Source organism: Diceros bicornis, chromosome 11 (genome assembly GCF_020826845.1).
Source record: "Diceros bicornis minor isolate mBicDic1 chromosome 11, mDicBic1.mat.cur, whole genome shotgun sequence".
In the NCBI taxonomy this organism is placed as follows: domain Eukaryota; kingdom Metazoa; phylum Chordata; class Mammalia; order Perissodactyla; family Rhinocerotidae; genus Diceros; species Diceros bicornis.
In genome coordinates, this window is record NC_080750.1 from 18,951,863 (window position 1) to 19,096,041 (window position 144,179).

A 144,179-nucleotide genomic window follows, 5' to 3' on the forward strand; every position below is an offset into this window, starting at 1 on the left:
ATGAATATAGCCTCTTTGGGCATATTGTAAATTCTCAAGACATCAAACAAAGCCATATTAAATATAAATATATAAAGCATATCATAAAACCAATTTTAAATGAGTTTTATTTATAAAACTTTAGGGATTTATAGAACCACTTGTATCTTTTAGTGAGTTAGAATAACTAAGATTTCACTACACTCAAGATAAAAATAAGGGACAAACCAATCAGATAAGGACAAAAGTAGAGGTCTTCCTGAGTTTGTCTTCCAGATATATGCATCTAATTCAAACAGATTTAAGAGTCATTTGAACTCAAGTCAAGATGAAAAGTAGAATTTATCAAGTACTGGCCTTCCTCTTCTAAATGCAGAGACCTATCAATGTCTGTCTCTTGGCTACCCTCTTTGTAATAAATGTAAGCTTGATGTGTAATGAAAACCAGCTGAGTAGTTTAAGGTACAGATGCCTTCTTTTCTTCTTATTCCAACTACGATTGGTCTTACTCTTCATAATCTCTCACAGCTGCCAAAAATCCATTTTATCTTTGCATGAGGTGAGGTTTCCATTAACAACTATTAGAGTAGCAGAGGTCAGACGTACAGTGTCAGATGTGCTACTAAAAAGAAGTACTGAGCAAAGAAAGTGTCTACCAAGAAGGCATAAAAATCATTTCAGAATCTTTGGAACTTACAAAAGTGCTTTGTTCTTTCATATTTCCCTTGCTTTTATTGTTGACAAGATAATTTTGAAAGAAAAGAGAAAGAAAGGAGAATTTATGAGAGAACTCATCAATTATGGTGATTGAAGAGAGATTGAGTTAGAGCTCGCCTTGCAAAATTTTGCCAGTTGGATTGCTGGTATCTTCAAGTTACAAGCTGTGGTGACACTATCTCTGGATGTAAACCTTGTGGGTAATTTCAACACTTGGTCATGTTGGAAGATTCTCTGTTCCAACTCCTAACACGGACATCAAAGAAGGCAATAACAACCCTCGTTCTTTTTGAATAAAAAGCTAAAGTACACATGTGTGGAAAAAAATAGCTTAGTATATACACCTATATTAAGAAACTACTGTCCGTAAGAGTATAAATGCATATGTAGATATTACTAAGTCATTTCATTCATTCATTTATTCTTCCATTCATCTAAAATATTCCATTTCATCTATTCATTAATATTTACTGAGAGATTTCTATGTATCAGATCTACCAAATTAGAATTTCTGGAGAGAGGTGTAGGATTAAATTCTAGAATTAAATTCTAGTTGATTGTGATTCATGGACAGATTTTAAAAACAATAATATTGAAAGCATGGTGCAAGCTTTAATCATGGCTGGTTCTATATAATGCATTTTATTGTGGGATGAAGAAAACTGGAATGAGGAACTCGCAAAATTTGAAATTGGCAGTGAGACCCAGAAAGCATTCCCCTTGGGGTCTGCCTAGATGTCATCTCATAGATATTTCACATCCATATCAATCTCAATATATTCATAAGTGAACTCGTTATTTTTTGGCTAAAACTTACTCTTCGTTCTATAATTACGATCATGATAAATCAGCAAATAATCAATGGTGAGTCACTGATTATTGGGTGACTGATGTTCACATGTGAAGAAAGAGAGTGGTTCCACAGGAATCTCACTAACTATCCTAATGTCGACTCCAGAACCTGAAGAGTCTAAGCTAGAATTTTGCAGCTTTGCTGCAGTCTACTTCCAACCTCATTCACTTTGCATTTTCTATAAATTCACCAAAATTTCAGATATGTTGGAAAAAATCCCTTCTTCACTATATATGAATCAAGTCAAATATATGGGTTCAACGTGCCATCTTGAAAACAATAGTTTATATAATCGTGTTCTGTTTTCCAGCCACTCAAGTACATCCAAAAATATAACTTAATATAACTTAAGTTACAAATTCAACATGTGCAGTTTTCCTCGTTTTACGGTTTTATGGAAAATCTATATTGCAGAAAAGTTTGCTTAATAGCAAATCATGCTTTTTTATTGGAATTTTGGTATAAAATTTACTATCTTAACATAGGGGAATATCTTAGGAAACAGAAAATGAAATATTTAGTATAGGATAAACATATTGGTTGTCTTTATTCTTGCACACTTGGAGTAATAATGACTACTAAAATTATTAAAATACTGTGTAGTATTTCATGATATGTTTCTATGTCTTAAGCACCTTTTTAATCAACAGAATCTTTTGCCTTTCTTCAGGCCAAAGGAGTGTTACTTCCAAAATGAACTGTGTACTTTCATGTATGTGAATGCAACTTTGCAATAAGCCATAATGATTCATACTCTTACTAAACTATGAACAAATAATGTGTATATCTAAGATGGATAAAAATCAGTTCTTACTGATCTTGCTAAACAATGGATGCCCTACCTGACACTACCTGGTGGAGTAGAGATAGAAAGTGCATAGGTTTTGGAGTTGGACAAATCTGGATATAACTCACCTTTTGGATATTTGTCGTCTGTGAAGCCTCCAACATTTTCCTTAATATTTCTGTACTCAGTGTATACATGGAAAATCATTAGTATTTCAAAGGTGAGTATTTTTGTTCCAATGATTATTAGGTTAATTTCCTTTTTTCTTTCAAAATAATATATCCTCAATTGACAAGTAATCTAAATTAACATATTTATGTTCCATAAAATGAAGTTAATGTTTACGCTCAACATTATGTATATATCACTGATTGAGTTATAAAGCAAATTTACTTTAAACAATTATTATTGTACATGAAATATTGTTTCTTCTTGCCCTAATTAATAATATGAAATTTATACATGATATTTATTACATATTTAATTAAAATGAAAATGAAACGACATGATAATTGCCTAGTCTTTGGAAAATTATATTCCTCAATCATACTACTTTCAATTGCTTTGGGATACCTCATCTTAAAATAAACTCATATTTTAGATAGGTGAGATTATGTAGTACAGCTCAAAGTGAATATTCTGTGAGAAGCTTGGTTTAAGATCATATTTCCCCAAATATTTATTTGAAACTTCTATCAAATCTTAATATGTCACACATTTATCAGTTAACTAGCTAAGTTTAGTTCTCTACACTTCATATCCTAGCGTTTCATATGTAGTATTAACTTTTGTTTGTTTTATTTAACTTTCAAGTAATTTGACTGAATTTTGAGAAAAGTTAAGGTTACCAAAATATTTGGACAGTTCAATTTGTGATTCCAACAGTCAAAGAAAAAAGATTTAAAACTCCCAATTAAATGTGATCATTAATTTCCTTACTTTGAGTAATTTAATATCACAATTATCAATTAAGATAATATTGTTGCAAGTAACATAAAATCACATCTCACTTAGAGTGAACAATAAGGACAATTTACCATCTCATATAACAAGAATTCTCAGCATTGGGTGACCCAGGGTGGTTAATTCAGCAACCAATTTTCATCATCAAGGATGCAATTTCTTTGAATCTCTTCACTCTGCCATTCTGAGTATGTGGCCTTGGCCACAGGCTGGTGTACCTCATCTCAGGGTGAGGTCACCACTTCAGGAGTGACATGTCAGACACAAAACCCTCTACCTCATGTAAAAAGACTTCTTCATCCTAATTAAGAGCATAAACTCTTTCTCAGAAACTGCCCAGGAGACATTATCTCATATTACCTTGACCTCTAAACAAATCACTGACATGGAAAATGGAACTGCAGGATTGACTTTGACTCATAGGAATTTAGGTTTATCATGTGGCAGAGGTTGGACACCTAAATAAAACTGAGGCAAGCCAACATGGATGACATACTGAATGGCTCCTGGGTAGGCAGTAGCTGGTCCCTACTGTAAGAAACAAGCTACATTTCTCCCATACTCCCCGTCATTGAATCATATAATCTAAATTTTAGTCTAATACCTCCTCTGATGCTTAACTCTTATCTGAAACATTCTAAGAAATGATCATCAAGGATGTGTTGGACGTCTCCTGTGTGAAACAGCTTGGACTGCATGCGCATCGCTATATCTAGAAAATGAAGGACTGTGATTTCCAACTCCAACAAGACCATGTGTAATGGGGCAGGGTGAGGTCCCCAAAGGAAGAGTTCCAGGCAAACAAAAACAAATATGCACCTTCATCTCTTTATTTGCTCACTTATTCTTTCATTAATACTTAGGAAGCTTCATATTTACTGTATGGAGATAATGGATGAAGTGCCAGTGATAAAACCAAAAAAAACAAAACAAATTCCAATTATGAAAATACTCTCAAGTTAATCATGACAGCCAAGTAAAAAACAAACAATTGGGCAATTATAATACATTCTGATAAGTGTTATGGCAGAGATATGCACAGTGTGCTATGGAGACATAGAGGAGGAACATATAACTTAGACATAGTTTCAGAGGTCAGATAGAGCTTCCACCTGCCAGAAAAGGTGCTGTCTGTGAGGAATAAGTAAGTCTTGAAGCATACAAAGAGTCAGCTAAGTGAAAAGGCAAAAGAGATGGTGTTCTGGGTAACTGAACAATGGATATAAAGGTGTGCATGTGTGTGTACGTGTGTGTTATGAGAAAAAGAGACGGAGGGAAAGAGAGAGAGACAGAGTGAGAATGATTTGAAGATTGAAGAGCATTGGAGTCTAGACAGCAAAAAATAGTGAATGAGGGCCGGCCTGGTGGCACAAGCGGTTAAGTGAGCACGCTGTGGCGGCCCGGGGTTCGCCGGTTCGGATCCCGGGCGCGCACAGACGCACTGCTTGGCAAACCATGCTGTGGTGGCGTTCCATATAAAGTGGAGGAAGATGGGCATGGATGCTAGCCAAGGGCCAGTCTCCCTCTGCAAAAAATGAGGATTGGCAGATGTTAGCATAGGGCGGATCTCCTCACTAAATAAATAAAAAAATAAATAAATAAATAAATAAATAAATAAATAAATAAATAAATAAATAAAATAGTGAATGAAAGACATGAAGTTGGGAAGTTGGGGCCAAATCAGGAAGGGCCTTTTCTAGCAGATCAAAGAGTTTGAAATAGAGCCTTGAGGGCATTAGGAAGTCATTAAAGGATTTTGAGTAAGATAATGACAGTTATATTTGCAATTTAAGGTTTATTCCAGCTCAAATGTAGAAGATAAATTGTGGCTGGGAATAGATTAAAGACGGAGAGATTGATTAAGAGGCTGTTTTAAATACTATGAACAAGGAATTAGAATTGTCTGAAGTGAAGTAGTGGTAGACAGCGAGGTTTAAAAGGAAGGTACAAATTTGAGAAATATTTACAAATAAAATTGACAGGATTTGGTGACAAAATTTTATGGAGAAATAGTTCAAAATGAGTAATCAAGAAGGCTTGTCAACTTTCTGACGTGGAAAAAGTCCTCAGGGGTACTGTCATTCATGAGATCAGGATGTCCAGGTGGAAGAATTTTGGTAAGCAATCAAAGACCAATCATGGGCTCAGCACTGCAGGGCACCAGGCAGATTTACTTGCTTGATGCATGTTTCTTCTCTATTTTCTACTATTTGAAATAAAATTCTTTCTTCATGTCCCATCTGAAATGTACCTCATTAGTGAAAGCATCCCGGAAATCTTACTATGACATCCTCCATATGACTCTCTTGTCTCTATCATATCACTTGCCCTGGTATGTCCTACATCACAGCTTGTGCCATATGCTTGTCTGGACAACCAGATTGTGAGCTTCTTACAGACATAATATTTTTATATTCCATGTATGAAACTCCCCATTGCCTAGCCAAAAATAAAATCTTGCATATAATAAGCACTCAATAAAAGTTTTTTGAGTTGAGCCAAAAAAATAATATCCTTCATTAAATTCCTTTAAAATGAACACAATAGATGCTTTAGGTCCCACTGTTGAGTTGAAGGTAAGGTCATTTCTTGCTAGCAGGCTATGACTGACTTTAATTAAACATTTTATACCATTCATCTGCTGCTGGGTAGCATGTCTTTTAAAACACAGGAAACATTAATCCGCAGATGAATAATATAAAATCTTTTTACAATATTTTCCTCAGTTACAAGGAGATTATATACTAACCACAATATTTCTGCTCCATTCTAGAATCATAGAAGTATGCATACTATCAGTAGACACCTACAGTGAGGGTAATAATGTGCATATGGTACATTATAACATCCTTCTGCTAGTTTCAAAAACTGAGAAAATAAAAAAATAAAGAGTGGGGAATGTTATGACTTAAACAATACAAGCACGTGCATTAAGTCAGGTCTTGAAAGGACAGATTTCACATGTGGGAAACATAAGTGAGAGCATTATGTGTTTCAGTGTGTGGTAACCCCTTATCCTCCTTCATTTGGTTGACCTGTATCATTGCACTGTGGGTGTCCAATATTGTTCTCTAGGTGGGAGTGATGGGAAGAAGGGCAGGCAGGCAATGTGTTGATCAGGCAGCCATCTGTACCATAGCAGAAGAAACAGAGGTGAGGCAGCTTTTGCCATGACCTGTAGTGTAAGTATGCATTGCCCAGGTTGACAGAATTGGTTCATGAACACAGCTATGGCCAAGAAGCAGCAGGCTGAAGCTATGAGCAAGTTGAAGGCAGAAGAGCTAGACACAAAACCAAGCCTGAAATGCTTTTGTAGCTAGAGAATGACCAAGTGTCTTCAGTTTATTTCAATCTCACTTTTAGCAGACAGGAGAGGTGGTGGGATCTCTTGGGGAGTCAAACATACAATGAAAAATATGTATTGAGTATTCCACCACTTCATCTCCCTACTCTCACCCGCCTGGTGATGCTCATCTGGGAACAACTTTCTTATTCTCTGTTTTAGTGAGAAGCAGGTTGATATGTTTGTGTTATAAGATCTGGTCTTGATTTAAGCTTTTGCAGATAATTTCAAGCCTGACGATGCAGAGGTTTCCATATTTAAGGTACTGAAGAGCACAGCACTCAAGATAAGTGAGCCATCTCTTTTTCCTAAAAGATTCTTCTCTTGTCTTCCAAAATTTGTGAAATTCCTCTTCACAATATCCAGGACCCTTTTCTGGTTCTACAGTATTTGGCCAAGGAATCTTACCCATTTCCACTTATACTTTCCTTTGAGATTTAAATTTGTATACAAACTAAATACTTGACTTCTCTATTTGAAAATCTTATGGGAATCTCAACCTTAAATATTGTATAACTCAATCTTTTATCTCTCCCCTCCACAGCCAGTTACAACCATACTTTTTCATCTCCCTCATCTAAAACATTTCCAAATTTCTGATAACCTCCAAAATACACCATGAATTCTTCCATATCTTTCCATCTCCATTGGCACCATTCAAATCCAAGAGAAATCTACCATGATTTCTTTTCTGGACAAAGAGCCTCCAACTGGTCTCCAATCTTCCTCTTTCATACAAAGTTACTCACCCTCCCATTTTCTTCATAGCAACAAAAACAAAATTTTAAAATGATAAATGATATCTAGTCACCCTTCTGTTTAAGATATTTTAGTTTCTTTACATCTCTTTACTTTTAAAATTATATTAAATCCTGTACCTAAGGGCATTCTTCTTATTGCTTATTGAGTACCTACCATACTGGGCTTGTATCAGTTCTAAGGACACTCCAAACTCTTTTCAGCTCACAGATTTTGCATATGCTTTTAAACAGGCTATTTTTTCCTGCCTAGAATGTTCTCCCCACCACAATTTGTTAACTTTTCCTCATTCTTCAAGTTGCCATTAAAACACCATTTCCTCACAGTGATAACGATCATGGAAAATTAATGCCACTCTCCACTATTATTTCCTCACAGAACAGGTTTACTACATATAAATCATTTTAACATGTCAATTTGTGTATTTATTTGTTTAATCTCAATCTCTTCTGCTAAACTGTGGAGTCTGTAATGACAGGAATATCTGCTTGTATCTCAGAACTTTGCTCGGTGCCTTGAACATTGTAAGAGACCAGTAATCATTTGTGGACTAATGGCCTAATATTATGACTTTTTTATATGTCTAAGGGTTATCGATTTCTTTAATGACTTTATAAAACACTATACCTAAGATTACAAATCACTGAAAATTGTTTAGAAATTATTGCAAAGTATATTATTTTTGTTTAGATATTTACATTTTCCTTTATATATAGCTGATTGGTAGAAATAATTTGGTTTTGTTTTCTTGCTTAATGTTTTATCACCATGTGCACCCAGGAAGGCATTGCAAATTATACCATAAGAGTGACCCAGAAAAACATTTTTTAAAATGTGACATTTGTCAAGTTTGTGTTAATTATACACTAATCATTGTAAGTGTTGGATTGCTGAGAGGACACAAAAGACTCAAACAGTTTCTACACACAGATCTCCTTTGTTATAGGCAAAGGGTACAGAACAGCAACAAAAAAGGAAAGCTATGCATTGAAAAGCCTCCAGAGATCTCAAGTGCAAGTGGTCCTCCCACAGGTCAAAAAGGATGCACACTGCCATCTGACCTTGAACTATTAGCAAAAGACCTTGGTACCAGGAAGTGAAAATTTTGCTTTGTGCTGAAGATCTCTATGGTGAGCTGGTTATGTAGGCACATTCTATCTACGTCACCAACCCTAACTGTTAAACTCCTTGCACCCTAAGACCCCATGGAAACCACATACTAATCATAAATTTTACTACACCACTAAACAATGTTGACAGACTTGAAATCATTTGTTCCATAGTTTCATGGTTTGGCCAAGAGTCAAGCATGCAATCTACCAGGCCAGCTGACACCCATATTTTGCAAGTGAGAAGGGAACTTAGAGCATGCATAATATTTTATAAAATTCTTCCATATACTACCATATTTAAATTTCACACTAAGTGGAAGGTACTATACTTTCTGTTATGATACAGAAGTGGATGTCAAACTCAGAGAGGTTAGGTGACCTACTTATAATCAAATAAACAACGAACAGAAGCACTGGGAATCAAACACCTATCTTTATAGGTTAAGTCCAGTTTTGTTTTGTTTTGTGTTTCACCAAAACTGGCTTCCAAGCAATCTACTTTCTTCAAATTTCTCTGAAATGCCTATGAAATCGTTGATAAAATAGCACAGTTGACTATGATCTACATTTACAGTCCCTATTCATCTTTCTTTTATCCATCCAAAGTATCTTGAGATAATCTATCCTGTACATATATATACATAATTCTATATACCCCCTATTTCTTTCCCTTTTATATCAAATGTGAATAATGAATTTCAGGCCATCTATCAACTCATGATCTTCACCTCTTCCCAAGCTTCTTTATCTTACATGTTTTTGTTATTCCCTTGAAGAGCAACATTAGGGGAGTGAAGGGAGTGTGTGGAGTTGCCTTATCTAATAATTTACTGTCTCCGAGAATGGATTAAATGTATACCTCATTGGGGGAATTGAGATGAGTCAGATTTAGAAGGTCTTGCAAAAAATATTTGCAGTGAATGTGTGTGTGCGTGTGTATGCAAGTTTCCAATTATTTTATTGACTTCTATTACTCTAGTCTTCTACTCATGAGCGAGCAATTCTTTGCAAGCCTTTACATTTAAACCAGCTTCTAGTATGGTGATCTTCATACCTTCTTCTCTGATTACTTAGCCTCAAAGAATCAATACTGAATCTTTGCATCTAATTTAATTTAATTCAGCCATTATTTATTTTCCCTTCTAGCAGCTTAGCAAAGTGGTAGAATGGAAAGTTATTTTGTTTGCTTATTTGCTTTGAATGGAAGATTGAAAAACACCAACTAGAAGAAACAGCACAAGCTTTAGAATTAGAAACCATGAGTTTGAGTCCTTCTTTTTATTTTACTTATTCATACATTTATCCATTCATTCCCTTATATAAAATGAGCAAAAAGAATGATCTGCTTGACATAATTATTTGAAGGAAGAAATTAGGTTGTGCAAGTAGAAGTTTTTTGTCAACTAAATTATACTGCTAACTTTTAGTTACATTGTTTAGTTACGAATGTTTTTCTTCTTGCATAAAATAGAATATCTCCATTTTAAGATGGTAGACATAGTAGATTAAGTACTCCATTTATCTCCTCCCTTCTAACAACCAATTGAAAAGATGGTAAAGAAATACAAAAGCCGTAATCCCTAACTACAAAGAGAACAGAAGAAAGGATATCCACAAATGTGAGATTTGCACACATTTCTGGAAAGCATAAATCAGATGAAGGGGTGGTTAATGGGTGAAATACAGCAGTGGAAAAATTAGACTTGGATATGGACAAAGGAGAAAAGAGTCAAATGGAATATTATCTGTCAAGACTCTGGTAACTCAAAGATGGTGGGGATAATTTGAGGTTGTAGCAGAATTGCAGCGGAAAACAAGGCCTGTAAACGGAAAAGTCTAGCCTTATAATCTTTCTCACCTTAATTTCTGACTTCCAGCTATTTATCTAGGCCATATATTGGCATGTTATTCTATAAAGAGACTGAATAAATCATCTCAGGATGACAGAGGCAATTTTTTGAGGGTGCTAGTACCTCAGGATAAAGCTTTCTCATTAGGAAGTTCCAAAGGCTACTCAACCAGGCATGTCTGTGTACATGATGTCCTGGTGGTTTTCCTGTCTTGTTCTTAGATATGAACAGGAGCCCAGAGATTACTAGATATTTGAGGAAAACTTATAATATGACAGATTAGCCATGAGAAAAACAATAAAAAAAATTAACACCAGAAGAGACATATAATTCTGGAAACAGAAGGGAAAAAATCCCCAGGAGGCTACAGAACAGGATTCTCTATAAAATAGCAAACAGAGAATAAGCCTGGTACTGTGCTGGCAAGTTTCCATTACCTGAGACAGGAAAACAATCAGGGCAATGCTGTTTTAAAATTTTACAGATATCATATCAATGCACCTTCCAACATCTTAAATAACATCTTTAAAAATATTAAATCCAACGATCATCTCACATTTGAGTGGCCTGGTTCAGATATCAAAAATGCAATTCAGATATTCATAAATACAGCATCCTTTATTACAGTGCCTAATTATATATCTCATCTTCCTCAAGATAGAATTTGAATAACTTTACAATAAGGGGCAATGATACTAAACAAATGTATGGCGGTAGCAAGGAACATGGCGTAGTTCCTTAAGGACAGATATTCCGTAGCAAACCTGCCTGGGTTTAATACTAGGAGTGCACTTTAACAGGTGTGCATGTTACTTGATATATGTATTCCTCATCTGTAAAATGAGGATAATAATAGTACCTGCCCAGAGGGTCTCTATGAGTATTAAATGATTCAATGTATTAATATTTGTAAAATGCTTATAACAGTATCTGGCAGGTGTTTAGCACTTTAATAGTGTTGGTTACATACACAAAAATGAAATTAGGTATTGCATCTTTGTCCAAAATTAACATGGCTACTTTAGCTTTTTTTGAATTAAGTGTTAGCATCATGTCTTTCTCCATCTCTTTACTCTGTTTATGTCATTATATTAAAAGTGGGTTTCTTATAGACACTTGATATTGGGTTTTATTTTTTTATCCACTCTGACAGTCTTTGTATCTTAGTTGGTATATTTAGACCATTCACGTTTAAAGTGGCTATTGATATAATTGATTAATATCTACCATATTTATAACTGTTGTCTATTTGTTGTCCTTATTCTTTGTTTTTTCTTGTCTCCCACTCTTTTTCTGCCTTCTCTAGTTTCAATTGAGCATTTTACATTATTTAATTTTCCTCCTATCTTAGCATATTATTATGCTTATTTAAAAAAAAAATAGTGGATGCCCTAGGGTTTGCAATATACATTTACAAGTCCAGTTAATTAATCCCAGTCCACTTTCAAATAACACTATACCACTTTACAGAAAGTGCAAGTACCTTATAATGAGTATTCTGAATTCCTCTATCCCAGCCCCTATAATGTTGCTGTCATTCATTTCACATATCCATAAGGTATAATCATCGGATACATTGCTGTTATTATCTTGAACAGTTATTTATTGTATTAATTAAGAATAAAAAAATAAAAATTTTGTTTTACCTTCATTTATTTCTTTTCTAAGGCTCTTTATGTAGATCCAAGTTTCTGATTCTTTTCTTTCTCTCTGAAGAACTTCCTTTAACATTTTTTGGCAAGACAGTTATACTGGTGACAAATTTGCTCAGTGTTGTTTCTCTGAGAAAGTCTTTAGTTCTCCTTCTCTTTTGATGGATAATTTTCTAGATTCAGAATACTAGGTAGGTGATTTTTTATTTATTAACACTTTATATTTAACACTTAAAATATTTTGCCCCATTCTTTTTTCGCTTGCATGGTTTCTGAAGTCTGATGTAATTGTTCTTCTACAGGTAAGGTTCCCCACACCAACCCCACCTTCCCCAACTCCTTTCAAGATTTTCTCTTTGTCTTCGATTTTCTGCAATTTGAACATTATATACCTAAGTGTAGACTTTTTTGGTATTTATCTTGATTGATGTTCTCTGAGCTTCTTGGATATGTAGTTAATGTCTCATTAATTTTTGAAAATTCTCAGCTATTATTAGTTCAAGTATTTCTTCTGTTCCTTTCGTTCTGATATGTTCTCTCCTTGCATATATATTAGAACTTTCCTAATTGCCCATCATTCTTGGATACTCTGTTCTGTCTTTTTCATTTTTTTTTTCTCTTTGCATTTCCATTTTGGAAATTTCTATTTGCATATCTGCAAGCTCACTGATTCTTTCTTAGCTATGACCACTCTACTGCTGAGCACGTCAAAGAAGTTTTTCTTTCCCTTACAGTGTTTTTGATTTTTAGCGTTTTTTAAATTCTTTCTTACAATTTCCATCCCTTTGCTTATATTACCCATCTGTTCTTGCATGTCATCCACTTTTTCCATTAGAGTTCTTAGCATATTAATCATAGTTATTTTAAATACCTGACCTGATCATTTGAATACCACTTCCACAGCTGAGATTGGTTCTGATGGTTACCCTGTCTCTTCAGACCGTGTTTTTTGCTTTTTAGCATGCCCTCTATTTTTTTTTGTTGAAAGCCAGATGCGATGTATTGAGTAAAAGGAACTAAAGGTAGATAGCCTTTAGTGTGAGGTTTTGTGTTTATCTGGCTAGGAGTTAGGCTATGTTTAGTGTTTGCTGTAGCTGTAGTGTCAGAAGCTAAAATTTCCTCTAGTGTTCTCTTTTTGTCTCCCTTGTTGTCTTTTGGTTTTCCTACAGACTCCTAAAATAGGGCCTGAGGGTTACAGTAATTTTAGCTGTAATATCCTGTTATTATATAGAAGCCCTATTGATGTGGAGGTAAAGTGTAGGGGAAGCATTCTATAGTCTTATGATTAGGTCTTAGTCTTTCAGTGAGCTTGAGTTGGACATTTCCCTTCCTTCATATCCAAGGCTAGAGCAGGCTGGACTTATTTCCCTTCCTCAGATTGGTTAGGCTGTGGTTTAACCTTTGTTGTTTAGGCTCTGGTAACATAGTTTCCCTTGAGTATAGACCTTATTAAGGAGAACAGAAAGCTCTTGCCTTATTCCAAAATGGTTGCTTTTTCCCTCTCCCTGTGGGAAGCACAAAGGGATTTTTCTCAGATTTTCACAGTGAGAAACTGGTAGGGCTACCGGAAGGAAAACTCAGGAAAGTGTGGGGGCCCCCCAAGACTGAGCTCCCTTGGATCTAGTCCACATTAAGCCTCCAGCAATTTGTCAATTACAGTGTAATGTGTTTCTAGTAATACTGGTTTCAGCTTTGGGCTTCTCCTCCCAGTAAGCTGTGATTCTCTGCATCTGACTGTCTCTCCGGTTTCTAGGCAGAAGTTTACCTTATGAACTCAATTCTCTGATCCAAGAAGAGTTGTTGATTTCAATTTGTTCAGCTTTTTTCTTGTTATGAGGATAGAAGTTATGACTTCTAAGCTCTTTACATGTTGAACCAGAAACCAGAACTTCAGATATTGCATCTTAACTTAAAAATCTATGCCCATTGACAGCTGTTTGACAAAGTCAAAATAAAGATCTGGCAAATTGGAAAATAAAGCAATGTAAGATTTACATTTTACATGAAAGAAGCAAAAGATAAATACAAATCATCCTCAACTTATGATGGACTTACATCCCAATAAACCCATCGTATGTTGAAAATATCATAAGTCAAAAATGCATTTAATACATCTAACCTACTGAACATCATAGTTTAGCCTATCCTACCTTAAATGTGCTCAGAACACTTACATTTGACTATAGTTGAGCAAAATCATCTAACACAAAGCCTATTTTATAATAAAGTGTTGAGTGTATCATGAAATTTGTTGAATACTGCACTGAAAGTGACAAACAGAATGATTGTATGGGTACATAACGGTTGTTAGAATGTTGGTTGTTTACCTTCATGATTGCATGGCTGACTGGAGCTGTGGCTCGCTGTCGCCGCCCGGCATCATGAGAGAGTATCTTACCACATATCGATAGCCTGGGAGAAGATCAAAATTCAGTGTTCAAAGTAGAGTTTCTACTGGATGCATATTGCTTTTGCGCCATCATAAAATCGAAAAATTGTAATTCAACCATCTTAAGTCAGAGACCATCTTTACTTCCTGGCTAATTGAATATTAAACTCTTTGTTTATATTAGTAAACTTGCAGAAAGTTCTTAATTTACCTACTGTACTCAGACAATGGTCATTTTTTCCTAGTTTTCATTAGTGTATTCCCGCAGTATGAGTTCTGCTGTGGCATTTATTTATAGTTATGTTGCCTGCTATTCTCTTTATGGGCCGATTTACATCTTTTGGGAGTAGACAGGGAGAATTTCAGAGTGATTTAGGAACCAGATGGATACAGTAACTTGCCATGTTTTTTCTCTGCCTTTGACGAGAACATCTGCTAGATATGCTGGGATAGAGTATGCTTTTGTCTTCAGAATGAATCAGACATCTTCCTGTATTTCCATTCTAAAGAGAAAATATTGCTATGGTGCATTAAAAAAACGAAACCTGTAAGTAACAATTTACTAAGAGCTATGGCAAAGTTATATTTTATTTTAAGATCTTGGATGGAATGCATCATCACTGCACAAAGAGTGTGGAGAATAGTGGGCTGAGACCATGCCTACCATGGCTCCTTTAGGTTGTTAAATGTCTTGCTGAGAAAACACAGGAAATAGTAATAATCTGACAGCAACTGTCAAGGTTCACACGGCGGTCTTATGCCAAGCTGGCTTAGTGATACTTGAAGAAAAATAATCCTAAACAAGTTGGAGAAAAATCTGACCATAAAATTGTTACCACTTTAAGGTCATTCTTTTAACATTGCAAAATAGTACACCTGTTAGCAGCTATGATAATAATTCCCAACCTTTTGGGTTATAGCATATTACTGATAATTGACTAACTCTATCACTAACTTTCAATTCTGCCAAATAGTATATAAGGGATGAACACATTTAAACACATGTATATGACAGATATAGAATTCTTATTTTACAAATTTCAAAATAGGTCTTGATTGAGACTAGTTTCTGGTAGCTACCATTACATTATGTCTACAAACTCCTTTTTTTCACTCCTATCATATATCAGTACTACAAATGGCCAAAAAAAAAAAACCCTAACACTAAAGATATTCTGTTGTTGTCAATAACCATCATATGTACTTTTAATTCTCTAGTTATTTCCTAGTAGCTTTAAAATACAGAAATTACTACTTGTCTAATACATGCAAGTACTCATCCAAAGATATTTTCTCTTCTGAAAGATTCTTGAATTTTATCCCAATAGTAATATAGTAAAATTATATACAAATCAATTATATGAACTAAATCGATTTCATCTTGATCTGTCTCATCTGTCCTCAGTTCAAGCTACCACCATCCCGTTTCTGATCTACCGAAATAACCTTCTAAATAATCTTTCCAAATCCACTCTTGCCCCTCTTTGATTGCTTATCCACATAGCATACTGATTGACCTTATCAAAAAACGTATTTGATCTTGATGGCCCTTGCTTAGAGCTACATTGTCTTTCTGTCACTCTTTTGATAAAGACACACAGGGCTCTGCATGCCCTAGCCCCTGCCCATATCTCCAGCTCTCTGTGCTCAGTATCACTCAGCTTCTTTCCTCTCTTCCTACATGTTAGACTCACCACCAAAGGGGGTTTTTCATGTTGTCCCCATTGTTTGGAGCCCTCTTGTCTCCCCTTTTTGTCCTTAGTTTACTCCTACTCATCCTTCAAGGGAGCATTTCTTCCTCTACTTCCTCCCTATCGCCATCAAGTCAGACCTTTTATGAGATAATGTCAGCTTACATACCTTTTCCTCCATAGAACTTACCGCTAGTGACTATCATGCCATGACAAGAATGTGCACCAAACAGATGCGTTTGAGTCTTGCCTGACATTTAATTGAGGAAGGCGTGCATATGCTGGAGTAATGTACTCCTGGTACATTTTTACATGAGTGGACGTGCACAGGCATACATTAAGGCATACATTAAGAGGGAATGAGAAAGGGAAAGATTGAGAGAAAGAGAAATGAAGAGCTGACACCTTCTTAATCAGTGACATATTTTCAAAAAACTTAAAATATATACTTGTGTTTGCATTGAAATGCAGATGGTGTTTATCATTGTATTAACATGGGCTATAATACAATGATTACGGATCTTGTTTCATATTTGTTTTAAAAGTTAACACAATTGATCCTCATTATTTTCAGATTCTGTATTTATAAATTCACCTACTTGCTAAAACTTATTTGTAACCCCCAAATCAATACTCACTGCACTTTCATGTCGTTTCCGGACATGTGCAGAGATGCAAAAAAAATGAGTCACCCAACATGCCCGTTTTCCAGCTGAAGTTGAACAAGGAAACTCTCTGCCTGCTTGTTTCAGCTCTCCAGAGATGACCGGAGGGTGGAGACACTACGAGGCAGTGCAGTGTGGGGCAAGAAGCTCTTGCTCTGGGGCCAGTTGGAGAGGTTTGAATCTCAACACTGGTACTTGTTAGTTGGGTAGCCTTACGTACAAATAACTTAGCACTTCTAAACTTGCTTTTCTCTTTTGTTAAAGAAAGAAAATAGAATCTACCAGTATGAGTGGATAAATTGTTACGATTTAATCTTTAACTTACGATTCAAGACTATAATCTTTGGGGGAGATATATATATACATACATATATATATACACAATATACACATAGATATTTTTCCTCCCAGGAGCAATAGTTACATATTTGCTAATTCAATGTTCTTGGCAACTTTCTAGAACAAAACTAACACAAATAATGAGAACAACTGTATACTAAAAAGAAAATGTAACTAAAATTTATGGACCTTTGAAACAATAAGTCTATAGACCACAGATTGATAATTGACAGTCTTAAACAAAGTTCTAAATTTTAAAATGAAGAAATTTATACCCAGAGAGATTAAAACAATTTTCTGAAGTAACCGAGCTGTTCACTGAGATAAACACAGCTAGAACTCAGACATGTTAGTTCTTTCAGAGTACTAACTTTTCACAAAATTATGCAGACTCTCTCTGTCTCTCCGTATTTCTGTCTGTCTCTCTTTTCAAAAAAGTGACATCCAAAATAAAAACTGAAGAGAGAAAGGACATTAAAATAAGGACCAGTATGTGCGGGAAAGCTGTCTTCAGTAGAGGGACCTTTTGTTTCTTATCCTCTCAAAGCCCAGTTTGTTCTCATACAAAATGGACATAATTGCATCTACTATTTAAGTTTATTAAAGTTTATTGTTCTGAGGGCCAAATAAAGGGATAATTTTACAATTTAATCCGAATCTCTAAATGATAATGGGGAAAGTCTGAGATAAATTAATCTGCTATATATGACTCTGATTGGAAAAAAATACCAAGCAGAAACAATTTTGGATTTGAACAGAATTTAAAATCTTGCAACTCATAAGATTTTCAGACTTGACAAGGTTTTCTCATAAAGAAACAAGTATTATGTGTCAAAATATTAAAATTTAATGTGTGGTTATTTTGCTTTGTCTTTAACAAGGTGCCTTCAATTGAAAAGTGAGTATTCACTAATTTTTTCTAATTTTTAGAAGCTATTAAGAGAACAATTCCCGTGAAAAGCTAAAATCGCTTTTGACCACTTCCTCTCTATTGTGGTACTTGACATGGAAACCTTACAGCAGTGCTGTTACTTACTTGTCTCTATACCTATAATCTTTAGCTGAGTGCAGGGCGGCCTGCAGTAAAGATTGTGTCTCCCAGCCTCCCTTGCAGGTAGTTGTAGCCTCATATCAAAGTTCTGGCCACTAGGTTTGAATAGAAGTGTTATGTGACAACTTCTGGGAAATCTCCTTAAAAGAGAGCTGAGGCAGTTTGTTTGCCCCCTTCCTCTCCTTCCTCCACCTTCAATCTGATCTAATAACGCTTAGGAAGATCTCTCTCAAATACTACTGAAAATAGATTAAAGGAGAAATGGGAATGAGTTAGACAAATTAGGCGTGTAAATTCAATAATCCAGATAAAAGATGATAGACTTGGCTCATAACAGTGCAGTGGAAATGAAACTGAAGGAATTTAAGGTAACAGAATATATTTTTAAAGGAATTTAAGTTTAGGGAAATAAATATATTAATGTATTGATTGCTATATCCTCTCTCCTGGAAACATGCAAATACAACTGTATACTGAGTGATCCAAATTGTTCTCTAAGGAGATAAAGAAATAAATAATAAATAAATAATGAGCTGTTCAGCTGTTCAATATCAATTTCTTTTTCTCTAGGATAACTCTTCATAAGTGTTATTTTTTTTCCCAGCTAAAAGCCAATTGCCCAAAATGAAATATAGATACAAGTCCATGTTGGTAAGTGAGGACTTTTATTTTGCCATTAAGCTAATGATAATAATATTTGTGCTCTGTGAATCAATTAAAATATGAGCAGATCCACTTCTAATAAAATTAGTGGTTAGACTCAGTGTTCGCTTTTGCAATAATGGTGTGAGTGTGGAGGTCAGACACTGACATTTGTTGAGTTCCTACTACGTGCCACGCTTATGGCTGTGCTTTATATCCATTATCTCTTTTATCCTCACAAAAGCACTGTGAGGGTAAATAGTGCCATCATTTTATAGACCAAAAAGCAATAGCTCAGTGAAGTGAGGTAAGTTGCCCAAGGTTGATAGCTAGGAAATATATTTAAATCTAAGTCTGTCTGTTACAGTAGAAAGAGGCGCTGTGGAAGTACACTGCCATCCAGGCAGGGGGAGCGGCGTTCATCACCCATGGAAGACCTTGTGAAGTCTTATATGGACCAAGTTTGTGAGGACTAAAAAGGTCTTGCTATTTCATCTACAACTTTAATCAAGTTTCAAAATGCACTACCGACCCTGGCAACCAGTAAGTTCCACATGAAGCCAATGGAAAAAGAGATCAAGAAGACAGATGGAGCTTTGGATCCCTGCAAGATTATTGCCTTATGTTCTTTTATATGATCCCTGTAAAAATAGGTCAGCTTAGCTGTCTTACTCAGATGAAAATGTAATAAATGTTTACACAATTCATCACTTAAAGAATCTAAATTTAATTTCCTACTTGGACTCCTGTCTGTAATAAAAATATGGAAGAAACAGCCTGTGTTATTTACCTCTTGAGAATGACAAGTTATAAAGTGGGATCTCTGAGATAGTGAGCATAGATGTTTCCATAGCTTTTGCTTAAATCACTGCAACTGTCATAGTCATCAGTGTAGACTGATTTAACCACACGATCAATCTTGCCTACTTATCAACCAGCTTCATTTGAAAAGGTCATCAAAATCACCCAGTTCATCATTAGAGTGACTAGGTATAGAAACATTCTTATTATCACATCTCATTAAAATGACATCTAATTGACCTTTAAAGGGACAGCAAGTTTTGAAAATTGGTGACTATGATTTCAACTTTATTTAAATGGAAGAGAATGTTAGAATCAGAGGTTTCATAGTGCCGTTTTAAATTATTTAAAGCATTATTCATCGACAACACGTTATGATGAATTTCGAGGGCTTCATACCCTCCATAGGCCCTTATTTATCTCCTGCTTATTGAAATTTCAATGTTTAAGATTTATTCTTTTTTTTTGCTATGATTCAACTTTTAATCTATAAAAACAAGCCTAGAATGTTAAGGTATTTATATTCAAATGTAACTTACTCTTCATCTTCTGAAGAGCTGAGTACAGAATGCGCTGATAATGAGTGGTTTGATAAAGAGGCAGAAAAAGCATTTAGAACTTACATGGAATAGAATAAAGGTAGAGAAGTAAGGTAGATAAAGTAAGGTAGATAAAGGATCTCTTGCATAATGTTAATGGCAGAATTTGTCTATTTGTCAGTTTTTACTAGAGATTCTTTGGCTTCTTTTAATAGACTACAAAAGAATACAATAGAATACAAAATACAAATCCTTGTAGATATTCATAGATTTATTTTATTTTACTTTACTTTTTAATTTTATTTTAACAAAGTTAATATCCTAAATGTATGGGAGAACTGACAACTGTGTGTACAAAATGTGATTATAAGTGAGTGTTCCTGAAGGAAATATGTTTTCCTTGTGCTGAGGCACATTTTTTGGTGCGGTAAATATACATATTAACAGTTAAGTGTATGTGCATGTTTTAAGAATTAGCAAAGATTCCCTTAAAAAGGAAGAAAAGTAAACATTAGTTATATAATGGACATGAAAGAGAAAAAAATAAGACTCGTTCTTGGATTTAGATAATAAATCATTGCAGCTAAAGAGGGAATAGGCCAAAACACTCCCTCCCAGTCTTTCATTGAAAGGGGTCTGACTGCACTTTCCAAGCTACTGATGAACTTTCTTTTCTTTGTGTGTCACTTGCTCTATTTTGGGACTTTCTGCCTCTCTTTAAAGGGAATAGTTTCCTCAAATGTTTTGTGAATATTTCCATCCACAAATCTCATTTATCTTTCTGTAATGTTTATTATTGGCCCCTCTGACAGCTACTGAGGAAGGGAGAGATTTTTTGCAATCGTGGTTCCAAAGTGTCCCCCTGCACCTGGGTCCAAGTAGTTACCTAGGACACTGCTTTGCTTCTCCTGCGTCCGAACTAGAACTTGAGCTTTCAGCTTTAGCCTAGGAGCTTGTTTATCCAGTTTTCCAGAGATAGAGGCAGGAGGATGGCAGAGAGCCCCAGTTGGTCCAAGTGCCGCTCCCAAACCATCACCTGAAGAGTGCCCCAGATACTCCTCTTGTGTCTTCTTATGGTGACATTAGAGCTCCCCAGAATCTCTCCTCCCTGTTCCTACCTGTGCCCCAGTTCTCACCACTGGTTGTGATTGGCTGGGGTTTTATCTGGTTTCATTGACCTACAGACTGGATTCTCTCGCTGGCTCTCTCTCTCTCTGTGTCTCCCTCTGTATCTTTTTCTTTCTCAGGAATTATTCTTGCTATCTCTGGAGTTATTCATTCTGAAAAGGTCTTTTCTATCATTTACTATACTTTTAAGTAGAAAGAAGGATTAATGTTCGTGCACGTATGCTCAAATCATTATCTCTGCGTCATTTTAGAACAAAAAGTTAAGGTCCTGAAAGCTGTTCAAGCTTCTTTATAGTATGGGGTCTCATAGTTCTACTCTTGCTCATGTTTGGTAGTGTTTAATATTAATCCTCATTTCCAACTCTTCCTAAATGCATTTTAAAGCTAGCAAATAGTTAAGAGAAATAAACAAGTTCAAAACATCTTTAACTATTTGTTCCTTCTTGTATCTTTCTATGACATTTTTCATAACAACATATTACCTAGTGAGGAAAAATATTGTTTTGAATGTAGTTAATTCTAACATAACCTTGAATATAGATCTTATGTCTCTACAAAACTGTCAATAAGATTAATTTTTAACAGATTAAAATTAGATAGTTATTATATACTCCCTTAATCTTAATCTCAAAAAAATGATACAGTTGGTTCAGTTAGGGCTCTGGTTTACTACCTAAACCCTGGGAGCTGCTGCCAATCCCGACACTCTCTTGTTTTAGATTTGCCCTCAGCCGTATGCACATTATTTCCATTTTACTCTCAGGATTAGAACAGTGTTTTGCAGACAGTAGGCTCTCTATAAGTGTATGGGAAAGAATAGATGGTAAACAAACAGAAGAAAGGAAGGGATAAAGGAAAATTAAAAAATTTAAGGGAAAATTTCTCACAAAAACGTAACTTACCAAAGTGATTTTCCTATATTTTTAAATGCCTGGTAAAACAAGGAAACCTGTAATTTTCACATTAATATTTTTTCATTACTGCAACAAATTATCTGACTATGTTATTATCAACTGACCTGATTTTAGATGTGTGAAAGCATGCTTCAAATTTTCATTAGAAAAGAGAGAAAGAAATAGATACAAAAACTATAATAATGTTTATTTTCAAAAGCCTTTATTGAGTACTTTTCTCTGTAAGGCACTGAGGAAGCCCATTGCTGTGATTTTTGTGATCAATAAGTCTACAATCTAGTGAATTAGAAGTAAATAAAAAATTGGTGGTTTATTATCTTTGTAATTTGTATGAAAACTAACTTTAATTACATATTATAGTAGTATATTTCTCTGTTTACTCAGGAATACTAACGTTCTTTTCAAAACAATGGTGTCCTTATCCAGACAATGATCATTAGTCATGAGAGTGACCTTGGGTATTCGGCCAACTAGAGACATTTTTATCTGGCACAATTAAGCAAATGAATTAAAGGAAAGACAAGGGAGATCAAATCAGGTATTATTTTAGCTAACCCTTTCTAGCTCAGTCCACAGTAGTATTTGTGGAAGCTTGCTATGGTCCCCAAAGTATGCAGATTATGTGGTTTAAAGTGTGTAATTACCATATGTGTGTGGTTCAAATGTAAACCTAAATTTCTCACCAATGGCCTTTATTTATATTTCTAGTATTTACCAGGATTGAGTGTAAATGAAAGAAAGGGATTTATAAGCCCTTTTGTTTGATTTTCCTAGTTTCATTATAATCTCCCTCTGAAACCTGAAGTTCCATTTTACGAATTGAAAACATTTACTGTCACTAAAACTGACTGTCAGGTTGTAAGAGTGATAGAGAGAAAATTGCATATGGTATATAATTTTAAGAAAAATGTCATAAAGATATAGTTTTGCTTGGCTTCTAGACCTATATATATCATACATTTCTCCTAAAATTAGAAAGAAAAACAAAAAAAAAGCTGTTCTAGTCACAAAGCAGCTCAATTTTAGCCAGGCAGGGTAAAACTGAATCAGAGTCATAAAGTCTCATCTATCATGCAGAATTTTGTTTCCTTTCAAAACTTAACTATATAAATGCTGAATTTTATTTCATAAGAAGTCATAAATCAGAGTTTCTAAGTGAAGAACAGGAGTGAGAAAAAGAAACAATTCGGCAAAGAGAGAATTTTTCCTCCTCTCTGCATCCCTCTTGCTTCAGCATATTTTATTTTACTTTCCAGACACTAATTGTACACTATCCTATTTTGTCTTCTTTCATCAAGTTCTTGGTTTTTCTCCCTTTTTGCTGCCTATTGCATCTTTACCAGAATATAAGCAAAGTAAAGTAAAATTAAAATCACCTAAATTCATGGTTTGTTGGCAGCTATTAAATGATTTATCAGAGTATTTTGGAAGGTTTGGATACAATAATGTTGGCCAAGTGTAACTTAGAGATTGGTGTCGAGATTGAGAACAAAGAACTCTGGACTCACTCTGACTTGAATCTGAATCCTGACTCTACAGCTGCCTGAATTATGTGAACTTAGAACGTTGGCTCCCCAAATCTCTGTTTCTTCTTTTGGACAGTGAGAGCAACATTTCCTAGCTTGTGTCCTTTTTGTGGGGATCTCAACAGTTTTCATATACAAAGCAAGTCCTTAGAACGTGACCAAATAAAAATCCAGTGGCTTATAGCAATTTTTATAATTTCACTTGTCTATTATTTTACACCATGTCATAGAATGAGTTGAAGGTGTTCACATAAATGCACGGATACATGCACATACACACTTTTAAGATATTCAGAGATTTCTCCGTGAACATAACGTTCACTTTAAGCTGTAATCGCTGGCTGTAAACACCAAGAGCCCTGTTTTACTCTAGGAAGGAGAGAATGCCTGCCAATGCAAAGTTTTCACAGACGGAAAACTAAATGTTTTAGAATATGACCCTCAGCAATGGACCCAGAGGTACTAATTCTCTCTCTCTGATCAGTCATTATTCTCATATTTGCTTATTCTGATCCTGTTTCCTGCCTGAGAATTCAAACTAACTCTCTTTTTGTGCTCCTTTCAGTTTTACTTTATGTCTATACAGTTTTTCTTTTCCTATTTGATTTGCTCTGAGACCCTGGACTCTGGGTTAGATTTTACCCCGAGTATGACCATAGTCCCTTGGTCTACACAAAAATGCTAATTGGGATTTGCTGTCCTGTTATTAGCCCCATCTGTTGCACCTCGTCTGGTAAGTGTGGTTTCCAGATTTGGGCCCTACTTGTCCCTCCTGCTGCAGTCCATGACTTAACACGAGTTTACATCAGAATATGCACACATTCCACATGTGTATGTGTGTATAAGTCACCACAGATTAAAATGGAGCTTTGTCAAATGGCACACTGTGCTAATTTACTCCACTATGCCTTTCTGGTCCTAATAATGATTTAAAAGTAAGGATGTCCATCTTCATCAGAGTTAATGATGAATAAAACAATTTTAATATTTTAGAGATTCTACAATAACCAGTCTAGCACATTGGTAAACTGTTACTACTTAGGAAATGGGATAATTTACTATTTGTTTTTACATCTCCACCATGGAAATTAACCATCATTCAGGCTATAAATAATATGTAGACTCTCCTATTCAGCCATAGTTCAGTTTGAACACAGTACTCTCAAACTTGATCCATGTTATATCATAAAATCTTAGATAGGAAGTAGGTTAGAGATAATAATTTGCATGTAAAGAATCAGAGTTCATGAGTGTTAGCTAATATTGTCATGATCAATCCCATAGTAAGTGTTAAATCATTGTCTCAATCTCGGTCTTTCTGAATCCTAGTCTGAAAGTCATCATCATCCATGTGTTCACTCGAGTGGAACTGGTGAATAATGTATCTTGTTTTCTGTGATTTTGATGATGGAAGGTAAGCGGCATATTTCTATAGGGAACATAAAGTCTAAATTTAAGGGCTTTTTGTTAGAGTTGGTCTGTGACAAGATTGGTCCTGTTTGAAGTGTTCAGATACTGTACTGCAAACTATGTATAAATGTCTATAAAATAATTGGAGCTCTGATTTTGAAGAAATTGCAATTGTAATCCAATGATCTTATTGTAAAAAAATTCATTTATTTGGTTTTTGAAAAATGTTGCTCACCAGATAGACACAGTATGAAATAGTAATTTAGTAACTGTTTCAAAAGAAGAATAAAATTAAGTAATTTGAAAACATTCAAGGAGATTGTCCCTGGAATTGAATGGATGACCTAGGCTTGTCCAGGTCCTTAACTGAACCTTCAAGAAGTCCATGCAACCAGTGGTTTCGCCCAGTGTCCAGCTGCCTAACAATAACTAGATACGTAAACCACCTGTGGCACAGGGCCTCTCACATCTGTCACTTTGCAATATTCCAGCTGGAATTCATTTCTGACAGGTTTCCCCTTTTGCTGTCCCTTACTTCCTGCTGGAAACTTACCCCACTTGTTGGCATTTACTCTGGAGCTGAAATTGTTCTCCAAAGTTTACTTCCCTTAACTCTGGGTTTTGTTTAGGTCTGATTCCCCAGTCTGTACACAATGACACCTTCCCTTCTTCATGGAGTCATGTAACCAGATGGAATCCATTTTCCAGACATTCTCATTGACCTGGAATTCAAAGAGCAGACATCTCCCTCACCAAAAAAATAAATGCCCCCTGAGCCTCACCACCTTCCCTATGCTCTCATAGTCAGCCACTTGGGCTGATGTTTCTGGGATCAGCCCCAGTAAACAGAACCTATTCAGGGGCTCATAATCTGGTCAACAGATGGGGGCCTGCTTCTGTCTCACATGAGAACTACTTAGGGTATTTTTCTCTTCTGTCCTTCCTAGAGCCTTCTCTCTGTTTTCAGATCAACTGTACCTTCTCTTTTGTACCTTTGTTAGGATAGAATCCATCATATTCACAGACTCAAGGAGAAGCATAGAAACATTAATTTAAAGAGACAGTGCTACTCTCTGCCCAAAATCCCACTCTTCATATTTTGAGAGAGGAAAAAAATTGAAAACTTAGTTGAAAACTTAATATGTGCTAGGTACTGTGTCTAGTGTTGCAAATACATTTTACCTAACATAATCTTCATATTGGCTAAGTGTGAGAGACATTTTATTCACTCTCCTATTACATAGAGTTAGCTGAGCTTCAGACAGTTTTAAAAGATTCTTTTTTACAAGATGACATTTATATACAAATATGAGTGTTGAGTGTAATTTTGACTTCTGCTGCTTTATCACGTGTGTTTGTCATCATATGTCCATTATAGAAAAACTTATTGTCCATTATTGCACAGTGTTCTTCCTCTATAAAAACCATCACAGTTAAGTTTGCCCAGCTATGCATTTAATAAAAGGGTTACTCTTCATCTGTATGTTTCAAGTTATACTTAAGTATCCCACTGTTAAAGTACTTGCTTCTTCCAATTTATTCTGAGCTTTAATTTCAAGGGGTGGTGAAATGATATGTCTATTTTCAATTAATTGTTTATTATTCAGAGTCTACTATTTTTGGATGGGCTCTTTTTAAAAATGCAAAAAAATTATGTATAAGATTGCACAACAGTTCTAACATTTGGAACTGTTCCAAATAAAGGTGAACTTCAATCCTTTCCTCCAAAATCCAAAACAAATGATTACATTGGGGCATATGAAATATGATATATAGTTTAGTGCAAAAGAGACAAAAGGACTAAACAAACCATTATGATTTAATACATGAAATTTTAACAGATTTTACATGTCATTTATTATTTAAATATGAAAACCTGTTGCAATGCATTATATAAAATGAAGATTACTAGAATATCAACAAACAAACAAGCAAATAAACAAGTAAATGATAAATTCATCCATCTTGAGTCTGTTAAACTGGCAGTCAAGGGAACAGTGATGGATGAAGAAATTCTTTAAGAAGGAGTAGTCAAAGATTTTTAAATGCTGGAAATGAGAAGGAAGTTTCATGGTGGTTATGCTAATTCAACACTTAAAACTAGCTCCCTGGATAATATGAAATGTGTCCATCACTACATACATAATTGGTTAAAAGTCCCATTGCTCCTTGATTAGAGAAATTTCTTTAGTCACATCCAGTAAGGGTTTGGCAAACTCAGTCACTTAAACTTCATGGTCCTTGATAACCTTCAGATGACTAACCAATTGTGACGAAACACTGTATTTAGTCTTAATATCTTCTGTGACAATATGGCTGTAAGCAGAAAACTTGCCTTTCATAATACGTATTTCCATCTTTTAACATCTTGAGATATTCAAAATACTATTAATAATATATATTGAAAAGACCATAAAATTATAAAAAATACAAAGGAGTGGATTTTACAAAGTAATTATTACAAAGGAGAAAATACCAACAACATATTATTTTTATTACTGTTTATTGTGATGCATTTGTTAACTAATTACTGTTACTCTTCTTACATCCGAAAACATGTAAAAATTCAGTCTTGTTCTAAAGAATGGTAATCTTAAATTAAAAATTTTTTAAAAAGTCCTAAATCTAAAACGTATCAGAGAAGAAATTGTGCGATCTCTTGGCGAGCTTCCTGGAATGGGCTAATAGTTAAGAAAATGAACATGCATAAAACATTTATGGATTATAGAAGATAAAGATGGGGACACCATGTGAGAATTACACTTTCAATGTGCTGAATGAAAATTAACACTGTAGGTATGTATATATAGTTTTTCAACTATCGTTTCTTAGATTCTTCTTCATAAACATCTACTGAGTACACTCTATGTTTGTACAACATTTGCTACTTTTAAAACACATTTGCTTTTCTATAATTTTTTTCTCAGCCAGTAAGACTGTTGCTCCTATATCTGCAGAAAAATGGAGGGGACACAATTTAGTGATTAACATTCTCAAGGCTTAATTAGCTAAAGTTAGAGATTTGTTACTCACAAGGGAATTAGCACTGCCTTTGTTCACAAATGGAACTTCCCATGTAAAATATACTAGCAATATTGAATGATTATCTATCATTTACAATTAACATCTAATCAAGATACATTCATATTAAAATGAGGTATAGATTCCACCTCTTTCCTAAATTCTAGCTTATATTAAGCTAATTATAAATTATTCTGTTTCAAACTTAGACTTTTTCCACCATCAGAAGCTTTTCCTAATTAAACTCACTGCGTATAATAAGACAAAATGAAATAAAGCAAAAGCCTCCTCTGGAGGCTATTTAATTAGTTTCTTTAATTTTGCTAAGTAAAAAAAAAAGAGGTCTCTAATTTCAGTCAGTAGAGTTGTTTTGTTCATGGACAGACAAATCATGCTAAACATCAAATGTACCTTCTTTCTTTCTACCTTGTGTTTTAAGCATGATCAAAAGCTTGTAACACGAAGAATTAGCAAGTTAGGGGTTAGGGAAATGTGCAATTTGCCACTGGTGAAAGGCGAAAATTTTACAAGTATTTTGCAGTGTGATGTAGTTACTTCATTTACATTATAAAAGTAAATTACCTTCTAATAGCAGGTCTATTTCTCAATTTCACTCTTAAGTAAATATTTATTCACGTTCACAAAGAATTATTAGACATAAGTTTACTCTAGTGGCCAGCCCTGTGGCTTACCAGTTAAGTGTGTGCTCTCCGCTACTGGCCCGGGTTCAGATCCCTGGCGCGCACCGACGCACAGCTTCTCCGGCCATGCTGAGGCTGCGTCCCACATACAGCAACTAGAAGGATGTGCAACTATGACATACAACTGTCTACTGGGGCTTTGGGGAGAAAAAAGGAGGAGGATTGGCAATAGATGTTAGCTCAGGGCTGGTCTTCCTCAGCGAAAAGAGAAGGATTAGCATGGATGTTAGCTCAGGGCTGATCTTCCTCACAAAAAAAAAAATAAAAAAAAAAAAGTTTACTCTAGCTTTATCTGTAAAACTGAAAATAAAGAAATAAGCTAAAGGTAAATCAATAGAATATTTGAATAACTCTTGATCATCTATATCATGGGATACTAGGCAGAGGTTAAAACAAAAGAGGGACATCAAAATGTACTAATTTGGAAATTTTTTCAATGTACACTTATTATAATAAAATGGAGCTACAAAGTATTACATGCTGTATGACCAATTTATGCCAAATGCATACACAAGCTGTGCATTTCTACATGTATAGCTTTGTTCATAAATTCATAAAAATACATTTGGAATTATGTATCTCAATCTGTTTTTAGTGATTACCTTTGGAATGTTTTTGCTCGTGAACTTTCACTTTTTTGATATTATGCTAACTTTTCAGAATAATGCATTTGTGTATTTCTGGCATTAAAAATAAAAGAAAATCCCAACAGAAATCATGTATATATACTTTTTTTTATTTTACATGTAAGATATACTATATATATAGTCTTTTTTATGTATATAACATGGATATATTTTTTTATCTACATCCTTAAAAATACCAAAAATTAGAAACATCCTAGTTGTATATCATTAAAAAAACAATTAATTCAAATAGAGTTTATCAGCACAACAAAGTATGATGCATCTATTTAAAATGGTAGTTATCCAAAGGTTTTTAAAATAGTGGTCCAAGTCTGAATATGAAGCCAAAGGCATTGAATAGAATATCTTCTAAAAAGAAATGTATTCTAAACGTATTTTAATATATTCTAAAAGAAAGCATATTCATCGTTCATCAAAAGCTCATAACCCTTTTCCCCATCCTCAACTTGCTAATTCTTAACATTTAAGCTTTTGATGTTAAAACTAGAAAATGTATAAAGAAGTCATGATCAAGAAGTTAGAAAATTATATTGATCTGGTGAAAAAAACACAAGTCTCTTCTGTCAATAAGGGGAAGATAAATGATTAACAACTTTAGTGAACACATAAAACTATCCAAGAAATTCAAAGTTCAAAAACAAAGCAAAGTTTACTTTACTTTTTTGGTATTATTTCTTTAGCAATTGATGAAGTTTAAGAAAGGAGATCTATTTGAGCTTAACACTTGGAAAAGGCTCCTCTGAGTAGCAGACTGTATATTTTTTTCTGTGGGTTCTTCTACACTACTAAGTTCAGCAATACATACTACTTCTACAGTCATATTGTGAAAGTTGATTTTCAAGTTTTGAGAATCAACCTATGGATAAAACTCAGAAATATTTAAATATGTTTTTGAATTAAGGGTAAATATTACAAGACTTTCCGATGTAAAAGTAATGACATCATAACACACACAGAAATAAGGGCCCGAGGTGGGTGAGGGAAGGTAGGAGAAGTGCACTACATTTCTAATTTTTCACATTGTGGAGATCCAAAAGATAGGTTCTGAAGTGAATGGATCAGAACTTGAAGATTAATTATATTGCTAAAATTTATTAGTGCAATTAATTAAATAAAAACTATTAATGATACAAAATAACGAACTCAGATTAGACAAGAGAATTGAGGCAAAGGTAGTGATTGGTAGTATAAATGAGTTCATTCCCTCATCATCCTCCATGGAACACAAATAGAGAATATTTACAGTTGATTTACTAAGAAATTGTTTAGAATTAAGTCCACAAAGAAAGGAAAATTAAAAAAAGTAAAAAGTTATTCTGAAGGAGAAAGAGTGGGGATTGAAGGATATGAAGCAGGGATTGTTTAATTTTTTTTCATGCTGAATTCCTTGACTTTTAATATGCACTAAATACTTCTATTGAAAAAATAAAAGGATAATATGCTATCACTATGATTTAGAATTTTACGTCCAAATAAAAGTTCATTTCAATTAATCTTGGCACTATAGCAATCAGTCTCCTAGTCAAAAATTTGAACCGTCCTTTCTGAATCTTGGTGTGATAGAATCAGTCGGTTATACAGGACCATTAAATTTATAGCATGCAGTCCAGTTATAAAATGAAATTGAATGTTTTGAAAAGAACCAATAAAAGTAAGTTGCTAGAAACAATGTAATATATTGCGGTGGGCAAGACAAATTTTTGAGATTTGATTAATAAATCATAAAAATTTAGAAGAGGGGCCAGCCAGGTCGCGTAGTGGGAAGAATGCTCCATTCAGATTGCTTCATTATGTTTTTAAGAAGTTATTCCACTTTAAGTAAACTTAATCTCTTAAACACAATATATTATTGTTGTGGTTTATAAAGTAAGACAAGTAAGAAGTTAATATTAAAAAGTCAGTTCAAACAAGGGACAAAAATACGTACAGGTACACATACACACACACCTATTTGACTATATTTCCCACATAAATCAATTCCTTCTTCAAAAGACCTGACTTATTTTAAAGTATTCTTTATACTTAGCCAAGAACTACCATCTTACAGTTTCTAACTATGGTTTCCTATGATCCAATTTTATCCAAATTGCTCTCTTTACCATCTGGGTTCCTCTCTCTGGAATATTCTCGTGTGTTTTTCTCTCTCTTAAAGTGTGATGCCTAGCACAGGATACAATATTTGAGTGTGTTCTGAGAAACAAAGAAGAGGACAAGAATATCGTCTTTGTTATTCTCTAAACTATAATTCTACCACTCTATCACACAGCTTTTTCATATTAAGTTTATTGTAAAATAAAATCCCTATGTCTTTATTAAATCAACATCTGTTGATATGTCTATCATTTTCTCCTATCTTAAGAAGATTTGGGGTTTTTTAAACCAAAATTCAGTTTTGTCTTGCAACATTTGTTCCATTACTCCAGGCTCTCAAACATTTTGAGATGTGTACTATTCTTCCACCCAGGCCATCTATAGTGTTATTATTAAATACCTTAACAAAGGCCTTAAAGAAGCCCAGATATACCATAAGCTCTGCCTTTGATATACTATGATTTAATTTAGGTCTATCCATATTAAGAGCTGATTCTTACTTCTTATGATTCTTCTCGTGGGATTTAGCAAAATGATTCTGTAATAGTCCATTATTGATAAGGCAAACATCAAGATTACTGTTGTATGGAATGCACTATCTTAATAATTTTGAAGGTCTATCTGGCCATTCCTCTTCTTTCACTTTAAAGTCTCTTCAAGGTTCTCTAGAAACCCTAATAATTGAGAAACTGTTCCTGAAAAACCGCTGTCTTAAACTTTTCCCCTTAAGTAAAAACATATTTTTGAAAGGTAAGCATAGTAATAAACAACACAATAGTTTTCAAAGCACAATAAAATTATATTTAAAGAAAACATGTTCATACTTGTAATTTCTTTTCTTCTCTATATTGAATTGTTATGTAAATACTAATCTTCATTCCTTCTTATTTGTCTTCAAATGAATATTATTCTTGTTTTAGTAGAAAAACTACAATTTTTTTCATGGAACTATAAATCTACTGTTGGAAACAAAATTATTTTTGGTTTCCTAACGTAGAATTGTTCTTTGCTCTCTTACCTTCCCTTTCGCTGAAGCCACTTGTAGAAAAACATTAACAGGGGAAATAAAATTACTGTATCTACTTTATGTTTCCCTGCTCTAAAATCTTTTTTTCTCCATATTTCTTTTCACACAAGATTAATAGAAAGAGAATGGAGAATAACATGTCAGCTTCTGTGATTGCATTTTCAAACAACAGTGAATTATTTTCCATTTGTCCTTTAAAGATGATAAACTTTCCTCCTCTCAGCTATTTCTTTCTTGCTAGGAATTTACTAGTACTATAAATTAAACCACAGCCCTTTTTACATATCTATCTATAAACCTGCAAATTTTACATACCTTGCCTGTGATACAACTGCTTTCTCAAGGAAGTTGATTTTTGCCATAGAAACTTCCATTGACTACCCCATGGAATATAAATCTTTTACCAGGGAACACACTCAAATCTGGCTTAATTCTCCTCTGTTCTACACCATTTGCTAAAGCTATTGGGAATATTTAGAGATTTGCTTGATTTGTATGCCAAATATTCATTTTCTTATGATATACATATTACTCACCTCACACCAATCTCCTATCTTGGCAATTGTGGGATATTAAACAGATCTATATCTGCAGGAGTTCATCAGCAGTCTCTCTCCTCAATACACCACTTTATAGATTTTGTTTGTCCCTGGGTATCTCTGTGCATAACAAAACATAGTATGATAACCCCAGTGGCTCATTTGCCAGGCCTCACATGCATCTTAGCATCTTCCTCCCAAATTAGAACACAGAATCTATGTTGCTAACATTTTATCAATTCTCAAGCACCTTTGCATTAAAATCACACTTGTTATGTTATCCATTTCATTTGCCATCAGTATTCAAGTATATTTTCCAATACTGTTACTAAGTGTTGACTGCCTCCAAAACACTAAAAAACAAAAAACATACCCAAAACACTATTGCTAAGGCAAAACTAAGTTTATTAGACTTGCTGAAATGAAGAAGAACATTACCTTGACAGACCTTCATAATGTTTCAAAATGAGAAATTGGGGCAGAGTATTTATAGGGATTAGGGTTTCAGGTCCTTGTTTGGAATATTTTTAAGGTAGGTCTTGTTAGGCGAGAAACTGATTGGGATTGAGCAGAATTTACAACCCAATAGCTTCAAATTGGTGGTCACAGTGAGGCAAGGATTTTGAAGTGAGTCTCCATGAGCAAGTTCATAGTCTTAAAAATAGGCTGTACTCTTGGTTCACCATCTCACTTTCAAGGACAAGTATTTTTTAAGGCAAGTGGCTAAATTATTTTTATTTGGTGCCAGCATTGTTTAACCTATGGACAAAAACTATTCCAGTCCCCTTATTACTTAATATACAAAGTTAGTTTCAGTTCTCAGCATATACACTCCCAAAGCCATTTTGATATCTATTTATTTTTCTTTGCATTCTTTTCTGTACATGTCCTCAATAAATGCCCATCTTTATATCTAGGTTCTATGAATGCCATTGCATTGCTCACAGTTTATGTGGAACCCAGAGTTTTTGTTGGTACATGGTACATGTTCAATTCAATATTCTGTTGAACAAGTGAATCAATCATAATACCTGAAATTTATAGAAGATATTTTATTTAGTAGTTGTAGAGTAAATGGTATAAGCATCAAATAAAAAGAGGTGTGCTAGAAACAATTTAAACCTTTATTAAGATTAATTCTTACCTTGAGGTTTTTGTTCAACATGTAATGTTCACCTATTAAGTAAGATACAGACCATAGTTCAGTGTTTGTAGATAACAAAGAAATGACCTATAGCACATTTGATTGGGAGTGGGGGATAGTCAAGAATGACTTCCCTGAGGAATTGAAATACTTGAGCTGCAACTTGAAATATGAAGGGAAATTATCTAGGCAATGGGGGCACCCATTGTAGGCAAGAGGACAATATATGTAAAGTTTATGCTGTAGGTTGAATCACAGCTTGTTTGACAAATCAAAGGAGCCCGTTGTTACTGGAGATAGAAAGCAAAGGAGAGAGTGATTTAAAATGATGCTAAAGAGGTGGGCAGTAGCCAAGCCAGGCAAGGCTTTGTAGGCCACATTAAAGAATTACCGGCCTTTATCCTAAAAGCAATGTGAAGCCATTAATATGTTATGAGCAGGCAAGTGATGATCAGATTTGAGTTTTGAGAAACTTACTCTGGCTGCTATGTGGAGAACGGGTTTGTCAGGAGCAACCATCAATATAGGGAGACCACTCAGAACCTATTGAAGTGATCAAGATCAGATGATGGCAATGGATTTGGGTGGCAACAACAGCAATGGAGAGAAGTACAGAAATTTGAGAGATATTTAAGGGATAAAATAGGTAGGAATTTACATCAATATGGGGGGTGAAGGGGAAGGAGACATCAAGGATTTGTGAAACTACATGATTGGTGGTGATATTACCTGAGCATAAGGACACTGGGTCAGTATTGGTGTTGAGGTGATTATCTCAAGTTTGGTCTTGCACATGCTACATCTGGAGAGATTTTAGAAACACGCAAGTAGAAATGATAAGGTAGTTGTTTATACATATTCGGAATTTCCTCTGAAGTCTGGTCAGGGGATACATATTTGTCAGTAATGATCTTTTATAACAAACTATAAATGTGAATAAAATCACCTACATAAAAATAAATAATAAAAGAACCTTATACAACTTCCAACATTAATGGCCAGAGAAGCTTGAGCCAGCAAAAACGGCTTAGAAAGAGGTCCACAAATGTAGAAATAAAACCAAGGGAACGTTATGTCCTGGAAGCCAGTGAGAAACAAAAAATTAAGAATTCCATATTGTGAAAGGTTGCTGAAAATCAAGTAAGGTGAGTGAGAACTGAAAATGCAGTTAGATTCAGAAATGTGGAAGTCGTTGGTGACCTCTGCTCTTTTTTAATAAATTGACCTTAAATTTGATCATCATGGAAAAAGTTAAATGACATGTAGAGCCTGAGGGGAAGTCTTCTCTAAATTACATCTAATAAAGAAACTATAATATAGAAAATGAAATCATTGACAATAATGACGTATAAACCACAGGGCTGTTATTAGAGACGGGTACTGGTTTCACCATATGAGGCAATATTTATAGTTTTAGACTTCTAGCTGTTAAAAGTGAACCTCAAAGTGAAATCATTTTTTGTACCCTCTTAATGTGTTATAGTACATTTTCTATGTCTATTTGTGAATAAACATCCCAAAATAATATAGACTGGATTTTTTATGCTTGGAGTTATTTTAAATACAAAATGTGTGGAACTTTGATATTTATGTCAGAATCAGCAGTGGGGCTTCGTAGACTCAATTCTGAGGCAGGTCCTATAGAAATGTGACTCTTTCGAGATTTAAGGTAAGAGATTGAAGGGAGAGGAGAGTGAAATCTGGCTACCAGCTCCGTCTTCCATAAAATTTCTCTTTAAGGAAAAAAATATATTGCAATCACAAGAAATTTGGGGAAACATACTCTGAGAGATGTTTGGTTTTGCTGGGTTTTGTTTTATTTGGTTTTGTTTTTTGTTTATTTTCAAGGCAGTGCCTACACTGGGTATGTAACCCTTCAGCCGCACTCATCCTTTAGAAATACCATTGTGTCAGGACATAAAAGGCATCCTCGTGTGTCATTTAAAATGCCTAATCCAGATAAAGTCAAGATGGCGGCGTAAGCAGACTCGGAACTCACCTCCTCCTGTGGACACAGCCAATTTACAACTACTCGTGGAAAAATTACCCCTGAGACAGAACTGAAAACTGGATAAGAGGAACTCCTGCAACAACGTACAATCCTAACTGAGGTGGAAGAGGCAGAAACTCCCTTCTGGAGAGAAAAAACACCGCCTTCACAAGCCACCAGTGTCACTGCCACCCGGGAGCAGCGCACAGGTCCACAGCCCTCTCTGGAGGAGCGGGGCCCTGAGCCGGGAGCGCCCCTGCTGTGGGCATTTTGTGGACCCAGCACAATCGAGACCAGTGGCATAATATCTGACTTTGCCTGCTACTAAAACATTGGGGAGCACCCCCAGAAAAGCTGGTTCACAAAGAAATGAAAACCGGCTCTTAAATGGCCCACGCGCAAACTCACTGGTTTCAGAAAGCATCCTAAAATCACCAGAAAGAAAGGTGCACAGTGCTTTGGTGAAAAGAGTCTCACCTGATAGGCCCTGAGTGCATCTCGGTGAGAGGTGAGACCTCTCCAGGGACTGGGACATTGGCGGCGGCCATTGTTGTGGCCTGGTGTGGGCGTGCTGACACAGACGCCATTGGAGTTTTCCCTGGGGCCTGCTAGCCCAGGGTCTGCCCCACCTGCTAGAGCCCCAATTTAATCCAGCTCAGCCAGGGCAGGCAGCCCACCCTAGAGACGGGCCCCACCCAACAACAAGCCCTCAGGCAACTTGTGGGCCTGCATAGATTGGTGACTGTATTCTCTGCAGCCTGGCAACTGAGCCGACTTCAGTGTGGCAGGGCGGGCACAAGGAGCCGGTGGAGAGTGTGGGGCTCCTGCCATGGAGAGACTGGGTCTGCTTCGGGAGGTCGGGGCGCACACACGGGGCAGGACTGTGTTGACTGTGTGTGTGGACCTGTGGGTGGCGGGGCTTGTCAGCTGCAGAAGACTTGTGCTTCTCAAAGACCCACATAGTGGGTTTGCCCCACCTTCCAACGCCTGAAACAATTGGGTGCTCCCATGCCTGAGGCCAGCCCCACCCAGCTGCAATCCTCAGACAGCTGACAAGAGACCTAAAGGCTGGAGGCTTATAACAATTGTAAGCCCCTGAGCCTAACAACTGACCATGCTGGGGGCCTACTCACTTGAAAGAAATACTGCAACACAAATGTGGTATTAGAACTTGCAGCCAACTGTGCTGGGGCTCCCCACACCTGATAAAGAGACTGAAGGGCCCACAACAACTACAAGCAGCTGAGCATTACAACAGCTGGCCAGGAGCATAACTCAGCCTCCCTGGGCGCCTACAGGGAGAGCAAACAGGCCACAACAGAAGGACACACGTAGCCCACATAAGGGTCACCCCTGGAACATTGAGAACTGAGGGAAACACACTGCAGGCCTCCTAAGGCGTCACTTACATAAGGTCACCTATCCAAGAGCAGGAGACGTAGCTGACCTACCTAATATGTAGACACAAGCACAGGGAAAGAGGCAAAATGAGGAGGCAAAGGAATACATTCCAAGTAAGGGAACAGAACAAAACCCCAGAAAAGGAACTAAGTGAAGCAGAAATGAGCAACCTACCCGACCGAGAGTTCAAACTAAGAGTGTTAAGGATGCTCATTTATCTGGGGAGAAGAATAGATGAACTCAGTAAGAATGTCAACAAACAAATCGAAGATATAAAAAAGAACCAATCAGAAATGAAGAATACAATACTGGAAATGAAAAATTCACTAGAGGGACTCAAAAGCAGAATAGAGGATACAGAAGAACGGATCTGTGACCTGGATGAAAGACTAGAAGAAATTACCCAAGCTGAACAGGTAAAAGAGAAAAGAATTAAAAAGAGTGAGGACAGTCTAAGGGACCTCTGGGACAACATCTAGCACACTAACAACCGTGTTATAGGTGTCCCGGAAGGAGAAGAGAGAGACAAAGGGGCAGAGAATCTATTTCAAGAAATAATAGATGAAAACTTCCTTAACCTAAGGAAGGAAACAGACATCCAGGTACAGGAAGCACAGAGATCCCCAAACAAGACAAACCCAAAGAGGCCCACACCAAGACACATCATAATCAAAATGTCCAGAATTAAAGATAAAGAGAGAATCCTAAAAGCCGCAAGAGAAAGTCAAGTTACATACAAAGGAAACCCCATAAGGCTATCAGCTGACATCTCAGCAGAAACCTCACAGGCTAGAAGAGAGTGGCACGATATATTTAAAGTGCTAAAAGGAAAAAACTTACAGCCAAGAATACTCTACCCAGCAAGGTTATCATTCAAAATGGAAGGAGAGATCAAAAATTTCCCAGACAAGCAAAAATTAAAGGAGTTTGTCACTAAGAAACCAGTGCTACAAGAAATGTTAAAGGGACTGATTTAAGGGGAAAAGAGAACACCACAAAGAGGAAAAATGATCTATTTCCATAATAAGAGGGTAATGGATACAAATGCACAAAAAAGTGGTTAGATATGATATCAAAAACATAAAAGGAGGGAGGAGGGGAGTTAAAGAGTACAGCTTTCAGACAGAGGTCAAACTAAAGTGACCATCAATTCTGTATAGAAGAAGAAAGGAACAGAGAAGGACTACTAAAACACTGAGAAAAAAAAGTTAAAAATGGCAGTAAGTACATACTTATCAATAGCTACTTTAAATGTCAATGGACTAAATGCTCCAATTAAAAGGCATAGGGTGGCTGATTGCATAAAACACCAAGACCCATATATATACTGCATACAAGAGACACACTTCAGATCTAAAGACACTCACAAACTGAAAGTGAAGGGATGGAAAAAGATACTCCATGCAAATGGCAATGAAAAGAAAGCTGGGGTAGCAGTACTCGTATCAGACAAAATAGACTTTAAGACAAAAACTGTAAAAAGAGACAAAGAAGGGCATTACATAATGGTCAAGGGAACAATCCATCAAGAGGATATAACACTTGTAAATATCTACGCACCCAATGTAGGTGCACCTAAATATATAAAGCATTATTAACAGACATAAAAACAGAAATAGACAGTAACACAATAATAGTTGGGGACTTTAACACTCCACTTACACCAACGGATAGATCATCCAAACAGAAGATCAATAAGGAAACATTGGCCTTATTTATAATTGCCAAAACTTGGAAGCAACCAAAATGTTCTTCCATAGGTGAATGGATGAATAAACTGTGGTACAACCAGACGATAAAATGTTATTCAGTGCTAAAAAAAAAAAATGAGCTATTATGCCAGGAAAAGACATAGAGTAACCTTAAATGCCTATTGCTGAGTGAAAAAACCCAATCTGAAAAAGCTACATATTGTATGGTTCCAACTATATGACATTCTGGAAAAGGCAAAACTATGGAAACAATAAAAGGATCAGTGATTCCACTGACGGGGGACAGGGAAGTATGAATAGGTGGAGCACAGAAAATTTTTTCGGCAGTGAAATTAATCTGTACGATATTATAACGGTGGATACATGTCATTACACATTTGTCAAAACCAATAGAACGTACAACACCAAGAGTGAACCCTAACGTAAACTATGGACTTTGGGTGATAATGATATGGCAATACAGGCTCATCAATTGTAGTAAATGTAGCACTCTCGTGCGATATGTTGATAGTACAAGAGATTGTTTGTATGTAGGAATAGGGAATATACAGAACTCTGTTCTTTCCACTCAGTTTTGCTATGAACATAAGATTGCTCTGAACATGGAGTCTATTTTTTAATGAAATTATGTTATTAAAAAATACACATTTATAATATACATATTTATCTTATAGTTCCTATAGTTAAAACCCAACAGACAAATTACTCATTTAACTCAACATTTCCCAAATGTATTTTACTGCTAGACTCATTTTCATATAACATCTCCTTATATCCCTTGAGACTTGGATTCCATATAATATTTTCTGTGAAATACCGGGTTTGGATAAACAGTAGTAAAGAAATGTACTGAGGGGCCAGCCCCTGGCGTAGTGGTTAAGTGCGCATGCTCCACTGCTGGAGGCCCGGGTTTGGATCCTGGGCGCGCTCGGATGACAGCTTGTCAGGCCATGCTGTGGCGGCGTCCCACATAAAGTGGAGGAAGATGGGCACGGATGCTAGCTCAGGGCCAGTCTTCCTTGGTAAAAAGAGGAGGATTGGCACGGATGTTAGCTCGGGGCTAATCTTCCTCACACACACACAAAAGAAATTTATGGAAATCTTCTGCTGTATACTTTACTCTCTATATTAAATTTATATTACATATTATAATTATATTAATTATTATATTGTATAATTATATATAATAATTATATTTATTATAATACATTATCTATTACTCTCTATATTAAATTTCACATTTTTTGTGATTAAAGAATGATATAAAATACTTTTTAAACAGACATAAAAATAAGAAATGGATGTATATAAAATAACAGCAATAAACCAAAGGTAGAATGTACTCCTATTTCCTGACCCACAGTGTCCAGTCAATCTTACTGCCAAAAGAAGTATCTATAGTTCTCCCGTGGAGCTGAGACTTTGACTGTGCTTTTGTCTAATCCATTCCAACACACACACGCACACACACACACACACTACAATTACCATACTGAATATGAGGGGCGGGGCAGCTGATCTCTCTCTCAGATCTTTGTCAGAACCCCATTGTGCCTCGCTGGTGGACCTGCCTGACTTTATAGAAACTTGTTTCCTCTCTGTAACTGCGTGCTGACATATGCCTACTTCTTTTGACTTGACTGCCTGCCACTCACTTTCAACTTGGTTTGAATCCCTGGCACTTAAATTGCTCTGCTATGTGGTCTTTGTTTTCTATTTCTTCCCACTCTATTTGGAAATCTTGCTGATGACCTCAGACTATGCACTTGGATTTTACGCCCTGCTTGCTCCTTTCCTGTTGCCACGGAGTCATTAGACGGGAGCACGTCATCTCTCCCCGGAGTTGCAATATCTGTGCTTTTTAACCTCCTGGGTTTGGGTCTGTGCCTGCCAGACTTTCACTGTCTTCAAGGTCCTTCCAGTTGGACTCCTGATCTTGGCTTTCACTGGTCTGCCCCAGCTGGCTCTGTCACAGTTTCCAATACTTAGCAGACATGAGAGAAGGCCTCCCTTTCCTGTCACAGCTTTTGGTAAGTCAAATATAACACTTCCTGCAGACCCACGAGGCTTATCTTTAATGTAGTGAGTACTATTTCAAACGGCACCTTCTAGGTGAGGTCTTCCCTCAACATCTATTTAAAATGCAAACTTCTTTTCTCCTCATCACACTCCTTGTTCCCTTTCCATGTTTTATTTTTTTTCTCTATAGCATGTATAACCTTCTACCATACTGTATGATATACTTATTTATTTTACATATTGTCTACCTCCTGCTACTGAGACATAAGCTCCATGAGTGCAGGGCTTTGTCTGTTTTTCTCACTGTTATATCCCACCAATCTAGAAGAGTGTCTGGTCCATAGGAGGCACTCAATAAATATACGATATGTAAATGGATAAATGAATGATTGTGAGTGAACCCTTGCTGGGACAAATTGGGGCTAAGAATGCTGCAACCAACAATTTCTACTCTGAAAGGAACAGGACTCTTATCCACCAAGACTGGCCCAGTCTAGTACTCCCTAAATACTTAGATTTGCACTCTGGGACTCCATGTCGGCTATAATCTCATTGAAAATTTTCTAGCAGGGAAATCAAAGTTAACTTGAGCTTACTGACATAATCTTGAAAACAAAGTGAATACCTTTTTTTATGCACACATCTCAGAGAAGTTACTGACAATTAAAGGCAGTATAGCTTATTCCCTTTTCATTTTTATTTCACGAGAAGAAAATCACATTGCTCAGTGATTCCAAACTCTAAATCTCTTGAAAAGGGCAATTTATTTTTCATCATTCCTTTATCTTTCTGCCTTTTGTAGCTAAAAGTATGTTTTATTCTCAGTGAAATTTCTAAGTTTGCATCTCCTAGCCAAGAGGAGTGGTCATTCCTCCTCCCGTTGCACAACATCTGGATTGTTCCCACTTTTTGGCTATTACCAATAAAGCTACTGTGAGCATTCATGTCCAAGGTTTTGTGTAAACCTAAGTTTTCATTTCTTTGGGTTAAATGCAAAGAGTGAAATTGCTGGATTATATGGTAATTATGCATTTAGTTTTACAAAAAACTGTTTTCTGGAGTGGCTGTGCCATTTTACATTCCACCAGCAACGTGTGAGTGATCCAGTTTCTCTGCAATGTCACCAACATTTGGTGTTGCCTCTACTTTTTATTTCAGTCTTTCTGTTAGGTATACGAGATAGCTTATTGTGGTTTTAATTTGCATTTGCCAAATGAATAACGAAGTTGAACATTATTTTCTGTGTTTATTTGCCACGTGTCTATCCTCCTCAGTGAAATGAAAAGCTTGTTCTTTTGCCCATTTCTAACTGGGATATTTTTTTACTGTTGAATTTTGAGAGTTCTTTATCTAGTCTAGAAACTAGTCATTTGTCTAATGTGAGGTTTAAAAATATTTTCTCCTGGTCAGTAACTTGTCTTATCATGCTCTTAACAGGGTCTTTTGCAAAGGAAAAATTTTTAGTTCTGACCAGTTTATCAATATTCCCTTGTACTGTTTGTGCTTTTTGTATCAAATCTAAGAACTCTTTGCCTAGCCTCATATCTTGAAGATATTCTCATATTTTTTCTAAAATGTTTATAGTTTTGTGTTTTAAGTCTATGATCCATTTTGAGTTAATTTTTATGTAATATGTGAGATTCAGTTTAAGGGTTTTGTTTTTTATTTCTTTTTTGTCAATGTTTTTGGCTTATGGATATCGAATTGCAACAGTGTCATTTGTTGAAGAGACTCCCTTTCTTCCCTTGCATTGCTTTTGCACCTTTGTTAAATATCTATGGGAAATATTTGTGTGAGCCTATTTCTGGGTTATATATTCTTTACTATTAATCTTTCTGTCTGTCCTTCCACCAATAACAAACCAACTTAATTTATGTAGCTATACAGTTAAGACAATATCAGGTAGATTGATTCCTCCTACCTTATTCTTCTTTTTCAAAATTGTTTTAGCTATTCTAGGATTTATGCCTTTCCATGTACATATTAGAAGAAACTTGTCTATGTGTACAAGAATCCTTGCTGAGATGTTGATAGGAATTACATTCACCCTTTATATCAGTTTGAGCAGAATTGATATCTTCAGTATAGTCTTTCAAGCTATGAACACAGTATGTCTATCTATTTATTTACATCTTCTTTAATTTCCTTTATCAGCATTTTGTATTTCACCATATAAATCCTGTATATGTTTCTGTTAACTTTATATCTAACTACATTATTTTCTTTGTAGCAATTTTAAATAGTGTTGTGTTTTTAATTTTAGTTTCCACATGTTCATTATTAGTATATTAAAATGTAATTGATTTTTTTTTGCATTGATCTTGTATTTGTGACCTTGTTGAATTCATTTATTAGTTTTAGTAGTTTTGTTGTAGATCCTTGGGATTTTCTATGTAGACAATCATTGTCATTTTCAAATAGGGAAAATTTTATTCCTTCCTTTTTAATCTGGAAGATGTTTGCTTCTTTTTTCTCACCTTATTGTAGTGGTTAGAACTTCCAGTACCATGTTGAATAGGATGGTGAGAACAGACTTCACTGCATTGTTCCTGATCTTTGGGAAATCATTTAGTCTTTCACAGTACGTCTGATGTTAGCTGTAGAGTTTTTGTAGATGGTTTATGTCAAATCGGGATATTTTCTCTCTGTTCTCAAACTTGCTGAGAGATTTTCTTTTTCATGAATGATGTTAAATTTTGTTAAATGCCTTTTCTGTATCAATCGATATTAGCTATATGATTTTTTCTTCTTTATGGTGTTGACATGGTAGATTGCATTATTTGATTTTCCAATATTGAACAAGCCTTCCATAAAAAAAGTAAATTCCATTTGGTCATTGTGTACAATTATTTTTATATGTTGTTGGGTTTGATTTTCTAATATTTTTCTCACAATTTTTGTATCTACTAAGTTCACAAGTGACATTGGTCCATAATATCCTTTATTTTGTGCTGTCTTTCTCTGGTTTTTCTATCACTATAATACTAGCCCAATAAAAATTAGTTGAGAAGTGCTCCCTTCTCTTCTATTTTCTAGAAGATATTATATAAAATTGACATTATTTTTTCAATGTATGATATATGCTACAATGAAGCCAATTGGGTCTGGTATTATTATTTTGAACTTTTTAAATTACATATGCAATTTCTTTAATAAGTATAGTATGAATCAGGTTATTTATATCATCTTGGTTGAGTTTTGGTAGTTTGTATTATTTTAGGAAGTTGTCAAATTTATGACCATATAAGTGTTCATAGTATCCCCTTATAATTTTTTTAATGGATGCAAAATCTGTAGTGATATTCCCTGTTTCATTCCTATCATTATTAGTTATTTGTGTCATTTCTCTTTTTATCTTAACAGTCGTGTTAAAGATGGTCATTTCTATTAGTTTTTTTCCTAAGAACTGTCTTCTGGTTCCTCTGATTTTTCTTTACTATTTTTCTGTTTTCAATTCATTGATTTCTGCTGTTATTTGTATTATTATTATTCCTTCTTCTGCTTACTTTGGGTTCATTTTGTTCTTTTTTTTCTAATTTTGTGTCATAGGAATATAGATTATTGATTAGAAACTTTTCTTCTTTTCTAATACAGGCATTTAGTGCTATAAATTTCCCTCTCAGTACTACTCAGTATGGTTTATGCACCCACAAATTTTGATATACCATATTTTTATTTTCATTCAGATCTATGTATATATTTTTATTTCCTTTGAGACTTAGTCTTTAATGTATGGTTTATTTAGAAGGATGTTGTTTAAATTCCAAGTGTTTGGAATTTTTGCTGTTATTTTTTTATCCTGTTTTCTTATGTTTTCCTGTTTCCTATCTATTGTTGACCTCTAGTTTGGTTCCATTATGGTCAGAGAACATAGTCTGTATTATTTAAATCCTTATAAATGTGTTGATGTTTATATTATAAACCAAGATATGGTCTATCGTGGTGAATCCATAGATGCTTGAAGAGAATATGTATTCTGCATTTTTTGAGTGAAGAGTTCTATAAATGTCAATTAGATTCTTTTGGTTGATGGTCTTTTTCAGTTTTTCTACATCTTTGCTAATTTTCTTTCTAGTAGTAGCATTAAATATGGAGTACTAAAATCCCTAACTAATATTGTTGGTTTGTCTATTTCTCCTTTCACCTCTATCAAGTATTTTGTTTTTCTTCATGTATTTTGAAATTCTGTTGTTTTGTGTGTGCACATTTAGGATCACTATATCATTTTCATGAATTGAGCCCATTATCATTATGTAATATCCCTTTTTGTCCCTAATAACTACCTGTGCTACGTAGTCTGCTTTAACTGATATTAATAAAAGAATTCCTGTTTATTTTTTCCATTCATATTAGCATGATATACATTTTTATATCCTTTTACATTAGCTGTGTCATGGTGTTTGACGTGAGTTTTTTGTAGACGGCATATAGTTGGGTCTTTTTAAAAAATCTCTTTTGTAAATCTCTGTTTTTTAAGTGGTATTTTTATATAATTTACATTTAAAGTACTTATTGATATGTTAGGGCTTACGTTGGGTATTTTATTATTTGTTTTCTGTGTGTTTCCTCTGTTCCTCATTCCTCTTTCTCTTTTCTTGCCTTCATGTGGGTTAATTCAATATTCTTTTTTTTAGGATTCTATCTTACTTTAATATAGACTGTTTTTGAGGGTATCACTTTGTATAGTTTTCTAGTGATCATTTTAGGTATTATAATATAGAAGTAAATTGTCACAGGCTACTGATTGATATTGGCATTTTACCACTCCAAGTTGAGTGTTGAAAGTCTACTTCCATTTAGGTCTGTTTTGGTCACCCCACAGAAGAGTAATGGACCATCTATCTAAAATCTCTTCAGATGTCTAGACTGTTAATGTCAAACATGCACCAAAAAAGTCTGAAAAGATTTCTTTTTTATCACATAATGAGTAGGATGGGCTCCCAAGCAGGTCTACGAATAACTTGAGAGAACAGGGAAAGGATATTGGCTTGGCTTTTATTGTTATTAAGGATTGGCTTTGGGTTGAAGGTATCTATGTGTGGTCTGGGGCATATGTAGTTTGAAATTCCCAAAGAATGGAGCACCTGGGCTTTCAGATCAGCTTCCCTGGATGTGGGACAGAGGAGAATGGGGAGTGTTTGGGCTTAAACATTGTTATCTATCAAACAACAAAAATAGGTTTAGACTCTTTATTACATTCACCTTTGATGTTTTATTGATGACTGAAATGTGACATGTTTTATTTGAAGTGGTTTCATTAAGCCATTTTGATGCATATTTGTAGCCCAAGGCTGGTAAGGAAGGTGAAGGAAGGAAGGAATGGAGGGAGGAAGGAAGAAAGAAGAAGTAAGAAATGTGAATTTTCTGTATAATACCTTGTTCAAGAGCCCAGGTTTATGGATTCTGTGAAGCGAAATGTATGCCTTGGTCACTGCCAATAGTGTCTGGAACTCTGAAGGGAGCAAGTAGTGTCTTGGTAGGGCCCTGTATGGTGACTTTAGTGTTTGCAGAAACATGTGTGACCTAGGCTTATGTTTTGGGTATCTGTGAGACCAGAGCTTCTTAGAGTTCTTTATCCCAAAGGAAGAAATCTGGGATAAGAAATCGTTGCTGTCATTGGCTGTCCCAGATGGTAAGATCAGTGGAAATGTCCCAAGAGCCTATAATATGTGCAAGTGGAGCTAATTGTTGGCCAGGGCATCCAGTGTTATGATTACTTCCTGAAGGTAGACCAATTATCCTGACCATTGGGTCTTGTCCTTGATCAAGATCATTCTGGTTAAGGGATGAAAAGCAGCAGATCTCCAGCAAACTCCACCATATGTTATGGTACAATTATTATCCATAGTCTACTAACTCCCTTTGCTGTTCACCCACTTGATCCCAAAAAGTTCCCAATGTAGCCAAGGGGTCTGGAAGTGGGATGACCTCCTCCAGTACAGTAGCATCTGGTAAGGTACTGAAGACAACGAAGGCCACTCACTCCCGTAGGAAGGGTAGACCAGAAGGCTCAGATTTGGCTCTAGCCTATAGATACTATTTTCATTTTAGCAAGTAGCCATTGGTGGTTATGTAAAGCTTGCAGAGTGCATCATTCATGACCCAGGGCATAATGGGCCATTTGACACATTGTGCCATGCGTTCAGAGCCTATCGGAGCCATATTTCCAGGAGATCCCATTATGCAGCCAACATTTGCCTCACTAATGGTGTGATCTCTGGGGCTAAATAAAGCAGTGTCTTGCACCAGAATTCCATGAGCGAAGTATGGCCATCATAGGTATAGAAACTCCAGGAGGCATCACAAGAAGTTGCAAAAGCCTCTATAGTAAAGGAGTCTCGGGGGGACACTAATGGGTGTGTCAGTTTTATCACAATTTGGACAAATTCTAGAGACTTTTGTTGTAGGAAATCCCATTCAAGGTGGTCTGATTTGTTACGGCCTAAATGGACTTAAGTAAAAATTTTAAATGGGGAATGTGTTGCCACCAGAATCTAAGAAGACTTAAAAGATGTTGGGTTTTTCTTAACATTATGGATGCTGAGAGGGGAAACAGTGGTTCCTTCACAGTGTCAGGCATAGAGTGGCCCTTGGCTTACCAAAGAATTCATGAATTAACTGAAGTGATGAGGTTTCTACTATACGTGAGGCAATGACTCATCCCTTTTTGCAGCCTCCTTTGTGAGTATTTGTATGTGCTGATTGAATGTACAAAATAAATCTCCTTGGAAGAGAATACCAAAATTAAATATCGTACGTATGTTCTGGATAAAGTTGTTTGTGGTTAAGATACCGCCTGCAAAGGCAGTTGTAAAAGTAGTTTGTGAGGGCCATTGAGATACCTTATATACTTAAACCCTTTATTACAAGGTCCATTTACTCTCCCCACTTTAAATATCATTGTCTCAATTATTTCTTCTACATACATTGAGAGAGAGAATAGATATTGTAAATTTTACTTTAATCACCAAATACAATTTACAGAACTCACAAGGAGAAATATAGTCTGTTGTATTATCCATATTTTTACCGATTCTGTTTTTCTTCATTATTTTCTAAAGTTATAATCCTTTTTCTGTTATAATTTCTTATTTATTTGGAGAGCTTCTGTCAGCTATTCTTTAAGAATAGATCTACACACAAAATGGACTAAAGACTGAAAGATAAGACCTGAAACCATAAAACTCCTAGAAGAAAATGTAGAAAACAAGTTCTTTGACATTGGTGTTGGTAATTATTTCTTGGATATGACACCAAAAGCACAAACGACAAAAAGAAAAATCAAGTGGGACTACATCAAACTAAAAAGCTTTTGCACAGCATAAGAAACAACCAAGAAAATAAAAAAGGAACCTATGAAATAGGAGAAAATATTTGGAAACCATGCATCTAATAAGGGATTAATATCCAAAATATATAAAGAACTCATACAACTCAATAACAACAAAAAATAAATAATCAGATTAAAATATGGGCAGAGGAATTGAATATATATTTCTCCAAAAGAGGCATCCAAATGGCCAACAGGTACATCAAGAGTTGCTCAAAATTGCTAACCATCAGGGAAATGCAAATCAAAATCACAATGAGATATCACCTCATACATGCTAGAATGGCTATTATCAAGAAATAACAAGTGGAGAAAAGGGAACCCTAGTGCACTGTGGGTGGGAATGTAAGTTGGTGCTGCCACTATGGAGAACAGTATGGAGGTTCCTCAAAAATTTAAAAATTGAGCTACCATATGATCCAGCAATCCCACTTCTGGGTATATATCTAAAAGAAAAGAAAACAGGATATCAAAAAGATATCTGCACTCCTGTTTTCATTATTCATAATACCCAAGATATGGAAACAACCTAAGTGTCCATCAATGGATGAATGGATAGAGAAGATATGTAAAGAATACACACACACACACACACACACACACACACACACACACATATGCACACAATGGACTATTATTCAGCCATGAAAAAGAAGGAAATCCTGCCATTTGGGACATGAATGGACTTTGAGGACATGAATGGACCTTGTTAAGTGAAATAAGTCAGACAGAGAAAGAAATACTTTGTGATATCACTTACATGTGGAATCTAAAAATGCCGAACTCATAGAACACAAAGTTAAATGGTGGTTACTAGGGGCTGGGGGTTGAGGGAATTGCAAAGGGTACAAACTTGCACCTAAAAAATACATAGGTTCTGGGGATATAATACATAGCATAGTGATTATAGTCAACAATACCGTATTACATACTTCAAAATTGCTAAGAGATCAGGTCTTCAATGTTCTCACCACAAAAATAATTGATAATTATATTATGTGATAGAAGTGTTATTTAATGCTCTGGTGGTAATCACATAGCAATATATAAATGTAGCAAATCAACACGTTGTGCATCTTAAACTTACACAATGTTATATGTCAACTATATCTCAATGTAGAAAAAGAACAGATCTGTGAGTGGCGAATTTCTTAATTTTCCTTAATTTGACAATATCTTTATCTTCCCTTCAGTCCTATAATATAATATAATAATATAAAATTCACATATGTAAATGTGAATATAAATTAATATAAAATATGATATTATAAAATATATATTTAATTAATTATAAAATAATATAAATAATAAATATAAAATAATATAAATAATTAATTATAAAATAATATAAAATTCACAGTTTAACAATTACTTTCTTTCAGGACCTGAAAAATGATTTTATACTTCCTTCTGGCTTTACAGTTTTTAATGAGAAATTTATCGTCATTCACTAGGATGTTCTTCTATCAGTAAAGCATTTTTCCTCCCTGGCTGCTTTCAAGATTTTATCTTTGTCTTTAGTTTTCAGAAATTTAATTATGACATGTTTTGGTGTGAATTTTTTAGTATTTATTCTACTTGTGGTTCATCTAGCTTCTGGAATATAGAAGTTTATATCTTTCACCAAATTTGGGAAATTATTAGCTATTATGTCTTTGAACACCATTCAGCCCTACATCCTTTCTCTTCACCTTCTGGGACTCCAAAGATACAGTTTTTAGATCTTTTGTTATTCTCCCACTGGCCCCTAAGAGCCTGTTTATTTATTTATTTTTTTAGTCTATTTTCTCTGTTTTTGAATTGAATAAATTTTATTGATCTGTCCTCAACTTCACTGATTCTACTGTCATTGCCACTCTCCTTTTGATCTCATCCAATGATTTTTTAAATTTAGTCATTGTATTTTTCAGTTCTATATTTTCATTGTGTTTATTTTTATAAATGGTATTTCTTTGCTAGTATTTTCTATTTTTTTCACCTGTCTCAAATAGATTCCTAATTACTTGTTGAATCAATTTTAAGATTGATGCTTTAAAATCTTTGTCAGATAGTTTCCATATTTGATTCATCTAGATATTGGTGTCAGTTGATTGATGTTTGTCACTTAATTTGTGATTTTCTTGATTCTTAGTATGACAAGAGGTTTTCAATTGTATCCTTTACATTTTGAATATTATGTTTGCTAGGAGACGTTTAGTCCTCTTTAAATCTTTTATTTTAGCAGTCAGTTCCCAGTTTAGGTTTAGCATGTGGGTTCTGGCACCTTCTCTGGCTCTACTGATGTAACCACTGGGGACAGATCAGACCCAGCACTACTAGCAGGCGTGAAGTGCGACATGAGTTAGCCCGCTTGAGTTTCGTTGTTGTCGCTGCTGTGGGGAGATCAGCTCACCACTGTTGGCTGGCTTGTGGTCAGAGATGGGTTTTCTTGATTGGGATCTGTGGGTGGCACTGCCACAGCCAGATTGGCTCACGGTGGCCGGCAGACGTGAAGCAGGGGCTCCAGCTTTTGTTTTTTTGAAAGTCAATTTATCCTTCAAGGCTTACTTCCTCGCAAAATGCATCAAATATCTGGGAAAATTAGCTGCTACCACATCTACAATTACATAACTTTTTGTTCAGCCCTTTGATATGACATTTTATGTAAGATATTTGTGTATCTATTTGTCTCCCTGATGAGATATGATAGATAGACAATAGATACTTTTTGAATGAATAACTCCAGTTTATGATGTTGATCGCAGAAATATTCTACTCATTTCCTTTCCTTTACTGTTTGTCCTACCCCTGCCATTATCGTTTTGTGGGAAGTTGACATGGTTTTCCAACCACTTGAAAAGTGCCATGGAAATTCTGAACGATTTTAAGTCAAGGATTCTGTTTTAAAGCCTTATATTAAACTGTCTACTGTCTAATTTCCTAATTGGTGGAAAAAAGTGGTATCAACAGAGCCCTTCTTTTCAAAGAGCCAAATTAATATTTTAGAAACCTTAGGACACTAACATAAAAGCTTCTATATAAATACTAAATATATGGTTTTGCTTTCCTTTATGGTTATTTCTTGCTCTGAGAATGGAAAAAACTACATTTGTTAGATATACAAAAACATATTTATCATACTCCTCTTTACTGCAGTTCTGAGTTTTGATATTCTTCATGACATGGGTACGATAATTTTGAAGAATTTAGTTTTTATAAAAATAATTCCCACATGGGCACATGTTATATGTTTCCTCTTTTAAGAAAGGACTGTACTGTATTTATTTTGGCATTTCTTTTGTCATGTAACATAGAAATCATGCATACACTTGGTAATCAATATATAGCTCTTAATTTAATTAGATCCAATTCATTTTATATCTTCGATAAGTCCTAAATACTGAAAGCAATTCCACAAACTCTCTCAGTTTTCTCATAACATTTTTCAAAATATTTAATTATCTATGGATTAGAGTATGACATATAATATTTATTCAATCTTATTTATAATTTATTCATAATATAAGAAATTTCTAAATCTCCAGATTCTCATCTCAATCATGAAGTAATTTCTCATTTCTAGACTCAGTGAGAAAGGATCCCGTGGGTCTATCAATATGTAGATCTCAGGTCTATGTTCTGGAACAAAGAAAAGCTGCATAAACTCTCCTTTTCTCCTTTGGTGCCAATTTCAATCTGATAACCTCTCTTCTGAAATCATGTTACCATCTATTATCACCTTCAGATTTCTTCAAACAAAATTTCTGCAGAGTGGAACTCATCCTCATGTGCTACTCATTTTCTTACTGTGCACAAAGTCAGGCATGCGCGTTCTCTTTTCATTGTAATCATTTTAAGAAAATGGGAAGAAGTGAGATAAAGCAGGTAACAAAAATTACAGTTTTAAAGAAGTTAAATGCTAGTGATGTCTTCCTAAATTTCTCTTTTGCAGTGCAATAAGAATGATTCTCTGAAATTGATTCTGAGACCACACTCTTCACTTTGGGTTACCCAGACAATGTGCTAATTTGAACCGAGTTTCCTTCGCCTCTCTTAACAGAAGGGGTTGCATTTGAAATTACCTTCGCTTACATTGTTGGCATCCTTTCCAGGCTGGTGTGATGGCACCGGAACCTGCTTCCCCATGGGCCACCCAAGTCCCCAAGTAATAGGAAATTGATTTTTCATACTACAGCTGTCAAAATCTAGAATCTAAACACATGCTTCTTGGCATCTCACTATTCTTCCATAAATAACGTTATTTTAAGCTTCACCATGTAAGAAAGGAGAACAAAGGTTGTTTTTGGTGCCGGGTCCTCTTCCCAGGGACTTAAACCCACTGATTTTCCATCAAATCACCTGTGTATTTTTGTGTGATGATGAGCATTGGGGTTTGCATGCCTTCTCTTGGTAGTTCTTTCTTATGTTTTCCCAACAAATATTGCATTTTTACCCATATTGTGCAACATTATATCATTCTTCCCAATCCTTGTTATATAATAGATGGCAGCCATATGACGCCTCTATGTTTTTCTCATATGTCCAAGCATTTGTTTGAGAAAACCAAACAAAACTATATGTCCACTACTAAACTGTGAATGAAAAGACTGTATTTTTTCATTTTTATACATCAAACACTAAAGGGGTATTCTCCCATTCCATTTAAATTTCTACCTCTTTTAATAGATTTTTCCCTGATGTATCATTGCGGAATTGTAATATATTTAAGATTTTAAAGATAACGTTATGACATTCTGTTTAGTTTTTTCTTAAGCATATTGTCCTTATTGACACAAAACAGAAACAGTAATATCTTTAAGAAATATTCATTCCATATAAATTTTATCCATATTGATCTGAATATAATAGTAATATCTACATGTAAGTTAAAACTCAGGAGATATAGAAAGACATCTATTATCTATAATCTCCACATCCATTGATAACCACTGTAAAATTTTAGAGTTTATCTTCCCAAAATTTTTATATAGGTATAAAACTATTGAGATTATATGTACATATATGTATAAAGTATACATATATAATATTTCTAGTTGTTTAAACTTTTTTTCCATTTATTTCTCTGTACTAGTATGAAAATTATATACTCTATTTCTATTGTTTAAGTAATCGTCTTGGAAACTTTGCTATAAATATTTAAATTACCAAAGAAGTATTTTACTCTTCTCCTGAGCAATATAAGAACTATTAATTCGGATCTGACTGACTTACATGCCATCACCTCTATCACCACTGTGACCAATATCATCATTATCATCATGATGACTGTTATTCTACAGAGTACACATAATTTTATAATTTGAATTGCTCAATATTCCTTTAGCATTTCAGATAATCCCCTGAGACACTTCCCACTTCTCTTGAAGCAAATTCTCTAAAAATTCCTTTATAATACTTTTCTGGGTGGTAAATTTTCATTTTGTGCTTATTTTTAAATATGTATCTTCCTCCCTCCTGTACTTGAAAGATACATTTTTTATTTAAAAATTCTACGTTTAAATTTATTGTGTCTCAGTACTTTGAAGACATTATTCCATAATATACTGGATGTCATTTTTGCAGTTGGGACATTTTTTTCATATTCTAACTGTTATCTTTTGTTTTTTTATTTTTTGGGGAGAGGTAGGGACTAGGTAATCTGTCAATTTTCCCTGGCTTATTCTAGAACATTCTTTTTGTATTTGGTGTTCTGCAGTTTCACTATGTTGTGTCTAGGTGTGGATTGGCTTTAACCATCCTGCTTGTGCTTCTGTGGATTCCAGTTTTCAATTTATTTTCAATTTTTCCCATTGTAACCTCTTCAAATATTGTAAATTAAAACACTATATTTAAAAATAAACAAGAAATTAGCATTTAAATCAATTTTCCCAGATGATGTATCATAGCTGTTATGAGAAAAGGTGTAAAATGCAATTAGATAAAATATCTGACTCTTATAATGCCACAGACAAATGAAGACCTATGAATTCTTATCTCTCTATGTTAAGAACTATATTTTTTATGCCAATATTTTTCTAATGTAATTCCAAATGTTTACATAATGATTTATCTAATGTATTTCCAATTGTTTATGCAATGATTTATCACTATCTGTTCTTAAGCATATATGTATACCTTGATATGTTTCAGACCAAATTTATTAAGGAAAAACAAAATGAAGCAAAACAAAAACAAACCCCATTTTATTGTTTGTATGTGAGGAAGATCAGCCCTGAGCTAACATCTGTTGCCAATCCTCTCCTTTTTGCTGAGGAAGATTGGCACTGGGCTAACATCTGTGACCATCTTCCTCTACTTTATATGGGACACCGCCACAGCATGTCTTGATAAGCGGTGCATCAGTCCACGCCAGGGATCCATGAACCCCAGGCCACAGAAGCAGATCGGGCAAACTTAACTGCTATGCCACTGGGCTGGCCCCAAATCACATTTTTTTTTTTCCATCAGGCTTATGATTTTTATTAAATCACATGTCTTTGTATAATTGGGTTACTGATTGATTTTTGGCAAACAAAACAGGATAAGTGTTTTTTATTATAGTTTATCACTTAGCCCAAGTCACAATGTTCATAGGCTATAGTATGTAGGTAATAGAACAACTAATTAGTGTGCTCTACAACTGACTTTGTTTATACTTTCAATGAGACTATGGGTTTTAAGAACCTAGTGATCTTTTCCACACTAAGGAAGTATAAGAAATACTTGTGAAAAAGAGAAAACAAATATACTTTAAAATTATCAAAAAGACTTATGATGATTAACTGTGAAATAATTATATTTCAGTTCTACCTTTGAAGAGACAAGACATATTTACTTTCTCCTTTTTTTTTTTTCCTTTTCCCCTCTTTCTTTCATAAGAAAAGTTTGTCTTCTCTGTCTTGAGGATTACTTCAAATATCTTAAAATAAAATATTTAATAATATACTTTCTAAGGATTGAAAACAAAACAAGGCAAAGTTAAATATGAAAGTGGAAGAAACAGAATGTAATCCTATCTCTATTACTAATAATAGAAGAAAAGCTTCAAGTTTTGAAATCATAATACAAAATGGGATAACTCTTTGTTAATTTCAGGCAAGTTGTGCTTCTATTATCATTTGTATATATTAATTACTTTCCTTTATTGACTTTTAAATTATATACGTTGAGGGAAATAAAAATCAAATAAGTAAATATTTTTTCAAAGACATATTTCAAAATATAGGGACTGGGGGAATTTATTATCGTGTATTGGTATTCTTTATGAATAGAAATATTTCATTGAGAATAAGGCAAGCATCTACATTTCTAAGCAAGACTGAAGTCACTTTCAAAGAAAATAATAATTACATAGAGTCTCAAACACTAAAAAGTTATGGCAATCTTACAATTTTCTCTCCAAGTTGGATTTTCCTGTGTTATCTTATTCATCAAACTGAAATATATTTGAGTATATTTTGTTGCTACCACACAAAACATTACATCTCGTTTTTTTAATTTGGATTGAATGTATGTATTATATACATTGTAGATTAACTACAGAAAAATATTAATTAGAATACATTTAGTTTGAACTATCCAATCAGTCAGTTTATGCACAGTTGAATACAAGGTCAGTAGACCGTAAAAAATAGAAGTGAAATGTGTAAAGAGTAAATGGAAATATTTAAAATCTTGCGGGTCTAATGTTAGATTAATACATTTGGCTTTTATTATTGAATTTTTCATTAACTAAAAATGAGTTTTCATGAAGTTTCATGTCTTTGAAAATATAGTTTATTTGGAAGCGTATTATATCACTTCTTTTAATTTATTCATCTTAATTTGTTTATTTGCTTTAAATTCAGAAAAAAAAATCATTACACTACTTAAACCACCATGTGCTAAAGAAGTAAAGAATACTCTCAGAACATAAAGCGGCTCTTTGTTTTCCTCACTCTTTCCAACTTCGTATTACAACTTTAATTTCCCCCTGAAACCAGGAACACATACTGTTCCATGGGACGGTAAGGTCTGAATCATTATTTCTTCTTCTCATGTTATGTTTTGAGGTTGGGATCCATCATAAATATTAGTATTATCACCTGGATCCAATTAAAAGGTAACGGATATGCAGTTTTGGAAAATAACCCACTTTTTTGCCTATTAGTAAATAATATTTATTCTTCTTTACACAAATCACTAAAATTCTGTAACACCCTGTAAAACAATGGTCTTTAAAAGCTTGCCCAGCCTTGTGTATAAAATTTTATTTTCAGAGTTTAATTCGGTCTGATTATTTTCATTGTTTTTTACCATAATAGCTATGAGATTACCTACTGACATAAAATATTTTAAACATCCATAATTAAAACCTAGGGGGAAAAAAGACAATAAAACTTCAAAACTAGTTTAAAGCTTTGCAGTAATATTTTACTGCCAAAGAAAGCAGATAAGACTTTCACACTGTGCTGAAAACTGCAGGGAATTAATTCCCATGGCAGAGAAGTAAAGGAAAAGCACATTCCATATTCTCAGGGCAAATTGTAAAAGGAATTTGCAGCAGATCCTGCTAGGTTTCAGCATCAACCTGGAAAGGACACTTAAAGTGGCCGATGGTGGGGGGGAGATTGTGAGAGTACAAATTATATAATAGAAGTGCTTCTGGCAGCAAATCACCCACCACAAGAGAAAAACCTCCAAATAATACAACAAAAGGACTTAAGTGAGCTCTTTACTAATTTCACTTTCAGCCAAAGCATTGGCTTTGCTTTCCCTGTCCTGCTTTCCTAACTCGGCCACATTTAACTTGGGATTTAAGAGTGTCCCCGGCTTTCGCTCACTCTATTTTCTGATGTCTAAAGACAAGAGCTTTGTTCCCTTTAGGATTCCTAATTCTGATTTGCCTCCTCCCTTTTAGTCATTGATTTCAAGGGGCAATCTGTAGTTTATCACTAATTCAGGGAAATATGTGTGATCTCATGAATCCTGGAAGCGGTAAAATGAAGTTGGGGGTGGAATGAGGAGGAGGAGACAGAGGCCTGTACACCATTAATGGGGAAACCTTGTAGTTTTCCTGGATTTTGCCAAGACTTGACTGGTTCAAACTGCCTGCAAAGAGTCTGATATATCCAGAGGGAATAGAGTAGACAATCCACTAGGGTAGCCCGAGCAGATTGTTATATTATATACAGGGCATTTATAGAACATAGACTTTCTTTAAATTCTTCACAAGTAGCTTGCAGGTTAGGAACATTTGAATATCATGACTACGACCGCGTGTAGAACAATGAAAATATATTTTTAGGGCCGGCCCTGTGGCTTAGTGGTTAAGTGCGAGCACTCCACTACTGGAGGCCCGGGGTTCAGATCCCGGGCACGCACCGAGGCACTGCTTCTCTGGCCATGCTGAGGTGGTGTCCCACATACAGCAACTAGAAGGATGTGCAACTGTAACATACAACTATCTACTGTGGCTTTGGGGGAAAAAAAAAAGGAGGAGGATTGGCAATAGATGTTAGCTCAGAGCCGGTCTTCCTCAGCAAAAAGAGGAGGATTAGCATGGATGTTAGCTCAGGGCTGATCTTCCTTGTGAAAAAAAAATATGTGTATATATACATATATATATTTTTATCAGTGAATATCTATATTTTAAAATGTAGTAGCCCCCAAGCACACCTTGACAGAAGTGCTGTCTCACATATTTAAAGAGTGAATGAAAACAGAGGTTGAATGAAAAATATATAATATCCAATCCTTCTTGAGGGAAAAATTCACAAAATGGTTTCAAGATATCTATGCAAAAATTTTTGAGAATGCTAACCCAGGAAAAGACCTAGATGCTATTCCATGGTTATTCCGATTTTTTCCCCACACTTCATGAAATTTTAAGTATTCCAGAATTTTAAAGTCTATGGCAAATAAGCACGAAGTTCCTTCAGTTGCAGATGCCTTGTGAACATATCAAATGCATTGAAATTACTGCAAGATTTTGCCCATGTGTGCCAAGAAACTCTTCCGCCATCCTAAACCATTTAGATAGGTGGAAAAAAAAATGCATGTTATTTTTCCGGGTAGTATTTTAGAAACGGCGCTCAACAATCTATCAGGATTCTAGATACACACAACTCTTGTCACAGTGGTGAGGGAGGTGACACGAGGGCCAAGTAAGCAATGTTCTGGGTCCACCCAAATGTGGTTTAATCAGGCCAGGTTTGCTTTTATCTGCTTTACTTCTCCCACTTAAACAGCCGCTTCATTACGAAGGCTGTTCTGGTATGAGTTAAAAGATCCAGACCTCAAATGTACATATGTAAAAGGGAGAATAAATTTGATATGTCCTAATTGTTTTTACTACTAAACTATTAGAGCACATATAAGGAATTTGCTGTCGTGGTCTCTGTGTGTACACTTAACACAGACTGCCAGGTAAAATTTACAATTAATACAGGCTTTTCCACTACATTGTGGTAGTTTCAATTTGTCCTTATCACTCGGTACAGTAACCCATAAGCACATGGCATAATTTCTTAAAAATCAGAAGGACGTTCATTAGTGTTCAGAAGTGTGAGTTTTTGTTTTTCGGTTCAATTTGTATTAATCCCCAGAGTGTGCGTGACATACTACACAATAGTGACAAAAAAAGACAAGTGACTTTGCAAAATTGAAATGCTCTGAAGTCTGGATGTATGCTTTTCCCTGAAAAGCTGTTATTAAACCAATGGCCTCATAAAACTCTATTTTAAATTTGAACAATTAATGACTGTGATGGTTACTATTAGGTATATATCTCAAGTGGATTCCTTTGATCTTGAAGCAATTTAGCCGCATAAGTATCAAAGCTACGTTAGATAAAACAATGTTTTTTTCCCCCAATTTTCACCCATTGGAGAGCACGCGTGAGAGAGATTCAGCTTAATGACTGACAGAATTCTGACAGTAAGAACTTAATTCTTCTGTCTCAATTCTTGTTATTGCCCCAATAAATCCAAGTAGCCTTTGCAGTCAGATTTTGGTTGTATTAGTATATATAATGGCATGAAAACCATTGGATGATTATCTGATTTCCTCTATCCTGTACACAGAAAGAGAGGAAAGCGCACATTTTCATTCACTGTATTCTCTGTGTCCCCCTTAGGCTTAAAGTACCACTGGAGCAGATTTCTCAGCCTGAACTATCAACAGGGTACATTTCACATTCTGATTGATATTGTGGCTGATTACACATATTATCTTGTCATTCTAGACTGTATGGCACACAAAGCATTGTATTTGATATGTTTTTGAAAATCTCACAAAACTTAGAACAGTTCTGGAAAATTGTAGGCCTTATCTATATCTATATCTGTCTATCACATATATGTATATGCACATCACACAGATAAGAGATGACTTTTGAAAGATCTGAGTTTTAGAAAGAAGACACATGCTACTGATTTTAGTTTGTGCTTAGAAAATAAGGTATTTGAGTTATCCCCCCCACTTGACTCGATCCCTGGCTGATGTATAATAAAAGTGCACATGAAAAATGTGTTCTCTAACACAATTCATCTTTCTAGAGGATAAAGAAATATCAAAGTCTGTACCATTTTCCCCAATGTAAAATTATTATCAATAATAAACTTTTGAAAGCAAAGAAGAACCACTAGTTTGACTCTCATAAAGTTTTTTGAAAATCTAGAAATAAAATAATGTCTATTTAAATTTATGAGTTGCAGTTCTTACTATAAAAGCTGACTTGCTTTCTCCTTATTACCCTCCCCCAATCTCCTTATTTAATTCAGATTCCTTTACTTTATTGGCATGGTCATTAAAGCATGACCGAAAAACATGTTTCTTGCTTTCCAAAAGTATTTGAGCGTGTTAGGTTCACTTTTGGTTTCAGTTTAATTTAGGATAATCACATAAGTTGTTGACAAATAAACATTCAAGAAATTTTTATGAAGGATAATCTTGGCAAACCACAATAGCCTTTAAACTTGCTTTAAATTAAAATTCTAGCAGTTTATTATGTTACTTTGTGCCAGGATAAGGCTATAAACCACTCTCATATTCCAAAGAATGTTTCCATTTAAAATTTACATTTACAAGTCTAGTAAGATGTTGGACCTCATTCTAGTCACAGAAAATCTACTGAGTTGCATAACTTAACTTTATTAGAAAACCAACTCACATTGTTTCTTGAGTTAATTTAAGTTAGTTAATAGTTTTTATGATGGAATTTTTGGAGATAAATTAGAGGTAACGATAGAACCTTAAAATGAAGTTTTAGTATGTTCAACGATTCATTTTTAAATCAGTTTTGAACTTCATATTACTTTGTGATCACGTCACTTTAGTTTAAGTAGATTGGAATATTTAATTTTTGAATATAATTTATGGAAGGTATTTAGAGAACTATATGAAGTACATTAAAGACATATGGCATGTGGTTTCATCCACAAGAGATGCCTCATCAACTATAAGAGGTATTATGGCCAATAGGTTTATTACTCATTATACATAGTAGGTACTAAATTATAGGCCAGTTTTTTGAGAGTATGAATTGCAATTCTTAAAATTCTTGTATATTTCAAAATTGTAAATTATAGGACATAATTTGTAACTTTAAAAAATTTAAATGCTTGGAAATCATTTTAGCAACTGAGTTTTTCATGAATAGTACCTAATAGAGAAATTCATACTCTGCATTTTTGTGCTTACATGATTTAAATTCTGAGTACTATGGATGATGTCTAATTCTGAGTACTATGGATGAAGATGTATTTGGTACCATGCATAAGCATATATCAGAAATAAAAAGAGAAAAATTTGATAACTAAATTGGCTTTAGTGAAAAAACAAATTAATTTCTGTAAGAACCATAAAGACCTGGATTTTTTATTTGCTAAGGAAGACTAGCCCTGAGATAACATCCGTGCCCATCTTCCTCCACTTTATGTGGGACGCCAACACAGCATGGCCTGACAAGCAGTGCGTCAGTATGCACCCAGGATCCGAACCTGGGCCGCCAGCAGGGGAGTGTGTGCACTTAACTGCTAAGCTGTGGAGCTGGCCCCAAGACCTGGATTTTATTTATGACAGGTCATATAAGCATTTCTAAAACAAAGGTCTGACCTGAGAGATAGAGTTTGAACTACTCCAGGGGACCACAAGCATCTATATTAAACTCTTTATAGTAGTTATTATTTATTGGATAACCTAAGGAGGGGCAAGTGTTTACAAACCACTTATAATCTTCTACTGTGTCTTTTCTTAAAACACAACAGAAAGTGCTTCCAACTGTGCAGACATGTTTTTATGAACACAAAGAACACATATGCACATATACACGCACACACACAGAGGCACAAATACAGGTATACACAGTGGGTAAGGTTTCCCAAGGCTGGAAAGTAACAAAGATATGCTATTGAAATTGAAATGAAACAAAAAACGTCTGGTCTATCTGGTGGTGAGTAAACCGCCATGGATGATTTAAGATGAAATGGAAGAGGTAAAAGATATTTAAAACTGGTACATATACAAGCTATGGAGAAATGTAGACCAATCTCTGCTTCTTGCTAGCTGTATATATGTACAAATATAATAAAAACTACCATCAGTTATTAACATATGATTAATAGATACAGGGAAACAATACTTGCTCTATTTTTTTTGGTGAGGAAGAATCACCCTGAGCTAACATCTGTTGCCAATCTTGCTCTTTTTTTTTTTTTGCTTGGGGAAGACTAGCCCTGAGCTAACATCTATGTGAATCTTCCTCTTTTTTGTGTGTGGGTCACTGCCTCAGCTTGGCTCATGCGTGGTGTATGTCTGCGCCCAGGATCTGAACCCATGAACCCGGGCCACCAAAGTGCAGTGTGCCAAACTCAACCACTACGCCATGGGGCCAGCCCCCCAGTACTTGTTCTATTTTACCAGATGGGAAAAATGATACTTACAAACAGTATCTAACTTGCTTATAATCAGACAAGTATGCATAAATGGTAAACTCATGATTTGAATCCAAATGTAATTTCAAGGTAATATCTTCACTGTTTCATGGCGTGATTGTGTGGATTACATGAGGTAACATTTGTAAAATACCAAATACAGTGCCTGATGTATAGTAGATATTGAATACTAGCCATATTTATTAGGCTTTATTAATAATTAGTGCTTACTCTTTGGGAGGTTCTGGGCAATTTAATATGAAATGATTTTGAATATCTCCTAATGTCTGCTTCAGCTCCATATAAAGCGATTACAATCCTATAGAAAGACACTTATGAATATAATCTAAAAAGAGAAAGTGCAATAAGCTACACATCTGCTGTACAAATTCCAATCCTCTAATAGTGACAGTAGTTGCGGTAGTGTTTGGTACTCAATTTCCCACCGCCGTTCTCAACAAATAGGAATTTACGTATGATAATAATCTTAAATTTCATTGTTTATTGATTATACTTTCATGATCTATTGATGCATTTAAATTCTTCCAGAATCCTTGCCAAAGCCTACTAAACATTTTTGGGTGGTCAGGGTGTGGTTGGAAGGAAAGGAGTTCCTAGGAGATCAAATCCTTCCTAGCGGTATTGTAAACATCATCCTAACTTTAAAACTATCTCTTTTATTCAACATTTCTTCCAAAATTTATACTCCAGTCTTATTTTGTCTCAAATATTGTGCAAAGCATTGAAGATACAGTAGTGTGCAAGGAATCCACTGTGTGCTGCCAGCATGTCATTTAGAGCCTTTACTTAAATTCAGACAAGATAAGCTGCAAGTACTTATCAGCCTGTGATAAATGCTTTGCTAAGGAAAGAATAGAGTTCTGCGAGATCAAGTACAAGGAAACCTTGCCCAGTCTAAGAGAGTCAGAAAAATCTCCCCAGAGAGAAGGAGGTTAAAGCTGAGAACAACTACATACTATAAACTCTGATTCCTGGTTTTGATTTTTCTCAATCATAATGAAAAACATTTTTACTCAAGTCATACTTGATATAAATTTTATAGACATTGATTATATTCAGACATTTGGACTTTTGGGTCAATATCAAAGGTAACAAATAGTGTTACACAATTAAATGTTATGAAAAAAATCAATGTGGCTTCTCCCAAAAGTGCATTTTAAATGAGTATATACTCAGCTGTTTTCATACCTAATAGAAGAGGAAGGAGACGGACCATGTGACTTGCCTGCCCCCTGTGTGAGTGTGTGTGTTTGTGTGTGTGCGTAATTTTGAATTCAGTCCAAAGAGGTTTATATCTGATGACATAATCTATGGTTTCTTGCTTAATATTTCGTAGAATGAGACTGCACTACAAATACTGTAGTTTGTAGTACTCTGAATCTAAGGAGACGTAGTGAAATTTCAGAAAATCAAAAATAAATAACAAAAATAATTAAGGAACAGAAAAATATCAATTATATAAAGTAAAAGATAGATGTTAACTATACTAATAAAAGATGAATGTTAACTATACTTATTGTGGTGATCATTTCACAATATACACAAATATCAAATCATTATGTTATATACCTGAAGTTAAGGTTAATGTTATATGTCAAATATACCTCAATAAAAAAAAATAATTTTTAAGTCATATTTTGGTTTCAAAAAAAAAAGAAATACGTAGGCAGCTCTGTATTCTTATATAAGTGTTTCTGTTCATCTTAAGCCATAAATACAGAAAGGTCATCATGATTACTGCTTCATAAACAATCTATTTATACCATGGACAACACAGAAAAACATATCTGGTCACTGATAGAGAACCAAATTGAGCAGTATTTTGGTAAATGAAAATGTGTATCAATTCTTACATGATAGAAACAAAAGCCAAAAAGCTTTTCCTTCACAATACAAATAATTGAACTGAAGAGACAAATTTTCTCCCACCAAAACAAAATAAAATCTAAACTTCAGGCAAGTGATGTAATGAAATCACCATAAAATGAGAGTCATAGATATCAGTGATTCTCATTATTCTGTGAGGAATAAAATAGAAAAGAGTATAGTTAGGTATAAAATTCAAATATTAGCTAATATTTATAGGTTGTTTACCATGCATGAGGCTCTTTTCTAAGTGATTTACATATTTTTAATCCCAAAACAATAATTAGTCTTTATTTTACTATTATTATTATTTTTTTGTGTGTGAGGAAGACCAGCCCTGAGCTAATATCCATGCCAACCCTCCTCTTTTTGCTGAGGAAGACTGGCCCTGAGCTAACATCTATTGCCAATCCTCCTCCTTTTTTTCTCCTCCTCTCCCCAAAGCCCCAGCAGATAGCTGTATGTCATAGTTGCATGTATTTCTAGTTGCTGTATGTGGGATGTCACCTCAGCATGGCCGGACAAGCGGTGAGTTGGTGCGCGCCCAGGATCCGAACCTGGGCCGCCAGTAGTAGAGCACGTGCACTTGACTCCTAAGCCACGGGGCCGGCCATTGTTTTGCTATTATTTATCTTCATTTTACAGAGGAGGAAATTGAGGCAGGTTGAGTATGGTAGTTTGAATAGATATGGACGTGTTCTTTGGTACTCCTTCCTTCAACAGGTGGAGCCTAAGTCCCCTCTCTGGAGTGTGGGCTGGACTTAGTGCCTCACTTATTATGAATAGATTGTGTTTGAAGCACAGTGTGTGACTTCTGAGACTCTTTCATATAAGACATTGTGGCTTCCCCTTTCATCTCTCTGTCAGATCAGTTGCTCTGAGGGAAGCCAGCTACCATGGTGTGAGAACTCGCAAGCAGCCCTGAGAAGAGGCCCATGTAGCAAGTAATGGAGGCCCCTAGGCAACAGACCCAAGAAGTGAGGCCTCCTGCCAAAATCCATCAGTGTGAACTTGGAAGTGAATCCTCTGGCCCCAGTCAAGCCTCCAGGTGAGCACAAGGTTGACTGATACCTAAAGTGCAACCTTATAAGAAACCCTGAACCACACCCACAGAAAATGTGAGATAATAAATGTTTATTGTTTTAAGCCATTAATTTGGGGGTAGTTTGTTACACAACAATAGATAAGGTGAGTTAATTGACTTGTCTAAATGGAGTACTTGAAGATTAAACCCAAGCTTCAGAGCTGAGGCTCTGCATAGAGAATGGTAATAATAATGGTAATTATTCATGAGATCCTGCTGTGTAGTAAAATCTCTCCTGACACTTATAATAGTACCAATCAGTAGATAACATTTTGTATTACTCAGGCTCGTGTGGATTTTGTTCCTCTCCAAACCACCATGCTAGCCAGGTGGAGAAATTGAAGAATATTAAGGATTAATTTGGAGCTATAAAATTGATTAAATTAGGAAAAGGACATCGAGATTTGACAAGGAGATTTTAATACTATTTTATATTCATTCTATCTACCTATAGGAAAACTAAAAATTAGATGAAGTGACACTTAAAATCATTTTACAACATAATTTTTATAAATATCATAAGATTGAAGATGGCACTACTATTACTACTAATAATACCTAAATAAACAGATTAAAATAAGAAATTAATGAGTAGGTATGTACTAGATGAGAAAGTGAAGGTGAAATCTCACCTTATTTGATGTATTCTTGTCAGAGATTAGCAAACTTCTTCTGTAAAGGGCCAGATAGTAAATATTTTAGGTTTTGAGGGCAATAAGAGTTCTGTTGTAACTATACAACTCAGCCAGTGCAGTACAAAAGCAGCCATAAATAATACATAAATAAATGGTATGGCTTTGTTCTAATAAAACTTTATTTATAAAAATAAGTATTGGGCTACATTTGGTCTGTGAGCCATAGTTGGCTGACTGGTTAAATACAAAATATTTGATATAAAAGAGATAATAGGCATCTCTGGTGTGTTTTAGTTTATAGATTACTGTAGCATACGTTACTGCCATTCCCAATCTTATACAATGCTGTTCAGAAACAGAGCATATAGGGGGCTGCCCCATGGCCTAGTGGTTAAGTTTGGTGTGCTCTGCTTCAGTGATTCCTGGGCGTGGATCTACACCACTCATGGGCTGCCATGCTGCGGCGGTGACCCACATACAAAATAGAGGAAGGTTGGCACAGATGTTAGCTCAGGGTGAATCTTCCTCAAGCCAAAAAAGAGGAAGATTGGCAACAGATGTTAGCTCAGGGCGAATATTCCTCAGGAAGAAAAAAAAAAAAAAGAAATGGCACATAAAAGAAATGGCACATATAGAGACACTACAAAGATTAACAAACAGGATTCAGTTATACTCCCTGATCACAAATAAAAACAGGAAAGACTAGAACTGAAGTTTTCTAGGAAGGAAAAATGAGAACAAAGCAGGATAGGCCTGAAGATGTACCAGAGATTATCCTGAAGCAGTAAGTATGATCAAGGTGCTGGAATTACAGTGGAAAGACTGTCAGCTGTTCTTCGTCCATTTGGGCTTCTATAATGGAAAACCATAGGCAGGGTAATCTATAAAAGTCAGAAATTTATTTCTCACTGTACTGGAGGCTGGATAATCCAACATCAAGTTACCAGCAGAGTCAGTGTCTGGTGAGAACCAGCTTCCAGGTTCATAGACAGCCTTTTTCCTTCTGTGTCCTCACGTGGCAGAAGGGGCAAGGGAGCTCTCTGAGGCCTCTTTTATAAGGGCACTAATCTAGTTCAAGAGGGCTCCATCCTCATGACCTAATTAATTGCCAAAGGCCCCACCTCCAAATACCATCACACTGAAGATTAAGTTTCACATATGAGTTTTGGAAAGACTCAAATATTCAGTCTATAGCATTCCAACACTTTACCCCAGCGAATTCATGCCTTTCTCACATGCAACATACATTCATTTCATTCTAGTAGTTCCGAAAGTCTTAACTTGTTCCTGCATCAATTTTAAAATCCAAAGTCCAAAGTCTCATCTAAATATCATCTAAACCAAATATGGGTGAGACTCAAGGTATGAATTATCCTGAGGTAAAATTCCTCTCCAGCTGTGAACCTGTGATACAAACAAGTTCTGTGCTTCCAATACACAATGGTGGGAGAGGCATAGGATAGACATTCTCATTTCAAAAGAGAGAGATAGGAAAGAAGAAAGGAGTGACAGGTTCTAAGCAAGTCCAAAACCTAACAAGGAAAATTCCATTAGACCTTAAGGCCCTATAATAATCCTTGTTGGCTCAATGCTCTGCCTTCTGGATCCACTGGGGTGTCAGTATCACCCCACAGCTTGTTGGGGTGCTGCCCATGCTGTGACTCTGTGCCAGGGCCCCACCTCTGCCATGGCTCCGCTGGTAGTAACCACGCTGCAGCTCTCTGAGGGGGTTCCACCCCTGAGACACCGGTCAGGGACATCTTGGCCCACCTGCACCAGAGAGGCAGCCCCATCCTTGAAATAGTTCTGTCCCCTGGGCCTGCAGTGGGAGTTTCAGCCCTGATGACCTCTGAATTGCATTCAACGGGTCATTCTTCCCTTGTCTAGAAGAATCGCTCACGTCTTCTGTTGAGATGACTTTATATTGAGGTTCTGTTGAGGTTCTTCTGTTGAAGTTCACGTTTTATATCCACACTAATCTCATATCAAAAGGTCACTCGGCCACACCCTTAGTGTTCTCTTCCTAACAGGCTTTCTCATATTTTACAATATGGGTAGACTCAGAATTTTACGAATCTTTAAGTTGTAGTTCCTTTTTCCTTTAACAATTGCATCTTCAAATCATTTCTCTCTTCTCACATTTTATAATAAAGTCAGAAGGAAGTGGGCCACTCCTTCAACGTTTTGCTTAGAGATTTCCTCAGCTAAATATCCAATTTCATCACTGCAAATTCTACCTTCCACACAACACTACAACATGAACACAATTCAGCCAAGTTATTTACCACTTTATAACAGGGATCAGTTTTCCTTAAGTTTCCAATAACATGTTCTGCATTTCTATCTAAGACGTCATCGGAATGAGCTTTAGCATCCATATTTTTACTAACTTCTTGTTCATAATTACTTAGGTATTCTCTAAGAAGAATGAGACTTTCTCTCCTGCTCTCCTTTTTTCTTTCTGAGCTCTTACCAGAATTATCCTTAACCTCTGTATTTCTAGCATGTACTTCAAAACTCATCCAGCATCTACCTGTTACCCAGTTCCAAAGCTGCTTCCCTATTTTTAGGTATTTATTACATTAGCACCCCACTTCTCAGTATCAATTTTTGTCTTAGTCTGTTTGGGCTGCTATAACAAAATATTATAGACTGGTGACATAAACAAAAGATGTCTATTTCTCACAGTTCTGGAGGCAGTGAATTCCAAGATCAAGGTACCAGCAGATTCAGTGTCTGGTGAGCACTTGTTTCCTGGTTCATGGATGGCTGTCTTCTTGCTGTGTCCTCACGTGGCAGAAGCAGGGAGGGAGCTCTCTAGGATCTCTTTTATAAAGACACTAATCCCATTAATGAGGTCTCTACCCTCCTGGCCTATTTACCTCCTAAAAGCTCCACCTCCAAATACCATCACATTGGGGATTAGGTTTCAACATATGAACTTTAAGGGGTCTGACCGAACTTTCAAACATTCAGTCTATAGCCTGTTTATGTTTATACTATATTCACAAAGTGGACTATTAGTTGGCCATTAAAAAAGAGTATTGTTGATTCTCCTTATTCACTGTATGTATGTTCTATAAACTTGCTACAAATACTGAATTAGGGAATACAGAACCATCGCTCCCAGGGGAAATACAGGATTGGGTTCCTTCCAGTCATAACATTTTTGTCAACTGGTCAATAAATAACTGTGTTTTATGAGTGTTTCTGTTCAAAGCCATTTTATTTAATATATATTTCTTATAAATAATTAATTTCATGGTATTGGAATGATTTAAAGTCAAGAGCTTTGGAGGCCATGTGTGTTATGCAGATTTGTTTGCCAAAATTTTTGTAAAATAAGTCAATCTCATCAGCATTGAAAATCTTCTCTTACAAGTAACCCTCTTCCAGTATAACACTTAGTAGGTATTTCTAAAATTCTACCACAGCCTCTTGATCTTCAGAACCAGCTTCGTCTGCAAGTTTCACATTTTTTAAGCTGTATCGCCTTTTGAAGCACGTGAGTCAGTCAGCACTAGCCAAGAACGGTTTAACATTTGCACGACCCTGGGTAACGTGACTGTAAATTTCCTTGGCTTTCAGCGTCACAACAATGCTATCCACTATGCTTTTATTATCAGTCATCATCTCATGAATCCACAAATGTAGCTGCTTTTTCATCTTTTCCGTGGCTTCATCCCACTTTATAGATGTTACTAAGCACTTCTGGAGCGGCTTCACATACGAATATGCAAATTTTATCTTCCTTTTTAGGGTGTACTTATTGACTCGTTAACATTGATCAAATAATAGCAGTATAAATCAAGCTTGAAAGTTTATCTAACATGTATCTTTTCTGTAAGACACATCACTGACTTTTTGCACTTAGGCATACTAGACAGCCCTTCAGCACTACGCTTAGGAGCCATTTTAGACAGTGAACTTACCAACAAAAGCATACAAATGTAAAAAATGTGACCTAATAAACAACAAAAAGGACATCTGTTTAATAGAGGAGCTGAAATAACAAGACAATAATAAGTTGAAATAGAGGAGTTGAAATAACAAGCAAGCTTGTTTGACCTCAGCTGGGAACGTGCACATCAGACAACTCAAATTCCTGACTGCTCTGTGCGTGTCTGCAAATAACCTTAAAAGCCCCAGGTGTATTGATTTGGGGGTTACAAATAAACTTTAGTGAGTAGGAAAAATCATAAATATAGAATCTGTGAATAATGAGGATTGACAGTATATACAAAGAAAGAAGAATGATAAATAGTATAGTATATTACTTTCTTTTCTTTGATTCACTTACCAAATATTTGATAAGCATTTGATAGTTGATGATAAACACCAAGTTTACGAGGATTTATAAGAATTTAGTCTGTTAGGACGTTCACATACACATATGTACAGTGGAATGAAAAAAGGTCGCAGTAGAGAAATTAGTTATTGTACACACCTGGTCAATGTTGATAACTTGCTGTGCTTACAAGTTTTAATATTCAACTTATATTTTTCATAATGGTAGATGAGTACAGAAAAGAGAAAATAAAGGACTCATCCCATTAACAATGGAAAGTTTGTCTGTTTCTCTTCATCCCTGTTATGTACCTCTACTCTGACCAACACTCTCCTTACTTCTCATATATTCCATATTTTTTATGCAAATATGTAAAAGTGAATAGAGAATAATAGAATGATATTAACTAAACTTTATTGATATGCGTTATCTGCATTCCTACAATTGTAATAGCAAGGTAATGAATCTATTGAACTATAGAAAGTGGAAAAGACCCAAAAAAAGAAAAAATACAATTTCATAGTGTTATTGCATTTTTTTGTTTTATTTTTTTGCTTAGTATAATGATACTTAAACAAGTGGCATGCACTGACTAGGCAAGCTTACACGCAAGTGTTATTCCATCATCTTTTTTTTTCAATACAAAGATAGACGTGAACTTAAAATTTGCATATGCTAGTTTGTCAACAACAATCTGTATGCTGAAATAATACAAGTGTGTGAGGTAACAGGCCCCTTAAAGGTAGAGACTGTACTGTGTTCAGGTTAGTGTCACCAACTTTCTGCACAGTTGCCTGGTGTATAGTAGGCCCTCAATAAATAGTCACTTTATGAAACAAAAACTACTTGTTGAAAAAGGAAGTATTCCAATTTTTAAAGTTTATTCAAAAATATGTTTTAGATATTAAAAAAAGTCCATTGGGTCTGTGGCAGATTAGTAAAATGAAATGATAACTATGGGTAGTAAATGCAAATGAAGAAAGTATGTGTTCACAATGAATTAAGTGCGTGCTGCAGTGAAAAATATTTTGCCTTCTGTCCCACAGAGTTGGGACCATCTGTTTGATCATAATTATTAAGGAAATAAAGTGAATTCTGAGGTTTTGTTGATAAAACTTAAAGATACTGCAAGGATTTTTGATTGTGTGCAAGAAGGTGGTGAGTTCGTACTTCTTACAACATCAGGGATCTTGCTACGTTAATTTCATGTGAACAATGTGGTCAAATAAAATAACTAGAATAACATGAGAAAAATGATGTATTAGTGAAGTGTTAGTATAGACATGCTGTAGAGTTTAGATTAAAAGTCATAGCAAGGATTTCACCCATGAGTAGAGCAGAGCCAGTGCAGATTATGAAAGCCAAGCATAATATGTTCCATATGCTTAATACCTACAAACTATGAAATATATAACTGATTTCATTTTAATTAGGTTTTTACTTCCTAGGTCATCAAAACACACACACACACAAATTCCATACTTCACATATATGAAGTGTAGTAATTTTGTCATCATTAGGCTATATAGCATAGAATAACTTCTTAGGTCTAGAGTTTTGAAAGATACGTAAAATTTTACTCATCATACTAAATAATGAAGATAGTTATACTGAATTCCTAGTTGCATTACATTGCAAGTAGTAAACCATATTTAGTCTTAGTGCAATTGAAAGAGTATATCACTTTGATGCTTATACTTTTTATAGCAGTTCTAGTTTCAGATTCATTTTCAAAAAAAGAGAAAAGAAAATTAGAATAAATTGTGGTATACATATGATGGAATATTATATAGCAATAATAAAGAATGAATTGTGCAAGTGACCACAATGATGAAACTCACAGCAATTATGTTTTGTGAAAAAATCAGGCACCAAAGCTTATTTACTGTAAACACTTGATAATTTTATTTAAGAACAGAAAAAAACAACTTGATGGTGATGAAGTCAGAATAGTTATCTCTGCTGGGGTTTGGGAGGAGTCAGAGCTTGGGTAGATATTAACTGGGATAGGATATGAGGGATGCTTCTTGAGTGCTAGAAATGTTTTGTGTCTGATCACACTGTACCTCTAAGACTGACGCACTTTATTCTATGTTATTCTCAATGGAAAAATCTTTATAAAGTACTTACCACATACTAAATATTAGCCATGTTAGCTTCATTTATTTTAAATTCAGTGGAGAGAGAACACATTTAAACATTTTTCTAATAAGATAAAAAGGTGTCTCCTATCTATTGAAAACTTCATTTTTAAATTAAAAATCTTCTAACATTTAGTATATCATTTCTATAAACATTTTGTGTATAAATTTTTTAGATAAATCATATTTTGCTCTCAAATATTTCATATTATTTGATTTGATATGAGCAAGCTGTTCAGATATGTAGAAAGGAAACATTTGATATTGTATATTATTTTACTCCATTAGGCAAACTTGCATCAACTTTAAAAAAAATGGGTTGTTGATACATTCTGCACCGAGGTGTAATGTATACAAGAAGAGTGTACATAGTTGTCCTGGCTATGCACTGTGTAAACATTCAGTGATCCCCTCTCATCATAGTCCATGTGAATGGTGCCCTCTATAGTTATTCATTGCAGCATTCTAAATATTCATAATACTATATACTCAGTGTTTCCCATCAAAATCTACATAAGCAACAAAATTATCCAAACATACTCTAATATTAAGCTGTAATGTTTTCTTCACGTTTAAAATGACTTCTCATTTTAAAAACTTTTATCTCTTACATATGAAAAATCTTAGGAGTTTTATAAGATCAGTTCTTACAAAGAATTTACGTGTTATTAAAATCAAAACATAAAACTACAACCTTCATACCAGTTTCCTACACACATTGCAATGAAATTGTGGACTTCACGTGAATATGAACCCAATTCCATTAAACTTTAAGTGTTTTCTTAATATAATAAATACAATGGTAATTATGATTGTTTTATGTTCATCTAGAGCTAGATAATTATAGAAAACTGACGCTAAATATTGATACACACATTCAATTTTTAGATGAATCTAATGGATTCATGGACTTTCAGTCAAGAAGGTTTATTGAGAATTAATTAAGTCATTAAGAACTGCTTAGGAACACTACAATGTGCAATAAAATGTACTATGTTATTTTGGAACATCAAAAATGTCAGTTATCAATAAATTAGTGAATAAACTCTATCACAGTTCAAAGGAGAATAATAAATGCAACTAGATAAGAGAAGCTTTACTACAGAGATAGATGTGGGCTGAACTTTGAATAAAGAAGATCATGTGAACTGGCAGACAGAAAATTAATGTGACAAATGACATTATCAAAGGTGTGGAGGTTGAGAGGAGCAAGGCATACTTGGAAAATAGTGTGGGTGTTTGTGTCAAGAAGAACTGAAAAATAAGCATGGCCAGGAAATAAATATAGAGCCAGAAGCTCCTTGATGCTCGGCTAATGAAATGGGACTATGCTGTAGGTAGTGCAGAACTATTGATAATAAAGTTCAAGGAAAATAAAGTCAAAGCTGGGTTAAATACAGAAAATACACGTGGTAATATTTAGAATAAGGTTGAATTGTTGGTGAAGATCAAGCAATTAACTAATGACTAAAATCCTGTGTTATATACCATATTTGTTTCTTTAGCATACTTTAGATATCATATCAGTGGTCTTTGCATTCAAGAAGACAAAAATACATACTCTGTAAAAATAGGAGTAAAAAAGTTTCCCTAGAGGCCTGCCTAATGGTTAAGATTGCGTGCTGTGCTTCAGCGGCCCGGGGTTCGCAGGTTCAAATCCCGGGCACAGACCTACACATCACTCATCAATGCATACTGCGGCAGTGTCCCATATACAAAGTAGAGGATGATTGGCATGGATGTAGCTCAGGGACAATCTTCCTCAACCGAAAGAGGAAGATTGGGCAACAGATGTTAGCTCAGAGTCAATCTTCATCACCAAAAAAAAAAAAAAAAAAAAAAAGTTGACCTAGAGTGACTTTCACTCCAGAAATGATCTTTCCTCTTCTTATAAAACTTCAGGCTGTTACATAAACCTTTTATTTTAGTTTTTAACTAAAAATAATAGCCATATGTTTCCCCACTGGGGATTTTATTTACCATGTTTACTCAGGACGAGAAAGCTCTACAGAAAACCAACATATTTTCAAGATAATTTCTCCAGCCCTGTTTGCAATTACGTGTAATTTGATATTGTCCATTATATTTGTGTGAGCTCCATATAAAGCGTGCTGTGTCATCTAAACATATCTTTGTTCTCAAGTTTATTATTAATAATGAAAATAGTAAATGAGTACAATTTCATTGCTGAGTCATATATTGGCTTGAAATTTTGGTGTGGAAGTTAAAGCAGTGGTCTGGAAGAAGAGATGGAAACATACAGAGCACAGGAGAAGAAAGAAAGAACAAAGAAAACGTAGATAGGTGAATTGGGAATTTATATAAACGGAGGAAATCATACTCAGCAATAAACTCAGCAACATGGGCCTAAAGGGGGCAAAAAGGGAGAATATTAAAAGTAAACATTCATAAAGTAGATTTAAAAGCACAAAATGACATGGAAAAAGTCAGCATTTTCTAAATCACTTAAAGTACATGTGCAAAGTATATATTTTTGGAATGGCATAAAATAGACTTTACATGTAACTCAAAATATGACACTATTTTAGATTGAAATGATACATATTAAAGTAGTTCAAAATATCTTGGTAAGTACTAAAGAGGGAATAAAGATATTGACAGTGTTACAAGTTTAAAATCAAGGGTCCCAAGCCAACATTTTAAAAAGTACTGCCTTTCCTTTGAAACCTGTTCTTCTTTTTCCAGTCTACATTTTGCCATCGACAGTATCAAGTTTATTCTGAACAATCCAATGTGGGTTTAATTAGGAAGCAAAAAAATCAATCATTCTTAGATACTACTCTACACTTTACTATGATATTTTTTGACATGAACGTTAAAGTGAGCCTTGAGGAGAATTAAACAAGAGAGTAAATATAAAGTTTGCATGTAGAATAGAAGAAAAGCATTAACTAGATTCTGTTCATTGTCCAGTTATTCGAATATGTTAGTGAACTGAGGGAAAGGAGGACTGAATGTGAGGTGTTTTACAAGTGATCTGCAAATCCAAGTTAAAGTGCCCATATTTACCAGCGGATAATCTGAAGAAACTGACTCGGATCTAGTTGAGTTCCTGTGGAACGGAGTGTGAGGAGTAAGTGCCAGTCTGCCTGCTAAATCTGAGACCCCGCATCTGGTACAGCCCACCTGGCTCTGAGATCCTTTACGATCAGAGTCCTTCAAATGGCTGATGATCCTCAGTTTTCAGTTCATGTTGGAGAGATAGACAATGAAAAAACAACTTGCAAATCTGCTTGTGTGGAGAAGTCTCATCTGTTAGTTGGCTTCTCTCTGGACTTTCTTTGAAGTTCTCAAACTTTTTTTTTAAAGTGTTTTAATAGTACTTTGGCAAATATAACAACTTCTCTAATTTCTCTGAGTACACTCAGAGTTTTGATTTTTTTTTAATTTTAAAATTCTTTTCATTAATTATTACTTCCTGTAGGATGGATTTTCTTTTTGTCTTTTTAGGTCCTTCTCTCTGTAGTCGATGGCTTTTGTAATATGTCTGTCAATATTTGGTTGTTTATTCATATTTTAGAATAAAGTGCCAATTATTTTGCTTGGGTTTCCTCAACTTGGCTGAGTGATAAGTTTCTTCCGTGAGTGGAAACTGTGCCTCGAAACTCTTAAGTGTGTGTGTTGGAGCATGGGGTTGTGGGCCAGGGATGGGCAAACTTGCTCAGTTTTAGGCTTCTCAAACTGGGAAAGCTGTTGGAAGTTGGCTGTCAATCTGTGGTGTCCCCAGACATTAGAAAAAGAATAACTGTACATCAGAGAACAAGCATGAACTGGCACCATCCTGAGCAAAGCAGGATGTGTTCACCCTTCGTGTGGACAACAGATGCTTAAGATTACACAGAAGCTACACTGATCCAGTAATTCCCTGTGGTGCCTTTTCCATGTAAATACAAAAGACTTGCTAAGCCCAGAATTATCATGGATCCACTGTCACTGAGAACACAGACTCTTTCTGTATTTCTACTCAAGTTTCCTAACACCAGGTTCCATTCTCAAGATCAACTCCTGGTCAAAGATAGCTGCTGGGGTTCCAACTCTCACAACTGCGTTGTAGGCTAAAAGAAAGACAGACAGAAAAGGGAAAATGTCTATTTTATTTAAAAGATTCCTTTCTTATTCTCTCTCTACACATATACACACACACTCACATATGCACACACACACATAAATGATAGGTATGATATGTGTGGTTCTGTGTTTATAGTGTCTGTATTTATGTAAAGAACTTCTACAGATGGGTTTCTTATTATTATATTTTTTCTCAAAATTTTTCTCAAAATATTCTTTACTGAACGCAAACACTTATCCATGTACACGTAAGCAAAATTTTCTGTAAGACATATGAAAAACAGAATTTCTGGGATTATATATCCACTTTGATTCCCCCCAAATTGTACCAATTCTTACTTCTGCAAGAATATATGATTATTATCAAATATTTTAATGTTTACCAATATGATCAGTAAAACAACAGTACCTTGTTTTCATTTAAATTTGAATTTTGCTAATTACTAATGAAATTGAGTTTCCTTTCAGATGTTAATTGTTCATTTGCATTAATTTTCTGGGCTGTTTCCATTTTTTGTGCATTATTTCAGTAAATTGGTTGTTTGTTTTTCTAAATGATTTTTGCGAGTTCATGTTATATAAATACAAATCTTTTGTAATATGTATTTTAATTGTTTTTATATCAGCTTGAAACTAGTCTTAATATTTTCTACACTATATTTTGTCATATAAAAATTTACATAGTCATGTAAACAATGATGTTAGTTTATCCTTTATAACTTTTGAATTTTTTGTCTTCTTTTGAAAAACTTCCCTCCTTCTAAAATTAAAAAATAAAAGTATTCTGTATTTTCTCCTTTTATTTTTTGCACTTAGTTCTTTAATCTGTCTGGACTTCATTTTTTGCATTGTATGTAACATGAATTTAACTTTATCATTATTTTGTTCAAAATCAGACCAATTATCCTAAAATTGGTTATTTAGCTTATTAAATTGTTCATTTTCCCTCATTGATTTGAAATATCTATTTTTTATTTTAGAGTATAGTTCATATATTCTAAAGTGTACGTTTTACTTTGGTTTACATTTTTATTGTTGTTGTTGTTTTTTTGGTGAGGAAGATTCGCCCTGAACTAACATCTGTTGCCAATTCTCCTCTATTTTGTATGTGGGTCACTGCCACAGCATAGCTGATGAGTGGTGTATGTTTGCGCCTGGGATCCAAACCCGCAAAGCTGGGCTGCTGAAGTGGAGAGTGCCCAACTTTACCACTACGCCCTGGTTTCCATTTTTAACCCACAGATGCTCTACACTGGGCTTTTGACTGCATTGGGAAGCGTCAAAATAGAAAACAACAAGCTCAGGATTTTAAATTATTCATTCAAGGCACAATCAGAGCACCATAAAGCATCTGTGACATTTATAGAATTGTCACACTGGATTGATGAAGTTGAAAACCAGATACTGAGGTTGATTCAATGGTTTACAGTATTAAGAAGTAAGTTAACATCGCAGTCTCAGCAGGTTTCTGGTGTATTTAGGCTATTTAATAATTACATATTTTATTAGTCATGGTTTTCCAGAGAAATAGAACCAAAAAAGAAATAGAACCAATAAAGAACCAATATATACGTGTACATACAAATAGTATATATATAAAGAGTATATATATATATATATATATATATATGAGTATATGTATATAGAAAGAGTATATATACATATTTAGAAAGAGTGTATATATAGAGAGAATATAAATATAAATTAATTAATTAACTGCGTAATTAATTTATTTGTAAGTTTTTGGCTCACAAGATTATGGAGGCTAAATCCCAAGATCGCAAGGTGAAAATACAGGAGAGCCGATGGTATAGTTCTAGCCCAACGGCAGGAAGAAACAATATCGTAGGCTGAAGGCCATCAGTCAGGAGGAATTCCCTCTTACTCACAGAAGGGTCAGCTTCTTCAGTACTATGGTTGGTAATATTTTATCAATGGTGCCAGTGGTATTCCTCTGACATGTTTGGAATGATGGTGAGAGGAAGGGACATGTTTGCATGTAAAATTTGCAGAATAAGACTGGCAGGTGACAACGAACAAAAGGGATAGAGGAGCCTCAATTGAAAGAGATCTTCCCAAGAGAATAGGCTATGGCCACTGATGAGTGATCTAAGGGCAGTTCAGTGTTCATCCTTCGAATTGGCCTCAGCCTCTGCACCACGGATGCGTGCGTGAGGATTTAGGGGAGTGGGTAACAGAATCAAACTTGCATGAAAATATTTATAAAGCATTAGGAGCACAAAGCACAAGTGTTGAAGAGGCTGGTGGAGATGTGTGAAGGCACTTTTGAAACACGAAATTATATGAAAGTAGCTGCAGCAGCTCAGAGCTGGAATATGCTATTCCATATGGAATATGGAATAGGTGTGTCAGTCTGGTGCCATAGCACTGTCAATAGCTGCAATTATTTGCAGTGCTTAGATATCATCATTGCCATTTTCAGCTTTGCAACAAATAGACATCAGGGAGTGTGAAAAAGAATGGCTAATACCACACACAACCTTATGTGAAACTATGTCAGGGAATTCAGATGTGTGTGGAATATTAGAGTGTTGGGAGGTCTCATAGTACTGAGTGGAGTCAAAGCCAAAGAAATATTCCAATTCTGTGATTCCAGGTTCCACTGAAAGTCTGTCCCTCTATGGATTATAAAAGGTCACTACAAACAACTGACACGAATTTACTATGTTTAAACATAGTAAATTGAATTTACTATGTTTAAATTTAATTTACTATATTTAATAGAATATAAATTGAAGTCTAGTTATTTTGTCACAGAGAAATAAAAGATAAATGTGTTTTTCTTTCTCATTGAATTCCTTCAAACTAAGAGAATATACTTATATAAAAATTTTTGTATCACAGGTCTTAACATGACAAAATATTTTTTTAAACATATTAAGAGGTGATGATGGTTTGGAATCAGATAACTCCAAATTATATACCATAAAAAGTATCAGAAGTGTATATAGTGTCATAGTATTCTTGTTATGTATTTATGACTGTCCAAAAGTTTCCCTGTGAAAGAAAGCACTCTCAAACCATCTCCACCTCTTTGTACGTGCTTTACCTGTTCATCACTATCAATACACAATAGGATATAACATGATTCTGAAATAGTTCCCTACGCTTACGTTATGAGAAATTTGCCAGGAAGATGTTGATCACGAGGCATTGAAATATTGGCGATGAGGAGAACTCACCAGCATCACCAGGCACGCACCGCACACACACACACATACACACACAAATGTGTGCATATGCACACTGCCCATATGGACCAATGTCTACCTTGGGCAAATGCTCCACATTCTCTTTCTTTATGTAGTATCTGCTATACTACATAATCTGCTATACAGATTACTTGGAAACTTCCAAGGACATGCACTTTCTGATTCTTTGGAAATTTTATCTTCTTTTTGGGGTAGGTAAACAAATCTATGAAGCCTAGGAGACTATGACATTATTTTTCTTTTTCTCAAATTCACAGGAAGCTGCTATGAATATCGTATTTAGGAGTGAGTTTTGTAGTCAAACTTTGGTTTAAAAACTTAATCTGAATTTTCTAGCTGTGACTGTGAACCACAAACATTGAAACTTTTTAAGCCTTGGTGCCTGTGTCTGGAAACGTCTCGAGTAATTATACCAGCCTCACAAGATCCTTGGGAGGACGTAATTAAGTAATGTCTAGAAAGAGATTAACACAATACCTGACTCATAGTTAGTGCTCAATAAATTATCAGTAGTATTATCATTATAAATTATGAAGAAAGAAAACAAATTTTAACTTCAAAATAGCTTTAACACCTAAGGAGAATATCATTTTTGAGCAGAGATTGTGGCTTTTTAATGCTGCATCAGTGAAAGCATATTTTCAAAGCAACTCATATTCTTTTTGCCTGTTCTCTTTTTTCCTTCTCTTTCTCATCTCACTCTTATTCAAACTTGAGATTTGTCTTTAGCTTTATGATAATTCATTTAGCTTTGCCAACAGCTTAATTCTTTTAGCATTTAAGCCACCTAGCTCCTCTTAGAGTCTACTCAGTGCTTCTCCATGTAAAAACATGTTAACTATAAGTATAGTTTGCTTGCTTTGGCTGATCTAATTGAGCGCACATTTTATAATGTTTACCTCTCCATGAAATTTTACCGTTTGTAATATCACATGATGATTAGCTACATAACAAGGATTTATGACAAAGAAATGTAAATGAATAGTTTAATGATTTCCATAAGCCTCTAATTCAAGGTTCTCATGTCTTTTTCAGATTAACTCAACTATTGCCATTTGAAGATGAACTCATCTACTTTATACAGAAGTAGATGAAGTGCAGGCATTCCATATTTTTCCCATATAGAGGATGAAACAAGAAATCACCCAGCACATTATAAGCATAATTGGATTTAGAATTTATATATCATTAGCTTCCTGTCTAACATTGATCTGGAGGACATTAGTTCTACTCATGTTTAATTCTGACAAGAGAGGCGTAGAACCAAAACAAAATTGAACCTCACTTGGTAAATTGAGTTTGCTCTGGGCTTGTTCCATCCTGTCTTAAGCTTCACCCTTAGTCAAATCTCGAAGTGTGTCCTATACAAAGTCTGTTAAATTGGCAGCTAAATCTGTGTTCCACTTCCTCTTCCACTGTACTGATTATCAGTGCCCCTTCCCCTTCTCCAGATGCTTCCTTAATTCTCTGTTACTCTCTGGCTGCCCAGTTCTTTTATTAAGTTAATTAATTTTACTTAACTTAGATCAATTCCACAGCCAAAGAGGAAAACCAAAATCACCTGGTCTTCTGTTTCTTGGCCATAGCACGTGTCACGTTCTTTACTAAGGTATTAATCATGTACAGCTGAGATAAGGGAGATGCTGGAGAGCAAAGCAGTAATCAATAGAAATGTGGGCCATCAGAGAAGATTGTAATAATCTGGAATCACCTTGACAATTCTTTTTGTAAGTTTTTTTTTAAATAGTGATCAGAAGCTTTTTAAAAATAACGTCAAAACGCATGGAACTCAGCAACATAAAGAGTGAAACTTAGTAATGCAAATTTTTAAAAAATCACTTAGGAGGTTGGGGGATCCTAGGATAGACATATCTACGCTGGGATTGAAAAACTAAGTAAATGTACGGCAAATGATGGAATTCAGATTTCTCACTGTTGGAGTGGGAGGTTATGTTTAAGCAAAAGGAGGAGGATGGGATGATCCATATGGTATTGGATTAGAGGTGTAGACATCAGTATGAACTCATATTCAGCTTAATATAAATATAGCTGGTTACATATGGAAATATTTATAGAGATATGTATATACATGGATGAGTATACACACATGCATTTCCTTGCTTTGTCAGCTGAGAGGACCTAAAAGCCAGAACTCACAGCAGCAAAGAGCACGGGGAGTCAAACACAGAAATGATCTCCTCCAATTCAATGATTTATTTTTCAACTTTGCCCTGAAAAAATCTTCAGATGAGGTTCTTCAGTCATTTGTAAGACAAGGACATGTTAGAGGCTGGATTTTACTTGAGCTTCCTTTAAAGAGAACAAGGTTAAATGATATTGAACCACAAATATACATAAAACATAATTGTACATTTTCTGTCTGCCTTCCTTCAGTGTTAGGGGCTAATTTTTATTTTAACTTAAAAAAAAGAAACTTTTTCATAGTTTTCATTCCAGGACTGTGGATCATAGTAGAGCTACAGATGCCCAGCCTGTGAACCGACTGACCCTTCTATGGACTCCAAGACCAGCATGCAGTAATAAGTCCAGGCGTCCTAGTCTTCTCAGCATCCCCATTGCAGAGATTTCAGACTCCCTCATGACATCCCTACTTCTTGCCTTTGGTTCTGGTACTTATCTACTAGCTACTAATATTTTGGCTTCTATCGTAGCCTGACAAAAGGACGTACATGGCTTCAATTAAGACACAACTTCACATTCCCTTGGAAATGATAGCATACTTGCCTTTTCTCTCCCCTTTAATTTTTACCATTTTTATGCCTGCCTGGCATTTATTCTCCTAATAGTTTCCTTTCATGAACTACCTCCCCCATAATCTCCCTATTGATCAGGAGAGACTGACCCAGAGGCTCCAGATCCAGCAGTTGGCACATGACCCATATCTGGCCGATTAGCTTATGTCTTCCCTGTAGCCACAGGAATTATTTCAAGAATGGACATATAACAAGAATTGACCTAAAGAAATTCAGTCCTGAAATTTGTAGGATTTAAATGACAGAGTTTTTCACACTGCGGTTGTTTTTTCTTCCCCCATAGTTTTATTGAGGGATAATTTATATATTACAAAATGCACCCGTTATAAGTGTACAATTCAACGATTTTTGGTAAATCTATCGATCTGAACAACGATCACTAAAATCCTGTTAGAACATTTCCACCTCCCCACATAGTTACCTGGTACCTGTGTGCAGTTAATCTCTTCTCTAACGGCAGCCCTAGATAACCACTAATCTGCTTTCTTTTAATAAATTTGCCCTTTCTGGACATTTTGTATTATTGGAATCAAGCAACTTGAGGTCTTTGGTATCTGGCTTCTTTCACTGAGAAAAATGTTTTTGTTTGATTTTTGAGATTCATTCGTGTTGTGGCTTGTATCAACAGCTTGTTCCCTTTTATTGACAGGTTGTTGTTCTATTGTATGGCGAGACCACATCTGTTTATCCATGCAGCATCTGATGGCCATTTGGATTATTTCCAGGTTTAGATACTATGAATAATTCTGCTATGAACATCTACCTGCAAATCTTTGTGTGGACATATATTTCAATTCTCTTAGTTAGATTCCTAGGAGTGAAATTACAGGGTCATATGTAAAGCTTATGTTTAACATTTTAAGAGACTGCTGAACTATTTTCTAAAGCAGTTGCCGTTTAACATTATCTCCAGCAATGTACGAAGGTTCTACTTTTTCCACATCTTTGCCAACACTTGGTACTTTTTATTATAGGCATTCTAGTGGGTGTTAAGTGGTATTGACATTTCTCTAATGACTAAGAATTTTGAACCACTTTCCTGTGCTTATTAGCCATTCATATTTTCTCTAACTTTAAATAACTAACTTTAAATCACTTGACATTTAAAAAAATGATTATTTGTCTCATTATTGTTTTGATAAGTGATGTTCATATTATCTGGATTTGAATACTTTATCAGATGTATAATTTGCAAATATTTTTCCCCAGTTTATGGCTTGTGTTTTCATTTTCTTGATGATATCTTTTGAAATGCATGTTTTTAATTATGATGAAGTCAATTTATTATTTTTTTCTTTTAAGGATCTTGCTTTTGGTACTATATCTAAGAGTCCTTGACTGGCCCAATTTCATGAAGATTTTCTCCTATGTTTTATTCTAAATTTATAGTTTTAGGTCATACTATTGTTTAATTTTTCTGTATGCTATGGGATAAGGGTCTCGTTCATTTTTTTTATATGTAAATATCCAATTGTCCCAGCATCATTTGTTGAAAATAATATTTTTCCCATTGACTTATCTTACAAAGTTTGTCGAAATCCATTAACCATAAATGTAAGGATTTATTTCTAGACTCTCATTTTGCTTGATTAATTTCTGTGTCTATTTTTATGCCAGTACTACACTGCCTTTATTACTGTAGCTTCATAATAAGTTTGCAAGAAGTGTCACTTGGGTAGTGCCAGTTCTGCAACTTTGTTCTTCTTTTTAAATATTGTTTTGGCTATTCTAGGCCCTTTTTGTTTCCATGTAAATTTTAGGACCATAGAGTAAATTCTACAAAATAAATCTCCTAGAATTTTGATAAGTATTGCAATGAACTAATAGCTTAATTTGGAGAGAATTGTCTTCTTGAATATATTTTTCTTCCAACTTATGAAAATAGACTTTATCTCCATTTATTTAGATCTTCTTTAATTTCTCTCTGCAATGTTTCATAGAATGCAGTGTAAAAAATCTTACACTTACTTTGTTAAATATATTCCTAAATATTTACCCTTTTTGATACTACTATGAATGGAATTTTTGTGTGTGTCATCATAGTTTATAATATTGTGAAATTTCAGTTGTACATTATTATTCATCAGTCACCATGTATATATGCCCCTTTACCCTTAATCCCCTCAAGATCCATTCATGTTGTTGCAAATGGAACAATATTGTCTTTTTTATGGCTGAATATTATTCCATTGTATATATATATACCACATCTCCTTTATCCATTTATCAGTCAATGGACATTGGGGTTGCTTCTGCATCTTGACTATTGTGCATAATGCTGCAGTGAACTTAGGGGTGCATAAGTCTCTTTGAATTGTTGATTTCAAGTTCTTTGGATAAATCAGTAGTGCGATAGATGGGTCATGTGGTATTTCGATTTTTAGTTTTTTGAGAAATCTCCATACTGTTTTCCATAGTGTCTATACTAGTTTGCATTCCCACCAACAGTGTATAAGGGTTCCTTTTTCTCCACATCCTCTCCAATATTTGTTGTTTTCTGTCCTGGTAATTATAGCCATTCTAATAGCTACAAGGTGATATCTCATTGTAGTTTTGATTTGCATTTCCCTAATGATTAGTGATGTTGAACATCTTTTCATGTGCCTGTTGGCCGTACATATATCTTCTTTAGAAAACTGTCTGTTCATATCCTCTGCCCATTTTTCCATCAGTTGTTTGATTTTTATTGTTGAGTTGTATGAGTCTTTTACATATTTTGGAGATTAACTCCTTGTCAGATATGTGATTTGCAAATATTTTCTCCCAGTTGGTGGGTTGTCTTTTCATTTTTTTCCTGGTTTCTTTTGCCTTGCAGAAGCTCTTTAGTCTGATGAAGTCCTATTTGTTTATTTTTTCTTTTGTTTCCCTTGCCCGAGTAGATATGGCATTAGAAAAGATCCTTCTAATATTGATGTCAAAGAGCATACTGCCTGTATTTTCTTCTAGGAGTTTTTGTGGTTTCACATCTTAGCTTCAAGTTTTTAGTTCATTTTGAGTTAATTTTTGTGTGTGGTGAAAGATAATGGTCTACCTTCATTCTTTTGCATGTGGCTGTCCATTTTTCCCAACACCATTTATTGAAGAGACTTTCCTTTCTCCATTGTATGTTCTTAGCTCCATTGTTGAAAATTAGCTGTCTTTACATGTGTGGTTTTATTTCTTGGCTTTCAATTCTGTTAAATTGACCTGTGTGTCTGTTTTTGTACCAATACTGTGCTGTTTTGATTACTATTGCTTAGTAGTATGTTTTGAGGTCAGGGATAGTGATGCCTCCAGCTTTGTTCTTTTTTCTCAGGATTACTTTAGCTATTCAGGGTCGTTTGTTGCCCCACATGAATTTTAGGATTCTTTCTTCCATTTCCGTGAAGAACGTCATTGGGAGTCTGATTGGGATTACATTGAATCTGTAGATTGCTTTAGGTAGTATGGACATTTTAACTATCTTTATTCCTCCAATCCATGTGCATGGAATATCTTTCCATTTCTTTATGTCATCATCGATTTCTTTAAATAATATCTTATAGTTTTCATTGTATAGGTCTTTCCCCTCCTTCATTAAATTTATTTCTACATATTTTACTCTTTTTGTTGCGATTGTTAATGGGCTTGTATTCTTGAGTTCTCCCTCTGTTACTTCATTATTCAAGTATAGAAATGCAACTGATTTTTGTAAGTTGATTTTGTACCCTGCAACTTTGTTATAACTGTTGATTATTTCCAATAGTTTTCCGATGAATTCTTTAGGGTTTTCTATATATAAAATCATGTCATCTGCAAACAGCAAGAATTTCACTTCCTCCTTGCCTATTTGCACACCTTTTATTTATTTTTCTTGCCTGTTGCTCTGGCCAAAACCTCCAGTAGTATGTTGAATAAGACTGGCTAGAGTGGCCACCCTTGTCTTCTTCCTGAACTCAGAGGGATGGCTTTTAGTTTTTCCCCATTGAGTATGATGTTGGCTCTGGGTTTGTCATATATAGCCTTTATTATGTTGAGGTACTTTCCTTCTATACCCATTTTGTTAAGAGTTTTTATCATAAGTGGATGTTGGATCTCGTCAAATGCTTTCTCAGCATCTATTGAGATGATCATATGGTTTTTATTCCTCATTTTGTTAGTGTGGCATATCACAATGATTGATTTGCTGAAATTGAACCAACCCTTTGTCCCTGGTATAAATCCCACTTGATCATGGTATATGATCCTTTTGATGTACTGCTGTATTCAGTTTGCCAATATTTTGTTGAGGATTTTTGCATCTATGCTCATCAGCGATATTGGCCTGTAGTTTTCCTTCTTTGTGTTGTCCTTCTCTGGCTTTGGGATCAGAGTGATGTTGGCCTCATAGAATGTGTTAGGAAGTGTTCTGTCTTCTTCAATTTTTCGGAATGGTTTGAGGAGGATACGTACTAAATGTTCTTTGAATGTTTCGTAGAATTCTCCAAAGAAGCCATCTAGTCTTAGACTTTTATTTTTTGGGAGGTTTTTGGTTACTGTTTCAATATCTCTTTACTTGTGATTGGTCTATTCAGATTTTCTATTTCTTCTTGATTCAGTTTTTAGAGGTTGTATCAGTCTAAGAACTTATCCATTTCTTCTAGATTGTCCAATTTGCTGGCATATACTTTTTCATAGTATTCTCTTATAATCCTTTGTATTTCTGTGGTATACATTGTAATTTCTCCTCTTTCATTTATAATTTTGTTTATTTGAGCCTTCTCTCTTTTTTTTTTTTAGTGAGTTTGTCAATTTTGTTTATCTTCTCAAAGAACCAGCTCTTAGTTTTGTTGATTCTTTCTACTGTTATTTTTGTTTTCAATTTCATTTATTTTTGCTATAATTTTTATTATTTCCCTCCTCTGTTGACTTTGGGCTGTGTTTGTTTTTCTTCTTCTAGTTTTGTTAGATGTAGTTTAAGATTGCTTGTTTGAGATGTTTCTTGTTTGTTAATGTGGGCCTGTATTGCTATGAATTTCCCTATTAGGCCTGCTTTTGCTGCATCCCCTATGAGTTGATATGCTGTATTTTCATTTTCATCTGTCTCCAGATATTCTTTAATTTCTACTTTAATTTCTTCAATGATCCATTGGTTGTTCAGTAGCATGCTGTGTAGTCTCAACATGTTTGTCACTTTCCCAACTTTTTTCTTGTAGTTGATTTCTAGTTTCATAGAATTATGGTCCAAAAAGATGCTTGTTATGGTCTCAATCCTCTTGAATTTATTGAGGTTTGCCTTGTTTCCCAACATATGGTCTATCCTTGAGAATGTTCCGTGTGCACTTGAAAAGAATGTGCATTCTGCTGATTTTGGATGGAGTGTTCTATATATATATGTTAAGTCCACCTCATCTAGTTTTTTCTTTAGTTTCATTATTTCCTTGCTGACTTTCTGTCTGGTTGATCTATCTGTTGATGACAGTGGGATGTTAAGGTCTTCTTCTATTATTGTGTTCCTGTTAATGTCTCCATTTAGGTCAATTAATAGTGGCTTTATGAGCTTTGGTGCTGTTGTGTTAGGTGCATATATATTTATAAGTGTTATGTCCTCTTGGTGGAGCATCTCTTTTATCATTATTTACTGCTCCTCTTTTTATCTTGAAGTCTACTTTGTCTGTTATAAGTATGACAATGTCTGCTTTCTTTTGTTTGCCATTATCTTGGAGTATTGTCTTCCATCCCTTCACTCTAAGCCTATGTTTGTCTTTAGAGCTGAGATGTGTTTCCTGGAGGAAGCAAATTGGTGGGTCTTGTTTTTTAATGGATCCAGCCACTCTGTGTCTTTTGGTTGAGGAATTCAATCCATTTACATTTAGAGTGATTATTGATGTATGAGGGCTTAATGCCGCCACGTTATCACTTGTTTTTCAGATGTTATGTATTGCCCTTGTTTCTTGTCCTGGGTATTTCAGACTGCCCATTCAGATTGGTGGCTCTTTATGATGGTTTTCTCTTTATTTATCATTTGTATCTTTGTCCTGGTTTTTTCTTTAGTGCTTACCGTGAGGTTTGTATGAAAGATGTTGTAGATGAGATAGTCCATTCCCTGATAGCCTCTTGTTTCCTTAGTCTAAGCAGGCTTCACCCCTTTCTATTCCTCTTCTAAGTTGTTGTTGTCACAACTTATTCTCTTATGCATTGTGAATTTGTGATTAAAATGAAGTAATCATGTTTATTTTCGATATATTCCTATTCTTTATCTTTAGAGTTAGAATTAAGTGTTTGCTAATCTGTTCTGATAGAGAGTTGCAATTTTCTGATTTTGTCTGCCTGTTTATCTCCTTGCTCAAGGCTTTGTAAACATTTTCTTCTTTTTTTTTTTCAAGTATATGGCTGTCTTGGTCAAATCTTGTAGGGAGGTCTTGTGGCAATGAAATCTCTCAGCTTTTGTTTATCTGGGAAAGTTTTTATTTCTCCATCATGTCTGAAGGATATTTTCACTGGATAGAGTATTCTTGGCTAAAAGTTTTTGTCTTTCAGAATTTTGAATATATCATTCCTCTCTCTCCTATCCTGTAAAGTTTCAGCAGACAAATCTGCTGAAAGCCTGACAGGTGTTCCTTTGTAGGTTACTTTCTTCTGCCTTGCTGCTCTTAATATTTTTTTTGTCATTGACTTTTGCCAGCTTTACTAATATATGCCTTGGAGAAAGTCTTTTTTACATCAATGTAATTAGGAGTTCTGTTGGCTTCTTTTATATGTAATTCCAGCTTGGGAAGTTCTCAGCTATTATTTCTTTGAACAAGCTCTCTGTTCCTTTTTCCCTCTCTTCTCCTTCTGGAATACCTATAATAATTATGTTTCATTTCCTAATTGAGTCAGATATTTCTCAGAGAATTTCTTCATTTCTTTTTAGTCTAAGTTCCTTCTCCTCTTCCATTTGAAGTATTTCTGTCTTCCTATCCTCTAGATTGCTAATTCTGTCCTCCATATCATCAGCTCTGTTATTTAAGGACTCCAGATTTTACTTTATCTCATCCATTGTTTTTTCATCTCCAATAATTCTGATTGGTTTTTCTTTATAGTTTCAATCTCTTTTGTGAAGAACTCCCTCTGTTCAATAATTTGGTTCTGAATTTCATTGAATTGTCTTTCAGAATTCTCTTGTAATTCGTTGAGTTTTTACAATGGCTGTTTTGAATTCTGTGTCATTTAGATTGTAGATTTCTGTGCCTTCAGGATTGATTTCTGAATGTTTTTCTTTTTCCTTCTGGTCTGGAGTATTAGTATATTTCTGTATACCATTTGATGGAGTGGATTTGTGCTGGCACATAGTGATAGTATCTGGTTGCAGGTTCCACCTGCTGCCACTGTGGGGGTGGGGCAGGAGCTGTATAATCTGAGCTTGCTGTTGGGATCCCTGTTAGCTGCGCCTGACCAAGCCTGGGCCACTCCTGGGGATCACAGCAGCCCTGTGGAGTCTCCCACTGAATGACAAAGCAGTCACAGAGGGGCTCAGGGCTGCTGCCACCTGCTCCCACAGTACTGCCAAGTCGTGCTCCCCCCTTTGGGGCTGCAGCGGTATTATGGGTGGTCACGGCAGCCAGGAACAAGTTTGGTTCACTTGGACTTGGAGCTTAGCTGCTGTCTGCTCCTAGGTTGCCCCAGCCATTGTGCTTGGTTGTGGGGCCTCCCCTCTGGGACCAAGCCAGAGCCACTCCTTGGGACCATGGTGGGATTGTAAACTCTCCTACTGAACAAAAGAATGATCACACAATGGCTCAAGGCTACAGTTGCCTGCTTTCACAGTCCCGCCAAGTTGTTCTCCCCCCTTCAGGACCGCAGTGGTACTACGAGCATTTGCAGCAGCTGGGAGCTTATTCTCCTGGGCTACAGCTTTGCTGCCATCTGCTCTTCAATCTGCTCTTAGGTCGCATCAGCTATTGTGCTTGGTGGGTGGGGCTTCCTCACTGGGTCCAAGTCAGAACCACATCCTGGGACCATGGTGGGACTGTGGATTCTCCCACCAGATAAGAGAGTGCTCACATGGGGGTTCAGGGCTGCTGCCACCTGCTCCCACAGTCCTGTCATGTTGTGCTTCCCCCCTTTGAGGCCACAGGTGTGCTATAGGCATTCATAGCACCTGGGAGCTTGTTTGCATGGGCCACAACTCAGCTGCCCTCTGCTCCTAGGTTGCACCAGCCTTTGTGCTTGGTGGATGGGGCTTCTCCACTAGGTCCAAGCCTGAGCCACTCTCTGTGGGCCATGTGGCCCTGAGGTCTCTCCCACTGGATGTGGAAGCGATCACACGGGGGCTCAGGGCTGACGTCACCTGTTTCCACAGTTGCACAGAGGCATGCTGCCACCCTCAGGGCCGCAGAGGTGCTATGAGCACTCCAGCTGGGAAAGCAGTCACACACGTTTGCTGGGCTGCCTCAGGGTCAAAGGGTGCTCACCCATCTCCACCAGATCGTTGGGGGTAATCCATCCACTCTCACATGTATACCTGCATGGGTCTCTCAGGCATCCCGATGTGCTGTGTGGGTATCTTTTGCTGATCAATGAATGTCCATTTAGTTGTAGTTTGAAGGGGGAGAGACAAAGGGAACAGCTCACTCCACCGTGTTGCTGACGTCACCTCTGTGAATGGAAAGTTTTAATTTCATTTTAAGAATGTTCCTTGCTAGGATTTAGAAATACAAATGATTTTTTAATACTGATCTTGTATTCAGCAAACTAAGTAAACTGATTTATTAGTTCTAAGATATTTATGTGTATGTCTAAGATATTTGTGTGTATGTGTGTGTGTATTCCTTGGTTTATCTACTATTGGATATGTCATTTGCAAAAAAAGACAGTCTTACTAATTTCTTTCTAATCTAGATGCCTCTAATCTCTCTTTCTTTCCGTCCTTTTCTGTCTCTTGCACGTGCGTGCAACTTATAGCAGTACCTAGAACTTCTAGTACTATGTTAAATAGAATTGATGAGATGGATACTCTTGTTTTGTTCCCATTTGCAAAGGATTGAAAGCCTTTTCTTTTTCACAATTAAGTATGGTTCTAGGTGTGGGTTTTTCATAGACATCCTTCATAAAATTGAGGAAGTTCCTTTCTATTTATAGTTAATTGAGGCTTTTTATACAGAGTGTTGAGTTTTGTCAGATGATTTTTCTGCATCTGTTGAGATAATCCTGTGTTTTTCTCCTTTTTTCTGTTATCATGACACTTACATTAATTAATTTTAGTATGTTAAATCCACAACTAAGTCATGACGTATAATCCTCTTCAAATGTTTCTGGATTCAGTTTGAAAATATTTTGCTAATGACTTTTATGTTTATGTTCATGCAGGATATTAGCCTTTAGTTGACTTTCCTTGAGATGTCTTTATCTGGCTTTAGTAAATGGATAATCACGACCTCACAAAATGAGTTTGGAAGTGTTCCTTCCCTCTCTATTTTCTGAAAGAATTTCTGAAGTATTAGTATTATTTTTTCTTTAAATACTTGAGAGAACTCACCAGTAAAGCCATCTGGGCCTGCCTTTTCTTTATGGATATAGTTTTAATTACTAATGAAGTTTCTTTACTCGTTAATGGCCTTTTCAGATTTTCATGTTCTTCTGGAGTCAGGTTTGGTAGTTTGTGTCTTTCTCGGACTTTTTTACTTTAGTAAATTGGCTAATTTGTTGGCATAAAGTTGTTCATATAATCTGTTTAATTTCTGTAGGGTCAGTAGTGATGTACCCTCTCTCATTTCTGATTTTTGTAATTCACATCGTATTACCCTTTTTTTCTTGGTCAGTGAAACTAAAAGTTTGCCAATTTTGTTCATCTTTTCAAAAAGCCCACTTTGGTTTTATTGAGCTTTTTCTCTATTGTATTTCTGTTTTCTATATTTATTATAGAATAAAATAAATTCATTTCTATTTCAATTACTGCTCTAATCTTTACAATTTTCTTTCTTCTATTTGTTTTGTGTTTAGTTTACTCTTCTTTTTCTAATTTCTAATCTGGGTGCTTAGGTTATATATCTGAGCTTCTTCTCTTACAATTTAGGCATTAAAAAGTATAAATTTTCCTCTAAATATTGCTTTAGCTACATCCCATAAATTTTGAAATGTAGTGTTTGCATTTTTATCCATTTCAAAATATTTTTAAATTTCTTTGGCGATGTCTTCTTTGAGTCATGTGTTGTTTAGAGCATGCTATTTAATTTCCAATATTTGAGGATTCCTCAGGTTTCTTTCTGTTGTTGATTTCTAATTTTATTTATTGTCGGAGAATATACATTGTATGATTATATAATTTGATTGTTTTCAAAGTTATTGAGACTCTTTTTAAAGTCTAGCATGTGGTCTATTCTGAAGAATGTCCCATGTGCGGTATTTTTTAGTTGTCATTAGTTAGATTATGTTCTTACAGTACAGACTTTTTCTTATAACTAATAGATTGAAATCTCTTTTGTTGTGAGTCATGTGAATCTGTCTTAGAATTTCCTCTACTACATAGAAGAAAGTAAAACATTATATTATATGTAAGTGATATAAAAGATGAATTAGTTATTTTTTCTTAACTCATGGAGTAGTATTCCTACATCTTCAGGGGTATTAACCCTGTTCTTACCATTGTGCCATGAAAATAGTAGGCATATAAAATTCCTTATCTTAATTTAATTATAACTATCTTATTTAATAGTTTCAGTACTTTTAAAGCAAAATAAGCTACGTTCTTCTAACTTTCTAACACAATGAGACATTCTAGGCAGCATATTCAATATACACTTTCTTTTTGGAGACCCTATAGGAATATGCACACACTGTTGTGCTTATGGTATATTTATTTATGGCATACACCCTTGATTTATTAGTGGCAACTCAGTTAGTATATGCCTGTTCTCTAGGTTCATGAAGCAGAATAGTAAACGTAATGAAATGCCATTAATATTTGATTGACCAAACTTGAATGGGTGATTACCTACTAGTGTTGCCATTTTTGTTTCAATAATTCTCACAAATGTATACATATCAGCTATTTAAATCTTTATGTACATTTCCTGAAACCGATGATTCCTAGAAAGGCGTTTTCAGAGATATACTAATGCTTAAGAAGGACATTTGTAAATTTTGTTTATAGTATAATAAGATATCTAAAAAGTCCTTGGGGAAATTGATTTTTAGTTATACATGTATATATATATTGTTTTTATAGGGTCAACAATTTTATTTCTCTTATAGCACAAATGATGATTAAAATAGTGAGGGAACATTTTGAATGTTACCTCTTTCTTGATGTCTGAAAGCAAGTTTTTAACATAAATTAACAGTACAACTTTCCACTTTTGTTTAAATGGCATAGGTTTTTGATGGGAACAGCAGCATTTGTATAACTTTTTAAGCTTTTATTATATGTGGTTACTTTGCTAGAGAAGTCTCTGCTATAAGTCCCTTAATCTGTTGACAGCAGTTGACTATAGTAATTTCCTTTGTGTTTTCCACTCCTTACAAATTAAAACTTGTCTTCAAGTATAATAGTACTGATTTTTATTTGTACTTGGTGACATTTTATGTATGTGAAATGAAGACTGTTGGAATAAATAACATGATGTTCTCTGGCATTTCTCCATAAATATTTAGACTAACAGAATATTTAAGAAAAATGCCCAGAGTCATATCCAAGTTTTTATACTTTTACCACATAAAATAAGTATACCACTTACTTCTTACAGCTTTATTGAGATGCAATTCACATACCACACAATTCACTATTAAAGTGTACTATCCAATGGTTTTCAGTATTTTTAGAGTTATGCAATCATCACCACAATTTTAGAATATTTCATAACTCCAGGAATAACCTCCATGCCCATTAATGGTCATTTCTCATTTCCCTCAAAATCTCCCATCCCTAGGAAACCATTATTCTACTTTCTGTCTGCTATTCTAGATATTTCATATAGCTGTAATCATACAATATGAAATCATTTGTGACTGGCTTCTTCGACTTAAGATAATGCTTTCAGACTTCATTCATGTTGTAGATGATATAAGTACTCATTCGTTTTAATTGCAGAATAATATTTCATTGTATGTATATACCACATTTTATTTATCTACTTCTCAGTTGATTGACATTTGTGTTGTCTCCACTTCTTGGATACTTTTAGGAATAGTGCTGCTACATGCATTCATGTACAAGTTTCTATGTAGACATAACTTTTCAGTTCTCTTGGGTATATGCCTAGGTGTGGAATTGCTGGATCACATGATAATTCTATGTTTAACATTTTGAAGAACTTCCAAACTGTTTTCCAAAGTGGCTGCACCGTTTCATATTCCCATCTGCAATGTATGACAGTTCCAATTTCTCCAGTTTTCACAACCACTTGTTATTATCTATCTTTTTTTTTTATATCCAGCCAAGTGAGTGTGAAATAATGTCTTATGGTGGGTTTGATTTGCATTTTGCAAGTGAGTAATGAATTTATGCTTTGTTTCATGTGCTTAATGGACATTTGTATACATTCTGTGTAGAAATGTCTAATTCAATCATTTGTATTATTAAAAATTGGATTGTCTTTTTATTATTTTATTGTAAGAGTTCTTTAAATACTATGAATAAAGTAATTTTTACCCTATCAGATAAAATATTTTGGTAAGTAATAACTTTACCTTATCAGATAAAAATTTTTCAAACATTCTCTCCCATTCTGTGGATTCTCCTTTCACTTTCTTGTTGATGTATTTTAAAGCACAAAAAGCTTTTAATTTTGTTGAATTTCAATTTATCTCTTTTTATTTCCTTGCTTGTACTTCAAATGCTGTATTCAAAAACACTTTGCCTAACCCAAGGTCACGAAGATTTACTCCTATGCTTTCTTTTAACTATTTTATGATTTTAGCTCTTACATTTGGTCTATGATCAATTTGAAGTTAATTTTTGTATATGGCATAAGAAAGAGATCACGCTTCATTTTTTGCGTGTGGATATCCAGTTATCCTTGGCTTGTTTGTCAAAAAGACCTGTCATTCTTCCTCCATTGAATTGTCTTGGCGTACTTGTTGAAAGTCAGTTGTATATCACCTGACTTTGCTTGACAATCTCAAATAATAACTTTCCAACTGGACCTTATTGTTCTCATCTTAATTAAATACACTTTAATATTTATCAAATGACTCTAATGAATAATATTTGATTTCTTGATTTATCTTATATCTTATATATTATCTCAATTTACTATCTTAATGAATGCATAGGTTAATTGTGTGCTAAATTTTAAGTGGTAAAATATATACAATTATTATGCCCTTCTTGATAAATCAAACATCAAAGCACTCTGAATTGATAAACTTAAGAAGCCTTTAGACCTGGCTTTTGCTAAATATGACAAAAATGTAAATTGTTACTGTAAACATTAAGGCACACCTTAATTAATCAGATTCCTGCTTGAAATGTATATTATCAAAATAAATGTTAGTTTGGAATATTAATAGTTGTAAAATATCATTTACCATGGTTTCTGATCACCTAGCATACTTGAAAATCTTACCTTTTTTGAAGAATTCTTGAATTCATGATGCTGCTTGCTGAAAGTCAAACAGAAATTTACCAGCTTCCTTTGCAGCTAGTCCCCAGGCAGGTGAGTTTATACACAACACACACTTTCCTGTTAAGGATTTCAAATTCTTAATGAGTAATTGAGGGAATTAGGCACAGGACCTAATCCTCTTCCCTTTATAGTGGCACCAGAAGCATACAGCAGTATCAGAGTTTTCAAAGTCTCATGCCTTGCAAAGATGCTATTCATGGGGGAGCTATGACTACAATTTCCTCTAGAGCTTGATTGCTGGGTAGCAGCAGGATAATATCTTCATCAGGGAAGATTTGCTGTGGTTTTACGGCATGTCTCCTTGAAGTTTAACCTTAAACTTGTTCTTTAGAAAGTTCAACAAGTCTGTAAAGTACATAAATATTCTCTAGTAAATTCCTTTTCTACTTAAAGAGAAAAAGCAATTTTTTCTTGCTTTCAACTGACAACCTGGTTGATAAAATATACTATACTATCCTGGAGTATATCAATATTAATCATATATGAAGTCATATTGTCAATTTAGTAACAGAATTTAGTTCAAAATAGAATCGACTGAAAAATATTATTACTGAGATATCACAGAGGTTTTAAAGAGAGGAACATCTACTAAGTTCTACTATGTCCCTAAAAGATTCATGGGTAACCGTGTGGATTTATACACAAGGTATTAATACAAACTTGGCTTTGATATAATTAACTAAAACACTGTTGAAAAAAGGTAACACTTAGGCACAAATAATATTGAGATATTAGCATTTTTAGGTGAGTTGGTACTCCTGACCATGGAATAAGAGCTTTTGGTTACTTCTGTAGACTCACCAAACAGAATTTGGATCTTAAGTTTGCATTCCTCTGAATTCTTAAATAGTTGTTAGAGAAGTATAATCAACTTTAAATGTTCCTCTCAATTCTAATCAGGATTGCACAGAATTATACAGGCAAATAAAACCTAAAGAATTTTGTTGTTCATTACATAAAGGATTTAGGTTTTAAAATCAAACTCTTCCAGGAAAAACTAAACTTCATTCATTCATTCATTTATTCCACAAATATTTATTAAATGCCTATGTATCAGGTGCAATGCAATGTATCATGCTAGTAGTTAGTTTGGTACTACGATTTATGTTTTCTCTTCTTTTTTTATTTATATTTTCTGTTTTTACACACATACAAATAAAGGAATTATTTTAAAATCTTGTGCTATTCTATTCCATGTTCTCTGTAATGTAGGTATGTGGCAATTGTGTGTTTGTCAGTATATGTGAAAAGCTAAACAGGTTCACTGAGGTCTAAAATATCCTTGTGTGTTCAGAGACTTTTTCAGGCATAGCTGCAATATTCAATGTAACTAAACACTATGTTGTTTCTTCCAGTGCTTGCAACACTGGACCTACATGATGAAATAGAAACCAAGGTGACAGTTGGAAGCAGTAATAGAATTCCTCAGCCTATAAATATGATCTCCTTGGCAGTCTTATCCTCCTCTTTTTCTATGCTATTGGAAACTCCAGCCAAATGTTAGAGCCAATAGTATATAGAAATGTAATATCAAGTTTATTTTTAGGACAATCAATGCACTTAAAGCCAAGTTTCACAATTGAAAGTTATCAATCAGAAGCTTTACAGTGAGTATATAAAAATCTCATTCTCATTTCACCTTTGGTTTCCATAATTCACTATTCTGTTACTAAATTTTTGCTGTTCTTTAAAAGAAATCGAAGTATACAATGAAGTAAAGAAATTAATATTTATAGAAGGCTACTGTATTAGAATCTTCACTCACATTATCTCAGGTGGTTTTTAAGAAATGTGTTTGAGATAGGTATTATAACTAATTTAACACTGATTGAGGGTAAGCAATGTATCTACACAAAGAGAAAAGTGTTTTGATGTATTCTTTCAGCCATTCAGTTAATCACTCAACAAATATTTATTCAGCACATGGTAGGAATAAAACATTTTAAATTTGGATTGTAAAAGCTATAATGAGATACTGTTTTTTGAATTATGTTCTGCATATTATCATATTTTGAATTTACTAAACTACCTACTGTTTTTAGGGCTATTTTAACCAGGGCCTTCATTTTCATATACTTTATTTCCATGGTTGATGATAACTGTGCCTAATTCTTATTATTTAAAGTATTAGAGACTTGTTAGAATATAAGCTTCATGAGGGCAAGGATTTTCTCTCTTGCTCATTAATGAAAATTTCTTGAATGTAGAACACTGCCTTGTTTGGTCCTCAATAATTATTCCTCTGAATGAACGAGATTAAAGAAATATGATACTTTTATATGAGAGCAAGAAAATAATGAAAATAATTGTCTCAAATCTTTTTCAATGAAATAAATAATTAAATTTATAACTGATTGAACTTTATACTGGGTTGGAAATCATTACAGTATTTTTTAGCTCAGAAGATTATCTCATAAAACATTGAGATTGCTTCATGTCATTTTGGGTGCTATCAATATGAGGTGGAGTATAAAGGTGAAATATTAAATTAGGAAATAAAAATAAAATTAATTAAAACTAAACACCCACCACTCAGAAATAACCACTGTTGATATATGGAGTATAATCTTCCAGATGTTTTGATACCTATTTATATGTCTATATTCATTCATTTATTCATTTGTCCCTCCATGTGTCCATCATTAGTAAACTCAATATGTCCCTACCGTTTGTCATTAAGCTGTAACTATTGTTTTTTCATTCATTGACTTATTTTGCTGTGTTTTGCTATTGTAGAAGTGCAGCAACATTTCTACAGCAAAAGTTTTGCACACATCCATGATAATAATTCCTAGACTTTAAATTGGAGAGTCTAGAGTATAGCTATTTTTATGGTTTTGAGAAAATGAAGGTATTTAATCACTCAACAATATAGTATGCAAGTATCATTTTCTTAATACCGAATATCGTCATGCATTTTAATCCATACCAACTTCAAAGGTATCTTAATTTTGATAGGGATATTTGTGCAATATAGTGCTTTGACTCTGTAGTCTCTCAGAAAATTGGCTGTTTTTCCATTTTCTGCACCACATGGAGTAGTTCTCATGACTGTCAGCTTCTCTACAACTCCATTGACAAGTAGTGCTCCAAATAAGATTCTGAATGTTTCTCAACGCTTGTGGACTTTTGATCCTAACTGTTGATGTCTACTGTTGATGAATTCATACTTCAGTGTTCTTAGCAACCATTATGGCTACAACTGCAATACATTTTAGTAACAGTTACAAGCTTTATCTCTTTTGTTCTGTGATTTTTGTGTGTGTCTTCTACAATCTAGATTCTGTTATTTCATGATAGATAATCTTGAGGGAAAGATGCATTCTTATAACGGCTGCTAATCATAAACCATTCTACATTATATTTTAATTTTTCTCATTCAGCCAAAGAGTTACTTGAATATGTTTTGGCAAAAGATTGTTTTTAGGACTTCGCAGCAGGCACCTTTATCAATCAAGCAGCCTTGTGGGAAAGAAGTAAATAGAATATGAGCAGTAAATTGCTGAAGTTGAATGAAAATTGAAAGCAAGAAATCAACTAATTTTCAGTGTCATGATTCTCCTACATCAATGTTGTATTATCTGTATTATTCTTACAAAAAAATCCCTACATCTTGTTGGAAATACAAAAACACAGTGATTTTGTCTGAGATCACTCAAAAAAAGCAATTTTTTTTCTACTTTTAATGAAAACTAGGGTCATAAAATGAAAATAATTAGAGCATATTTTTGCAAACACCAAACCTCAAGAAGAATGAGTGCATATGGTTTCAACTAGAGACCTTATTGCTGCAATGCATGAACATTTCCTTATTCATAGCCTCATTTATGCAACAAATATTTACTGAATGACCAATATATGTCAGGCACTGTGATAGATGCTAGATATAAATAGTTAATAAAACAGATCCTACTCTTATTTTCTCAGTACTTTTAGTCTAATAGGAATTATAAATATTTGAATACAAATATGAGAGTGCTATATTAAAAAGAATAAAGGAATAAAGTGTCAGGAGGTGACAAGAGTTTATGACATAGTCTAGAAGAATCAATGAAGACTTCACTAAGAAAATAGTATTTAAGGCCTTAATGAGAAGTAAGAATTATCTATGTGATAAGAGGACAAGATTCTAACTGGGAATATCAGGAATGAATGCCCAGAGGTGAAAAATTTCAGTACATGGTAGGAACTTAAATGAAGATATAATTCCTTAAGTAAGGGAGGTTAAGGGAAGAAGAGGAATGCAAGGAAAGATCAGCCAGATGCAGATCGTCTGGACCTGGGTAAGACATGTTTAGGAGTTTTGATTTTATTCTAAAAGAATTGGGATAACTTTACAGTGTTTTACATAGGGCACTTACACGAGCAGATTTGTTTATTTGAAAGAACACTTTAGCCAGTGTTGAACACTGAGGAAAAACACAGCTTGAGGTGAGGACACCAGTTTGAAGCCTGTTTTGTTATTCAAAGGATACCAAATATTAGCACAGACTCATGATATGATAGCAGCTTGGTTTATAAGGGAGGAAGTGAAGACAGAAATAAGTAAACGAATTTGAAAGAGATTTAGGTTGCATAATTTTAAGGCTTTTATGGTGGGTTGTGTATGGTAGATTGGAGAAGAAAGAAAATCTGTGGATGTCTCTCAAGATTCTGGTTGAGACTCTGGATGTTTGGTTGTGACACACACTATATGATCATGAAAGAAAGAACCAGCACATTGAGATAAGAAGAATGATGAGATTAAGCTTATGAATATTGAATTTGATCTTCCTACATGTTATAAAATAAAAGTATCTTACAGGCAATAGATAAAATATCCGGAACTCAAGAGTAAGCTCCAGGCAGTGGATATTGTGAAATTTCAGCATACAGCTGTTAACTGGGGATTTAGAAGTTGCTAATCTCACCCAGAGAGAAGACATAGAGTAAAAGGGGAAAACGTGCTTGAATAGAATCATAAAGGAATCCAAACTTGGAGATGGAATTTTCAAATTCAAGCTTCTTCTGAGGCAGATCAGGTAGCATAAATTAATCAAAGAGTCATGGTGTAATCAAAATAATAATAATAATAATAATGGCATAAGCTGATGATAAGTGGCCACTGACATTGAGACTCAGAGTCAAGGTTCAAAAAAAGTGATGGAGACTGTGGTGGGCTCCAGAACAAACACCTTCACAGGAGCATTGTTACTCAGCTCCAATCAACTTCTCTTACTACAAAATTGATCAAGCAAAGCTCAAACTCTGGATGTTGTTATGATTTTTAAATATTGACAAATAATAATTATCTTTTTAAAACAACAAAAACTTTGTGAGTGCCAAACAAAACACAATGGTGGACCAGATTCTACATAGGGCCATCCCATCCCATTTTAAGGAATGAAATGAGAAAAAAGAGAACTAATAAAGGAGACTGGGAATGTACGAACAGAGGTGCAGAAATGCAGTGATCCTAAAGAGTTAATAGACTTTCTTATCCACAACCAAGTGGTGATAAGCTGTGGGATAATAGATCTTTGTGCTCAGATAGGGCTTCAAATATTAAACAGCCTGTATTGATATTATTCACAACATTGCCGTAAAGTCTTACATTTCCTACTGTTCATCTTCATCATGTAGGATTTATTAAGCTCCCGTGTGCCTAAGTTGCAGTGTTAGTTGTTCAACTAATAAATGGAGTAGATAGTTCACCTTTTTCATAAATCTGTGGTTTAACATTTTTTGTACTTCCAATATACTATTTCAGGAATGTATTCATCCAATTTTTTTAGCTTTTAAGATATTTTCTTTTTTTAAATAGCACAGCAGTATATCCTTATTGGATAGTTTTCTTGATAAGATTTTGCAAATGCTCCAACTAGAACAGAATGTGGTTGCCAAGATCTCTGTAGTTGAAATGACAGAAGCACATTTATTTTTTTGAGGGGCTTATTGGATAGAAGTCAAACACTATATTGACTTGGCTCTAACAAGGTTTCTCTTATGCACCCTATAAGATATTACACTTTCTTGGCAAATATGAAGTGCTAACTCCTCTCTTTTGGAATTGAGGCATATCCTGCCCAAGCAGAAGGATGAACACGATAATCTAACAGGTATTTTTCCAATCATGACTACTGTGATCTAAGTCCAATAGACAGCTAAAACTTTTTAAATATTTCATTTTAAAATAATTACACTTAAATTATCTTAAAATATATCCTATAAAATATATATTTACTTTAAAATACATTGCAGTATTCTGAGCAGTTTCTTCCAGCTATATTTTCCTTTATCCTAAAGTTTTCAGAAAGAAACTTGGGAAACCCAATATCCTATGTATTTTCAGGAGAATGTCAAAGCTGAATTAAATTTGTGAAGGGTAATATTTTCTAAGGAACTGTATCAGTGTATTAGACCCTCAATTTTCACGTTTTTTCATAATTAATTCCAAAACTTAAAAATATACCGTAAACTCTAAATTTTCTTATAAAATTTGATAGAGTATGATGAAAACACAAACCTATGAATGCTTCATGTTTTTAATTTCTACCATACATTATCTGAGTCATTGACATAAATCTGAGTATTTTAAATAAATCCCTTTCGAACTATGTATCCAAGTAAAGTGCATAATTTTGTGCAAATTTTTACTATATATGTTTGTTATTAGTGCCGTCTAATTGATTCCAACTCCTAGCAACCCTGTGTACAGCAGGGCGGAACCCTGCCAGATCTTTTTGCATCATCCTCTCACCTTCCAGCGCTACATTAGTCTGGAAGCTCCACTGAAATCTGTCCACCATAGGTGACCCTGCTGGTATTTGAAATATCAGTGGCATAGCTTTCAGCATCACAGCAACACACAACCACTGCAGTATGACAACCAAGAGGGTCAACGAACTCCGGTGAGTGGTGGTGAGAATGCCAAATCTTAATCACTAGACCACCAGGGCTGGCTACTATATGTGTACTTCAATTAAACATCAACATAGCTGGGTAATCATCTATGTTTCCCTATCAGCTAAGTAGCCTATTCCTTCACACTTAGGCACATAAAATTCATATTTGTACTACAGCAAAATTAATATTTACTATGCTTTATGGATTATTTGGTCTCCTACAAATGAAAAAGCTGGAGATGTTGAAACCCCAAATGGCAAGAATAAATCAAAAGCTCAGGTCAGAAATAATGGAAAACACCATGTAAGAAATTATTTTATTCTTCTTCTGCCTTCCTAATGGTCTATTATGTGGTTACCACAAAGTGAATTTATCTTTAGCCTCTCTCTGTATCCAAATGATTCTTCCTTTATTCCTATTTATTTGTTACTGTCTTTTTGTTTCTTTCTCATTATATTTTCTTTTTGTAACCATTTTATTGAGGTATAATTGACATACCAAAAGGTATAATGTATATAACTTAATGAGTTCGGAGGTAAATATACACCCATGAAACCATCACCAAACTGGTGTCATAATCATATCTATCGCTTTCAAAAGTTTTCTCCTGCCTTATTTATTTATTTATTTATTATTATTGTGTGCATGTGTGCCTGTACACGTGTGTGTATGATAAGAACCCTTACTATAAGATTTACCCTCTTGGCAAATTATGGAGTTATTAGCCAAAGGGTAAAAAGTTTTAGTTATGCAAGATGAATAAGTTCTAGAGATCTACTGTATAGCATAGTGCCTATAGTTTACAATAATGTATTATGTATTCATTATATTTTCTAATCTTTAATTTACCCTGACCTTGGGCAAATAAAGCATGTGTCACTAAAGAAAGGAAATAGAAGTAGCACAGGAGAGTTAACTTTCTCTGAGTGCCTCTTTTGTGCCATTAACTATGATAGGCAGTTTACTAGCATCCTTTTCATTATTCATAACAAGCCTGAATACCTTAGTGTATCACGTATTCTTCTTCTTTACCACTTTCCATGTTTAATCCATCACTTAGGCTCTAAATACCTTTTATACATCTTATAAATATCTTAGTTATCAAACCACTTCTCTCTGTCTTGTCAAGTCTAAGCCACTATCGTTTTTCACTAATAAATTTCTAATTACTGCCCCTATATAGACTCTTATTTTATCTCATTCTATTTGCTGTACACGCATACCTCATTTTATTGCACTTTGCTTTATTATGCTTCACAGATATTGTGTTTTTTACAAGATCCTCCACCAGCAAAAAGATTACAACTCACTGAATGCTCAGATGATGGTTAGCAGTTTTTAGCAATAAACTATTTTTAAATTAAAGTATGTACATTGTTTTTTTAGACATGATGGTATTGCACACTTAATAGACTACAGTATAGTGTAAACATAACTTTTATATGCACTGGGAAACCAAAAAATTTGTGGGACTCACTTTAATGCGATAATCACTTTATTGCAGTGGTCTGGAACCAAACCCGCAATATCTCTGAGGTATGCCTGTATTTAGGATGATATTAAAAATGCATGCTTGTCATGCCATTTCAACAGCTTAAAACCCTCTAGTGACTCTTACATAAAATCTATATATTTCGAAATATGTGTTAAATTCCCGAATGATTTGCTCCTGTCTGCCCTTCCAAGTTTACTCAGTGTCATTCTCTAACATGGTATCCAGAATTATTCAGTCCCTCAAGTACAGTCATGAGCCGCATGATGTTTCAGTCAACAATGGACTGCATATACGACAGTGGTTTTTCAAGATTAGTACTGTATAGCCTAGGTGTGTAGTAGGCTATACCATCTAGGTTTGTGTAAATATTGTAGAGGAGAAAGAAATTTTCCTCTACACTTTTAGATTCTTTTGGCTAGTCTTAGAATTAAATTGACATGAGACAGATTAACAGGAAAAACACAAACGAAAGTTTAATAACATGTAGACATGAGAGAAACCCAGGAGAACCGAGTAATTCGCCCAAGTGTGAAGCCCTCACCTTAAACACCATCCTCAGTTAAAGACGAAAGAAGATGTTGAGGGTGGAGAAGTCAGGGACTTCAAAGGGAAGGAAAGCAATTCATGTGTAGGTGAAAAGGAGCAAACATTTGGGAAACAAAGGTTTGTTTGGCCACACAGAAACAGAAGAACACAGAGGGGAGCCCAACAAACAGGTTTTTCTAGGTTCCTCCCCATCAACCACCCAGTTCATGTTATGCTAAGGTGATAGCTAGCTTCCTGAGACAGGTTTTTTTAATCCGAATTCTTTTAGGCAGTTAAGGGGAAGATAACAAGAAAAGCTTTCTGAGTCTTTTCCTCTTAAAAATAATCAGCCAAAAATAATCACCGTGTTAAAGAGACACATTTTGGGGTGGCCAATTTTGTTCCTCTTCAGTATACTCCATGATGTTCACACAACAATGAAATCGCCTAACGGACGCATTTCTCAGAACGTGTCTTGTTCCTTAAGTAACACGTGACTCTATTCCAAACTCCGTTTACCTGTAGGGCATTTGCACATGCCTCTCCATCCGCGTGAAGTGCTCTTTGCCTCGCCTTTCCAGAATACCATCGCCACCACCACGTTCAACTTGTCCTTCAGGTCTTTCTCTCTACGATAAGCTTTCTGCCCAGATTCCATTAGTTCCTCTAGTCTATACTTCGAAAGAACTGAATACTTCTTTCTGACAATGAATTATTTTTATTTTTTATTGCTTTATAAGTGTGTTTCCACTCTGGATTGTAAAACCCATGCATCTCTAGTGTTTATGGTATATGGTATATATTAGAGAGTTAATAAATATTTGATACTGAATGAATGAAATAAAAATAGCCATATTTAAATCATTTATTCATATTTTAGGATATGAGATTCCTAAATGACCTCGCTACATTACTTACAAAGGTAGCTAGGATTAAAAGCGAAACATGGAAAGTATGTTTAAGCTATACTTAGTGCTTGTGTGTTCCTCCTTAACTAATATCGCTATGTTAAAGATGATTTATGAAATGAATTATGAGCCAACTTAAAAATTTTTTTGTTATATTATTATTTAGTGCATCCAAGTAGTATGTATCAAATAAAGCAAATCTAACTTACTTTTTATTTTTTTTTAACTATGGACAAATCCAAATGGAACAAATAGGCTTTTTAATATCCCAAAGGAAATATCAGTACCGTGACTAGATTAGTTTTCATTATCAAGGCATTGTTCCTATTATCTTCCAAGTCTCAGGTCAAAATGTATACTTTGGAGTATTTGGGGGATATTTTTAAAATGCAACAAATTCTCAAGGTATTGATGAATATCTTGAATTTCTAAATTACAATACAGAATACCTTGGTTTAATTCACTAACACAACACAACAATTGAATTTAAAGACATTTTTATTCATCCATTCATTACTTATTCCCCAATTTATTCATAATTCATGAAGTCCCCTCTAGTGCTCGTTTTTTCTGCTGTTCTTATGTTCCCAGAACCATGAGACTTTGTCAGAATATTCCTCCAGGCCTGTTCACCTTACTGCAGTTAGAGAAGCACTGCTGCATTATGGTTAACCGTGTGGCCTCTGGAGCCAGCCTGCCTGAATGTGAATCCCAACTCTGTCATTTACTAACTATAGAAATATTTCCTGAGCATCAAAAATATGGAGCGGTTAATTTGACGCCTTTTGGCTCAAAGTGAAAATGCTTATAAGGTTGATACTGTGCCTAAAAACCCTAAATAAATAATCTGCCAACCTCAACATTAACCAAAATTTCTGAGGGAAAATATCCTATGATCTGATGTTACCTCAACAATTTGAAGCATGCAACTTACAACATCATCATTATAGTCTAAGACTCATTTCCTTCAGGCATTTCCTTAAACATAGACAACTGTACACACACACACACAAACACATGCAACACATAATACAATAAGAGAAATTTTTGCTATGCCAATATGCTGAATGAGTTATTTGGGGCAATTTTTAGCAATGTTTATATTTTATAATTTTCGCTTAATATAGGAAAATGTTACTTAACTTTCGAATCTTAGTTTTTCAACTACCAGGGCGTAAATTTATGATTTCAGTGTGTGTAGGCACTTTTTCTTATAACTTTATAAATGAGTAATATAAATTAATAAATAAGTAACATTAGATTGCTATAGCAATAATTGCCTTACTGAATTAATATCATGAATATGATTCTACTCATCTTTATTTCATTCTTATAATGTGTTATTAAGGTATTTCATCTTAAATAATCATATTTCATAGATAACTAGAGAAAAGTAAAATAAATGAATTTTTTCTTATTTAAGCAAGTAATAAAAGACTTGGAAACTACATAGTTAATATAATATTTAAAATATCCAAATTATTTGAGCAAAAATTATAATTTATTTAAATATTTTCCTACAAAATTTGAGCTGGCACTACACAGTCAAAAAATGACCTATCATTGTTTGAGGGGCTAAAATATATTTTTTTTGACATGTACCCTCCTGTAGAAAATTTAAAATGTATTCCCTGGCTATCTATGTGTTCTCCCACTTATACAGTCTATGAAACATGTAGCACAAAATATTGTCAATGGCATGATGACAGTCCAGTGTAAGAGGAATAACTTGGCTAGTGTACTACACTCAGGGTCATTCCAGGCTCAGCTCAGAGAGACTTTCAATATAGGTGTATGTTGACTCTGGCTGAATATGAGTCAGAAATGATTAAAGTCAAGAGAGTAAGGCCAACGTAAGAGACAGTCAAGAGGACTTTGGTTGTCTGATTAAAGAAAATCACTCTAATAATATGAGAGCTAAAGAAGAAACAAGCCTTTATCCTAAGAGCTGCATTGCCATCCAGTGGCTCTTTCCTTTCTCCCATAGTGTTGTTATTAAAGAGCTTCTAGGGTTAATATCACAAAAATATTTAGAGTTCTAATGGACTTGAAATAAAGAAAAACCTTATAAAATTTAGCAATGCAATTGGTTCCTTTAAAAAACAATGAGATTCTTCAAAAATGAGGAATTCAGAAGCTACACATTCCCTCACTTGGGGACATTATAGAAGGATTTATTGCAACCAAGTCTATCTCCCTGTTTGTTTCACCTGTCTATACTTATTCTCGCCTCCTAACTGGCTCCAGAAAATGAAGAAAATCAGTGCCATCGCTCATACACATGACAGACCCTTAAATATTTTAAGGCAATTCTTTGGTACCCCACTATGCTCGGTTACATTAGGGCAATATATATATTCCTGTTCCCAAAGACCTTTTGATTTCTTGAGTAAAAGGCACAATATAGAATTTGGTAACTCCAAGTGTCTGGCAGGTAAGTGGAAGGTTTCATTATCTTCATCACCAGTGTTCCAACACTGTGATCCTTACTCTTTCCTCAGTCAGGTGCAGAGCTCAGGCTGAATCTATTAGAATGACATTGAGGTTTCCCAAGTCACATACAATTCCAGACCAACGCATTCTGTGTGATAAATGATCAGCTGGTGACTTGAGTCACTTTAAATTAATTTTCTAAATGTCTTCTTCCCGGTGTGACTAAGAATCATGTGTCCAAATTCCCTTGCCTTCTCAGAGTCTGTCACACTCCATGGAAAATCTGGATATTTCACAATACAAGTCTAGTAAACTTACTCTCCACCCAAACCAAGCAGTAATAGCTCTATCACAAGAGTTTACGGTCTTTCTGGAAAAGCATGATTTGGGTGATAACTCTTCTCAAGTCTGATGTACTGTTGTGGCAAAGTCAACCACATCCACTAAAATACAACATACTTCTCTCCTCTTGTGCTTAATTTACTCCGAGTTAATTGGAAGAATCAACCTTCCCAAGTTGATTATTCTTGTTAATCGGCCCTTCGTCTCCTTTGAAGTCTTCTAGTTCTCTTTAAATATAGTATATCGCTTCCTTTTAAGGCATGCAGCCCTATTCTCCAGGGGCTGCTGTGAGACGCATGGAATATTATTCAAATTATGTCCCTATTCTAATATTCATGGATTACCAGCCTATTCTTTTCATTGATACTGGAGTAAATTTGAAGGTTGCAAAAATACTCTTTTGCAAATCACAAAGCACTGGATTTTTCTTCAATATTCTTTGGTCAGCTAAAGATCATGAAGCTATCATCAAGGTACCAGCTTCCTACTTTCATGCAGGCATAAAAAGAAAAATCACGTATTTTTGTAGCCATGATATTTAAGTATGTAGTATATCCTTGGTTAAACATGAGAGAGAAGCTCAGTTTCAATTAAACCCAGTTTGTGAAGCCAATACTTCTGCATCCAATGCTACACCAAGATGGGAATGAAATATACAGAGAACATGCTGATTTCAGTTTAAGGAAAGCTTAACAAGCATTGCTGTTTTGTGCATCACTGCATATCTTCCTCTGGGTTTGATTGAATACATATGTGACATTTGGAAATTGTGAACAAAGTTTCTAAAATCCTGAATGAATACATTTTGTGATACGAAGACATTTTATCATATAATAAAATCAAAATGTTTAACTCTATCTGAATTATTCAGAATACTAAGTAGTCTCATGATCTTCATATGCTCATATTAATGGATGTTTTTAATAGTAGATTAATCTGTCTCAAACTTTGTGGAATATTGATATTTCTTCCTTCATGTTTTGTTGAATGATTTACAATACGTAAACCACTTAGGAAAGGGTCGGGCATATAATAAACATTAAGTAAGCATTCGTCATGATAAATACAAATAATTATAGGAATATACATTAAACATAAAATAATCTTAAAGTGATACTATATTCCATTAAATTGTGAAGCACTTATCACGAGGTATCAATGTATTAAATCTTCAATGTTATAGAAATGGATAGTTTTGAATTCGTGTGTTTAAGTCATTTTTTATAAGTCAGTACACTATATAAGTAACATATATGTTTAATTATTTCTATATCATAATATGCGAGAGTAGAAATTCATCTTTGGGAAGAAAGAATCTACGGAAGAAAACATAATTTTCTCTGAATACAAACTGATGTGATGAAAATACATTCATTTTGAAAGAAAAATTTATGCTTTCAAATTACCCCCAAAAAAAGTTTTAGTCTGATTGTAGTAGTTCTGTATACTTAAAAGGAAAAAGGATAGAAAAACAAATAACAGGTTTTCCCAGAGTTGAATGGAAATGTTGGTGAAATTTTGCACAAGTTGCTTTGCAAGCCTGGATTAACTGGAAGGCAATAAAAGTGCAACCAAAACATCATGGCTGGATTCCAGGATAAGATATTTGCAGCAGTTTCTGCTATGCCATGGTGCAGATCTCCTAAGCTCGACCCATTGAGTTGGAGGGATGCAGAAGCACTCTATGATGTGTCATGTTCTGTATATTGTAATCATATGTTGTAATCAAAATCAGCAAGTTGCTTAAATAACACAGGTAATGAACAACTTTGGATTCTTTATTATATTTTTGGGTATTATGCACATCTATAAATTACTCTACAGTAATTCTTGTGACTTTTTAAGATATATTCCTAAGAATTTTAAACCAGAGATATCAGAAAGAGAAGAATCACCTTAAATTTATATCAGTTTTAAGAGACTTACTACTTTATTATTCCATAATTTTTTATTTGAAAAAGAATTATGACTAATGTTTGCTCACATGATGTGTAAGATATTAGTATTCCAAGGAATAAAAATTGGTCTAAACAACTTAGTTTTAATGTCCTTTAATGGATACTTGATGAAGTAAAAAAATAAAATTAGCAGCTGGTCCAGTAGTGTGGTGGTTAAGTTCATGCACTCTGCTTTGGTGGCCCGGGGTTCACAGGTTTGAATCCCGGACATGGACCAATGCACTGCTCATCAAGCCATGCTGTGGCGGCATCTCACATACAAAGTAGAGGAAGATGGGCACAGGTGTTAGCTCAGAGCCAATATTCCTCACAAAAAAAATAAATAAATAAAATAAAATTAGTCAATACAATGTGGCTCATAGAAATGGAAGGAGATTTAGCTTATATATGATCCCCAAGATACTTCCACCACATTCTGATGCTTACACAATCCCAGAAGGAAGTCAGAACAGCTATTTAAAAAACGACTACAAAAAACACACGACCTGATTTAAAAATGAGCAAAGAACTTGAATAGACATTTCTCCAAAGACGACATACAAATGGCCAACAAACATATGAAAAGATACCTACCATCACTAATCATGAGGGAAGTACAAATCAAAACCACAGTGAGATATTACCTCACACCCATTAGATGGCTACCATCTAAAATAAGTAAATAAATAGAGAGATAGATGGGTAGATAGATAAACCAGAAAATAAGAAGTGTTGGTGAGGATGTGGAGAAATTGAAAGCCTTGAGCACTGTTGGTCCTAATGTAAAACAATGCAGCCCCTATGGAAAACAGTATGAAGGTTCCTCAAAAAAATAAAAATACAATTACTATATGATCCAGCAATTCCACTTCTGGGTATATATCCAGAAAAATTGAAAGTAGAATCTTAAAGAGATATTTGTACACTCTTATTCGTAGCAGCACTATTCATAGTAGTCAAGATATGGAAACACAACCTAAATTTCCATTGATGGATGAATGGATAAACAAAATGTGGTATATACATGTAATGGAATACTCTTCAGCCCTAAAAAGGAAGGAAATCCTGTCACATGCTACAATATGGATGAATCACAAGGACGTTATGCTAAGTTAAATAAGCCAGTCACAAATGAACAAATACTGTATGACTGCACTTATATGAGATATCAAGAGTAGTTAAATACATAGATACAGAATGTATATTGGTGGTTGCCAGGGGCTGGGGGAGAAGGAAATGGGAAGTTGTTGTTTAATAGGTATAGACCTTCAGTTTTGCAAGATGAAGTTCTGGAGATTTTTTGCACAACAATGTCTCTATACCTAACACTACTGGAATATATACTTAGAAATAGTTAAGATGGTATATTTTATATTATGTGTTCTTTTACTACAATTAAAAAACGATTAAGGAACACTCTGAATAATTTATTAAAAATGTTTGTTTAGAAACAATCACTAGAAAGTAAGAACTTTGCTTCTTTCCTTTGTGCCCACAAGTATTGATGTTTTTCTTACATGACTGTGTTTTCTATGAGAGATCTATAGTACAATTGACTGGGCAATTCCAGCTCTCTTATTACTGTTTTTATGGTATGTATTTTTCCGTCCTTGTACTTTCAACCCATTTGTGTTTTTTTTTCTCTTTTTGCTAAGGAAGATTCACTCTGAGCTAACACCTGCTGCCAATCTTTCTCCTTTTGCCTGAGGAGGATTAGCCCTGAGCTAACGTCTGTGCCAGTCTTCCTCCATTTTGTACGTGGGTTGCTGCCACAGTATGGCTGACAAGTGATGTAGGTCCTCACCCTGGATCCGAACCCACAATCCCCAGGCCACCAAACCGAAGCGTGACAAACTTAACAGCTACGCCACGTGGCCACCCCTCCATTTGTGCTTTTGAATCTAAGTTGTGTCTCTTATAGACAGCAACTTAACCACTATGCCATCGGGGCATCCCTGGTTCTTGCCTTTTAATTCATTCTGGCAATCTCTGACTTTTGTTTGGGATGTTTGGACTATTTGCATTTAACCAAATTATTGATTGATTATTAGCTGGATTTACATTTACTACTTTGTAATTTGCTCTCTATATGCCTTTTGTCTTGGTTTTCTGTTCCTCGTTTACTGCTCTCTTTTGTGTTAAAGAAATGTTTTTATTGTACTTCTGATAACCTTTATTATATATTTTGAGTTACTTTCTTAAAGATTGCTCTAGAGATTACAATATTTATCTTAACTTTTCACAATTTACTTCAGATTAATACTAATTTAACTCTGATAAAATATAAAAACTTTGCTCCAACATAGCTCCATGCCTTTCTCCCTCCTTTGTGCTCTTATCATCTATATTGTATCTATGTAGGCTATCAAAACAACCATAGGGTGTTCCAATAATTGTTCTTTTCAGTCTTAGATTTCTAAAGCAGTAAAAGCAAAGATGAGAAAACATATATACTTATAGTACTTTTATATTTACTCATATATTTACCATTTATAATGCTCTTCATTTCTTTTTTTATGGATTCATGTGGTCATTTGCCGATATTTTCTTACAACTGGAAGGATTTCCTTTAGTATTTCTTGCAAGTCTGGTCTACTAGCAACAAATAATTTTTGTCTTTGTTTATCTTGGAATTTATTTATTTAACTTTCACTTTTGAAGAACAGTTTTGCTGAATATTGAATTCTTGTTTGATAGTTTATTTCCTTCAGTAGTTTAAATAATGCCCTCCCACTGCCTTTCATCTTCCTTGCTTTAGATGAGAAGTCAACCATTAAGTGCATCGATGCACACCTATAGCTATTGAGTTGATTTTCTCTTTCTGCTTTCAAGATTTTCTCTTTTTATTTGGCTTCTTAGGGGTCACCTCTTTATGTGCTTAGCTTAGTGCTCGGCCTATGTTTAACAGAGGTTTTTCTCAAACTCCTTAAGCAAGTAAATCTTTCATCCTCTGCTAATGTATCTGAGTGGGTAGGATAGTGCATTCAAATTCAAATGTTTTTACAAGTCTACCCTGGCTTTTATTTTGCACTGGACCCTTTTGTGTCTCATATGCACACGTGTACATATTCAGGGTTGGTCGGAATATTTGGTTAGCTGGAGCCCTCTTAGGTCCGCTACACATGCACACACCCTCAGCAAGTAATACATTTGCCACTACCACCTCTGTAATCTCCAGCTAGTAGAGCCATTTGTCTTTCTGACTCACACACTGCTAGGTCATTTCCACCAACAATGCCACTGCACCTGAGCATGGTGCACATTTCTCCAAATCTTCTTTGCAGCTATTTTTTTTTTTTAGGCACAGAACTGGAAGTTTTATTTAAGTGTTTTCTCAGGGTCAATATGCATAAATAAAAATTATGTTCAATATAAAATAATTATTTGACAAATCACTTAGTCTCTATGTGGTAGTTCCAAAATAGTCTTTGAATTTGCAGGGAAAGAATACCTTATGGATACAAACATAACTCAATCCTCATAACTTGTTTTTATGATTTTCCTATTTTTTCCCAGTTTTATTGAATTATGATTGACATACATTGCTGTATAAGTTAAAAATGTACAGTATAATTGTGTGACTTACATGTATTGTGAAATGATTACCATAATAAGTTCAGTTAGCATCCATCATTTCATATAGATACAGTAAAAAAGAAAGCAAAAAAAGAAGAAAACATTTTTTCCTTGCGATGAGAACTCAGGATTTATACTCTAAACAACTTTCATATATATCGTGTAGCACTATTAACTATAGTTGTTATACTGTACATTACATCTCTAGTACTTACTTATCTTGTAGCTGGAAGTTGTACCTTTTGACCACATTTTTCCAATTCCCTCTCCCCTCAACCCTACCTCTGAGAACCACAAATCTGATCCTCATTTTCTATGAGTTTGGGATTTTTTTCAGATTTCACATATAAATGAGATCATACAGTCTTTATCTTTTTCTTTCTGACTTTTTTCACTTAGCATTATGCCCTCAAGGTCCATCCATGTTGCCACAAATGGTAGGATTTCCTCATTTTCTATGGCTGAATAATATTCCATCGTATACATATACCATAACTTCTTTATGCGTTCACCCACCGATGGACACTTAGGTTGTTTCCGTGTCTTAATTGTTGTAAATGATGCTGCTGTGGACATGGGGGATTTGCAGCTACTTTGATGCTGGTCCTCACAGCTTGCCCATCTCTGGAAGAAACTCCCTACTGACTTAACTGGGAGCGGGTTTGGGATTGGAGCTGTCCTGGGCAAAAATGCTGCAGATTTCTTCTCTTCTTATGTGTTGTTCAATAGTTTCTCAAACAACATAATTCTCAAATCATTGTACACATTTCATCAATTTCCAAAGCTCTGAAGTGAATTTTGTTGTTGGGTTTTTTTCCATTTAGAATTTCTTTTCAAAATAAAATCTCTCTTACTTCCTCACTTGACCGTAACCAATAATGGTCTGGCCCTTTCTGTCTATATTTTAAGCATTTTTTAAATCATTCCTCATAATGCATCAGACAAATAGAAATACGTTTATTTTTGTTAGGATGTCTCTGCTTTTTCACAAGTAATGCATATTAATCTGAAGATCAATATAATTCTTACATTTTTGAGAGTGTTTACATATATTAACCTGGTATTTCACTGTATAGATTTTTGGTTCTCAAATGGAGGATTTTCTCCCAAAGGGAACTTTGGCAGTGTCTGGAGATATTTTTGGTTGTTAGGACTGGCAACAGGATCCTATTGGTATCTAGTGGATCGAGGACAAGGATGCTGCTTAGCATCCTACAATACACAGGACATCCCCCCACAACAAGAATTATCTAGTCCAAAATGTCAATAGAGCCTCTTTTTATAAATCTTGATCTAGATTACCTTTCTGCAATTGATATGTGTCATTCTTCAAAAACTTATTCACATGCTTTCCATGAAGCCACTCCTGACACTTTAAGAACCAAGGAGGAATACTCTCACTTTCTGCCATGATTTAGCTTGAAAATATTGCCAGTATTTAGTATATGTCACATTCTATTGCAATTATTTGTGCATATGTTTCTATCTGCTCTAATATAATATGAGCTCCTTGAGGACAACAGTTTCTTAATCACATCTGTATCCCCAGCAACAAGCACATGACCTAGTGTAGAGTAAGCCCTCAATAAATACTTGTTAAATAAATAAATGAATGGAGGATGGAAGGATTAAAAGAAGGAAGGAAAAGAGTATATTCAATGGCAATTAAAACAAAAGATGTAGGTTTCTCATAAGAAGATGAGGAGGAATAAGATTTTTAAAAGTTTACTTTCCTAAATGCTTTAGCTAAATACAAACTACTATTTTTTACCTACAATTTTTCTATTTATTGTAAATAATGCTTATGAAACTGTAACCCACCCTGTAAAATTTAACGCCAAAGTAGTGTGCAAATGAAAAATAAGTTATTAAAAAATTGATTGATATCTTATGGATAGCTGGTTATTTTGTGTTGCACAAAACTCATCCATAGCTACTATAAACTGATCTTCTGTACATAATCAAAGACTAAGATAGCATTTTAAGTATGTCAATATGCACTAGCCAGAATGTCCTCAAGAAAGTGGAACCATGTTTTTAAAAACTCAAAACTACGTAGTTCCTTATGTGATGTCTTTCAAATATAGTATTAAATAAGCAAAAGGGAAGAAGTTTGGCTGATTTGAATTATTACTTTATATTTTATTTAAGTATAATTGTCTATGACATAAGAAATAATTTAAAAGAATCCGTTTTCCAAGAGGTTCATTTACTCTTTCTATTATTTGCCCTTCCTTTTCCCTCCTCCAAAAATCCCTCCCTGGCTTCCAAATTGCTTAAAATACTAAAGGAATATCAGTTTCATATTATTGCTGTAGCTCTTAAAAGTGTACATTACAACTCCAGCAAATTTAATCTATTTTATACTATTTATTTTGAGAAAATTTTCATTTTGTAGGCCTTAAAGGTGAGTGTGGCCATCTGTATTCTTTCCTACCTATTAAGCACTATTCTTTGTTCTTCATATTATTATTCCTTTCATCTCAAAAAAAAAAGTAGTAGATACAATTAGGTGAGCAAACCAAGGCTTTCACTGGAGATTTTGGGAGCAATTCCTAAGCTTTGTGCCAAGATTAGTCTTGCTATTGTTCTTTATATATTTCATATAAGGGTGCATTTCTGTGTGTCATTATTAGAATTAAAATTACTAATATAGCTATATGAGCAGAATGATTCAGCCTAATAAGAAGTAGGATCATGGCTTGACATTGAAATGAGCCAAGGGCTAAATATTTTCTCAGTCCTGAGTGACATGATTTAGGGAGTTAGGGAGACCTCTGAATGTAAGATTGCTGTAACTGAAAATAGCCAATAGCAGAGTTGAGTAGAAGACACAGGCTTATGGAGGTTATGTGTATGGGTGTGTGGGTATATGAATAAATGGCCTGTTCTTCATTTCTATTACTGCTTATTGACACTATAATGATTGACTTTGCTGGTATTCACACTGTTCTCAAATTCACTAGTGAAACTGCAAAAAGTTACTGGATTGTGGACTGGTATTCACATCCACCCCATTCCCCCACCTGGGGAGTTAAATCGTGCTGTTTTGGATACCAAAATTTTAAAATCTGCTATATTTTTAAGTAAAGACAATTACGGTGTATTTTACCTGTCTTACTTATGTCCAAAGTTGAACCAGACAGCTCTTCCCACAGGACTTATTGGTTTTCTGTCTCCCAAAATATATCTTTAAATAAGTTTGTCAAAATCATACAGCTAGCAACTGTCAAGAGTGAAAGGTATACACTAAGTTACTCTAAAACCTAGTCAATCTCTCTGCCTCTTGGCTAATTATCCACTACTCTTACCACAGAATGTTACTTGCTTTTAAATATCCATTAAAAACCATGGATAAAACTGTGTTTAGTCCTTATCTCTAGTGGGAAAAAAAAGCAGCCAAATATCCCAAACATTGTGTCTTGGCCCATTATTCTGTAGGATGAGAAAAGCTTTGCATTTACTGTTTTATTCAACTTCTACGTGTTGGTTATGGAGAAAGTCCAGGATTCCATATTGGATGGGAAGGTTTTCTGGGGTTTACAATCTAGACCAAATAAAAGAGACATACAAAAAGGCAATTCCCTGGACCCTTTAGTAAAATGCCTGCTTCACTTAGTTTCAAGTAGTACTACAAGCTCATAAATCAGTAGAAATTATTGGATCAATTAAAGACAAGAACTGATCTTAAGTCCTACAAAGGTTAAGATCTTTACTTCTTTTTTAAAAATTTTTTCCAGCTTTCTTGAGATATAATTGACATATAACACTGTGTAAGTTTAACGTGCGCAACATCATGATTTGATACACGTATCTGCTGCAAAATGAATACCAAAGTAGGGTTAGTTAACACCTCTATCACCTCACATAATTACCATCTTCTCTCTTCCAGGTCCAAGTCTAGAGTATGGAGAATGCTGAAATTACATTCCTGAAGTCTCAATTCTCTGGCCTCATTGCCATAAGTGTATTACACGGTTTCCAAGTCCTTTCTACCTCCATTTATGTAGCTTTCCAGCAACATTTTATAATTTGATGAGTTACAACAAAGGGATATTATTTTCTTAAAGGAGTTTTAAATATTCACTTAAAAAAATTATTCCCACTGTTGATTTACTATTTTTTAAATTAATTCTAACATTGATTTGGTCTCTTATTACAGTAGGATTCGTCATATTTTTAGTGGTATACTTTTCTTTACCTTTGAATAATTATTGAGAGATATATATCCCTCTCTCAGTATTTCACGATTGCCTCTGTAGTGATCTAGCATTAAGGTACACTATTTATTCAATATGAACCACATTTGACTCATACTTCATCTTTTTTAATCTTCTCATATAAGTTTAGATATGCATTATTTCTAATTTACAGACGTGTCTTTGGGCAAAATTATGCGTCTAAAATTATATAATTTTTAAGAGCACAATGAATGGTTTATGTTTAACCTATTTAAAATTCAATGAGGAAGTAAATATAGAAATCGCACATTTTCCTTTATTGAATTATTTTGGAGAATGTTTGTAAAATGATCCTGACTCTTTCTATTGCTTTAGGAACACATATTTTAAATGTCCTTTGTATATTTTTATTATATATTCTTGTTCCTATTATGCTATATTATCTTGGGGTGTTTTGATTTCTGAGGATGATTATGGTAATAAAAATTATTTGGGGGGTATTGGTTTCAAATGAAGAACAGTATTTTGTGGCAATGAATATTTCTTGTCATATACTTGCATTCAGTAGCCATTTGCACCAATATATGTTATTGTTTAATTTTTTGACATTAATGTAACATGAAGAAAGTTTTACCAAATATTTGAATTCAATAGAAGATTAAATTATGTGATGAGCTTTGTTTAAAATTTATTCTGCAAGTAACTCAATAATTCTAATATCTTAGAAAAAATAAAGGTTAGAAATTTTAAAAATACTGTCCAACTAGGCTACTTTTGTTGTTGTTTCTTTCTTTGTTTTAAGCATGAAGAATAAGATTTTATGTCTAATCATATTCTAGCCTGATAGAGAAAGCTAATAATTTTACAATCACTTTCTTATTATATTTTTGTGAATTAGAAGTCATTGTCAATAGAAAGTAATATTTTTCTTTGCTATATGTGTCTCCTTTCTTTATGAACTTTAAAAATCTACAATGATGCTAATTAAATTTTAAAATAATATGAAAATTAAAACAGCTAATTTAGAGAAAGTAGTATAATGTAGATCAGAAAAGCAGTTTCTTCATTTAACACTTATTTTACAATGAATTAAGTGAAATAGATTTATACAGAGGCTCACTTCAGGAGTATCAAACTGATCGTGTTGCCTTTTAATCAATACCAAATCCTTTGAATTACTATAATCCTACTTTTTTTACCTCACATAACATTCTTAAATTTTAACCAGCATCATAATGTAGTACATAACTTTTATGTTATACTCTTCTCTTACTATTTAATAATTTGAAATATGCAATTAGTTATCATTTTAGCATCATCCAACACGTACTCAATGTTTAGTCACTTAATTGATACAATCTTGGTATTTGGACAAATTGAATGCTCCTTAAAGACAATAACTAATATTCAGATTGTTTGCAATGTGCCTGGTGCTTTATAAATCCTCAGAACAAACCTATAATAGACAGATACACACATACATACATACATAGATCACTCTTCATTTTACAAATGAAGAACCTGGATTGCCACAAGACTATTAATAAAGATTACCCTGTGATCCTCTGTTTGATAAAAGTTTTATTAAAGCCTAAAAAGCATCATTGTCTCAATGGCTAGCACTTTACTGAATACTGTAAACTCATAATATAAATTATAAATTTTCCATTTAAAACTCATGTATTCTGAGTTTGAACCACAGACACTTTAAATATAAAATATTTAAATGTTTTAATTAGTTTCTTAGGTAAGTAATCATTTTGATAAAATGTAGGAGGAGACAAGAATATAGATTAGCAGTTTATCCTTATTAAGGATAGGTTCCAGACTCTAAGCTGAGTAAAAAATAGAGGCTCATCAATGAATTATTAAATATTTTAAATCAAGCTAACAGTCAAAAAAAATTATTTCTATATTTTACCATAAAAAATATGCCTTCACAACAACCTGGAAGATCACCATGAATTTAAAGTTCTCAGACTCCTCAGATATCTGTGTTTAAATGTGTTGGCCAGGGGGGAGTCTGACCCTAGCTCCACGTTTTGAGTCCACAGCTTGCTCCCGTTGTCTTCCAATCCCTGGCGTTTTTTCATTCCTGGAGGGACTTCATGCTCACAGGTGTGAACATCCCAGCTCTTACTTTTAGGCTCCATCCACACAGCCTCTCTAAAGAGCCTCCCCTTGGCCATTCCTTGGGTCTAGAAGTGTGTACACACCAATATGTTCTGCCATAAAGAGGACAGACTCAAAGAAGAGGCCTATACAGCAACTGGGGACATGGCTCTGGGCCATTTGGGCAAGGCCTTCTAAGGTCCTGGACACCTACAACATGGTCCGGAAGGGGAACCTGTGGGCTCTGGTTGGTCAAGACTTGTTGGCTCTAAAGACTTCTCCCAGGGCATGCCCCTTGTCGCCCTGGTATAAAGATGGTAATGTTTACATTACATATTAAATATAATCACATTTTCTATCCTATTTACTAGCATGATCTGTAGATCCTAGCTAATATACACATGGATGATCAACATCATCTTTCTATCAACTAATTCTTCCTGAGGAACACTAACTCACATATTTTGGAGAACTCACTAGCCTCCATTTTAACCATCACTATATAGTGGGGGCTGTTTTTTTTGCCACAGGTCTAAGGATGCACACAGGATCCATTCTGCCATAGAATTATTTGTGCTAAAGCTAGGTAAAAAGAATAGATCTCTTTGTGGTAGAGAAACTCTGATGTATGAAATGGAAAGGATTTATCCGGGAACCCATTATTTTCAACCATCTAGACAAAAATCTAAGAAAATGATGCCAGTATGCAGAAGAAAGCAGGGAAGGGAGATAGTAAGTCTCAATGTCCCTGATCCTGTTAGGACTGAGCCAAGTCTCAACATGGTGCTTTTCTCCACGGCATAGGGACCTTATAACACAATCCTCTTTGAGTTGTTCAAGACCCTAAATTACATAGAAATTATCAAAAAATATGACAACTGCAGAAATAGCCCATCAGCTTATTGAGATAGTGTTCCTCTTCACTTTATCTGAGAATATCCTTTATTTTGCACTGGTTTGAGAGCAGCTTGTATCTTTTTTTTTTTAATTTTTTGTTTATTGCAGAAACATTGGTTTATTACATTGTATAAATATCAGGTGTACATCATTATACTTCTATTTCTGCATAGATTACATCATGTTCACCACCCAAATACTAATTACAACCAGTTTGCTGGTGGGAGTGCAAACTGGTGCAGCTTGCTTCTCAATACTGTGACAGATTTCCAATCTCTAACCTGTGAGTGCAGGGGATCCCTCCGAGTGTCGGAGGCCATATGGTGCTTCTCTGCAGTCATATGGAAAACCAGCTGGACTGCCCAAAGACTTATGATCAATTATCTATGCTCAAAGCCCATAAACCCATTGAACAATGGTTCTTTCTGAGTTGCCATGTGAGGGAAATAACCAGCTATTGTAGTGTTCCTTTGTCAACAGAAGAAGTTATTAAATCAAATTACAAAAGTTTATACTTCAAATGGGATCTTTGGTTGATAATAAAATTAATAAGTATTTTGAAAGAAGTTTTAGTCTTCTAATAATAAACATATCAACAGATACAGACATACACACAGAACACACACTCACATCCACTTACACAAATATTATCAAACTTTTCGGTATAATTTAAGTAAACATTGCCCTAAAAAGTCATGATTTTTAAATCATTTTCCTCTTATATTTTCAAGGTCATTTTATTCTAAGTGGGACAAGCTTGGAAAATATTTCATGAATCTAATTCTCATTTGTGAGTCTTCTTATTATCCAATCATCTATTGTCCTCTCTAATTTGGTGGCTAACCACTTTGGGGAAAATATTGCATTCTCTTCAAATTCTCCTTAATGTAAAGATTACTCAGTTTACTGGTAATTTTTTCACATGTTTACCATGCCTATTGGCATGTGCACATGTTTTATATCCACCTTGTTCCAGGAGGAATTTGAGAAAGAATCTCTATAAACTACTTTTACTAGTTTGAGTAAAAGTCTTATTTATTACTATTTCATTTCCAATATTGTTATTCTAGAAGAGAGTTGTTCTTTTATAAGAAGAATGGAATACAATTACTTCCAACTCTCTTGCCCAGAAGAGAAGCATAAAGAATGATGGAAAGACTTAAAATAAGACTGAGACTGAACTACAAATGGGGCCATTAATTTTCTAACTTCTAATTTCTTTAGGATAAGAATCTGGGATTAAAAAAAATAATCTTTACCTGTTACATTGCATCAAATATCACATTTGAATTATTTACCTCTGAAAGTTTTATATATTAGGATAAACTCTGTCCTATAGACTATATTCAAGTGTCTGATATTTTTATCATTATGAATATATGACATAGAGTCATTTAAGTTTATTGACATGCTAATACACTGCATAAAACCCAGCTGATTGTTTTTGTATTGTAAATACAGCTTTATTTGTTTTATTTCAACAAAAGAGGAATCAAACTAACACTCCCACAATATTTATTGGTTTATATATGCATGTCTCAATACCACTATAAAGAAAATGAAGATCTATTTTATAAGTAATTCAAAAATCTATTTATTGTCAAAACAAGAATCAATAAATTTTGAATTTTGATAATTTCTTTTTTTTAATTAATGGAAGATTTTGGTGGTGTACTATCAATGAACACAGTCTGAGCTTATAAAATTATATTCCATTTTCCTAGAATATCATTAACATCCAAAAAATCATTCAAATACAGTGAAAACATTATTTTTCACTAAATTAGTTTATAAAATTATTAAATTCATTATAACAGTAGCTATTTGTTTTCCATAAGTGGCAAAAAGAGAGAGAGAATTTTCTAAAAAATGTTCACAAATGCTAAACCTTATTACTAATATTAATGTCATCAACTTTACAAAAGTATTGGAAAATTCAATGAGGTTTTTCTATAGTTACTTAACATTCTTAAAGAGTTTTCCATTGTCGTTCTTCTTTACATAAGGAAAACATTCGTTTCTAAAAACTTACACTGGACATGAATTTGACTCAGAAGAAAAATGATACAAAATTGCAAAGGTTCCTCCACTGCTGTATCATATATTTTCTCTCTTATTCTTTGTGGATTATTATATTGGGGGAGATTGTTAAGTTAGGAAGAGAAGAAAAATGTGAATGTGTGATTTCCAGAAAATTACTGATAGAATTATTAATCTGTAAGGACACGTATTCTCTTTATCAAATCCCTGAGCTTCCCTAAATACATCTGTTATTACCAAAAGAACTTCTTAGCTATAGGAAGTCTATACCACATGGAATCATAATGGAAGAATTCTTCTCAGAAAACATATGCTCAGTTTGACAAAATAAATTTAGTGAGTAAATAGTGAAGTTGTCCTCTAAACAAAATTTATCATAATATACCTATATGTACATAATAGCATCAAATGCAAGTGGGAATCAAGAACATTAATTAAAATCTGTAAAATATTTTAAAATTTTCATCTTATGAAGTTAATCATTATTTATACCTTTTTAAATTAGAAAATGTAATTGGTGTTTGTGTTTAGATTTTCAGAGAACTAAAACTATTCTACGTATGCTTGAAAGCTTTAACTTGGAAAAGCTTTAGTGTTTATTCTAATTGCTTTTCAGTCCTTTGCCTTTATTGCTACTGCTAAATCAATGAAACAATGTAAAAAATTAATTTAGACTTTAGGACATAGCGATATTATAAAAACAATGTCTAAAATTATAATGATTAAGGATGTACATTTTTAAAACTCCAAAATATAGTTAGGAAAGATGAAAATGATATCCGAAGCTCATATCCATGTGCATGCCTTCAGTAAAATCAGACATAATGAGCTCCCTGTAGTCATTAAAAAGTATAAGAGGTGATTTAATTGTTTTGGGGGCTCCCAGCCTGATGCTTATCCCAGAACTACAGCCCAGACAAAGCATATTTATCATGTACTATAATAAAGTGAACCTGTAAAATCTATAGAGCAAAATAATATAAATTACCAAGCAGTAAATAGTCACTGGACCTCTGGACTTGTAGAATTCCCACTTCTTCAATGAAGCAATATGGACTCTATAAGAATGGTAGAGGAAAATTTTAATGATGTAGAACAGAGATGACAAACTGTTGGACTAAGGGAATAAATATTCACTGGACTTACGGGGTTTAAAAAAATTCTCATTTCTTTAATGAAGCAAATAAATTCTTTATAGGGTTGAAAAATATAGAAGGACGATCTATCAAAGAGGTTGCGCACCAGTGGCCTGAGGGATTTAGCTCAAGAATGTGCTGTGTTTGCACTGACTGAATAGGTAGGCAGTGTTGATTCCAAATTTAACTTAGTTGTCACCATTTAAAAATCTTTAGTTTTCCTATAAAAATTCATTTTCTAATTTATGTTAAAATTGGGAGAATCTGGTAGCATGGTACCTCGTTCACACACAGTGAGACACCATTAAATCTGTGGGGCAGCTGCATCTCAAACAGGCTGTCCCTTTTACATTTCATCATGATTGATTTGGACCTCTCCTTCTCCAAGTTAGGAAGGTTAGATTTCACGTGGAACTTCCTGAAAGCCTTCCCTGACCATCCACCACTTGGTTTAATCCCATTCTGTTTCTCTGCAAGATATTCATGGCAATCAGAACTATTGAAAATTTTCATTTTTATTTACTTGTTAACGATTAGTCAAATTTTTCTGGAACATAAATACTCAAGTGTAGGAATGTTGGCTGTCTAACTTCTTAGCATGTTCCTCAGGACCTAGAATAGAGCCTGGTATATAAAGAAACCTGGTATATAAGTGAACGCCATGTGGCTGTCAGTTGTCATTTATTTGTATGATGTTTCTGTGGTTTTGCTCAGATTAAATAAAAAATATCAAATTCTTCTTGCAGTTAAAACTCTATCACAAGTAAGAAATATAAGATTAATAAAGAGGACCATATATCACTTATATTCAACTTGCTTCATATTTTCTTATCTTCTTTTTTGAATTTTTTTAGAACTATTTCTGCTTAAAGTGAACAATTATACCATTGTCCTTAATAAAAGGATCTTTCCATTTCTTGTTGATTTTGTAAAAGTCTGTTTATTATATATTACTCTTTATAAAAAATATTGTTTATTTAATTGATTTTCACATTCTTTGAACAGTACTATTTAAACATCATTATAACTCCATCATACACTGATTCACATTCATTATTCTTATCTAGAACTTTTTTTTTCATAGTAGTACCTCTTTACCTTGTTAATTTTACCATGTCAAAATGACTGCCAGAATTACAACATATTTATTCATTTATTGGAAAAGACTTGTTCTGTTCATATTATCTTCACTACCTCATATTACTATATTAATTTCATCAAATGGCTAATATATTAGTTTGATGAATGTTGTTAATTTTGTTTCATATATTTGTAGGCAAATAGTTTTAATAGATTTATGTTAATTCTTCTGTGTTTTCTATCTTCTCATTCATGTGATTATTAAATAATAGTGTCTCTTGATTTTCAACGTAATTGCCATATTCCAGAATTCCATACTGTTAATCGTTAATCTAAAGTGGTATCCATCCTTATTTTATGAAAATATCTTTATCTCCTCAATCTTCTTCTGTGGCCATTGTAAGGAATTGATTAAATAAAATTTTTCAGGGGAAGATATCCTATATTTATTTATATGAAACAATTCAAAATAACAGACATTGGGACAAAGAGGTACATATGTGGCATATTTTGGCAGAATGATTAAACACAAGAAATTATGTTATTATATTAAGACTTCCCATTTAAATATATTATGTTAAATTATTGACTTTTTTCCAAAAACAAAGTACATAAGCATAAATAAAATCAACCCATACAATAAATTATTTAATATATTGAAAAAAAGATGCAAATCATCTAAAAAGTGTGTTTCTTTCTTGTTTTTATTTTTTATTAATTATTTATTTATTTAATTATGAATAATATATCAAATAAAAATTCAATTTCAGCTTCCAGTTCTGGCCAAGATGGAATTTCTCTTAGGATCTCACCACTACAACTATAATATCCTGGCTATAACACAATCATAAGAAGCATAGCACAAACCCTGGACTAAAACAAGCACAGGAAGACTCTGAAAGGTGGAAAGAACGTGAACTGCCTAGAGACTTCTGGTCTTGAGGAACAACACAGCAGTGAGTTCCCTGGGTTTCCTTATGATCTCCCTTACAGCTTGGATAGGGTGCTGCAGAAGCCTGCAGCCTGGAACTACCAACGGGCACAGCTAAAAGCACTAATTAAAGCCTGGTCTTCTAGTCAAAGGTTTGGGGAAAAGGATGGTCTGGCAACACTCCACCCCAGCCAAATAGGAATAGAACCTACCCCCCTACCACCATGATTTCAGTGGTGGGGAACAGGGCAAACTGATCTTCCATCTCTCTCCCAGTGGTAGAAGGTAGTGCTCTAGTTATTCCACCAGAGTAATGTCATCAGGGTCTAAAGGTGAGCCAAGCCTCTACCCACACCATGCAGTTAAGAGCATAACAATGCAGAGTTAGGTGGAACTAGTTATGACTATGCTTCATTGCTCCCCCCGACCTCAGTGTCAGTCGGGTCAAGCAGGAGTGGAGCCTCCACCCCACACTGCATTAATGAGATTGATTGAAGCATTGTAAATTGAGGCTAGGCCATACTCCGCTTTCTCTCTACCCCTGTTGTCAACAGGACCCAGTTGGGGACCTGAATTTTGCACATACCTGTCAGTAATGAGACTGAATGAAGTGGTAGGAAGCAGGGTGAGCTGGCACTCTGATTCCCTCCACTCACTCCAGGGTCAGTTGGCCCCAGCATGAATTTATAAATAAATCAGCATAGAATCCTAAAAAGATTTCATGTACTCCTAGAAAAATAAGAAAAGACAAAGAGGGACAAGAAAACTACAAAAACAAACAGAAAACTAGCAATGAAATGAAAGATCAAAGCCATAAAATGTCAGTAATTACCTTAAATGTAAATGGTCTAAATACACCAGTTGAAAGACAGAGATTGGCAGGATGAATTAATGAAAACAATTAGACCCAATTTTGGGGGGTCTAATGCTGTTTATAATAAATTCACTACAATGCTGTTTATAATACATGCTGTTTATAATAAATTCACTACAATGCTGTTTATAATACATGCTGTTTATAATAAATTCACTACAAATTCAATGACAAAGGTAAAATGTAAGTAAAAATATGGGGAAAATTATGTCATGCAAACATTAATTTTTCAAAAAGCAGGAGTGGCTATGTTATATCAGGTAAAATGGACTTCAGAACAAAGATAATTTTTAGAGATGAAGAGGAATATTAGGTCACGATATTAGGATCAATCCACCAAAAAAACCTAATGAATCTAAATGTTTATGCTCAAAAACCAGAGCTTTAAAGTATATGAAGTAAAAACTGATAAAGCAAAAAGAAGAAATAATGTATGATCAGAGTTAGCAATTCTAACACCCACTCAGCAATTGATAAAACTACTATACAAAAAATTAGTAAAGATATAGAAAAACTCAACAACACAGCCAACCAACAGGAACGAATTGACATAGACAAATATCCAACAGCAGATTACACAAACCTCATTAGCACTCGGAATATTCACCATGATAGGCTGTATCCTGGGCCACAAAGCAAACTTCAACAAATTTAAACTAAGTGAAATCATATAGAATGTGCTACCTAACATACTGGAATCAAACTAAAATCAAATATTAGAAAGACAACCAGACAATCTCTGTATATGTGACAGTTAAGCAATATACTTTTAAAAAATCCATGGGACAAAAGAGAAGTCTAAGAGAAAATTAAAAATATATAGAACAATAGAACTGAGTAAAAAAGAAAATACAAAATATCAAAGTATATGGGACACAGTTAAAGTAGTGCTAAGCAAGAAACTTATACCATTAAATTCCTACATTAGAAAAGAGGAAAGATCTCAAATTGAAAATCGAATTTTCTACCTCAAGAACCAAGAAAAAAAGAGCAAAATAAGCTCAATACAAGTAGAAGGAAGGAAATAGTAAAGATGAGAACAGATATCAATGAACTTGAAAACAGGAAAACATAGGAAAAAATCATTGAAACAAAGAGTTGATATTTTGAAAAAATAAATAAAACTGATAAACTTCTATTAAGACTGACAATGATAAAATGAGAGAAGACTACCAAAATTCAATCAAGATGAAATGGACAATCTGAATAGTCCTATAAAGTTAAAGAAATTCTATACATAATTAACAAGATCCCCAAGATAGATCTCCAGCTGCTTATGGTTTTACTGCAGAATATTACCAAATATTCAGAGAATAATTAAAACCAATTTTATACAATATATTTCAGAAAAGGGAGGAGGAAATACCTTCCAATTCATTTTATGAGGCTAGTCTTACCCTAATACCAACCAGACAAAGACTAAGAAAAAAATAATTACAACCAAAATCTTCCATCACCTTAGATGCAAAAGTCCTCAAGATAATATCTGCAAATTGAATCCAGTAATATATAAAAAGAATTATAAGTCTCATGACACAATGAGACTTTTTTCTAGGTATGCAAATCTGGTTCAAAATTCAAAGATCAATTAATGTAATCCACTATAGTAAGAGGCTACAAGGAAAAACTATATGATCATATTAATTGACACAGAAAAAGCATTTGGAAAAGTATCCAAGATCCATTGATAAGTTTCGGCAAACTAGAAATATTATGAGAATTTGATAAAGAGAATCTAAAAACAAACCAAAAATCTACAGGTAACATCTTATTTAATGGTGAAAGACTGAATGCTTTCTCTCTAAGATCGGGAACAAAGCAAGAACGTCTGCTTTTACATTTCTATTCAACATAGTACTGGAATTTCTTGCCATTGCAAATGGCAAGGTAAAGAAATAAAAGGCAGGCCAATTGGAAAGGAAGAAATAAAACTGTCTGTATTTGCAGATAACATGATTGTCTACCTAGAAAATCTCAAGTAAGCCACGATAAACAAAATCCTAGAACTACTAAGTGATTTGAGAAAGGTGGCAGGATACAGGATCACAAAAATCAATTGTATGTCTATACACTATAGCAAACAGGTGAAAACTACAATTAAAAACACAATACCATTCGCAATTGGTCCAAAGAAAATAGAATACTTGGGTATACGTCTAATAAAACCTGAGTATAATTTGCATGCTTAAAATTACTAAATGGTCATGAAAAAAAGTTTAAAAGACCCAAGTAAATTGAGAGACATATGATGTTCACATATTGGAAGACTCAACATAGGAAAGATGCCAGTTCTCAAATTTATATATGGGGTTAATGCAATTCCTACCCAAAAAAAGCCAAGGAAGCTTTTTGTAGACACAGACAAACTTATTCTAAAATTTATGTAGAAAGTAACAGGCCCTAGAACATCTAAAACAACCTTGAAAAAGAAGAATAAAAAGGGAGGAATTATTCTGTCCAATATTGAGTCCTACTATACAGCTGCAGTAACCAATAGTATTGATGTAACAGTATAAACACGGATCAATGGAACAATACAGAGAACCCAAAAACAGACCACACTAATATTCCTGGTTTTTGCAGAGATACAAAAGCAATTCAGTGGAGGAAAGATGGGCTTTTCAACAAATGGTGCTAGAGCTATTGGAAATCCAAACGCAAAAATAAATTAACATCGACCTAAGTCTCACACCCTATACAAAATTAACTCAAAATGGATCACAGACAATATGAAGCATAAAACTATAAAAATCTTTTAGAAAAAAGACACTATTGTAAAACTTTGGGATTTGGGCCGGACAGAGAGTTCCTAGACTTGACACCAAAAGCATGTTCTAGAAACATAAGTACAGATAAACTGGACCACATCAAAATTAAAAACTTTTACTCCACAAAAACCCATTGAAGAAGATGAAATGATAAGCTTCAGTCTGGGATAAACTATTTTTAAACCACATATCTAACAAAGGACTTGCATCTAGAATATATAAAGAACTCTCCAAGCTCAACTTAAAAAAAAAAACCTAGTTTGGAAATGGAAAAAAACTCATGAGCAGAGATTTCACTGAAGAGCATATACACATGGCATATAAGCACATGAAAAGATGTTCAGTATGTTTAGCCATTAGAGAAATACAAATTAAAACCACAATGAGATATTACTACCCCACTATCAGAATGGCTGAAATTAAAAATAGTTAAAACCCAAATGCTACTGAGGATGCAGAAAATGTATGGGTCACACATACACTGCTGGTGGGAATGCAGAATAATACATCTGCTGGCAATTTCTTACAAAACTAAAGTCACACTTACACATGGCCCAGAATTTGCACCCTCAAGTATTTATCCCCCCAAATGAAAATTTATATTCACACAAAAATCTGTATACAAATGTTCACAGAAAGTCTATTCATAATACTCCCAAACTGGAAACAACCCAGAAGCCCCTCAATTGGTTAATGGTTGAACAAAATGTGGTACATCCACAGTTGTAATACTCAGGAATAGAATACTGTTCAATAGAGAGGAACAAGCTATTGATACATGCAACAACTTGGATGGATCTCAGTAGAATGTACTGAGGAAAAAGCCAATCACAAAAGTCACGAACTATTTTATTCCATTCACGTAAATTTCTTGAAATGACAAAATTATGGAAATGGAGAACAGCTTAGTAGTTGCCAAGTGCTGGGGGGGGAGGTAGAGGTAAGTTGCTGTGGCTACAAAGGGGAGAAGGAGACATCTTTGTGGTGGAAGTATTTTGTATCTTGACTGTGGTGGCCACGCAAATCTCCGGATATGATAATATTGTATAGAACTAAATACATATGTATACATGTTCCCCCGTACACACAAACGAGTGTAGTAAAATTCATGAAATCTGAATAAGGTCCAGGTATTGTACCAATTCAATTTGCTAGTTGTGATATTATAGCATAGTTACATAAAATGTTACCATTGGGATTAATTGAATGAAGGGTACGTGGGATATATGTGTATTATTTCTTTCAGCTGTATGTGACATCTGCAATAATTCAAAATAAAAATGTTAAACATAAATCCAATTCTTGGCAGAATCCTTGTCTCAGTATAGGAACTCAGAAATCTTTGCTAAATGACTAAATGAATAAATAAATTGATAATTTCCATCTTTTTCTCCTATTTCTTTATTAGAATAGGTCTAACTCTAAAATAAATCTCTTCAATGTTATCTTAATGGATGACAAGAACAATTTTGCATGGCTGTGTTTTTCAGTAAAACTTTACTTCCCCGGCCTCTACAGTTCCATCCACCAGAACACCAAAGGGATTCTTATAGTTCCACGTGTTCCTGGCAAGACCACTGTATTTCTCCCCAACATTCCCTGCTTCATTATAATCTGTCTAAGAGGCTAATCCCTGAAAGAATGTTTACAATTAGAACTGGTATAACAACAATTTCTCCACAAGATTAAAGCAGAAATAACTCATTAGGACCTGGACTCGTACTTACCACAGCCACAATAAGTCAAGACTCATGGGTTATCCCTCATCTCCCACTCTTTCACAATCTCACACTCCCCCCTGACCTCAGAAACTCTCACTATGCTCTTGAGAACTCATCACCGATTGTCAGAAAAAGAACCTATATAATGATTCCCACTCTGAGTGTTCCTCCACTTAAAAGCAGGCTGATGAACGTGATCCCACTGTTCAGAGACGAGGATGTATAAATTGCGACTTCCCCAAAGGTGTGTGTGCGTGTGAATGCATGTGCGTATGGGGTGGATGTTCTTTCCCAAACTCTATTACCGTAAGCCAGGCCCCTCATTGGCACTTGCATACATTTGTTTGCTGTGTCTCTTGAAGTCTCCAACTCTCTGGAATTATAGGCCACTTCCTTTACATTGACTGAGGATTTTAGCATCTGAATTCGTCACCTCGTCTTACACAGTTTGTTATGATTTCGGTATCAACATACCAGATCCTTGGAGTACCCTAATCTTCTGTCACTTTGACTGGTCTTCCTGTATTCCATCTCAGCTACTCAATTATATGATGAAATATAAAAAACTGGTATTTCTAATAAGTGCGCCCCCACCATTATCTCTGTTTAAACACTTCACTCTCTGTAACACAGCCACATATCTGTTCAATATTCTCCCTCTAAAATCTCAACTCCAATAACTTTTCCAATGTAATGGGACCTATAGTATATTAAGTATTTTCATTTCTCATTTTCCAACTTGAACTCACTCTTTTTTCAATCTGACTGTTAGAAGTCCTTCCTTGCATACATCTTCAATCATGACGTGCTGGAACCAGCGCCCATTGCCTCCCCAGAGCCATTTGTGTGCATCTCTTTCCACCTCATGTATAGTAACGTCAAGCTAATATCTGAGATATTTATGTCACACAGTCAGTAAACATTTTCTAGCACACTACTGCCTTCTAATCCCTATGCTCGCACTCATTCACATATTCCTGACAACGATGTGTCTGTGAATATAGATCTGGCTTTATCTTCTCTGCACCTTGATCTCTGTCTCTCTATCTCTCACCATATATATTACACCGTGCCTCATTTTTCTTTATAACCCCTGTCTCCATATTTCATAGTTATTTGTCCAATTATGTAAAGCCTATCTCCACTCACGAAAACATAACCTCTATAAAAGGAGGGATTTTTTTCAGCTTTCCTTCCTCTACTGTATAAAAAATAATCTAGAATAGTTCCTGGTGGATTAATATTAATAAAAATATTAATAATTTTTATTGACTTAATTATTGAATAAAATGATATGAATAATTTTTGAAAAATTCTTTTTCTACCTATGTAACATATATGCTGTTCCTTAATTTTTTAATGTAAAATTTTATTTGGACAAAGACTATATGTAATATCTAATCATAAGGCATAATAATAAAATACTCCCATTTAAGAACTAAAATATTACCAACTCAGTGTTTTACTCACATATTCAATTTTCTTGTATCCCCTCAGTGGTATCAAGTTAAATTAGAGTTTGTTATTTCTATGAATTTTAAAAGTAGTTTCATCATAAAAACATACTGTTTTGTTTTTAAGTTGTATAAAAATAGCATACCATGTATAGTCCTCAAGAACTAGCTTTTTTCATTCTCATACATGTTTTTAAAATGTAAGGTGTTGTATGTAGTTGTAGTTTATTTTCAATAAGTGAATATCACGCTTTACTTAGCCACTTTAAAGTAGACTGTTATTTCATGTATTTGCAGTTTTTGATATCGTGAATCCTACTGCTGTTAAGAAAATTCTTGTCAATATTTCCTGGTATACCTTTCCAAGATTTACTCTAGAGTAAACTAAACCAATTATATTTCTATTTACAATCAAGAATCAATTGGAAAAAAATATAAAAATAATGCATTTAAAATAACTGTTAAAATATAAAATGCTTAAGAATAATAAAATATGCAAAAAATCTACATTGAAAACTATAAAACTTCTAAAGAAGTCTTAAATATATGAAGAAATATACCATATTCATCTATTAGAAAACTCAATACCATTAAAATGTTAATTCTCTTTACATTTATCTAAACGTGCAATATCGTTTCAACCATGTTGAAGTTTTTAACTTGAAAAACTCAATAAAGTATAAAACTTAATAAAAGCATTAATTATATTATTGGATTATTGTGCAAATACATATCACAGTCATTTTTAGCATAACATGGAGAATTAAAAGTTTGATCTTATAGTAAGTATTAATGACTTCAAGGATCTGGGAAGGGCCTGGGTATTCTATTTTTAAGAAACTTCCAGGTGGTTGTGATACATGCCCAAGTATGAGAAGAGAGAATCATATCTCTGTACTCAGTCAGTTTTTAACTTTTTAAGACTTTAACTTCTTGGTTTACTAATTAAATCCTGAATAAAATGTGGTAATTGAAGACCAATCAATACTGCAAAAGCCACAACTTTAAATTTCTGCACTTACCAGAATACAAATTCTTCCCTTTCTTAATGTCCTTCAAAAATATATCAGTGCTTAAAATTAGAGAGGTAAACTTGATTACTTTTACTATAAATTTTACAAATAATCATGATACCTGTTAAAGCAATATTGAAAAGTAAAATAACATTCAACACGCTGTAAGATAGCAATAATTTCATATGCTTTGTGAAAGCTACAGAAATGTGAGGTGTAATTGAATTTTATTGTTATACAAACTGAAAATTGTCTGTTAGAAATGGCAAAGCACAATACACTGAGAGTTATTTATTTGACTATTTCGTTTTAAAAGATACCGCTGCCAAGTGTTGAAGAAAAAGGCATAAAACCTAGCTAATACACTTAACACTACACTACAGGGTATATATTTCTCTAAGCCATCTGGAAAGCAACTAATGCCCTGAAGCATGAGAATTGATAGCCCTTTTAATTTTTATCCTTGCCAGTGTAGGTTTTTAAAAACATTTTATAACTTCTAAATCAGACACGTCAATGTTTACATCGGAATACAAAATGGTAGTCATGATCAAGGCTCAGAAGGCTAATACTCAACAAAATTTCTCAGTTACATATTGCATATTGTCTTGTGCTATAATTTATGTCAAGAGTAAAACAAAATAACATGAAATGAACTCAAATTCAGTATATCTTAATAAGATATTTACCTGGAGTAATTCCAGTCCTTATATATATAAAATGGTGTGTGTGTCATGCAGCGAATGATTGCTTAGAGCAGAAAACTCACTCAGGTGGTACAATGGACCTTAAAAGCATATCACCTGTAGCAATATGCTTATCTATTAAATAGAATTAAAAAATAATTAACATATGCCAGACATGTATAACCAAAAGTCACAAATCTTAGAATTTAAAAGTTTTTTAGACAAATATGCACCTTTACAAAGCAGAAATCTCCTCTACAATACTCACTGCCATATATTACTTTGCACCACAAAGAGGGATAGATCAAAAACAATAAGATGAACATGAGTACCTTACGAGAGTATTAATACCACTCAATATTTTGAGAAAATAAACTTTTTAAATTTTGCAGCTCTTAAATGTTTGGGGCACAAGCATATACCAGCAGTTTAAAGAATATAAGTGAGTACCAAGAAAAATTAGAAATAGTACTTTGGTATTATAATAGCATTAAGCCAGGGATTAGGAATGCTCCACTCCTAAGTGTTCCTTAATAAGCAAACACCACACAAAATGAAAAATAGTCATCAGGAAAGAGAATCCAGCCTTATTAATATGTTTTAAAATAAGATCTGCTTATTTTCATCTCCTTGGATCTGAAATGTTCAGATCTGAAGAAAGACAGAGAGACAGATTGAGAAGGCTGGCTATGCATTCAACTCCACGGAAGCAGGAGGCAGAAGAGTAGAGGTTGACCAGCGCTGAATAAGGATTCAGTCCCCTCTTCTGTGGGCTTAAAACATGAGCTGTAGAACCGCAAGAAGGACACGGCCATGTTAGCTGACCCACAAGGCCTTGCCTGATACTCATGCCTACTTACGCAATATGGACTATAAATGTCCTCACCTTTGACCGTTCAGAATAGCAATTTCTTTCTTATGGTTGATATTCAGAAGAGCGTCATTAGCTGAAGGGATGGAGTCTGCTGTCTCACTAATGTCAAACCTGATCCTGATATGATGCGTCCACTGTCTTCACGAAATAGGAGAACTGGGGAATGATTTTCACATGGCAAATATTTTAAAGTTTTAATATTAAAATAAATATGGATATATTTTCAACAAATACAAGATTTCACTAAATTTAAAATAAAACATAAAAAATAAAATGTTTGTTTTATGTTGAGCTGCAGCAAGTTTCATTCCTAGAAACCTCCTTATACTGATTCAGAATCTCCCTTACCATTAGGGCTACCTTGGTAAAAAAATTTTTTTTTTTGTGAGGAAGGTCGGCCCTGAGCTAACATCTGCCAATCCTCTCCTTTTTTTGCTGAGGAAGACTGTCCCTGGGCTAACATCCATGCCCATCTTCCTCTACTTTATATGGGACACTGCCACTGCATGGCCTGACAAGCGGTGTGTTGATGCGCGCCCGGGATCCAAACCAGCGAACCCCAGGCCACTGCAGCGGGGCACGCTCACCAAACCTCTTGTGCCACCGGGCCGGCCCCAGTAAAAATATTTTACAAGTTGTAGGCTGTTAAGGACAAAGCGCAGGATCTGAACTCGCCTTTTAAGCCCCTATGGCACTTACTGGATATGAGACCTTAGCCGTTGCTTAATATGTCTGTGCTTCCTTTTCCTTTTTCTGAGACGGAAATGATTAATATGTAACTAGAAAAAATGCATGTAAATAGTGAAGTATGTAACAAGCTGTCCAACAAAGAATTGCCTTCATTGCTATTACTTACTACATTAATAGTATTACATTAATACTATTACTATCACTACTACTACAACTGATACCAATTCTAATTCTACCACTAGTAGAGCTATTACTTTCACTGGACACCTGCTTGAATACTTCCAGGGATGGTGGGATCAACACTGTCTATAACAAAATCTGTGTTAGACAATTCAAAGGTTTTGTGATTTTTTTCTTCTTATTATTAAACTAAAATCTGCCTCCCAATGATTTGTATATATTTTTTTAAAAATTTTCTCTTTATGGAAACACTTTCCCTTTTCAATAACCCTTATTCAGAAATCGGAAAAGAGAGTCATATCTCAAGTTTGTTTCCTCAGTTTTTTCACGTCTTTCTCATCTGAAGTGGCTCCCTGTATCCTTGCTGTCTTGATCTCCTGCATCCATAGATGGTTTGGTTCGTCAATGTCCTTTACAAATGTGGTGCTCTGAACAGAAGAAAATGTTATTCATGCTGCCAGAACAACACAGGAAATATGAAACTTTTTTACATTGTAATTGGGAAACATTATTAACTTTATTTAGAATTTTGATATCTTGTTTCCATTAAACTTCCTAGTATTTTGATGAATTCCCCTTCCTGGCCTCTTTAATAAAATTAATCTTCTAATTCTCATGCTTTCATCTCTTAATTATTTTTTGTGAACACTGCACGTTCCTCTTCATACCTACAATATTTTAAATTATCTCTTTGTCCCTCTTATGGGACTTTGGGTCTTTGTATACAGGGAAAACCACATTCATCTTGATGTCTCCAGTGTTTATTGAATAAACATATCAGCAAATGACTGGATTGGGAATTCTAATTTTAAAAGTCAGAGATCTGCCATTTCACTTTTAAATTCATATGCTTTGTAGTAAAATATCCAGTCATAAAACTCTTTCCAATAATTTATTTAAAATGATGAACCAAGCAACAAAAAGCATCTATAACTTACTTCTGTAATATATATGCAGCATGTAGAAATATGAGCAATTTGTTCTGTTAATGTGAAACATAAAATCATTTAAAGGATCATTTAGATAATGCTATATTGCTATGAGTACTAGTGCAAATAATATTCTGAACATATTCAAAAACACAGATTTCAATAAATCCTGTATAGTGTTACATTAAAAATGTAAGATTTTATCAAGAACAATTTTCCTTAGCTTAAATTGTTAGGAATTTCTTTAACAAATTAGCTTTTTTAACAAATACATTTGTCTTAATTTTCAGATCAAAATCACAAATTCCCAATGCAGATAACTTCCTCTCTGTAAATGTCTGTAAAAAAATAATGATTTTCTTAATAACCTAGAAATCTGAGGTTTTTTTCAAATTGCATCATAGCATTTACAGATGGAAAAAAAATTTAGCTTTTCAAGAGCCATCTGTTGATGAAACATTTAACTTACTATTTGTTGGCACTTGTTTCAGGATAAATCAATTCAATTTTGTATCTATTTTTTACAAAGTAATTTCATAAAATTCATCCCCTCTAAGATGTTGCTATCAAGTGTTATTGGGAAAAAAATGAGAATATTATCTTCAGTAATCTTAGAGCTGGAAAATGTTCTAATGACAGAGATCCTTATTACCTTTTTTTATTTTTAGTAAGGAAATAAAAATTTTTAAATTTTTTTCCATGCTGTGGCTGTGACTATATAATGGCAAAGTAATTATCTAATATAATTAATTTGATTAACTCAGAACAACTTAATTAAAGTTTTTTAAAAAAAATCTATATTTAGCTTTATCTTAAAACAAACAACAACAACATAAAGCAAAACAAAACAAAAAACTAAGCTCTCTCTCGGGCCAGCCTGGTGGCATAGCAGTTAAGTGTGCATGCTCTGCTGTGGCAGCCAGCAGTTCAGATCCCTGGCATGCACCGATGCACCACTTGTCAAGCCATGCTGTGGCGGTGTCCCATATTAAATGGAGGAAGATGGGCATGGTTGATAGCCCAGGGCCAGTCTTCGTCAGCAAAAAAAAAAAAAAAAAGTGGAGGATTGGTGACAGATGTTAGCTCAGGGCTAATCTTCCTCACACACACACACACACACACACACACAAAACTAAGCTCTCTTTAACAAAAATTTGACAATTCTTATATAACCAGCATTAGTTTCTCTAAATTCAAGGGCACTTAGCCTACCAGGTACTTGAGTTTTATTTTACAAAATTACAAACCTTTTAATGACCGTAAGAATATTAGTTCAAAACTAAAAAATTGATTTTCCATGTTTATTTTAATATTTATAACGTTTTCCTTCATTCGTACCCTTTTGGCTTTGCTGTCTTTTTTGATATAAAAAAAATGAAACCGACATTTTAAAAAAGTCATTGGAAGATGTATTCAAATACTTTTACTAAGTGCTGAATTTTAGCACTGAAGATCTGTTGGACCCTTGAAATAACTTCTTTGATCTATGTAAGAGCAACATTGGCTTAGAAATACTTTTAGTATATACTCCTATTTTCCCCAATTTATTCTCAAACTCACAATTTAAAGAAAATTAAAATGTAGAGCTTATTAGGATTTATGCCTTCTGAACCTTGAGATGTGTAGCACTCTGAATAAAATCTTTATAAACTTTTATGAGATGTTACTTTAAATATTAATAGTGTAAACACAGGCTTTTATTGGGGTTCTGTATTGAGGTAGCAACTCATTCATCTTTTCCATTCAAAGAAGTGATTTTTTGTAAAATTTTAAATGCTTGCTAAATAATTAAAAGATTCTTTATTATTCAAGATATTAAAAGTAATAAAATTCTCTTCTCACTGCCGTATAGTTTGTCTTCATAGCACTGAACTGTTTTCTAATTAAAAAAAAAAAAAGAAAGAAAACATATTTCTTTACACCATTTTTATAAGAGGAGGGTTTTTTTGACACCTACGTAGTTCCTACACATTTAACACCTCCCTCATGAAGCCTTATCTGAACACTTCAACCACACACAATATTTTCTCCCCCGTCTTAAGTCATTTTGCAATAATAATCTGCATGTCTTTTGAATCATAGACCTCCTGATCTTATTTCGTAGTTATTATACAAAAATTTGACATGCTTTGCACCCCCTTCCCTTCCCTATGAAACTGGAAGCTTCTCAAGGCCATAGGCCATGTGGTAAATTTCTTCATATTTTGTCAGAGCACCAGCAGTGAACAACGCATAGAACAAGTGATTAAAAAATACTTTCTGAAGTAACTCATGGTTTTGATGAGTGTTTATTGCAACTAATTTTACGTCAGAAGCACAAGTGTGTGGGGCAAACAGTATTTAGTCTCTAATAGGAATTGGCATAAGTGATCGTAACTCTGGCAAACATCATGCCGCCAGTCTAAGGGAAAACAGCTGGCCACGGACCAACAAGTTGCAATTCTTAGTATTTTTTTCAAGAGTAAACCCAGGGTGAATTAAAGCTCTGAAGTCTACTAAAACAAGAATAACTAAAACATGTAAATTATACTTTTTTCTCCCTGTCAACTAAATAGGCATGGTTTTATAAGCATGGTTTAATCCAAAAAGCAGATGTACTTTTTCCCTACAATACTAAATAGAGCCAACTGGCTTGCAGAGTACTTTTTTTCTCCCTGTGATTATTGGAAGTGGCAGGTTGAAAGAACTAAGAATTATAATTTCAGGACGTGGCAGTAGATGCAAAGAATTGAGTTCCAATCCTTTAGAGGAAATAGAAAAAAAAAAATGGAGAAAGAATAAAAGAGGGACATTTAAGGGGAGAGTATTGGCATTAAAAAAAAAAAATTATGTCAACCAGAAATTGCATTCTGAAATAAGCAATGACAATACTAAAAAACAAGTGTTATAAGTTCCCAAACAGCTCTTCAACATGTATTTAAAGAGCTCTCATGTGTTAAATAGATCAATTTCTATTCAACAAATTTGTTCCATGTTTGCTGTCATTTGATTACCCTTCCTGCAAATATCTAAATCCCTTCCTCAAATAACCCAAGAGATATCGCATTTTTCTGGTGTGATGGCCTGGAGGCTACACTTGTTAAATTTATTGACTTTCCTGGATAGGCCTGAGGATTTTAGCTCTAACATTGGTCAGATGGGTTCTTATTCATCTTTGTATTTGCACCACATAGCTTTGGGCCTGCTACTCCATAACTACTTTTTGGCATTTTTAGATACAAGAATGTAATATTCAAATGGGTCAAGTATATAATTTCGTAGTGAGAAAAACCTCATTCAGAGTCCAACATTGACACATGTCAGCTATATGATGTAATAAAAGTGGCATAAACTTCAGGCTTTTGGGTTTCTGAATTTTTAAAATATTTAAATTAAATCTATGTAAAACACTTCACTCTATACCAGGCATACATCAGACATTCAATAAATGGAATTGATTGTTGTTAATAATAACAAACAAACCTAAGGGCTTTACAGAATTTGATCTTACAGTGGAGAAGACGACACAGGAAATTCCAGTTCTCTTCTGGATCACAAAAGAGAGATTTTAAAAGTCTCAATAAATTGGGCATTCAAGCTTGCTTTTGCTTCTCAAGTCCAAAGTCTCTAAATAGAACCACACTGTGGCAAGTCATCAGAGCCCTGAACGGGAATTTTCTATATTGATTGGTGAAGGAGCTAAACACTTCCTTACAAAGTTTGAATTATCAATGAGAGTCTTACACACTTTTAATTCACATCAATAATTAGCTTTAATCCAGCACGAGGCACTTCAGTTTAGGTATTCAGGGTACCAGTAAGGAAAATTAGAATTTGAGTGTATATTCAAGACCTTGTGACTGCAGGCAATAGACTGCGAATAAGCTGAAATGTTTCATAACTACTTCTATCCTATGTATTGTATTATATATTAGGAATTCAACAGTGTTTAATAAGAAGCATGGGTTATTTTTGGTTGTAATTTGGATTTCATTATGTAGCTAAATCTAGTGTGCAATGTATAATTGCATTTAAGTTTGGGTGCCAGGAATCCCATGTTTTTTATACTTCAGAAGATCTACAAATGCATCAGGAGAGGGAAACCAAAATCTGGGATTCTTATATATGCACTACAGGCTTTCAAAAGGCTCAGGAATACCAACAACAACAACAACTATAAGAGCAACTAAAATGTTGAGTGTTTACCTTATATATGCCAGGCACTGTTCTGTGTTCTTTATCTATATTAAGTCATCTATCATCACTGGAACTCTATGAGTTGTCTCGTTATTATCTTCATTAGTCAGGGTTCTCCAAAGAAGCAGAACCAATAGGATACATACAGATATATGTATGTATACATATACATATATAGATATAAGAGGAGATTTATTACAGGAATTGGCTCACGTGGTTATGGAGACTGAAAAGTCCCACCATCTGCCTTCTTCAAGCTGGAGAACCATGAAAGCCAGTTGTATAATTCAGGCTGAGTTCAAAGCCTGAGAATGGGGGGAGGGATAGATATTGTAAGTCCTGGTCTGAGTTCAAAAGCCCAAGGACCAAGAGTGCCGAAGTTTGAGGGCAGAAGACAATAGATGCCTCAGCTCAAGCAGAGAGAATGAACTAGCCATTCTTCCACTTTTTTGTTCTATTCACGCTCTCAGCATATTGGATGATGCCCAGTTGCATTGGTAAGAAAGATATTCTTTACTCAGTCTACTGATTCAAAGGTTAATCTCTTCTGGACACAGCCTCAGAGAGACGTCCAGAAATAATGTTTTACCAGCTATATGGGCATCCCTTAGCCCAGCCATGTTAACACATGAAATTAACCATCACATCATCCAAATTTTACATATGGGTAAACTGGGGATTAGAGAGTAAATGATATTCCCAAGGTTAACAGTAAATAAATAAATATGAAAAAATATTATAAATTTGAACACATCTTGAGGGATAGGAATAGATAATTTGTCTAGTCTCTCTTGGAGAAAAGCTCACTCCTGCTAGAATAAATTATATATTTATTTATACTTAATATTATTTCATAGTTCGTATTACACTTTTAATAGTTAGTATCTGACAACTCTAGATTGTTTTCATAAAATTAGATTTTGATTATGTTTGAATTACATTATATTATAAAAACTACAAAAAATTTTTAAATCTTAACTATGTAACTTTAAGAGAAAGAAGATGTGTTGGCTTCTGATAGCCTCTCAGTCCCTCAGGGAATGCAGATTCCTGGAGAGAAATACAACATAGCGCGTAACTCATAGATACTGATGGATAGGACTCCTTCAAGAAACTGCTGACTGAGGTCTGACCTCAGATTCCTTAAGCAGCTGCATCTCGAGCTGGGCCACGGCTTGTCTCCTCAAAGAGGGGCCAGATTACTTCTCATTACTAGGAGTCCTCTGGTATCCACATTTCTCAACATCTAGACTCAGTTATTCATAGAACCCAGTGAGAGGAAAATGTTATCTTATCTCTACCATTCATATTTTCTTTCCCATGATTAATTTCCTCCTACAGTGATTGCCATGGGGAAAGTCCACTCTCTGTTGAGGAAACCCCAACTTCTACCTATAGGATGTGGTCTTCCCAATGCCACAAGCAAAGAATTACATAGTTAACACACACGGAACTCTTCTCACAATATTGCTTTTACACGAATAAAGTAAAACACATAAGACTATAAGAAGACCAATTGTGTTGAAACAGATGGGCTTTTTTTTTTTCTTTTTCTGAGGAAGATTCTCCCTGAGCTAACATCTGTGCCAATCTTCCTCTATCTGTACATGGGTTGCTGCTGCAGCACGGCTGCCAACATGTGGTGTAGGTCCACACCCAGCAGCTGAACCCAGGTCACCAAAGTGGAGAGCACCAAACTTAACCACTAGGTCATGAGGCTGGCCCAGAAATAGCTGGGCTTTTTAATTTATCCTTTAAATAAATAGACATAGTTGTGGGTCCAATTAAAACCATAATTACAAAGGAGTTATAAGGGAAAGGATATTTCAGGATTTTGGCAACAATTTTAACATGTTAAGAAAGAGTCAAAGGAATTTCTATTGGTGACAAAGTCACAGGTACTGCTAATAGTTCTGCGGTTAGTTAAAATAGAGATAAAATTATTTTACCCATAATTGTTCAACCCACCCCTAATATTTCATCTCCAAACCCTTTGAGGGTGCTTGCAATCTAGGTTATCAGCTCTAGTTTAGAGGC